The sequence below is a fragment of the Triturus cristatus genome, chromosome 5_1 (assembly GCF_964204655.1).
Source record: "Triturus cristatus chromosome 5_1, aTriCri1.1, whole genome shotgun sequence".
NCBI lineage: Eukaryota > Metazoa > Chordata > Amphibia > Caudata > Salamandridae > Triturus > Triturus cristatus.
Window position 1 is genome coordinate 126,302,943 of NC_140587.1, and position 125,099 is coordinate 126,428,041.

At 44.1% G+C, this 125,099-nt stretch overlaps 2 protein-coding genes across 2 annotated transcripts; one reads left to right on the forward strand and one right to left on the reverse strand.

Moving 5' to 3' along the window:
- Window positions 1–37,886: 37,886 nt before the first annotated feature.
- EXOSC4 (exosome component 4) lies at window positions 37,887–69,006 on the reverse strand. Its single transcript, XM_085604546.1, has 3 exons — window positions 68,668–69,006; window positions 47,197–47,403; window positions 37,887–38,367 (listed from the first exon to the last, which is right to left on the reverse strand). The coding sequence occupies exons 1-3, from the start codon at window positions 68,836–68,838 to the stop codon at window positions 38,008–38,010; spliced, it is 738 nt and encodes a 245-aa protein (XP_085460672.1). The 5' UTR covers window positions 68,839–69,006; the 3' UTR covers window positions 37,887–38,007.
- A 469-nt stretch (window positions 69,007–69,475) lies between these two features.
- Window positions 69,476–121,599, forward strand: LOC146830363 (general transcription factor II-I repeat domain-containing protein 2-like). Its single transcript, XM_085604547.1, has 3 exons — window positions 69,476–69,553; window positions 112,190–114,629; window positions 120,815–121,599. The coding sequence occupies exon 2, from the start codon at window positions 112,207–112,209 to the stop codon at window positions 114,058–114,060; it is 1,854 nt and encodes a 617-aa protein (XP_085460673.1). The 5' UTR covers window positions 69,476–69,553; window positions 112,190–112,206; the 3' UTR covers window positions 114,061–114,629; window positions 120,815–121,599.
- Window positions 121,600–125,099: the final 3,500 nt, after the last annotated feature.

Below are 125,099 nucleotides of genomic sequence, written 5' to 3' on the forward strand. Positions count from 1 at the left end.
ACCGGGGTGCAAGTGAGAAACGAGTCTCTAGATGAAAGTGAAGAAACCGGGGAGCAGGAACAACAGCAAGCAGAGAAACCCCGAACGTCAGAGGGTATCCTACCCAGGAGGGGATATCCATACAGGCTGAGAGACAATCCAAGGCCCAGTCAGAAGCTGAAAGACTTTGTGTGCTAAATACTTGATACAAGAGACTCTGCTACATCTCCAGTGGGTTTTGTTCTGTTAGTTTATTCTGTTGCTTTTATTATTTTAGTTTGTTTGGAACCAATGTTGGTGGGAAGGGATGTAGTGAGCCACCCGGCTCATACATTACAATGTATCCATCTCAACTCCCAGGGCCGGGCGTGGGCCGGGGAGGATTTAACAAACATGACGTCTGTGCTCGTGGCTGGCGGCACAGAACAGTATTGGTGTCTCGCAGTGATTGTGTGTGTGCCCGCAGTAGTACTAGGCTCCAACTGCCCATAGGCCCAGAGAACCCCTAGGGTGCACCCCCCTTACCCTCCGCATCACAATTGGTAGCGATAGGCCGCAATCACATACTTCTCAGGGGATGCTCACAGCTGAACAATCACACAGCAATGCAGTAACTGAATGTCCAATCCAGTGCTTGACTTTGCAGGAAAGAAAGTACTGTAATGCACATTAGAGCGGAATACCACACAAAATAAATCACAACACATTTTAGTATAGGCGCTGTTAGGCAGGGCTTCGCCTTTATCTGTTATCTATCCCAAGTCACCCCTCTGTTTATCTAGACAGTTCCTGCCCCCTTTGGGTTGGGGTGTTAGCATATTTATGCTTCATATGCATATCTCCCTTCTAATGTGATTGCTCTCAGTCTCTCACAGTACAATTTTTTACAGTTTCTTCCAACCCACGGTGGATCAGTCCTCTGAGCAGCCGCATGGGTTCCTTCTCTGTATGTTCACCCTTCTGCTACTGGGAGGTGGCACACTACCAACAACTCCACCTGGGATCTCTGCTCTGGCTGTCTAGGCGCTAGCCTGGCATCCATAAAGCTGATGCCCTGCTTCAGAACAGTGACAGTCACAGGTGAAGCTTTGATCAGTGTGAAGAGTTGATCCCTGTATGGGCTTATTTTCCAGTATCAGCGCAGCCACACCTGGGCTGATTCTCTTAGCTTAGTGCAGCCATACACAGTTTTTGACTCCGGATCACAGTCCTGACTGGGCCTCAGCTATCACAGTCTCTTCACAGTTCCAGCTCAGATCCACTGACACCAGAGTCCACAGTATTCTCCCATAGTCTTCTTTTCCCCAGGTGTCCCAGAGGCAACTGGGCACTTGCTGCACGTTGCTCCATCTGAACAGACAATCCTCCTTCAGGGTTTGGAGGTTCCTTCTCTCCCAGCAGGCAGACTTCTAGGTGCTTCAGTTCACGTATAGAGTCAGTTGATGTCTCCCTCACCCCCGAGAAGCTGGCTGTCAGGTAGAGCTCTGGTTGCACAACAGTCCTCTGAATACTCTGCGCTCCCTTCCTGGGCCATAGAGGACTTGTGACTGTAACCACATGTGAGGTTCCTCTTTTAAACAGCAAAGTCAGAGTTCAGACATATATCAGTTGCCTGCACCTTCAGAACCGGTATGGGGTGGTTCTTTCAAGTTCCCTTCGCACATTGCCTTCCAGACACAGCCTTTGTGTAGTGATGCCCCTCTCACAGCTGGGTAATCTCCAACCTAGAACACCCACAACAGATGCACAAAGGGGTGTGAGGTTTTTGAATCTGAGTGTCAGCAGTCAAACCAAATGTGAAATCCGAGAAAGACAAAAGGCTGGCCTCCCCTTCACTTTGCACAACAGTCTGCAGTCCCACCTTTCACCCCTATCATCCCCAAATGGTAGTGTTCATAAAGGCCAATCCACAGCTCATTGTCCAGTAAAAGGCCTGAGTTTCTAAAGGAGTCTTGTCTCCCCTAATTCAATGTCGTGGTCTCTTATCTCCAGCTTCTGGAATGTCAGTAATACACTTCCACTGTCTAGGAAAACAACATCTCCACCATCTTGTGCAAAAGGCCAGTTAATGGGTATCCAAATTTGATCCTATTGTTGTAATGAAAATGTTTTTGTTATTTTATTTAATCTGTGTACTATGTAAGTTAACATTTGTGGCACCATTTTATGTTTGGCCGCCATTTTGAACCATGATAGAAACTAATCCTTATTCTGATGTGAGAAATGGCCTGTAGTAAGTTCAGTGTCTCCAAGGTTAGGCCTTGCTTTGCTAATGAATATACTGTTCTTATTAGTGCATACCTTTCCCTCTAGATAGAGGCCTTCTCCCACTAGTCTAGTGGCGGGCCCGGACAGAGTGACCTTGGGTAGGAGATAGTGTGTGCCCGGTCTCAGAATCGAAATCTATCCTTCTGTACTTCTTTGTGTAACTGCATCTGCCTTTGAAAATTCCATTATGGCGTGCCTTCATTGGTTCTGAATTTTACATACTGTATCTCCATGTTTGCTGATGTCAGTCCCTCTGCAGCAATCTTTAGAGACTGGGCAGACTGGGCTCCGCTCGAGTGTATCTGAATAAATATATTAGTTTGTATTCTCTACTGTCTGACCGACTCTTCATTTGAATGGAAGGCTGAGAGGTGGGAGGGAGTGACCCGGGTGACCTTAATTGGGTCACTTCCTTCAGTTGGCGCCCGAACAGGGACTCCATCGGGCGAGGGACTCATCCCCTCTTGAGGACAAATGGGGAGGTCGAGGACATCGTCGGATAGGACGGATGGATCAGGGATCCCTGCATGAGAGAGTTCCTGTACTCTCAGCTGCCCCTTCTATCCCGCCGGACGGTGCCTCACCCAGCAGTCATCCCGACTGGGGTTCCAAACGGCAAAACCCAGGGTTCTGACCGTTTGGTCTGAAGAGTCAGCAGTGGAGAATACATTTGTTTGAATTGCATATATCAGGTGAGTTTGTTTTGGTTCTTTGTGGATATGGTGCCATTTTGATTTGTATTTGATACAGTCTGAGGACCAATTTTGGGTGAAAAGTATTTGCAAATACATTGCCAGGGATAAGTAGTGATTTTTTTTTCTTTCCAGAATGCCTGGAATAAGTAAACTGGTTTATTTGTGCTGTCGTTGTTGTTCTGCTGATGCTCGACTGGAGAAAAGTCAGCCAGCGCCTCCAGAACGCACTCCGAATTTTGATATGTATGTGAAGCATGGCCGTGGCCCTATTATGTTTAGTATGCTGTGGCACAGATATATGTCGGACAACGCTGAGTTGCAGTGGCCTTTGAGGGGCACTTTTGATTAACAAAAGATCATGTATTTACAAGAACAGTTGTTTAGGAAAAGAAGTAGACAGTCTATGTTTGATTCCCTTAGAAGGTGGCAAAAAGCAGCGGCGAATGAAAGCAGAGAAAGGCGCCCGGAAGGGGAGAATACAGACGTTGACTCAGAAGGCCATAGCATATGACATGGAAAAGCAGGAGAAGGGTTTTGAATGTGAAGATAGAGGTTTTGATTACAGATTGTTAGATCTTATGTGGCCCAAGAAGAAAATGATACTTTTGTGGAAGAATTGTTAGATACTCGACCCCCACATCCATATGCCCCGCAGGGGATATATCCCGCTATTCCTTCACAGTCCCAGCCACCGCTCCTTCTGTCTCTGCTCCTGCTACTATTGATCAGACTGCTTTGGCCATGGCACCTCCTGTCCCCTCTTTGTCCTTGCCATCTATGGCAACTATGACTGTTAGTACTCCTGCCACACCTATTGTTTCAGCGTGACTTTCGCCAGCTCTTCCACCGTCGACGCAGCCAGCAGCGACGTTTGTGCCTGTTACTTCCGTTGCTACTCCTACTCTGCTCTTTCATCCCCCGACATTACAGAGTATTGGGACATTCGTACGTGGATTTGAGGATAGAGACTGGATGAAATTTAAGGAACGTCTGGTGCTGTTAGTACTATCTGATGTGGGAGATGAAGAGAATCTAATCAGGCTGCCCAGTGGGCTTGTAATCCCATTTACAGTGTGGAAGATGTGTGGAACGTGATGAAAGATTACAAGCCTTTTGTACAACAGCATGCCCTTAAGCATATGCCTGCTACTCCCATTAGTCTTTGGGAGCAGTGTTTTCAAAGATGCAGCACCACAGATTTTATATGATATTAAAGATCATGTATATGTCACTAACATGGGGCCTGATCAAGTTTTTGGCATTATTACGAAATTTAATTGCTCACCGGGGTAGGCTACTTGAGAAGAGCCTCATTTTGGTATCTCAGTATCCCATGCGGGAGGTTTACCCTATATATCACCCCGAAATACCAGAGCTAACGAATAATCACGGTATTGTCATTAAATAAGGTGTGGCGGCTCGTTTTCAGGAACAATGGGTTTACACTGTGGAAAAGGAGTGAAGTTTTGTCTCTCAAGACACATTTGCCTGATCCAAGGAAGAATCCCACTGCATATTATAAAGAATTGACTGAAGCTGCCTCTTCAACAGTAATGACACTTGCAGATATTGAAATGATCTTTGGTTTATTGGTTCCTGTTGATATTTGGAGACAGGTGCATACTTGAGACCATGTTGCAGAGTTGGAGGGTACATGAGACCAAATTAAAGTATGGGATCAGGAATGGAAGCCAGATGATAGGCCTAGAGCAGAGATACTTGCTTTGCCAGGCCGCATCATTACATATATGCATTCTCTTATTCCACAGAGGAAGGCTGTTTGGGACAAGTTAACGGCTTGTCGACAAAAGAAAGATGAGAGCGTGTCTGATTTCTTCACTCGGTTTAAAGATATATTCCTGGATTACAGTGGGCAGGATCTGTCTATTGAGAGAGGTGTTCGGCTGTTTGTTAATAGATTAGTTTCTAATTTGCTTTCTGAGATTGTAACTCGATTGCAGGCTTCCGAAAGCAGCTGGTCCACCTCTTCCCCTTCTGTTATTCTGAATATGGCACGGTACTATGAGCATAGGGAGAATGAGGAGAAGGAGAGGACAGAGAAAAAGCATAAGGATTTGAAGACAAAGGTGTTGTTGCAACAAGCTTTTAGAGGGAATGGTAGAGGACGTGGTGGTTTGGCCTGACAGCTTCCACGCACTAGTAGGCAGTCAAATGCTACACTCCTGGGTCCGAATCAGTGAGCATATTGTAAAGAGGAGGGACATTGGCGTAGCGAGTGAGTGTCCTGTGCTTTTGCAGGAGATGGTGGTCCCTAGAGGACGAGGTTCTTGCGGAAAGGGTCATGGAATCTGTGGGGGAGGCAGGGCTCAGAACCCTGCAGCCTCACAGGGTCGTTCTGATAATAATTACTTTGATGACCCTCGGGATGGACAGTACTACCACGATGATTATGATGTGGATGAAGTGACAGGAATGTCTTTCAGCTAGGACATCCAGGGACAGCGTGGGGGACCAGTTCCGATACCTGTAGACTAGTGAGGTCCTTATATAACAGCAGAATTGCAAGGTTCTACTACGAAGTTTTTGGTGGACACAGGTGTGACGAAAAGTTCTGTTTCTCGAAATATGGTCCCTGGGGTGGCTCTTTCTAGCCATAATAATGTGTTTCAGTAGGCTTTTCTGGTGTGCCGGGTGTAAGCCCCCTTTCAAAACCTCTTGCATTGACCATCGGTCCTTTCACTGTGGATTCGTCATTTTTGCTGACATCTAATGTGGTGATAATTTGAATTTATTGAATAAGTTGCATGCCACAATTTATTGTTTCCCAGCAGGTGTTTATATGGGATCACTGACATAATATCGATTACCAAAATATCGACTACTTAAAATATCGTTGCTAAATTATCGACTACAATATTATCGACTCGCCATACTTATTAAAGAAAATACAAAAATATCGAGTACACAATATCGTCTTAACAAAATATCGTATATCATTATATCGAATTTAAAAATATCGTTAACAAAATTATCGTCTACTCTTAAATGACTATGTAAATGACAAAATTATCGAAACCAGAAATATAGACAACCAAAATATAGAATATTTCACAATATCGACTATCTAAAAAACTATGAAGAAAATATACTTTAAGCACAACACATACTTTAACATTGTAATACATAATAAAACACGTAAATAACATTAAAATTTTCGTTCAAACACATACATTTAAAAATAAACATTCCATAAACAATATGAATACATTTCACTACATAAATAATTTTATAATTATTATACATGCATTAAACCACATTTAAAAATATCTTTAAAGCATTTAATACTACAAATAAACAATGACTTACTACTAATAAGTTGCTAATTAGCGTTTCCCTTACAAGGAAACAAACAGCCAGAAAAGAAAAAAAAAATTAAGGTGGACCAATGACATGCTCACATTTCAAATTAAACCAATGAAATGAAGCAACTAATTAATTGCACACTATAAAAACACTACATTTCAACATCTCTTTCACACTACAAACTGAAAAGAAGAAATAAGACGAAACTCTACTCAACTGTTTCCTGAAAGAAGAATTACAGTCCAAAAGAAAATTTAACAACTACAGAAAGTAAGTTAAACTCTATTTATAAAGCAACTAATCTAGAATGCTACAGCTGAAACTATTTCTATAAATGAATGTACTACACTTCATTTAATTACATTCATTTCGCCTCTATAGATACCTTCTAAAAAGACATAAATATTTTGGACATCCCCACAACTCTAATATTAATCAATGTAAGTATTGTTTTACTTTTTCCTACCCACCTACAACTATTAATTAAAAAAATAATTCTAAAAAATATTTATTCCTTATTTGTCTCCTCTACAGAAAACCACTGAACCATCCAAAACTACCTTCTACACAATCACCTACTGGACCAAAGAAATAAGTAAGTATATAAACCTCAATCATTAAACAGCCTAAAATACGCAGCCAGAATGTAACTTTCCCCTTAAAACATTAGCACATTCAAAAAAATGTATCCAACTATTAACAAATTTTTTTCTCTTATCAACAGAAAATCTATCTCCAAGATTAAACTGAAAGCTTGAAGTCAGCTAATAAACATCTTTCAACACATCAAATTATACATTGTAAGTATATTCACTAAAATGTAAATATATTTAAAATATCTATAACATTGTTTATATTTACAAAATATTTTTTCATCTCCCCTAGCATAATACAGAACAACATGACTGAAGGTGCTGAATTTATAACGTCTCAAAAAAATAAAATGTTGTTATGTTATATGGGTTATGTATATACACAAGAAAAGCAAAGTGGTCTGAAAATGTTTTGGAAATGTAGCAAATACTACTCAAACAAATGCTATGGTAGAGCTATTACAAAAGAAACCACTGTTCTTTCTGTAAAAGAACATAATCACCCCCCCAATATTACAGAGATAGAAGTTAGAAATGCTCTTGAAAACATTAAAGAAGCAAGTACTAGCACTGATAAACCCACCACCCAAATACTCAAAGAACAATTAATAAAAATACCACACCATGCATCAGCACAATTACCCCCAATTGATTGTTTAAAAAGAACTATAGCTAGACAAAAAAAACTAACTACCAAAACTTTACCTACCCCTAAAACATTTGAGACAGTAATCATTCCCCCAGAATTAAGCATAACTCACACTAATGAACCATTTATTTTTTTTGACAACAAATCTCCTGAGAAAAGAATAATTATGTTTGCTACTGCAAACAATTTAGTGAAATTACAACAATGTGACACTTGGATGATGGATGGAACTTTTAAAGTTTGTCCAAAAACATTTTACCAGCTGTACACAGTGCATGGATTGTACCAACATTCTAACATTCCATTCATCTATGCCCTCTTACCAAATAAACAGCAAACAACATACATAGAAATATTAACCAAAATTAAAGAAGAAACCAATAATTATTTCCCACAAAAAATAATTATTGATTTCGAATTAGCCATGATCAATTCAATACTAAAAAATTATCCACACACAGCAATCCAAGGTTGCTATTATCATTTTAACCAGAGTCTATGGAGACATCTGCAAAAGTCCACCCTAAGTGTACAATATGCTACAGATAGTACTTTTGCCTACCAGGTTAAAAAACTAATAGCACTAGCATACGTACCTGTAACAGATGTAGCAGAACACTATAATATTCTAATAGAAAGCCCCTATTACAAAAAGAACGAAGACAAATTAAGCCAACTCCTAGACTACTTTGAGGACACCTGGGTGGGAAGATTACATTGATCAGGACATAGAAGACAACCAAAGTTCCACATTCCTTGGTGGAATGTATACCTGAGTACCTTAAATAAACAATCCAAAACAAACAATAGTGTTGAAGGATGGCATAATGCCTTCCAAGCAACTACAAGCAGAGGGAAACCTACCCTACAAAAACTCCTGGAATCTCTACAAAAAGAACAAAGCTACCAAGAATTACGGATGCAACAATCTGTTACTCAAATAGGTCCTAAATTAACTAAACAAACCAAACAAATGTTTGATCTACTACAAAGTCAAGTAAACCTATACCCATCAACAAGTGGCCTAGACTACCTATCACTAATAGCCAAAAGCATTTTATAATTAACATACACACAGCTAATAAATGAAATAGGTCAATACAATAAACAATTGCAATCATATATTAATACTATATTTTCCTAAATAATATATAATTGTCAGATACATTTCATTTTCATATAGGAAATATATATGTACAATTAAATATTATTTCTGTAAATATAATATATATAACAATAAACTATAATAACATTTCCCACCCAAATTATAACAAAATATAACTTACCATTGATGTAGCCATACAAGATGAATTCCACCAAGTAAGACTCCTTCCATTTCTATGTCAATCCATAGTAATAATAAAAAATTTGCCCCACCAAAAATGAAAAAATCAACACATCCAATGTAAATCCATCCTCGACAAATCCAAAAACGTGAAACCCTCAAAAACCCGAAAAATAGGTCAAAATAGTAACAAACGCTCTTGGAAATCCCGGTGAAAAAAACAGTGTGATAACTTTATTAGTTTCATTAACTAAAACACACTGTAAAAAAAAAAAAATAATAACGTCTCTCTTTCCATCATAATATGCAAACCCTCAAAAACCCGAAAAGAAGTGAAAAATCAAAATAAACGCTCCATGAAATCCCGTAAAAAGTTAAAAAGTGTGTTAACAATATTACTTAAATCAAGTAACACACACTTTAAAAAAAAAAAACGCGTCTTGGTCTTCGAAAAAACATCGATCAACATTTACCTGAAAAACAGAACAAAACATACCCACCCACACAATCACACCCAAATACATTTAATAAATACAATTACATCATTTCAAAACAACACATATTTAATCACAATATTTACTTCGAAAACTACGTCACAACCAGTAAACAACCAGACGTAACTAAATCATTACTAACACGTCAAAAACACCCAAAACATTTTAAATTATCTATCAATACACTATAAACATCCTAACTACCCTAAACATAAGTATTTAATAACACTTAATACTTAAAACACCCCTTACCTTGCTCAACGCGACGCAGCTTCCAACCGCGAGCTTCCTCAGTCCAAAATGACCCAAAATAACATGAAGCGGTTACAAAATAATCCCATTCAAATGAAAATCCCTACTTAAATCAGTGTAAATACATTAAAACATTATAATCATATATAAATATAACATAAATGTATCTAAATTTTTTGAAAATTATTTTCTAATAAACAATACCTTAAAAAATAATATTCATAATAATTATAAATACATTATGATTATGATTATAATACAGTAATTTTTTTTCACAACTGTACAAACTATAATAAAATGTTTTTATTATTTAAAATTTATTTACAAAATGTACATGTTGCAAAACAATTTTTTTCATATAATTATAAAATATAAAAATTAATAATATTAACATTTCCTACAATAATATTATTAATCATCATTAAAAATACATAGCATAAAAATATACTTTTTGTCATGTACTAATTATGTACAACAACAAAATAAAAATGAAACAATATTCTTCAGAAATTAAATATGCAATGATTTTTTTTATGTATATAGCCAACAAAAACATTATTATATGAATACTGTAAGAATATGTTTATTTGCAAACAATGTTAAAAAGTAATAAATGTTATGTATGTTTTTTTGTAATTATCAATACTTCTGTTATAAAATGTGATAATATCAATACATTTTATTTTCCTTAAAACATTGCAAAAAGACACAAATGAATGCATATTTGCTGTATGTCTACTAATGTATACTCCATTCTGTAAATAAAAAAAAAATAATCTGTCTACTTTCTTAAACAAAAATAAATCTTATATAAAAATATAAAATGTGTCATTGGATTTCATAATTTATAACTCTCACATATATAATGTAGCTAATTTATTTGTTTAAAAATGTAAATAATCACATTTTTTTCCAACATTAAATCCAAAAACATACTTCATTAACACAATACATATACATTCAGCACACTAACCTTATACAAATTACTATTCCCATTTCACCTACATTAAAGTTAGGAAAACTGCTGGACACTAACCCTATATAATTTACTATTCCCACTCCAGTTAACATAAAGTCAGGAAAGGTGCTGGACAGTAACCCTATATCATTTACTATTCCCACTCCAGTTAACATAAAGTCAAGGAAGGTGCTGGACAGTAACCCTATATAATTTACTATTCCCACTCCAGTTAACATAAAGTCAAGGAAGGTGCTGGACAGTAACCCTATATAATTTACTATTCCCACTCCAGTTAACATAAATTCAGGGAAAATGCTGGAAAGTAACCCTATATAATTTACTATTCCCACTCCAGTTAACATACATTCTGAGAAGGTGGTGGACAGTAACCCTATATAATTTACTATTCCCACTCCAGTTAACATAAAGTCAGAGAAGATGCTGGACACTAACCCTATATAATTTACTATTCCCACTCCAGTTAACATAAACTCAGGAAAGGTGCTGGCCAGTAACCCTATATAATTTACTATTCCCACTCCAGTTAACATAAAGTCAAGGAAGGTGCTGGACAGTAAACCTATATAATTTACTATTCCCACTCCAGTTAACATAAACTCAGGAAAGGTGCTGGCCAGTAACCCTATATAATTTACTATTCCCACTCCAGTTAACATAAAGTCAAGGAAGGTGCTATATAGTAACCCTATATAATTGAATATTCCCACTCCAGTTAACATTAAGTCAGGAAAGGTGCTGGACAGTAACCCTATATAATTTACTATTCCCACTCCAGTTAACATAAACTCAAGAAAGGTGCTGGACAGTAACCCTATATAATTTACTATTCCCACTCCAGTTAACATAAAGTCATGAAAGGTGCTGGACACTAACCCTAAATAATTTACTATTCCCACTCCAGTTATCATAAACTCAGGGAAGATGCTGGACACTAACTGTATATAATTTACTATTCCCACTCCAGTTAAGATAAAGTCATGGAAGGTGGTGGACAGTAACCCTATATAATTTACTATTCCCACTCCAATTAACATAAATTCAGAGAAGGTGCTGGTCAGTAACCCTATATAATTTACTATTCCCACTCCAGTTAACATAAATTCAGGGAAAATGCTGGACAGTAACCCTATATAATTTACTATTCCCACTCCAGTTAACATAAATTCTGAGAAGGTGGTGGACAGTAACCCTATATAATTTACTATTCCCACTCCAGTTAACATAAAGTCAGAGAACATGCTGGACACTAACCCTATATAATTTACTATTCCCACTCCAGTTAACATAAACTCAGGAAAGGTGCTGGCCAGTAACCCTATATAATTTACTATTCCCACTCCAGTTAACATAAAGTCAAGGAAGGTGCTGGACAGTAAACCTATATAATTTACTATTCCCACTCCAGTTAACATAAACTGAGGAAAGGTGCTGGCCAGTAACCCTATATAATTTACTATTCCCACTCCAGTTAACATAAAGTCAAGGAAGGTGCTATATAGTAACCCTATATAATTTAATATTCCCACTCCAGTTAACATTAAGTCAGGAAAGGTGCTGGACAGTAACCCTATATAATTTACTATTCCCACTCCAGTTAACATAAACTCAAGAAAGGTGCTGGACAGTAACCCTATATAATTTACTATTCCCACTCCAGTTAACATAAAGTCATGAAAGGTGCTGGACACTAACCCTAAATAATTTACTATTCCCACTCCAGTTATCATAAACTCAGGGAAGATGCTGGACACTAACTGTATATAATTTACTATTCCCACTCCAGTTAAGATAAAGTCATGGAAGGTGGTGGACAGTAACCCTATATAATTTACTATTCCCCCTCCAGTTAACATAAATTCAGAGAAGGTGCTGGACAGTAACCCTATATAATTTACTATTCCCACTCCAGTTAACATAAACTCAAGAAAGGTGCTGGACAGTAACCCTATATAATTTACTATTCCCACTCCAGTTAACATAAAGTCAGGAAAGGTGCTGGACACTAACCCTAAATAATTTACTATTCCCACTCCAGTTATCATAAACTCAGGGAAGATGCTGGACACTAACTGTATATAATTTACTATTCCCACTCCAGTTAAGATAAAGTCATGGAAGGTGGTGGACAGTAACCCTATATAATTTACTATTCCCACTCCAGTTAACATAAATTCAGAGAAGGTGCTGGACAGTAACCCTATATAATTTACTATTCCCACTCCAGTTAACATAAACTCAGGGAAGGTGCTGGACACTAACCCAATTAAATTTAATATTCCCGCTCCAGAAAGATCAAACTGAGACAAGGTGCTGGTTATAACATCACTTAAAATATTAATAATCTACATTTATTAACTATGAGATATCATTTAAAAACTATTAATTTTAACAATACTATAGTTACAATACCCACCCCTATCCCATATTAACCCTAATTCCAAAATAAATATGTACAATATGTTTTCCATATAAATTGCAAATATACAATTATTTAATTATAATTTTTATTTTAAATTTTAGATTTCACAATATTTACTAATAAATTGAATTGTTTTATGATCTATGTTTACACTATTTTTTTTAAAAATTACTCCCCACCCTTCTCCCCTAATATACCCACATCCCACCCATAAATACAACATAAATATTGAAATTATAATTTCCAATTTAAATTATATAATTAGATTTTAACATAAAATGTTCACAAATTTGAATTATTCCCAATTAAATATTTATTTATTAATCTATAATTTTGTAATAATTATTAAAATACAATCCACACCCTTACACCCTAATAACCCAAATTCCCAACCATGAAACAAAAAAATAATTTCGAAATTAATTTGAAATATTTTTTAAAACATTGTCAAAATTACATTAAAATTTTAACATTTCTAATTCTTTAGTATTAATATTTATAACTTATTATCCAATTTTACAGTAATCTTTTTAATACACTCCCCACCCTTATACACTAATAACCCTACATCCCACTCATAAAACAAAATTAAAATTTCATTATAATTTCAAATTATATAATTTCGAATTTTTATTGAAATTTTGAAATTTCGAAATCTTGAATATTAAATATTTTTACATTATTATCTGATTTTACAATAACATTTTTAAAACACTCCCCACCCTTCTCCCCTAATAACCCAACATCCCGCTCCTAAAAAATATATATAATTTATTTTTTATTTTCTAAATTATAAATATTTAATTTAGAAATTTCATTACAATTTACTATTCATAATTATTTATTATTTAATATTTTTAAATTATTATCTGATTTTACACTAATATTTTTAAAACACTCCCCACCCTTATCCCCTAATAACCCAACATCCCGCTCCTAAAAAATATATATAATTTCTTTATTATTTTCTAAATTATAAATATTTAATTTAGAAATTTCATTACAATTTAATATTCAAAATTATTTATTATTTAATATTTTTAAATTATTATCTGATTTTACACTAATATTTTTAAAACACTCCCCACCCTTATCCCCTAATAACCCAACATCCCGCTCCTAAAACATATCATACAATAAATTAATTAACACTATTAATTATATTTTAAACATTAATAAAGTATTTATACATATAATTAAACAATTTACTTATTCAATATACACTAAATACACATTTTAAACAATATATATATTATATTTCGATATTTCTAACAAAACTATTCAATCGATATTATCTTCAAACGATATTACTACATCGATATTTCATACTTCGATATTTTACTAAACACAAAAAAAACGATATTACTTACCTCGATATTCTACACTTCGATATTAATGTTATCTCGATATTTTAACTTCGATATTCTTGTTGTTCGATATTATTTTTTCGATATTATGTCTATTTACCGTTTATATGACAATGGGTCCGGATGTGGTGGGCGCTAAGCAGTGTCTGTCCAAAGATGCGCCCCTTCCTGTTGAATTTAAAGATGTGCCACCCACTCTGTGGGCAACAGGCGACAGAGACGTGGGATTGTTGCAGATATCCTGTTTCAATACACGTTAAGGGTGGTGCCATTTTACTTCGTATCCCTCAATATAAAATACTGCAGGCAGGAGAGCGAGCCTTATTGCAGATTGTACAGGATTTGATTGAGAAAGGGGGTGGTTGAGGAGACGACTGGTGATATTTGCAATAGCCCTATTCTTCAGATTCTTAAAAGGGCACCTCCAGGTTCCTCTGATGACCATGAAGATGTTTATCGTTTTGTGATCAATTTGTGCAAAGTTAATAAAATAGTGATTCCCCAGTTTCCGGTGGATCCTGACACCACCACTCTTTTGACAATGATTCCCTCTTCTGCTACATTCTTTTTTGTCATTGATTTGAAAAATGCGTTCCTCAGTATTCCTATTCATCCTGACCGCACATACCTGTTTGGGTTCACCCTAGCTGGTAGAAGTTTTAGGTTCGGTCGCGCTCCTCAAGGCTATACAGAAAGTCTGAGTATCTATAGTCAGGCATTGAAAGTTCAGTTGGCTTCTTTGTCGCTTCCCACAGGTAATGTATTGCTACAGTACATTAATGACTTGCTCATCACTTCTGACACAGAACAAGGTTTTAGGGACAGTACAGTTAAGTTGTTGTTGCATTTGGCACACCAAGGACATAAAGTTTTTCTTTCTAAATTTCCGTATTGTCGACAGGAGGTCACCTATTTAGGTCGCCTACTGTCGAAGGAGGGTAGGAGACTGACTCCTGAGCGCATCAGTACCTTTGTTAAAATGCCCATCCCACGGACTCAGAATGATGTGCGTGCTTTCATTGGTATCACTTCCTATTGTAGGCAGTAGATACCTAACTACTCCTTACTAACCAAACCCCTGCTTACACTAACCACTAAAGATGTGCATGAGCCTTGGACGCCTAAATGTCAGCAGTCTTTTGAGCAATTAAAGGCTGTGCTTTGTTCGGCTTCTGTGCTTGGCACACCCAACTATATCAAGCCGTTTATGTTGTATGTCCATGAGACGGCGGGCTGTGCGCTATCTGTTTTAACACAAAAATTTGGAGATAAGCAACGACTGTGTGCTTATTTCTCTGCTGTGCTTGACCCTGTCGCACAAGCCCTCCCGATTTGTCTAAGAGCGGTCGCGGCTGTCTCAGTGAAGCAATCGACTGGACTAGTTCTTGACAGTGATCTCACAGTCATTGTACCCCATGCTGTGGACACACTTTTGAATAAAACAAAGACACAGCACCTCACCAGTGCACGTCTGACTGGCTATGAATTAACGCTGTTCGTGAAACACATCATGATCAAACGATGTGCCACTCTGAATCCAGCCACGTTACTGCCCCTCCCTTCTGAGAGTGATGAAATTGATATACAGGACTGTATCTTCCGGATGGAGGAGGAGACGAAGGGACGGGTACACTTGACTGATGTTCCCTTATCTGACCCGCAAGGGGAACTATATGTCGATGGCTCTTGTTTTAAATTACCAGATGGCACTAAAACTGCTGCTTATGCTATCACCACATTGCATACAGGCGTAGAGACATGACGAGTCCCGTATCAGTCAGCCCAAGCAGCTGAGTTAACTGCTCTTATCCAAGCTTGTAAATTGAGTGAGGGACTGGTTGTCAATATTTACACTGAGGCCGAGAGAGGGTTCCTTACTTCCCATGGTACAAAGATCCAACATGGTCACCTTATATTGAGGCTTTTGTCTGCCTTGACACCCCCTAAGAAGTTGACAATAGTGAAGTGTAGCGCCCATCGGAAACTTACTGATGATGTAGGTAGAGGGAATGCTTTTGCTGACCAGACAGCTAAGGAAACGGCACAGACTAAAATGAAGAAAATGTTTGTAGCAGGTCCCGCTAAGGTGCATACCTGAAGTCACCATGTTTGAAGATAGACTTGAAAACGTGAAGGCGATACAAAGTGAGGCCACAATAGAAGAATTAGCAATGTGGCAAGAAAGTACAGCACAATTGAACAATGAGGAATGTTGGATTGATACGTCAGGGAAGCAGAGATGGATGTTGCCAGATGCATATGTTCTTCCTGTAGTCACGATGGCCCAGCCCATTTCACTGCTAAAGGTATTTGCAAGTTGTTAGACCCTGTATGGCAGAATGACAACATTACTGTATGGTGTGCATGATGCACAATCCTAGAAGAGGTACCCCTACACCACCCAGTAATTTTGCAGCACTTACTTTCCCTTTTGAGGTTCTTCAGATAGATTATATTGAATTAGACAGGGTCAATAACTTGCAGCACGTGTTGGTGGTTGTCTGTGCATTCAGTAAATAGGTTGAGGCTTACCCTACTAAAGACAATGCAGCTGTTACGACTGCAAAGGTACTCCTGAAGGTGTTCTTTCCTCGTTTCGGCTTGCCGCGTTTGATCTGGAGTGATAACGGAAGTCATTTTAATGCCAAGGTCATTCAGCTAATTTGCAGTGGTTTGCACATAAAGGAGAAGTTCTATGCTGCAAACCACCGACAGTCAGCAGGTTTGGATGAGAAGTACAATGGTACTCTCAAACTGAAATTGGCAAAGATTCAAGAGACAACAGGATAAGTGGCCAGATGCTTTACCATTAGCTCTATTGTCGACAGGAACAACAGCACAATCTAGGACAGGATTGTCACCGTACGAGGCCGTGTTTGGACACCCAGCAAATGGCTGTGGTGTCCTGCGTCCTTGGCAGTTTTCAAATATTGAGTATCCATTATTGATTGATTACCTTTACCAGCTAACTAAAAAATGTGCGTCTATTCACCAACAGGTCCGCAAGTCCCTGCCACCCACACCAGAGGGACCCGGACACGACATTTAGCCTGGGGATGTCAAACTCATCAGAAAAGAAATTTCCAGTGGAAGAAGAGTTTGAGCGGCGCTGGAAGGGACTACAACAGGTCCTCCTGACTACATGTATCGCTGTGAAGGTCGCCGGCCGAACAAACTGGGTGCACGCCACCCAATGTCGCAGGATACCTTTGCCCTTGCCCTATGACCAATGGGGGAGGGACGGCGTAGGGGACTCTGTAGGAGAAGGTGCCTGAGTTTGTCCCCTTCAGTGACACTAAACTGACCTGAACGCAAACGGATGCGGAGAATGATGAAGTGCTGAATGCAGCAGTTCCACTGGAGATACGAGCTATCCAGCAACCCCTTTTTACTGATCCCTCTGTGCCTGGAGCCACCAGGTACAATCTACGTCCTCAGCGGAAGAATAGTGCACAAAAGGAAAAGTCAGATTAGACAGGGATGGACTGTGTAAGCTAGAATGTACTTTGCTGTAGTACCAACAGAGTTAGTTAAGGGTGAAGTGAGATTTGTGCATTGTTTTTGACATTGGACAGGATAAATTGAATGTGCTCCCTCCGAGTAGGGTACATTATCCTGATCGACGTGGGATACATCTTGAGCTTAGGACAGAGCAAGCTCCACCACCGGTGCTCAAGAGCGCCAAGGTTTGATGAACAATAGGAGCCTGTACCAGTGAGGCTCTAACGAACACTGGAAACACTTACCTTTACTATCATTTTGTTGCATTTCTCTCCTTGCTTAATTATGCATTCCTTTGGTCGGCCTATTGATGAGGAGGAACAGCCATTTCCACCACCGCTTTCTTTTTTTTTTAAAATATCTTTATTGAGCATCAGACAAAAGCAATCACATTTACATCCGGTATCCATGTGTCATCTGTGCATTTTACGGTAAACAAAAACCAAAAGGTCTACAATCTGATATCCAAGTGACAAAGATCCACCCCCTCAGCAATGCGCCACTGCATTTCCAACATTGTCAATGAGTGTAAGCGAACGAGACAAGTAGCCCGCACCCTGAGTGGTTTGTCCTGCACCTACAGAGAGCAGAACAGTACAATACTCAATATCGCCCTACCCCACAACCACCCCCCTCCCCCCAACCCAAAACTAACAAAAAACATTGGTGCCGTTTCACGGGTGAAGCACCCCCTCCGATGTAGTAGCGGCAGGTGTCCACCCAGCTCTGTTGCCCCCAACCGGGGGGGGGGGGGGATCTGTACCGAGGGGGAGGAGGAAGGCGAAGGGAGGGGGGGAGGGGGAGGGAAGGGGGAGAGGCAGGGGCGGGGGGGGAAGGGACTGAGGGGGGGGCAAAGGTCACATAAAGGGAAGGCAGAAGAGGGGACAGGGAGGCTAATCCCCCCGGAAGGGGGGGGGGGGGAGGAAAGGCTAGTTCACGGAGGGAGCCAGGACGGAACCCCACACCCAGGAGGTTGACGAGCTCTCTGATAATAGGCGGGGCTCACCGCTGCAACACCTACCCTGCTCCGCCAGCGCCATGCGACCCCCTGCGTTCACGCGTCCACCCCACTTACTTGCATAGCATTTTGTGACATTGTGGGATCTAGGGCTTCTATTGCCTTAAATTGTTCCATCAGTTGAGCCCAGTCCAGTGCTATCGGTCGTTTCCTCAGGCCCCGGTATTCCTCCTGGTATACTGCCTCCCCCGTTCCGCCCCTGCCCACCTGCCCACCTCCTCGCGCCAAGCTTCAATTCTCGGTGCCCGAGCTGACTTCCAGTGTTTCGTTATCATGCGCTTCGCCAAGATCAGAACCAGCCCTGCGAATCTGCGCATTAGCTTTGCCTTTTTGGGGAGAGGAAATAACCCCAGAAGACAGGCTTCAATGGTGTCCCAGGGGGTGCGTCCCGTTACCGCCGCAAGCTCCCGCGTCACCTCAGTCCAGAACGCCCGCAGCCTGGAACAATTCCACATCATGTGCAGAAAGTCAGCGTCTGGCGCGTGGCACTGCGGACATGCCGCCGATGCCGAGGGGTACATCATACGTATTGTTGCAGGGGCAAGGTATGCTGCATGAAGTATGAACAACTGGATTGTCTTTAAACGACAGTTCCGCAAGACTCTACGGGGATGGTCCAGCATTCGAGCCCACTCCCCATCGTCCAGATTCCGTCCCAGGACCAGGTCCCATCTCTGCCTAACCTGCCTCAATGAGACCAATAAATGCTCTCTCAGGCCGCGGTAGAGCCAGCGTACCAAATATCGCCCGTGCCCCATAATGTGTAAGGACCTCAGTAATTGAAAGGTTGGGGGCTCCGTGCGATTAGCAAACCAATATGTACGAATGTAACGGAATATGGTCGCATGGGTAAGGAACAAGGCGTCGGTTACCGAATGAGTATGCACGAACTCCTCATGCTGCATCAACTGGCCATCAAGAAAGAAATCCCCAACCGATTCCACTCCCTCATTAGACCATCTCAGCAGCTGGCCCCGGGTCAGCACCCCCCTCCCTGTCGGCAACCCGCAGAGGGGGACATTCGGGGCATATGGGGACTGTATCCCCGCCATCCTCCCCGCCCACCTCCAATACTGGAAAGCTACTCTCCACAAGTAAGGTGGATCGCGCAATTTAGGGGCCCCAGGGCATAATTGTGACTGGAGCGTCCCACTTCGCACCTGTTCTGGGGTATAGCCGATTTCAAATAAGTTTTTACCCGCCAACCAGTACGCCAGCCATTGCAGCTGGCCCGCAATACAATACGACCTAAAATCTGGTGCCCCCAAGCCGCCGAGCGTGGTAGGTAGCTGCATCTTAGCCAGCACCAATCGACGCCTACCTGCCCCCCATACCAAAGATATTAATAAGGTATCAAGCAATTTAAAAATCCAAGCTGGTAGGACAACAGATATATTCACAAAATAGTAGAGAAGGCGGGGCAGCACCACCATTTTTGATACAGCCACCCGACCCGCTATCGTCAATGGCAGTGAAGTCCAGAAGGCTATCTGGGAGCGCAACGAGGAGATGGTACGAACTACGTTACCTTCTATTGTATCCGCATCCGATCTATAAACCTGAATCCCGAGATATTTGAAAGTGACCGGCTCAACCTTAAACTGCAGGTCTCCGAATTGCAGGGTAGGGGCCATTGGAGCATTGTAAAAGGCAAAGGCCACAGACTTTGCAGGGTTAAGAAACAGGCCCGATATCTCCCCGAACCTGGCGAAAGCAGCAGCTATTGGGTGTTTATCGGCCCCCAGGTCACGGAAATATAACAGCATATCATCGGCGTATAGCGATATAGAATGTGTCTCACCACGGAGAGGAATACCGAGCGGGGCCATTATCCGCCGCAGATGCTGTGCGAACGGCTCCAGGGCTAGGACAAATAACATAGGGGATAAGGGGCACCCCTGTCGGGTGCCCCGGGATATCAAATACATAGGAGCGATGGCCCTACCCGTCTTGGCACGCGCCGTAGGCTCGGTATACAGTAGTTTAATCCATTCGCAATAGGACTGGGGCAGACCTAACACGGCTAACAAAGCCAGCATATACTCCCAACTGAGGGTGTCGAACGCCTGGCGCACATCTAAGGACAAACAGCCAGCCCGCGGGAAAGATGTCGACGCCGCGCGCATCAGGGCATGCAACCGGCGGATGTTTAATGAGGTGCTGCGATGGGGAATGAATCCACATTGATCTGTGTGGATCAGGAGAGGCAGACAGGGCAGTAGTCGCGCCGCCAGTACCTTACTGAGTATCTTGTAATCAGTATTTAGAATTGATAGGGGTCTATACGACAGAAGGTCCGTCGCTACCTTGTCCGGTTTCAATAAGGATGTGACGATCGCCTCTTTAGTAGTATGCAGGAGAAGGCCCTTCTTCAGAGAAGTAGTATACAGTTGTAGCAATCTCGGAACCAGCTTATCCGCAAAGGTGGAGTAAAACTCCACTGGGAGGCCATCCGAACCCGGCGTCTTGCCTCGGGCCAAAGCTTTTATTGCCACCCTAATTTCCCCGGCCATGATCGGGGCAGCCAGCTCCTCAGCCATTGCATCCGAGATCTTAGGCAGTTGAACCTCTGCCAAGAATGCATGTACGGGCGCTAGATCTCCCACGCGAGTGGCCGCATATAAACGGGCATAGTGTTCCTGAAAAGCCAGATTGAAGTCCCTCTGGGACGTAACTAAATTATTAGTAACGGTGTACAGTGCCAGAACCGATGTAGGGTTCTGCGTCGGCTGGATCATCCGCGCCAAGAGGGTACCTGCCCTATCCGCCAACGTGTGCGTTCATTGGGTATAAGCAGCAAAATCCAACAGTCGTAAGCGCTCCAGTAGCTCAGCATATTTAATCCTAGCAGACTGTAATTGCTCCGCACCGGCTACCCCACTCAGGGCCTCAACCTCCAGGACCTGCAGCCTCCCCTCCATATCAGTAAGTTCTCTAATCACCTCCCTCCGCGATCCCACCACCGCTCCCATGGCAACCCTACGGATCGTCACCTTGAAGGCCTCCCATTCAATTGCTCTGGACGAGGCCGAGCCCTCATTGTCAGCAAAAAAGGTGTCCACAGCTGTAGATAGTGCATCCCGATATACCTGGTCCTCGAGCTGTAGCGGCTGCATCCGCCATACAGGGATGGGAGTCAAGGAAGGGCCCCAAGTTAGCCGCATTTCAATAGGATTATGATCGGATATTGTCTTCCCCCGGAACTCGCAATGTAGCACCGCCGTGGAAAGCTCAGGGGAACAAAGAAAGTGATCCAATCGTGTATGTAGCTTATGGGGGTAGGAATAAAAGGAGTATTCCCGCATATTAACATGTAGTGCCCTCCAAACATCTATTAGACCCCAACCCTGTGCCCAACGGGTAAGGGCTGCCGCCTGCGTCCTCGCTGCCGTATTGAGCAAAGGAGGGTGGGAGCGATCCAGGCCAATGTCAAATACTGCATTAAAATCACCGCCCAGCAGCCACGGGACATGGGACCACCCCGCAAGAGCCCGAGACACCCGAGCAAGGAATACCTCTTGATCAGTATTTGGAGCGTAAAGGGAGCCCAACACGACCTGCCTTCCATCAAGAGTGCCCAGCAAGAGGACAAACCGGCCTTGGTCATCCACCCTACTATCAGAGAGAGAAAAAGGGATGCCCGCCCTGATCCAAATAGCTGTCCCTCGGGAGAAGGCGGAATATGCGGTTGCATACAACTGACCGCGCCACCTCTTTTGCAATTTCGTGGTTTCAGTGGGAAGCAAGTGCGTCTCTTGGAAACATATTATTTGGGCTTTGCATCTATGTAGCTGCGCAGCTATCCTATGCCGCTTAGAGATAGAGCCCATGCCCCGCACATTCCATGAAACCATGGTGTAAGTATTAGTAGCAGCTATCATCACAGATAAACAATTGGTGTAGTCCCCCCGGATCCCACCCCCACCCCCACCCCCGGTAACATCAGATTATGCGGCATCCATAGAACAACTTTAAACAACTCCCAATACTGGGTCCAACGCACAAACCTCGTTCGACCAAACCATTTGAGCCAAGCAAGCATTTCACTCATCATAACTAGAGCAACTGCCTAAGGGGGGGGAAGTCGCTAACTGCTGCAACAGCTGTGTCACACTAGTGTGAGCCCAGTACGGGGCCCGGGCCAGGGACGTAGTCGGCTATACCCTCCTGTCTTATCGATACATATACACCTCCACAATATATTAACCCGGCTAGGTGCGTGTGCAGGACTAGGGCCAGCCAGGGCAGGCAGTACTACAACCTTAGGCAATCCATTCGACATAAGCTCCTGAACCTGCCACTACTTGCCCTCTGAGGCCAGCGGATCATTACTGAGCCGCGAGTCGGCCGAGGGAAACAGTGCCATGCTGCCTTCAGAGTCAGTGTCCGTGGGCACACCTTCAGACTGGCTAGGGCTAATGTCAGGGCGAGGGGCACGCAAAGTGGAGGCAGCCCGAAGTGCTCCCCGCCTGCCCTCCATCACCTGCTGGCGGTCGAGAGTGGCCGAGACCGAACTCTGTGTAAGGAGACCTCTCCTCCGTCTTCGAGGAAGACCCTGCACCACCGGCAAGGAAGAGTCCATGCGCCTCATAGGGCCCACTTTAGGGAATTTTTTGTCCAGCCATTCCCATGCACTGTCAGGGGTATCAAAAAACAGGGCCCGCTGCTCATATAGGATTTTTAGTTTCGCAGGAAACAACAAGGCAAATGAGAGGCCCGCCGCTCTGGCTCTTGCTTTCACCTCCATAAAGGTGAACCTCTTTCGTTGTACTGCCAAAGTGTAGTCCGGGAATATGGACACCCTGGCATTGGCGATTAGGAGAGGACCCTGATTCCGTGCTGCCTGCAACAGATGGTCACGGTCCCTATAATTTAGGATCCTGGCCAGGATAGGGCGGGGGTTTGCTCCCGGCACTGGACGCCTCGCTGGAACCCGGTGCGCCCTTTCCACTGTGAAGTGAGGAGACAGTCCCTCAGGGGCCTCAGTCGACTTCAACCACTCCTCTATGTATTCCGTGGGCCTCGCTCCCTCCATCCCTTCCGGCATCCCCCCAATGCGGAGGTTATTCCGCCGCGCCCGTCCTTCCGCATCGTCTGCCCGTGCCTGGAGAGAGTCCATCTGCTGGCGCAGCTGCTGAATCTGCTCATCATGAGCCTGCACCCGGGGAGTCATGTCTTCCACTTTTTGGTCTGTCGCACGGGCTCTCTCCGCGAGCTTCTTGTGGTCGTCCTTAAGCAGATTGAGCTCCACTGAGACGATGCCCAACTGTGCTTCTAATACCGCTCGAGAGTCGCGAATCTCCCGCAGTATCATATCCAGCTTATCCCCGGGCGTGTCCGTCTCAGCCACTCCGTCCGCCCGGAGGGACTGGGCCGATGAGTGCCCTGATGGCGGAGAAGGGGTTCCCGCCCCCGCAGGCAGCGGTGGCACCCTGGGTCTCCCCTTCCCCATGGCAGAGCGTGACCCAGTGCCAGCGAACCAGTGGCTGTAGTACTGCAGGGAACTCCGTATGCTTGTCGCCACAGCGCTCCTGGCGCTCACGTGGTCCCCTCCAAGCCCCCTCTCCAGTCCAACTTCTGGGTATCCCCTTTGTCCAATCCGGGAGCCGCTCCTGCGCCCCCACTGCCCCAGCCGCGCTGCAGTCGTCCCCGAGGGTCTCCGTTATCTGCGCAGCTCCACTGCCACAACAATGGTCCCCACGGTAAGTTCAGGGTGCCCCCACAGCTCCCGGGCCACCTCAAGCAACACCTCCTGCTCCTCGCCCCCGGCACCGGTCCTATGCCTCAGACTTCAGTGCCCCCGGGCTGCGATATTTCGCTCCGTGTCTCCCACGGGACCGGCCTGGTTCCCCTGCTGGCAAGGGGGACCTACAGCCCCCCCAGACTCCGAAGACCAGTACTGCTCCTCATCCAGGGGGGGGAAGGGAGGGGGGCCTCCAACATCGTCCCCTGTCACACACCCCCAGACAGGCACCGCAAGGAAGGAGACAGTTCCGTATGGCGTTTGATGAGGCAGGCACACGATCGAAGGGAGGGGGGGGCACAACTTCAATGGACCCCGCAGCCCCACCGCCCCACAGCGCCAGCGCCTACCTCCAGTCGGAGCTCCGGAGCACTTATCGGGCTCGCCGTCCCGGTCCCAGGATAAGCATCGGCAGCGTCGTCCCCGCTCCGTGCCACACGAGCAACACTCCTCCCGGCAGCAGTCTGCTCCGATCTCCGCACACAGGCCCCGCACCGGGGGGGTTGGGGAACTCGCGTGATCACTCACCGCCGAGCCCCGCAACCAGCTCCGCGTCAATTGTAGGCCAGTCCGACGTCCAGCCCTCCGTTTAGGCCCCAGGCAGGCCCAGAATCTGCTCCGGTCTAAATGGCGCTTTTCAGTGAGCCCGAGCACCGGAACACCGCGCCGGAGCCTCCCAGCCGGCACAGCACACCCGCCGTCCCCCACGAGTGGTCAAATGAGGTAGGAGGATGCCAGATTATGATACGGATGATGATCCCCGGCCCGGAGCTCGCCGTCTATGCAACCGCCATCATGGGCGTTAGACCACGCCCCCCTTCCACCACCGCTTTCAATGAGGGGTTGGTCGACAAGAGCAAAATGGTTTGCATATTAATTGTTGTGATTGCACTAATGACAATATTTGGAATATCCTGGTTTTTAGAGGAGAAATTTCCTGTACATTCCTTGGTTGGTACAACTCCCGCTCCCCCTGAGCAAATATTTGTTACTCTAGCACCACACAAAGAAGTGTATGGGCAGTCCTATACAGACAATGTATTTATACAAATGTTGCATTAGGCTCATAATGTGTCCAATACGACTAATTGTTGGGTTTGTGGGTGGCTCCCTACAGTCACTCACAAGAATGACAATCTGTTGTCCATGTCCCTGTCATATATTGACAGCTGTGAGGGTTGGTATGAACTGTATTGATTGGTGTACTTCCAATTTCATCTTTCTACTTTGGATATAACATCCACTGATTCTTACACTGCGAATGAATATTTACGCTTCTATCAAGTGTTTACCCCTCCAAAACCAGCAGGACAAGGGACACTAGGGGCACTGTCCTCAAAGTCATGTTTGAAAACGTACTGTAGGGTGAAGGATACGGCCTGGTTTAGAATGGAACTGGCTGATAGCCAACGGTTTAACACCTCAGAGTACTTCCAGTCCTTCTGAGGTCGAAATCTTACTGAAAATAAGTCGATACCTGTGTCGGTGGTCCATACGACAGCTAGGTTTTGTGTCCAGGGGACAGGAAAGATAAAGTTAGGGGAGAGTACATGTAATGAAACCTACAAGCTAGATACGACTAATAGTCCACCTTTGATCCTGCCCCACAATGTCTATTTTGTTTGTGGGTCACAAACTCACGTCTGGCTCCCGAGGAGAAGGTCAGGTACATGTCATCTCTCTTTCCTTCTTCCCCCTCTATATGTTGCCCCATCCAATTATCATAAAAATCATCAGCTGCAACGTAGAAGTACCTTCCTGACCAGAGCCAAAAGGGTTGTTGACACAAACGATATAGATTAGGCAGACACCACCGCACAACAATTTGGAGATGCTATGAAGGCCCTAATACCTTTTTGGGGCTCCATGGCTAACAGCCTTCAAATTCGTCAGTTAATAAGAGTTGTTGAAGGGGTTATCAATACAACCGCTGGGATAATGACAAATATCACTGCTGAGCTCCAGACTAAGAGATTAGTCACTTTGCAGAACAGGATGGTGCTAGACGTTATCCCTGCAGATCGAGTAAGGGCCTGTCGCGACATAGGCAGCAGCTGTTATGTTTATATACCTGATAACTCTCCCAATGTTTATTCAGCTATACAAAAATTACATAGGATATCAGCTGAGATACACCAAGAAACAGGTATTTGGACTCTGTCAGGGTGGTTATGGAATACGCTGACATTCTGGGGTTGGAAGATCCTCACTTTCTTGGCTGTCGTTGCCGGTATATTCTTTACATGTTGCCCCTGCATACAATGTCTCACAGCTTGTTGTTCCTATTGTGTCATTATCCTCACTCCCAAACAGAAAATATCAATTCATGATACTAATACTGCGATTATGATACAAAAAGATATTGACGATTTGATGCAGATTGATGAAGGTATTTTTGAGACTACATCTTTTCTTGTAGTCTCCATCCGATACTGACTATATGACCTGCTCCGGATCCTGAAATGTTATGTTTTCTTTGATCATTTCATAAAAATTGTTAGCTCATGCTAAAAGCTGGGTTTGTTGGAACGAAAATGTTTTCGGTATTTTATCTGTGTATTATTCTATGTAAGTTAACAGTCCTTCTGCAGCAATCTTTAGAGACCGGGCAGATTGGGCTCCGCTCGAGTGTATCTGAATGAATATATTAGTTTGTATTCTCTACTGTCTGACCGACTCTTCATTTGTATGGAAGTCTGAAAGGTGGTCGTGAGTGACCCGGTTGACCCTAATCGGGTCACTTCCTTTACTATGGCCTCCATTACTCTGGCTCACTTACACTCACCATGCATGTACCACACGATACAAACATGCATAACATACGCTTGGGATGTTCGCACTAAAGATCAGGTAAGAGCATAGAAACAAAACTTTACATGAGCAGGTAAGTAGTCTTCTACTCTAGTGACATAGATTTTAAAAAAAAGTTCTGGTCACAACTGTGAATTCACAAAACAGTGTGCTGCCAACATGTTTTACATGCTAAATCCATGACAGACAGTAGTTTGTGGTCTGTCAGTGACTGCAGGCTTGGTGCGTCCCAACAAGTAACAGGCTAGGTCCAGGACCTCACTCATGTCAGGTACAGACCTAGACCTCTGCGAATACACAAGATTAGCGTAACACTAGGGCCAAAATCAACAAGCATTTGCAATGCAATAGGTCTCGCATTTACGCGGGTTTAATCTATTGGCATTGTATATGACAATGCCTTTTATTTATGTTTTGAAAACCAAAACATAAATAAAGGGCATTGTCATGTACAATGCCAATAGCTCAAACTGCATAAATGCGAGACCTATTGCATTGCAAATGCTTGTTTTTAACGCAGAACAAAATGCTGTATGGTGCTCTGTAAAACACGTTAGCGCTACCTGGTGTATTTCATGCAATACGGCCCCAGAAATGTTCTGCCAAATGCAATGGATCTCCGTCACATAAACAAAGGCAATAAAAATCAAACATCAAAGCGGCTAAAGTGAAAGTAATCCAGCAGAGCATCAAAGGGCTGGGTGAGAAGGGAGGGGGGAATGCAAGGGTCAAAGCGGCTAAAGTGAAAGAAAGCTATAGAGAAGGGAGGGGGGAGTGGGAGCAGCTGTGCACGTGCATGTGATCGTGCACTCAAGGTTTAGGCCAGCCGAAAGACTGTGGGTAGCACTTTGAAAATCCCACATACAAAATGTCTCTTCGAGCCTTTGGCTCAGCGAGACCTAAAAACCAAATACATGCAGTCATGCACTCAGGGTAGATTAATACAACTGTACTTTTTTTGTATCTGCTGCGGTGAGGGTCTGTCCGGCACCCCTTTGTGGACTCCACCAGCCTCTACGTTGCTTATTTACATTAAAAACTGTAGCCAATAGAGGGCTCCATATATCAGGGGCCGTTTTATACACATCAATAGGGACCCCGTCTGGGCCCTGGGCTTTACCCCCCTTGCCAGATTCAACCTCACTAACAGTAATATTTAGGGGTAAGACAGGCCAACTATTATGGCAAGTGCCAGTACAATCAAAGATGTTTGAAAAATGGGTAACCCAGCCGTCACTCGAAACATTTGAAGTTAGCATTGGGGTATTCTCATCCCTAATAAAGGGAGAATTGACAGTAGCCCAAAACAAAGTACTGTTAGATGATTACGCTGCTTGGTTAAGTGAGTCCCATGCCAACTGTTGTAACTCTCTCTTCCTTCGCCTTAGAGCAAGTTAATAGTCCAGCCTTAATTTTACAACAGACTGAGTATCCCTAGGTTTTTTAGCAAGCGCAATTTTTAATTCAATTAATGAACGAGTGCACACGTGGTCAAACCATCTTGGGGCATTGCTACGTTGGCCCCCCTTGGATTTTGTAAATTTTGCCTCAATAGTTAAATTAATATCCATAAAAGCATTTAAAACCTGCAATTCGTCAGTAGAATTTTCAAAAATAATGCTAATACTGGGTAAGCAGTCCCTCACAATAAGGCCAATTAAATCGCTAGCTTTATCCCCGACCCATCTCAAACGAACACCATTTGGTCTGTATGATTCAATATTAGAGACCACAATGCCTGTTTTAACACAGCTATCGCCCCAAAAAGTTGTTAACAAAATAATACAGTTGTGATCGCTTAAGGTAGTTACTTCAATCCTAGGTGAAGCACAACAGGAAGCAATATTAGAGGAAACAATCACATGGTCAATAACTGAGCAAGAATGATGACCCTTGAAAGTAGGGATAATTTGTCCCGAATCCTCTCTCGGCAAACCAAGAATTTCTAAATCATAGTAACCCAAAAAATAATGTAATGAATCTCCATAGTTGTTATGACGAAATGTAGGTGTTCCACTCCCACATCGTTGGTAAATCCACAAAAATCGGATTTTCACCTGCAATGTATACAGATGTGCCGCCCCCCCCAGAGTGCCCAACTGTATGTACGTTATTTTGACTCTCACTTCACTCTAATCCACGTTTGTGTCCAGAGGCCTATGCCTGTCCCTGACTACAAGTCAGTTGCAGTACTGTGACCTGAAGGTAACACAGCAAACATGCCCTTATTACGGTCAGTGGACTACGGTTCCTGCAAGAGTATAGCACAGAGCGGTCTTCACCACTGTGAAGAGAAATCTATAGTGTGACTAGACCTTTTTATCTGGGTCACTGTGGTTGAGGCTAGTGGTCCTGCTGTGTAATGTTCCGTTCTGATGTGTGGACCCAGACGGTTGCAGTGATATTCCATAGGTGCAGGGGGTGAAATAAGTGTACAACATGCATGGTGAATGAGTGAGCTAGAGTAACGGAGGACTGTGGAATCCATTTTGGAAGCCCCTGTCCCAACACTAGATGAAGGGATAGGACTGTGCTTTCAGAATTTGGAAGCTTGCTTTCCTGTGGCTGGAGGAAGACGCAGACCTTGAAGCGAGGAAGTGGAGTAAGGATTGCCTTTAGATTTTCTATGAGCCTTTTGTTAGATGGATGGTATGGGGTGATAGGTGGGACTGGAGACTCTTGTGTATGGTGAAGAAGTTTCTACGTAAAGCCTGCACTTTGGTTTTTCCCAGTTGGGCTGATGGCAGCCAGATGCACCCCTTTGTACTTCTGTTGTGGATGCTCCAGAATAGAGACAGCACAAGTGTTCCCTGCTGAGAGGAGCCTCATTCTACACTACACTCTGGAGAGGACACATGAAAGGAGAAGCACACTAAACCTAAACCAGCTCTAGGGGTTTAGACAGGCGTTCCACATCCATTCTAAAGGTGGTCTCTAAAACTGGGAACCAAATCACCCCAGTTTGTTCCCATACGAAGCCCTTTGTAAACAAGGAAAGGGGTGCTCAAAGCCAGTCTCTCAGAGGTGAGGGGATATCATGAAAAGTATGACTTCTATTGGAGAAGCTATGGACGTACCCTGCTGAGAAGGGGAAGGAGTCTGCCTGTGTCTGTAGTAGGAGAGACTACCAAGGAGCATTGAGGTGCCCCTGTGGTTATGGGACATCCAGGACGTAGCGGACTGATCAAAAGCAATTAAGGGAGGACCATGGTGCCTGTGCCCTCTCCTGACTCTCTCTTTGGTTACAGTCTTGTAAAGTGATACCATGTTCTAGTCAGTACGGACTGGATCATAGCTACATGAATCCCAGACAAGGGATGCAACGCTGTGATGCAGAATGACCAGATGGGTGCAGCAACTGTTCCTTTACCGTCTAACACAATGGATACCTGGCTCTACCCGACACTTGCTTCTTCCCAGCAGCTCTTACCAAGTGTGCAGGAGGCCCAACCAGATACACTGAAGTGTCACAAGGTCTTTACCTACTCCCCTACCCAAGAAGGGTTAGGAGATCATAAAAATGAGTACATTTTAACTGTGGGTACCAAATATCTGCCTTATTCACACCACTCCCGATTACTTGATAGGGGAAACTCAGCATCAGGGCAAACACCGGTGAAGGAGACAGAGGGGGAGTGGGCAGGAGTAGTGCCTACAGAAGATAGTGCCTGGATCACTGGCATATATTCCTTAAAGTGTGAACTATTTAGTGTAACTATGTGATTTCTTTTTTGTAAAGAGAAGCACTAGGCTGGACATCAAGTTTATTGTGTATGCTGATTATCTATTTAGTGCTGAGCTCGAGCTCAACCCACTACAGCCCCGCGAAGCCTGTGACTGCTCATCTTCACTACCCTAAGAGTCAAGCGTGGAGGGGGATTGTGCTTGGTCCAGTTTGCAAAGCCATAGTAAGACGAGCCCAAGGAACCCATTGGCAACCCAGCAGCTCCTGCCGGCCCCCTGCCTCCTCCACGAACAGGGCCCAAGACTCTATCGTTGAAGAATTAAGAATCCCACGAACGGGCCTTCCATCAAATGGTAGGGCAGTGAGCTGGCTAACTTGAAAAGTAAATGTTGTAATCTGGAAAGGAAATGGCTCATGTCTATGTCAGAAGCTGAAAAGACCACTGGCAATATCAGAGGAGGAGATACCACACAGCAGTTAAGTGCAATAGGCACCCTTGAGGCTCAAAATAAATTATACCCTCTTTATATTACAAGAAATGATAAATGCTGACGTGCTGGAAAATCAGACTACATCTCAGCAACACTGCAGAGGGGTTTTACATTTCTAATTGAAGGCGGCTAAACCCCAGGAAACTATTGCTAATCAAATGGAGGTCCGAGGTTCTCCACAATAGCAGCTGCCACCTACAACCAATGCCCGGCTCCTGCACAAGTGCCCTGTGGCGTTGTCACCTTGTTCCAAAAGGCTCCCTGAGCAGGTCAACTTGTCCAACTCCTGGAGGCAGTTTTTACCCTGTTTGACGTGACTGGGGAGTAACCCTGCTCGGATTCTCAGAGCAATCAGACCGTGGATAACTGGCAAAGTAAGATTAAAAATAACTTGGCTCTTCCACTAGAAAACAGGCGCTGCATTGCCCTAGTTCCCCCTCACTTAGGCAACCACCCATGCATGTAAATATACCCGATGAACACAGGTTGCAACAGGCCCCCACAAAGTGACATCAAGCACAGTCAGCAGATAGTAACTAGGCCGAAACATTTTTAATTAACAAAGTCTTTTTAAAAGACATAACTCTGCCCGGACATTTATAGTGAATGAATAACATAACTTTTTTACAACTACAGCTTGGGGGCTTGTAAGGGTGTTAAAGCTTTTAGCATACAGAATCTTGTGATCTCCGGAGGAACCATAATCTCCCGATCTGCCAGAGACCTCTTGCTCCAACCTGCACGCTTTCGGGGGAAAGAAAAAAAAAACGAAAAAAAAAAAAAAAATAACTTACAGCCGGGCCTTCTCAGGGGCTGCTCCAAGAGTATGGAACTCTCTCCCACCCGACATCAGAAGAATCCCCTCACTGACTCGCTTCAAAAAGGATGCCAAAACCTTCCTTATGGGCAAATTTCTCGGCTAAATATTGCCTCAACCACCACCATAGGCCGACCTAGGGCCGCCCACTACCTCCCCTCGGACTACCGTGTCACCCCATCAGAAACCTGGGGTCTGGCTCGAATAATTGTAAACGTATTCTGTAAATTTGGTATCTCGCCTTGAGTAACTGGTTATGTAAACTGTAAATACGTGCTCTTCTTCCCCAATGTGTCCGACATCCCTCCCACTACTACTCGAGCTGGTACTGGCTTGATCCTAAGTCTGTCTGTATATTGCTTTGCTCTCCTGTAAAGCGCTCCGATACCATAACGGGTCAAGTGCGCGCTCTATAAAACACAAATAAATAAACTTAAAAAAATACATGAAGTGGTCTTCTCTGGCTATTCTCTAAGCAGTATTGGAAAGTTCTCACTGTGCTTAAGTCACGTTTACTTCGCTCAGTTTGCCAGCTTACGTAGGATTCTTCGTGCTCTTTTCGTCTGTATTGAGCGCACAGTTCCAATTTCTGTACACTAATACTCTTCCTATGAGAACACCAGCTCAGGTCACCAATGTCAAGGTTATATGCACCAGTCCGTGCGCCGAACAGACGCAGGATGAGAAAGGTTTCAGAATTTTTATTCTAATTTGAGGTATTGTAAGAGGTAAATAACACTTCTTGTGATAGCTGCCCGGAATTAGGTGTCGCCTGCTACAGCAATGTTGTTTTTTAAATACCACACATTAGTAAAACACAAATCAAAAATATGGAATCTTATGTTAGGTCTGAATGTAGATGCAGCTTTTATTACCAAAACATGGCATAAGGAATACTCCGCTCCAGCCCAGCAATCGGTATCCCAGAAGCTATATTACACACCTAGATCAACAACAAAAAAGAAGGGGTGCCTTGGCAATTCTATACAAGGGACACTCTGCATTCTCAACTATGCGGAAGGGTCAGATTACAAGTGCTGACTTTCTTCTTAAGGCTAATGTTAACAACACTCAATCAGTATGTGTGGGTCAGCATACTGTTCTTGAGGTGCAGCAGCTGGCTTTACACCTGCACCAACTGAGATCTTCTCCCACGTATGTGCTTCTAGCTCCACCTTTCTAAGGAGATTTTAGTCTATGGATTGAGAGCACAGCACCCACAGATGCTATAGAGTGGATAGATAGATGTGCAGCGATTGGTCTATGTAAGTTGGTTAGTGGCCCACTACATGGCTGAAATGTTCTTGATGGAATCTTTGCCTAACTTTTGGGTATTCAGATGGTGCCTTTGTACCTATACCTTGGTTGGGTCACTATTTTATAAAGTCTGCTCTAAAAAGCCTACATCTAACACCATCTGGAAATACTGTCAGACATGCTTGTACTAGGGTTACGAGAGAGATTTTTAACCACACACTGGAAGAGTAATTTCTTTTAAGCTCCCAACATGAATGAGAATGGACTGTATACTGAATTTTCAGAACACTGACAGAAGGCTAATCAAACCCAGGAGTCGATTACGGAAAACCCTTCATTTATCGTGAAAAATATATCCTACCAAGTAAATCATGATATTCCCCAAAAACATTTCTATACTTAAAAAACAAAAATTTGTAAAGGAGTAGCAAGATTCTGGCAAACAGATTTTGATCTCGAAAAGAACAGGCACTATAGAGAAAGCATAATTCCTGCATTCCTAGCATGGGCAGTTTTTGGATTGTTAAACAGAGTTCCACCCTACCACGTAGACTGTCGACAGATCCTACTTCACAGAGTTTTTGTCAATAACCATCTGATTTTTTTCAGGCCAATTTTAAGAAACTCAGAGCCACTTTTAATTACTACACCAAGAAGCCAATACCTAATGTAAGGGCAGGGTCTACTATTTTCCTAGCTTTGAACCAGTCTCAATTAAGTTGGTGGGAAAACCTTTCTATTAAATACGGATCTCCGACCAACCACTCCTAATGAGCAATATTATTTTGACTAATGGAGAGATCTGTGCAAGGCTCGCAAAATTATGTTATCTCTTACTGTCAGAAGGCAGGGTACCCACATTATGGAAAGATGCTAATTGAGATTCCCCCCTGACAAAATTGGGCACCTACCTGTCTACTATGGGTAATTACAGTCTAATCTCTCTTTTCCTTAGTGGGTTTTAAGTTCCCAGAATGCACAGTGAATACTCCGTTGTCAGCATACATTTATTTTTTGCCTGAGTTTTATATGGTGCAAACTAGACCCGGAGGCATCAGAGCACTGTGCTTACGCCTGCAACAGGTGAGATGAAGGAAAATCTGCTACTGTTAGATCTCGCCACAGCCCCTGACAGCTTCCTACAATGCCCCAGGTAAGAGCTTGGATATGGTAGGGGTAGACAGTGTCTTGGTACAACGTCAATCTTATCTTCAGAATGGAACTACATCGGTACTATGGAGTCGACTTAAATCTGCAGCCATAAAGGTAGCATGCATGCATGGCACCCTAGGGCTCTTCGATAAGTCTTATTGGATTTAACATCTATGTCGGTCCATTAACCAAGACTACACTGTTAGACTCTTATGGGGTCTCTTTCAAGTGTGGCTCAATGGTTAGAGCGGCAGACCCTGATGCAGAGGTCTGGCCCGGGACCAGGGTTCAATTCCCCGCCTCGGCGGGTCTTGGGCTCAAAATTCAACTGACCTGACAATTCTCGCCTCGGTGCCTATTCCAATCATGGAGTCCCACTCTGCAACTCTGGGCAATAGCTTGCTTAATCTCCACAACGGCCCCCACAACGCTAAGGATGTCTGGCCTCCACCTTGGGGGTGCCCAGGAGTGGACACCTCACAGGGAAAGCCAGGATGGGTTCCACAGCGGTATTCGTACAAGCGCCTTGAAACCCTTGAATGAATTGAGGAAGATATAAATAGGACACTGCAAAGATTTCACATTTTGCCTGACAGCAATTGCCAGCTCGGTTAAGGATGATGAACTAAAATTAAAAACTGATCAAACGGAGGTCTTTAAGTTTTGCAGCTCAAGCCAGATTTGGACTGAGACATGGCAGACTGTCTTTATGGCCGATAGCAGTTCTATTCTCTGAAGCGAAGAACCCAGGCTTCGTTTTCAATAATAAATGGTCTTGAAATCACAAATCAGTACACTTTCTTCATCCTGCATTACAATTTTGAGTGCCAAGAAACAACAAGCATTTGCAATGCAATAGGTCAAACTGCTATTGGCACTGTAAATGACAATGCGTTTTATTTAGGTTTTGGGGTTTAAAACATAAATAAAAGGTGTCATTTACAATACTAATAGCTTAAACTCTCGCAAATGCGTGACTTATTGCATTGCAATAAAGCACCTTCTCGACCGCTTGTTAGATTGCAAATATCTTCAAAGTAGTGATAAATAGTGCAGTGAAGATGTGTAAGTGTTGTAAATTACACAGACACAAAGTGTGAAGTGAGAGTTACATATGCTCCGAGCTATAAACACTAACAGAGCGCTTCAACACCTGTCGCTCTGTGAATACACTGTCGCAGCTTAGGAGGAAGAGCGGGGTAGGGGCTATTTCCTGCCCTCATCGTGATTGGAGTGTGCAGTGTGGCAGTGCGTAATGTCATTGCTATCTTTGGAATAATAAAAACACTCCAGCTGTAGTAGGGCCCTGGCTTCATCTCCTGGTGCAGGGCGGGCTGTGCTTTATGGCAGGCATGGAGGGATGGATGGTCTAAGCTGCAGCTCCAGTCTTCGTAACAGTGCCCTTGCCATTACCAGTGAGCAAGAGGCGCTGAGGTAGTGGTAGTGGTATTGGTGGTGGTATTGGCAATGGTGGTGGCATTGGCAGTGGTGGTGGTATTGACAGTGGTGGTGGTATTGGGGTTAATAAAACAGGCTTTTGAAAACAACCCGTCAGGTGGCCTTAGTACAGATGACATGTAACACAGATGTGCTGTTGTCAGCTTCACCCCATTAGCACAGGGTTATGTGCTACCTGGAATGCACATGACTTAATTCGCTAATCATTTCTAAATCCATTTTACTAGGCAGGGGGATTGAAACAGACATGAGATAATACCGGGTTCAAGTGATTGAAAGCAAGCGCCCGGCTGCACTGCTTAAAAAAACACAAGAGGTTTCAGCTGAAGCAGCGCATGTCCAGCCTGTAGTAAGAGAAACTCAATAAAATAAATAGGGCTTACAGATTAAACAACAGGTACTGAAAAACAACCGAAGTAAAAGGGGCCAGTAGCCATGGGAGGATACAAATGAAGACAAGGCCGGACTAAGCCTATTAACAAATCCGAAGGCAGCATTTACAAAAGACAATGACACATGCCAATGAAAAATATGGGAGAAGAGTGGGCACTGCTTCTCGCCCATACTCTACTACAGCAGTCTCGCAGAGCGAGCAGCGCATGCGCGCTTCTGCTAGGCTCGACCTAAAAAATACTAATGCTTCGCATATAGGTATAAACCAAAATGCAGACTGCTATTACTACCTTCTTCGATTATGGTAACTCTTTGTAAGTATTTTTTTCGTGATAAGGAAACTATACTTAGTGACAAACGCCACAGCAGAACTTGTCATGGGTCTGAAGCACAGGTAACCAGTATCCTTCACTCTGGAAAGTGTGTGTGTGTGTGTGTGTGTGTGTGTGTGTGTGTGTGTGTGTGTGTGTGTGTGTGTGGGCGGGGGGGGGGGGGACTGTGGTTAATTCAGTCTTGTTCAAAATGTTTCGTTTGTCATAAAGGTGTTAATCATTCGGGCTCTTACTTCTTAGAGTCGAGTTTTGTAACGTGCACCATCAGATCATCGAATGGCAACATAGTGAAAGTACACTGGCTTAAGAAAACCAGGCCAGGCAGAACAAGGTTTTCTATGTACCCTGCCTAGGCCTCAAACATTCTACTGGTGTCCATTAGATGTGAAATTAATCCGTTGCAGTTCAGGTAAATTCTGAAAACTTGGTTGTCAATTAGGACTTTATGTAGTTGTTTGATTCTCCATTGCTTCACTTATTTTCTGATTAGCTAACGGATAGCTCATGTGGTCGCCACACACATTGTTATCTTCATTCATTCTATTCAATGATATATGAAGTTATTGTCCTGCCTCAGAATGAACCTTCAGAATTAAGCCATGACAGTTCAAACTCTCTACCTCCTAAAAGTGGAAGCCTACAGAGAGGATGGGGTAATTGTGGGAGCTTGAGGTAGTATTTGGCATTTCTGATGTCCAGGGACACAGCAATGCTTTTTACCAAGTTTGCATAGTTGCACTTGTAGACCCAACTCCACATACCCCTTCCCTCGTTTTACTTGGCGGCAACAGTAATGAACTATCGGTCGCTTTACAAAGGCTCACACAATTAAGAGACTCAGGGTACAATGCAGTATAATTGCATAGATTTTGGCTGGAAGGGGATTAAATTAAAGGATATATGATCATGGATAAAAAGAAGTGAAATATCAGGTCAGCTTTAATTTACTGTTGTGACACAAATTTCTTATTTCACATGTATTCAATCAAAAGTGTATTCAGAATAATCAACAACAAAAAAATACGAAATATAAAATGAGGTATCAATCTGCTGACAGTGTGGAAACTTCCTGCAAGTGTTCCCGCACCACACTGTCCAGCACGGCATACACGTCTTTGCAGGCCTTGCTCGCGGCATCAATCACACGCTCCAAGTGGTCCTCGTGTAGGCGGGAGTTCATTTCCAGTAAGGCAATCTGGTCAGTCTTTGGCAACAGAGCCAGGGCTGCCTGTGGACCACCTGCAGCCTCCTCAACATAGCTCAAATCTGCCAGTGGCGTGTCCTCAATGAAGCCCACTGAAGAGGCACACACGTAGTCACGCATTGGGATGCCAGCATCCATGATGGCGAGAGTTGCAGCATTTACGCATGCGCAGTAGTTGCCACCATCAGCTTGGAGAATCTAGAAATATGAAGAAAAAAAAATAATGAGAATGATAATCGGGTACCACAATAAATGATTAAAATATAGTGTTACGTATTTCATCTTGTACCAATACTGAAGTAACATGTTAATTCTACTGAGCCTCATTCAATCTACCTGCGGAGTCCACCTTGAAAGGACTTTATCAACACTATTCAAAGGATTCTTGGACACAAACATCAGATCCTGCAACAACGGTCTATTAATTGATATCCTTCTTGCTAGTGCCTGTAACACTATCCTAGCTAACTGGAAGAACACAGCTGTCACTTCCTTCTGCCCCTGGTTAAACTGGGTCTCCTTTCTGAGAAGAGCAGATAACACCTCCATGCAAAACTCCCCTTGGATTGTTTGCAATACATCTATATGGAACTCCCTTGATAACTATTTTGTCACCTCTAAACCACCATGAAACCCTACTAGGAGTTCTACACCCTGCACTCCTGTACACCTTCCCTCTCCTGTCTGTCTACAACTACAAATAGTAATTAGAATTGATAACACCTCCTCCCGAAGCCCTACGCGGAATCTTTAGATAGAAATGAACATACATTCTGAATCATACCTGCATCTAAATGCTCTATAAACCCCCCTCGATTTTCCCCACTGATACATGAGTTTTGATTCTATACCTACTAGCGTCCCTTCCTTTTCTCTTTATTTAACTCCGATCATTTCATTATACGTCACACCTTATCTATTATGGGTTTACCTAGATACCAGATGATGTTCTGTTCTCATTGGTCACCTGTTGCTGGGATTTTGTGCTGTAAACCAGACCTTTAAGCCGCAAGTCAACCCTCCAGGAATCTACGTATCAAGACTGTACTTTTTAAAATGGACCCTTGTGCCATCTGTACATTTGTTTTTGGAAAACTGCTCAATAAAATACTGCTGAAATTAAAAAATATTCTACGGAGCCTCTTGCCTTCAATTAAACATGGGATCTTAACCAACATCCAGAACCTCTAGGGAAAAAAAACAGGAACTGAGCAGTTTTAATGTACATATAAATTTGCAGCGCTTGCCACTTTGAAAGGGTTAGGTAGCTAGTCACTAGTCAACTGTTTGCTGTAATTAGGTTATGCTGTGCACAGTGTATAAGTCCTCATTTGACGGGCCGAATGGTCAGCACGGAAAACAAAAATCTTAATTCCTCGAATTTCACTGAGGCAGGTAAGAAATAATGATTTCTTATTGGCCATCATTTTTTGTAAGTATTAACAAAGATGTGGGTTGACATCATAGAAACTGCTCTCAAAGCAGCATGCATTTCAAAACAGCCATCAGGCTTTAGAATAAAAGCAGAACTATTTCTAAATGAAAGAGGTGCTGTATAATTTGCCTTTCAATATCAAAAACTCTTTATTTGGTCAAAATTTTAAATGATCATAAAAGAATACATACACCTCCCAAATTCATAAAATGGCATCATTAAAAACCAATCATGTTACAACATATCATAAAAAGGATCAATTATGTTCTAGGTACCTCTCACAGATCTCGTAACCAACCCCTTTCTTTTCCTCAAACAAGCCCATAAAAAAGAGGCCATTGAGAAACAGACAAACGGGTCAGGTAAAGATTTTAAAAAGTATAAGGCCACCAACATTGTGTAAACCTCATCTTATTTAAAATCGGCATCAGGTAGGCTTTTCTTTCCTTTTTATATAATGTACAGAAAAGGACTAAATGTATCTCCGATTGAGTTGATGCATTGTCACACGGACATACACTTAAATCATTAATGCTATACGAGTTTTCAGGATAGCCTAGCATACACACTATCAGGTTAGTTCTAAACCTTAACAAAATGTATCTATGCTGTTGGATATTTACTATTGCTAGATATGAGAACCCTCCCTCCATCACAGGTGTGCTTCCATGGTATAACCGGAGAGCATGTTTCCCCACATCAATTTTCAACCTCTTATATTCCGCCATTCGAGAAAACCCATCGATGACCTTTTGTTTGGATATCCCTTTACCTACAAACCGATCGTTAAAAAGTTCCGGCAGCCCTATTTCTTTAAAAGTGTGCTCCACATAACTCAGCCACCTGGATCTCTTCCTGTGATCCATGTCTAGGCAGCTCTTAATAATTAGCTGCATAAGCGGAACAGAATCCCTCCTCCAGATTGAGTACCACAAGAGTAATGGGGACACTTTAATTTGATCAGCGATATATGGGATATCTAACTCCATATGTAGTATACGATTTAAGAAGGATGGAGGGAAACCTACTACAGATTTAAAATATTTATTCTCAGCTATCTGCTGTGCAGTAGAGTTGGCCACCCCCCAAACTCCTGCACCATAAGATACAGATGCTTTTACCCAGGCCTGATAAATGTTCCTAATGGTAGGGAGGGGTTTGGCCCCCAGTTTTTTAGCAAAGGATTTCAGTGCTGTTATACCCCTCTCCATGACCCTCTTTCTGCCTTCTACTAGTTTTTTCCAAGAGAGATCTTTATCAAAGAGGATACCCAAGTATGGGAAAGAATCTACCACTTCGATTTTGTTCTCTTCCGAATAAAGAATTGGGATTTTATCTCTTTTTCCCGCCCCTGCTACGATTACAAACAACTTTGTATGGTTAACACATCTGGAGAGCGCCCATAAAAGAGACATTCCTTAATCAATCTCTGTAACCCCAGCCCCGTCCTAGCTATTAAAACAGCGTCATCTGCGTACGCCAGTATGGGAATTCTGTGTGTTCCAAAACTAGGGACATCCTCGGTTGCCGTTAAAAGTGCTTGCTCTACTCCATTGGTGTACAGAGAGAAGAGGTAAGGAGCCAGCACGCATCCCTGCCACACCACCCTACCAATTTTAAATGGGCACGCGCAGTCTCCATTTTTCGTGTAACGGACTGAAGCAGTTGCATTGGCGTATAACTGCCTTATGAAATTCAATATAGCCAGGTCGACCCCCATTGACTGCATTATACTCCACAGCTTGTCATGGACCACGCAGTCAAAGGCTGCGCTCAGGTCCATGAACGCCATATATAGTTTTCCTTCCTTTATGCTAGTGTACTTGTCTATCGTCAAGGCTAAGTTTAGGGCATGATCTATAGTGCCTCTCCCCTGCTGGAATCCGTATTGGGCTTGGATAAGGATGTTATTTTCCCTTTCCCATTTCTCTAACCTTGACAATAAGAGTCGGCCCATTAACTTTGAAGTTGTGTCCAACAGGGAGATAGGTCTATAATTATTCAGATTAGACGTATCTCCCTTTTTGTAAATGGGGACAATCACTCCGGAGGACCATGATGAACGGGGACCAACCCGGGTGATGCTGTTCATAACATTTGTCAGTAGCGGCGTCCATAGATCTACATTTTCACAGAAAATATCTATTGGAACGCCGTCGGGCCCTGGAGCTTTCCCCAAGCTCCAGCCCATTCTTGACCTCATTGTAAGTAAACGGAAGTAAAGGGTTTGACTTTGAAACTGTTTCTGGCCTTTTAAGGCCCGGTTGGATATATGTACCACAAAAGATTTGTTCAAAGTGACAGACCCAAGCTTCCTCTCCCACATTTATGTCTAGGGACGGGTCAATTTCGGTTTTAAAATACAGGGCATTTATCAGTCTCCATAACTCAGAGCTATTTCCGAGTTGGGCAGCTCTATCTAATTTGCCTTTCCTTTATGCATAGATTAGTATTCCCTATTGCATAATTTGACCTATGACTGCAGCATTATGCCTATGGCACCGCCAATATCCAAGCACAATATTGCAACTTTGGAGTGATATTCAATGCAGCCTTATTTTCCTATCAACAGAATCCGAAATATCACAAATTGCATTATCACACATGCCTCCGCTTGAGCATGACAATCTTGCACTAAGATCTAAGCAAGATTTCCTTCAAGACCATAGGCAAAGTTCAGAGTGCTAAACCATCTTGTCAGACTCATCTTGTGCCTGAAGAGCTTCACCCTCAATACGTTTGCCCTGATAAACTATACATTGGCTCTAGGTAGAATTTAAAAGTGCTCCACAAAAGCATAAAATAGTGGACATGTGTGCCACTAGACTGTTCTTACCCTACCAAGCAATCGGAGGACGCCAGAAACTCAACCAAACAAGCTTATCTTTTGCTAGTTGGTACAATACAAGCATTTTTTGACATGGTGGTCCTACTTGGCCGACCCACTGCAAAGAAAAAAAAAAGCTCTGTAAAGCCTGGATCCTATTTAAGGATGATATTTCTTTTCATCACAATAATCCCAAACCAACCTCCCTAGAGGTTTCCTTAAGACCCATGCTGGTAGTGAAGTTTTACTAGGACTACATGGGGATGGGAGCAAACAGTGCATGTAAAATTACAGCTTCAATGGTGTTTGGAAGACTGTGACCAACGGGGACATAAGAAGTACTATTACAAGATCTCTCCCGCTGCAGAAAATGTAGCCACAAGAGTTGCTCGGAAACCGCTTTGCAGCTAGGGCGTAAATGTGACCACCCTCAGAAAAATTGAGGTAATGTAAGCGTGTCATAATTAGGACACAGGCACAGGAACAAGGACAGGGCTATGAAGAATAAGTCAGTGGTAAGAACTTAAAACCACAAATAACACAGAACAAGCATTGGCATAGCCAATAGGTCTCGCCTTTGGGACCTTATAAGTGTTTAGTTATTCAGCACAATATCCTTGGTGCAACAACATTAACTGTTGCATGGCTAAGCACTTATAAGGTCCCAAAGGCGAGACCTATTGGCTATGCCAATGCTGGTTTCCTTTGATCTATGACCAGCATTAGGCTGAACCATGAGCTTTCCATCCAAGATTGGGCTGGTCCTCGTTGCAGCCCTTCAGTATGCCGATCATACAATGCTGATGGACTGCACACAGGTGGGTTTATCATATTTTTTAATCAATATCAAAAAATATAAAGTCATCCGCAAATACTTGTGGTGAAAACTAATATAGTTGTATCTGGACATGGGAAATCTAAAGGGGCCAGTTGTTACATAAATGGTTATCGGGTCCCACGATCAAACAAGTTCTGGTACCTGGGGCTGTGGTTTGAACACCTGGAGAAACACATAAAAATATCTTATGGGTTTGAAGAATAAAACATACTTGGCACATGCATTAAGAAAGAAATCTCCATTTAAACTTTCCATGCCCCACTGTCGCCTCAATTTTCCATGTGAGCTTTAAGGAGGTGCTGAAAGGCAAAGTTAGGAAAGAGTTTTGTGGTCGATTTCTTTTAACTAAGCCTAAAAATCTGTTATCTCTAACTTCTTTTGTAGTATCAAAATTCACCTGTCGTAAATTAATTGGATTGAGTCTTATGGCCTTTGACTCTGAAGTGTACATCGACCTTCAAGATAATCAAGATAAAGCACCCTGCAACAGAAACTCCAATTACTGGCAAATGTGTTTTTAGACATAATTTAAGCATACCGCTTTTTTAAAATATGCGCTGCTATGGAATATTGTGAAAATAGCTGGGGTTGGGCACACAATGAAACACAAGGCAAACATGAGCAGGAAACAAAGAACGGACACGCACCGACATGAGAGGAGGTGGAAGGGATGAATGCTTTAATTAACTGCTCCAACTCTGAACGTATCCGCACACAGATTCTGAACAGATACCGGAGACCAGCCAATCCTAAACATTGATACCAACGATTTACGGGGAATCAAAGGCCAATAGGGGTACAGAAAGGCCAAAATAATGCATGCAGCGATTAGTGCCACAAAGGAGATTCACGACGCCTTTCCGCTGCCACGAGGAAAATCCTCTCCTGACCCGACCTAGGGAGGGGCGGGGCTGTCCTGTCCTGGAGAGAAGCTATAGGACGGATCCAACTCGTGGGAAAAGGGGTGGTTTGCGATGAAATGAATGGAGTACAATGCACTTCAGCAAACAGGAGAGTTGCTTTGTAACTCTGGAAAAACATGTTAAGCCACAGGATGTGTATTAAACTACAATTGTCCGTCATGATTTTTGGGAAGAACAGAAGTAGCAGCCCCTGTTACAGAGTTAAAGCTATCTTCACTTGAAAAAGAAACATCCTTTGCTTTTCTGGATATTGTGGTACAGTCCACTGAACTTCATGTCTTGGTTTTAGACGGCTTCGGAAAACACGGAGAGCTAGCTCTACCGTCCTTTTGGCCACTGAAAAAAGAAGTTTTTTTCCAGCGGGTTTTGAGCGACTATTTTTAGAGAAGAGGCAAACCATTTCTTAAAAGCACAGTCTGAAATTTAAAAAAAGAATATATTGGAATTATAATAATGATCTTAATGCACTGGTCATATCAAATGCATTGATTGACGCACCAGCCGCCTTCATCGGTTGGCGCATACTTTGTATAAGCCTATCTGTGACCAGCGGGTAATGGGAACCACATGACGCGAGGCTTGTAATGTGGCTCAGTCAGACTGTAGGTCGCAGAGAGACCCACATCCCGCTAATGGGCTGAGGTGATTAGAGAGGGCCTGCTCCCAGTTATGTTCCTCTCTATTACTGAACATTCTGTTTCCAGGTAACAGGAAATGAAGGCGGCAGTGGCATTTAGGCGAGCACGTACTGTTTCCGGTGAGAGACTAGTATCACTGATCAGTCCGATTTCTGTCTTTAACAAGTCGGAGGGGTGGGCGGTCGGGAGTGCACGCGCGCGCAGGAAATGGCCTCACGGCAAAAAATAAATAAACAAGTGGGGGGGGGAGTGCATGCGTCTGACGAGAAGGACGGGGGGGAGAAAGGAGGAGGGAATGAGGGGTAGTGCAAGCAGAGCAAGGCTTAATGAGATAACAATGGCAGATGGCGGCTGCACGCGTTCACGCGCACATGCACGCAAGCTTTAGGCCCGGAAAGCTTGTGGGTAGGACTTTGAAAAGCCCCTTGATAAAAGTCGAGCAACAGCGCACGCGCTGCTGTAGGCTCAACCTAAAAAGGTCTGGGGTAGGGGTGTGTAAAACTTGCATAATTTGCTTTTCCATAATTAAGCAAAACTTTGGAAAACTGATGCGAAATGCAAATCTGTCATTTGTCACTGTTTTAGTGCACAATATACATCTACGCATCTCGTTTTGTCGAGGATACATTTCCTGCAAAAAAACCAAAGTCCAAACAATATAGAACAGTAGCAAACAGCCATTTGTATTCTTATTTTTCCTGTGTTTGCTGTATATTTCTTATTGCGAATGGTACATATTTATGCAAAGTGGTGTAAAGGAATACGTTTGGGATTTTCGCATACCAAGCTTAACTAAAATTCCCAATATTACACAAGCGTAATTTACATTTTGCCCAGACCTGGTCTAGGGTCTTCTACTTCAACTAGTGCCTTCAAAACTGTCTGTAGTATTAATATTGTTAATAGGTGCATTGACCCAGAAGAACAATGCTCAGCGACAAAAACACAGACTCAGGCAATCAGACCAGTCACAGTCAAAGGCCATGGACCTGTAGTTATTACTGAAGGAGGAAGGTTTTCAGTACATAAGAGAAGTGAGGAACGTAAACATAATTGAGCCCTTCAATAGCTTATGTCCTGTTTCTTAGGCAGCAGGTGCAGCACATGCAATTTCTATATATCAACGAATGATGAGGATCATTGATTGACTGATCGATCAAGAAGTACTAGGTGGCGATCGGACTGGGTGAGAGTTCATCAGAGGTGGCAGGGTGCAATTCAACTCTTAAACTTACGACAGCCAAAATGGGAAATTATCCCTCTAGTAGGTGTAAAGTATTGCAGGACTCTTCATCCATAATATATCCATAAGAAAGCAGAGGAGGCAGAATAAATATATGGTACCGAAAGGCAGTAAGGCCAAGTTTTCAACAACTGCATCCTTTCCTCTGGGCCTCTGTGCCACCCCCTCTGCACCCAATACTCTGCTAGCAGCAGATACTGCAGTTTCTGCAACAAGGGATTATTTTTGACCGCAGACTTTACGGACATATTTCCTAGGTAGTCAAGCAATGCAGTTTTTATCTTAACTTCATAGAAATATTTCTTCCAACACACCACTGCTGCAAGCAGTTACACCAGTGTTGCAATTTTTATGCCTTCCAGTCATACAAATGATTTCAGAATCAAGGGGATCCAAAAAGTGGTATTAATGTGGATCTACAGGAAAGGAGTTAGAAACTTCACTCAGCTAGCTTTGTCCTTGATGAACGTGCTCAGTATTTCCAGCTGGAAACCCTACTCCCGATCGGGGTTGTGCTCAGCTAATGCCTGGCCTAGATTTTATTGCGATTGCCCTAGAAAACAAGTGTAAGCAGTTCTAAATCCCACAAAGAGCATATGGCAAACTCCCTTAGACTATGCTGGATGCCTCTCTCTCGCAAACCATAGCTACATCACTACAAAGATGAGCTAGGTTTTTTAAAGATTTAAAAATATGTTTCCCTAATTGACTCTCATTGGAAAGAAAGCCTCGTAATGCTATTCCTTTCATTGTGACAAGAGTGATCTGGATCAGATTAGTATGTTCTTGAGCATGCAGTGTTCTAAGACAAAAAATGAAGGAAGGGAAAACCAACAAAAAGAAATAGGGCTGGGGTGCTGGCTCAGAGGCGGACCTACAACGCATACATGGAACAGTCAGGCGTGCCAAAAGCTTAACAAACGTAGCACCAGTGCAACTGTATTTCTTGCTGTGCCACCAGCACAAGTGGTTCTATGTTTCATAAGCTTAGCAAAGGAGAGGACCATTTATAAAAGTATGTCAGGTACTTAGCACTGTTGCAATTTCTTGACATTCCAACCTCCCAGATTTCTCCTCAGCCTGTGTTACTCCAACATAAACGATCCTCTAACTTTTAACTCACCTGGACGTATATATCGATCTGTGAGCGGGGGTACAACTGTGTCAAGATGGCAGCCTCAAATGTCTGCTTCAAGTGCAGAGTCATCTCGCTGGACCTGCGGTCTCCATGTGGCCGGCGCTTGCGCTCAGCGGTACTGAAGGTGGCCATGCTGAATTGACAGTTCACCACCGCCTTGTCATGAAGTGTTTTGCTTCGGGATCCTCGGATCTGGAAAGGATTTTTTGGGGGAAAAGAAAAGAAAACCCGTTAACCACTAACCCAACATACAGGATACATTCACATACAGTGAAATGATAGGTGAATAATTTACAGTCAGTTGTTATCCTATAATATTGCCTGCCCATGACTACAGGGACCAACCCTGGAGAATCCTACCCTACAACTAACCTACTGGGCAACACAAAGGCCGCAGAGAACGCTATGAATGAAATGGGGTATTTTTGGAAATAAAGCATCATCCTGAACAACAGAGACTTGAGATACATCACATTATACATTTGATCCATCCAGAGTGAGATTTAGCCCCAAAAGACAGTAAGGAGGTTTACATAGCAACATGGAGATTTTAACAAATTTGATTATTAGTTAGTGGATAAATACCCACATCAAGTAATAATTGCAGTCCTTGTGAGGGTAAAGCAATAAAGTCCCTAAACAAACCGGTACTCACCTCCATGGTAGCTGTGGCACAGAGCAGCCAGGCTTACCTTGGAGGCAATGTGTAAAGTATTTATGCAGCACTAAAAAACAGTAATAAAGTTTGTAGGAAAATGCCTCTTTTTAGGTCGAGCCTACAGCTGCTAGTGTGGCATCTTGCAGTGTGTCTCATGAGACATGGGTTGATTTGTACCCGGCCGAGGCTGATCAGTGACAGTGAGATATGAAAAGATTTCCCTTCAAAAGTGTCTACACAAAGCTCCCATTCACAACACTTTTGAGAGCTTATTACTGGCGGTGAAAAGTTGCTGTGAGCCTAGTGACTGTTTAGGGGTCGAATGCTCTAGGGCACCAATTATTATAACATTTTAAAAATGAATCTGTAGAATGTGTCCAGTTTCTATTGTTTTATTAAGTTATTTATTTATTGTGCCATCTTCCACCTCACTCACTCCTCTTCCTTGTGCCTCACACTGCTCTTCTCCTCCTCACTGTCCTTGTGCCTCACGCTGCTCTTCTCTCCCCAACCTTGTGCTGCAAGTAGCTCTTCGCCCTCCTTCCTTGTGCCTCCTGCTGTTCTCCTCTCTCGTTCCTTGTACCTCCTGCTGTTCTCCTCACTCAGTCCTTGTGCCTCACGTTGCTCTTCTCCTCCTCACTCTCCTTCCTTGTGCCTCACGCTGCTCTTCTCGCAACTCTCCTTCCTTGTGCCTCCTGCTGCTCTTCCCCTCCTCACTCTCCGTCCTTGTGCCTTACGCTTCTCTTCTCCCCACTCTCCTTCCTTGTGCCTCATGCTGCTCTTCTCCTACTCACTCTCCTTCCTTGTGCCTCACGCTTCTCTTCTCCCCACTCTCCTTTCTTGTGCCTCACGCTTCTCTTCTCCCCACTCTCCTTCCTTGTGCCTCACGCTGCTCTTTTCCCAATCTCCTTCCTTGTGCCTCACGCCGGACTTCTCCTCGTCACTCTCCTTCCTTGTGCCTCACGCTGCTCTTCCTCATGCTCCTGTGTGCCTCATGCTGCTCTTCTCTCCTTCCTTCTTTGGTCCTTACGCTGCTCTTCTCCTCCTCACTCTTCTTCCTTGTGCCTCACGCTGCTTTTCTCCCCACTCTCCTTCCTTGTGCCTCCTGCTGATCTTCTCCTCGTCACTCTCCGTCCTTGTGCCTCATGCTGCTCTTCTCCCCACTCTCCTCCCTTGTGCCTCCTGCTGCTCTTCTCCCCTCACTCTCCGTCCTTGTGCCTCATGCTGCTCTTCTCATCACTCTCCTTCCTTGTGCTTTACGCTTCTCTTCTCCCCTCTCTCCTACCTTGTGCCTCATGTTGTTCTTCTCCTACTCACTCTCCTTCCTTGTGCCTCACGCTGCTCTTTTCCCAATCTCCTTCCTTGTGCCTCACGCTGATCTTCTCCTCCTCACTCTCCTTCCTTGTGCTTTACGCTTCTCTTCTCCCCTCTCTCCTTCCTTGTGCCTCACGCTGCTCTTTTCCCAATCTCCTTCCTTGTGCCTCACGCTGATCTTCTCCTCCTCACTCTCCTTCCTTGTGCCTTACGCTGCTCTTCCTCATGCTCCTGTGTGCCTCATGCTGCTCTTCTCTCCTTCCTTCTTTGGTCCTTACGCTGCTCTACTACTCCTCACTCTCGTTGCTTGCGCCTCATGCTGCTTCTCCTCACTCTGCTTCCTTGTGCCTACCGCTGTTCTTCCCACTCTCCTTTCTTGGCCCTCACGCTGCTCTCCTTCCTTGTGCCTCATGCTACACTTTATCTTTAAGTATAGCGGCTGCGCCTTTCTTCTGTTCTGCACGGCTCATCTTGCCCACCCCTATTTTTTATTAATTTTGAAGAGACTAACATATTTCCCCCCCTCCTGCTTCACGTTAGGAGGCCTCCCCCTCCTCTCCGAGCACAAACACAGAGTTTCCTTCCTCCCACCTTTCTCTTTTTGTTGGCATCGAGTAAGGCAGCAACAGGCCCGGGCACCTGCTCAGCCTCAGCGCAACACCACCTCAGCAGCAATTAAGCACCAATGCAGCACCACTTTAGCATCTGCATCACCTCAGCAGAGCACCAAGTCAGCATCACTCAGCACCACCTAAGCACCAGTATAGCACCACCACCTCAGCATGACTCCACCACATCATCACTCAGCATCACCCACACACCACCACCTCAGTCTGCCCTCAGAATCTGGCATCTGTTGATCCTCCTCTAGTGTCAGTCCACTGCTCGTGTTGTAATTCAGGTACTATTTCCCAACCCCCACTCTCCTGTGGTATTCTTGGTTATTTAGAAGTTAACAAAAATGCTTATAACACTTTTAAATTATAACTTTCCAACATTACGCACAGACACAATGATCTACAACATAGATTAAAGACACTGGCAAAGTCAATAGCTCTGGCTAAATACCTATACGGTCCCAAAGGCGAGACCTATTGGCTATGCCAGTGCTTGTTTTTATTGTCACTCCCATTTTTTTGGACTGATGCCGCTGTATTTTTCTTTCTTTCTCTGTGTACTGGGGCACTGCTAACCAGGCCCGTGTATGTGCTCGGACCTTAAAACATGTCATATTTGGCTGCACTTCTGATTGGCATATTTAACTTACTTATAAGTTCCTAGTTTATGGTGCAAAAGTGTACCCAGGGCCTGTAAGTTAAATGTCACTGGCGGACTGCAGCACATATTGCTCCACCTCTAAAGTGACAGTGAACAACAATTCTCCATGCCAGCCCCTGCCACCTAGATTGGCAGTTTTAAAACAGCCAATTCAACCTGGCAAAATAAACCTTTTGCCAGGTCTAAACCTTCCTTTTTATACGTTACCCCTACAGTAGGCCCTTGGTATTTCAAACGTACAGTGTGTGTGGCTCTTCCAGTGAAAAGCACTGTCTTACATTATATAACATCGTATAATACATAACTTCAGTTTGGGAATAGCTAGAAAGTGATTCAAGGACTTATTTTACTAGTAATTTAAAATCCAATTAAATGGTCAAATCTGATTTTATATTACTATTTTTTTTTTTTAAATGGCACTTTAAGAAAGTTGTCCTTTTCCAGCCAGTGCTAAATGTGACTTACTGCCAGTGTTCAGTGTCAACTAATTGTTAACGGTTTTTCCTGTGGTGAGATGTTTATTACTCCCAGACATTGGACAAAGGGCTTTGGTGTAGGCATATGTTTTTCTCTGAGCAAGATGGGCTGGAGGGCTGGGCCCAGCCCCTTGTAGACATTCAAAGGAAGCCTACCCTGTCACTGGCTGATATAGCTCAGCACCTAAGCCTGCCTTCCTAGCCAGCCTGTCTCCAAACTTCGTAGGAAAGGGAGTAACCTCAGAAATGGGTTGAAGTGACCACAAAGGAAGGTTTGCCCATTGTGACCACACTAACACCAGGAATTAACTGGGGGAGAAAACTAGAGGCACAGGGCGCCCGGAGCAGGCCAGCCTCAAACACAAATTGTTAAACACAAATGGGGCCGCTCCCGGTATTGTGACCGAAGGTTCTCAAGTTTGTGGACATCTCACAAAAGGTGAAGGACTGGCCTCATGCGCGCCGTTGAGGGGAAGAGAGAAAATGCCTGACCTATGTTCGGCATGCTCGCTTAACTACCCTAAAAAAAATGGTTAGAAGGGTGAAGAAAAGGGCCAGGAACAACCATCGGGATGCACTATTGGAAACAACACAAAAAGAAAAAAAACAGACAGAGTGGTATGTGTCACTACATACACTCCTGTATCAAACAAAAGTGTGTAGGGTCACCCATGGGAACTTTTATTCCATTGGTTAGGAAGTGGCCAGAATTTTCCCCCACCCACAGGCTGACCAAAGGCATACATGTGGCACCCCAAGTACCGTCTTCAGAACAGCTGTGGAAGGCAGGAGTAAGACTGCACCTGCTATTGTGACATGTGAGGAGACCCTAGGAGCTGGACCTGCTCCCATTTGTACCCAGGACTGAGGATTGGACTCCAAGGGTCAGTTGGCTGATCTCCTGTTTAGCTACAGGGACACAAAAGCTGCAAGAAGCCCACTTTCCTGAAGGGCCCAGCTGACCAGTTCCAACTGGACCACTCCTGTACCCTGCTGGAGGCTTCTGACCTGTAAATGGTGGCCCAAAGTTACCGAGGTCCTTCGATAAGTGTCAGAGTGTACTCCTCCTGCCTAATCTTAAAAGCTAGGACATAAAAACATTTTCAAAAGACTTCTGCCTGGAGAGCGGAACCTACTTGCAATCCGATCCGCCATGGGTGCATCACCAATGGGTTCAACTTTGCTGCAGCTCCCTGTATGATATTCTCCACAGCAGCAAATCAGATTCAACGGGCCCGAAAATGTTGAACCCTTCCTGCTACTGCCTGGCCCAGATGAGGGAATCCAACCTCCAGAAGCGAGACCAAGTGTGAAGGTAGAAGTCTTCAACTATAAAAATCCATATCCCCGGTTACTCTTATTGGATTTTTGTCGTTTTAGTGTAATTTTGTTCATTAAAATGTCTATTATTAATTGGACTGGAATTTTTATTGTGTCGTATTTTCAATTTTGACTGTTTCGATACTTTTAAATGCGTTACACATTTTGATAAGCTAAGCACAGCTACCAGGAGTTGAGCTCAGGTTTAAATTACTGAAACCCTTTACTGGAACCAACAAGGATAATGCCATTATTGCCAGAGGTCGACTATCGTTCACTTCAACTATCTCACAGCGTCTAAATGCAAAATAACAAAAATCTTAAATCAAATTAGTAAAAATTTAACAAACAAAATTACACAATTCAAACGGAGGAACCAAAGATACAAAGTGGAAATACCACCAAGAAGCACAAAGTGCCAATGACAGACCATCATCATTGTAGAACAGGACCTAGGTGCAATTTCAAGTGGACGGTGATGGATGCGCGGCCGGTACACTAAATAAGTTTGTTCTGAGCAAAGATTTTACATTCTAACTTTAGTCCCTCAAGTCCCAATCCACCACAGGAGTACAATTTGGAAGCCAAACAGGACCTCGGAGGAGGTAGAGGGGGTGTACGGGGGCCTTAAGAGATTCACAGGGTGTCAGGCAGAGGCCAGCAGCAAGCTCTTGTCCAGATACAGGAGGGACCTCTTGTAGCTGGTTATATACCTGTAGCTTAAACAGGAGGTCAGCCTTATGAGTATTAAAGCCCACATATTTGTTTTGGGTGCAAGAGAGAGCAGGCCCAGTCTTTCAGAGCTTTTTCCAGGTTGCAGACAGCAGATTCAGTCCTCTCCTTACCTGCCTCAGGTCAGGTCAGTGTTCTGTGTCATGAGCTACACGTATGCCTGGCCCGAGCTAGTGGTTAGGAATGACTTCTGGGCATGCCCTAAGCAATTGGGTGAAAGTTCTTGGGGCCAACCTTACCCACTTAGGGCATTTTCAAGACGAAGAAAGTCTTCGGCCACACTAAACCTTATCTCGGAGGGCTGGATGTGTGTGTGTGTGTGTGTGTGTGGTGAGAATACTATGGTAAATCTAGTGTCCTACCGCATCGAACAATAAAATCCAGTTTGAAGCAGGTACGTCAACAACCAGACAGTTGATACATAAGAGATGTCTTGCATCCTGTTCTTGACAAATGAAGTGCGCCCCTAGTTTTACATGTAAAACCCAGAGACAGAAGTCTGGTGAGACAAAAGCAGAGTTTTCTAGAAACCAGACAAAAGATACACAAGAATGGTCTTGCATCCTGTTCTCACCCTTTGAAATGCACTCAGAGTTGCATGTAAAATCCCAGCAGACCTACTAAGCAGGATTTGACACCAGATGTCAAAAGGATGATCACAGCCCCCCACCTTTCATTTCTGTGGGTTTCAGACCAGTCATGCCTGCTTATTCAAGTCACCCTATTGTTTGCTTCTGGGAAGCATTTTATACCTTTTTCACACCTATTCAAATGCCACTTACTGGCTGGCAGAAGTCGAACAGCACATGTAAATGGGCCTCCATAGGCTCTAGACCCGGAAAAGCTAACTTTTGAAAAGTATCTTTTCCTTAATTTACAGGAAAAATTCTGTTTCCACCCCTGAATCGGATTTTTTCAAATAAATATTGAAAAGTTTTTTTTTTTTTGTTTTTTACATATAGCAGAATTAGATGCAATAATGTAATCCAGTTAAAATAGCTACTGTGGCTTTTTCATGTAACACTAAACGTATACATGTCCTACTTTTAAATGCCATGTACCCTGCCTTATGGAAAATAGGACCTACAAATTGGTATTTAAAAAAGGGTTTTGACCTGTCAAAATGGTTTCTTTGACAGGTCTAATTTGCAGTTTAAAACTGTGATAGCCAGGCTACAAATAGTAGGCCTGCAGTGATGTTTGCACTGTCACTGTAGTGAATGGCACAATGGGTGCTGCAGCCCACTGGTGACATTTACCTTACAAGCCTGGGTACCCTATGTACCATATTGTACAGACTTATGCCAATCAGGTGTATACCAATTTCATTATGTTTAAAGGGGGCGCACAGGCACTTGAACACTGGCTAGCAAGGGCAAGTGCACAGAGTTTAACAGCCACCAAAAACATTCCAAGCAAATATTTGGGGATACACCATGCAAAGGACGGTCAATTCCTACAGGGACACGGGCTAGGTGTACATAACTCGATGCCTTTGGAGTGGAGCTGGTTACAGTTTACGGACTGGTGGTAGTCTCAGAAATATCTTTGCCTGGAGAAGCAGATGTATTTTGGAAACAATCACCATTTGTGACTCCAAGAAATATCTGTCTTGCATCTCCAATGTTACAGATATTGCAGGTAAGAACTGATCCCACATTATTGTAAGATTTAACAGTAATTAAAATAATTAAATCTATATGGTAATAATAAACCATGTGTTATCCTTGAAAAATAACGTAATATGCAGTCCGAGGAGGGAGATGGAAATTAATAAAGCAAAATAATACCGAAGGACTGCTATGTTCAAATGAATATTTGTTTGCAAACCTGAAGGCAATGGTTACATTTGAAATACCCTTTCAATCTGAATAATCATTAAATAGGAACGCCCCAATTACGTACAAATAATGTTCCTTACTTCTAGTCCCATGCTTCCTGGTCAAAAATCTTTTTCAATAACTGCCTGCACCTCAGACAGGAAACTTCATGTTCAAACATAGGAAATGTAGGTCCCATCACCACTGGCAGGTGCCATAAAAACAAACAGGAACCAAAGGATGGGTAGAACAAGCATTAGAAATGCAATAGGTCTCACATTTGCTTAAGTTAGAGCTATTGGCGTAGTAAATGGCGTAAATGACAATGTCTTTTATCCAAGTGTTATGGAGTGTACGTGGTGTGTAGTGAAGTTCCCGTTGCACCAGTTACATTACAGATGGACACATTCGTTTTTAGGCACAGGGAGATTAAGTGATTTGCCCAGATTTGCATGAAATTTGAGTCTCCCGCTAGACTGGAACCTGGTCCCCTAGCTTTAAAGTAGGCCACCCTCGGCGTTATGCCATACCCTCTCTCCCACCACTTTCGAAAACTAGACAAATTTTTCTTTTTGAACCACAGTGCTGCGGGTGAACAAATGTAGCTAAAAATATGTTTTTAACTTGGTACATACAATGCAAATATAAACTTTCTCCTCTTTGCCGCACCTCCCGAAATGCCATCTCCTACCCCCTGTAGGTGCGGATACCCCAGGTTGGGAACTCCGGACTTGTATGAAGATTTGGCGTTTCTACACCTAGAGGTTAACCCTTTCTTCGCATTTTATTAAATGAACTCATGTATAACGTTTTTCATACAACGGTTGCAACGGCAGTTCCATAGAATACGAAGTCAGCTACTCAGAATTAGACTGATTCAGAGTTAAGAATAACAGGTCTCAGCAGGAATTAAGCCAGCAACATGGCGAGGCCACCATGCCAGCCACAGAAGGGGCTTAATCATGGGATCCCGCAGTCTAGTGCTGCACACTGTTCTCATGCAGTTACTCCACAAACCCAAGGATACACACAGCTTTCAACCTGAATGTAATACTGTCAGGTTCATTTATAAATCTATGTTCTTTTTTATTAGTCCGTGGGTTAGTTATGTGCAGAAAATCTACCTAGGGTGTAGCTTCCCTTGGAAAGATGCTTCAGACACCACGGACATGAACATAAGGAAGGTTTGCAGCAACCTTAAGCCAAATTGGACATAATGAACGCTTTTAGTGAAGGAGGGGGTAAAAGACAGCGTGTGAACTGAATTGTCTACATTGCTTTGTGAGCTGTTTTTTGTGGTACTCTATATTTAATTTTCTTTTCTTATGAAGAACAACCCAAGAGTAGGTAGCAGGAAAACCTGACTGGAGCCAGGAACTCCATGACACCTGATGACTGCCTTGCTTCAGTGTAAAATGCACTATGTCCTGGAAAGCTGACCTGAAGAGTAGACAGTGGTCAAAGAGACCTTAACATGAGACAGGAGATCTGAACACGGAAAGCGGATGATAGGCCTCAGAACTACTAGAAGAATTCACAAGAAAAGGGGTCCTCTAACCACAGCACCTGAAGTGGCAATTACAAATTGAAGTAACAGTGTAGGGGAGAAAAAGGAAAAATAAATATATATTTTTTAATAATTAAAAAACAATTCGGAAAAAAACACGATAAAAATTGGATCGATATACAGATAGCAGCAAAACAGAATATCCAATGTGCATTTTGGAATATAATCACCAAAGAAATAGGCACAAAAAAATCATTACAAGCCATCCCAGTACCCCCAACAGAATGGGAACCATACCAAACCAAATTATAGAAATTAAATAACAGTTCAGAAAGTACGAACAGATTGGCAAGTAATCCTGGAGTAAACACTTAAGATAATGGAGCTCCACCTCCCTTTCTAATTGAGCTATATATTAAAAAGGCAAGAACATCGGGAGCAATGGGTCCGGATCAAATTCCAATCAAGGTCCTCCAAAGCATTCCAATACATAAGAAGGGCTCAAGGCTGCTTCCCGGTACCTACAGGCAGATAGCACTCCTGGATGCAACAGGAAAGATTTTTGCAGCAGCAGTACTAGATCATCTTAAAGACTGGGCTTTTTCATTAGGTCTAATTCCTTTATATCAAGCTGGTTTTAGACCAAAACACTCGGTCACTGATAACATCGCAGTGTTGCAAACCATAATCGACAAATATGTAACCTTAAAATCTCAGGTCGTGTACGCTCCTTTCATCGATTTTATGACTGCATTCGACAGGGTGGACAGAGGAACGCTCAGGAGAAAAACTTCATAAAATGGGTATCCCGGACAACTTACTCCATGAAATAACATCACTGTACTCCGGAACTTGGTGCCAAGTCCAAATGGGGAGGGAGAAGGGTCTCACAAGCCCTATACCTACACCAAATGGCCTCAGACAAGGATGTCCTCTTGCTTCCCTACTGTTTTCCCTATATCTTAGCGAATTGCCTGAAAGCTTTAAACAGGTCTGCAACTTTCTACCTAAAATTGCACTGCATAAATTCCACACCATGAAGTATGCAGACGATGTAGTCATCCTAGATTTAACACCATTTGGCCTGCAAAGGAATCTGCAAGCACTCGATAAATACACAGAAGAAAATTACTTTATACCGAAATCCACAAAAACAAAAATAGTTCAATTTTCTGGAAGGAAACGGAGTGTGAACTAGAATTGGTCTCTAGGATGAAAACTGCTGGAAGTGGCAGATGAATATACATTCCTAGGGAGAATTTTCTAAAAATCCCTACAAAACTTACTACACATACAGAATTTGAACCGGAAAGTTGACGTCCATCTGGGGGCACTTCTACGTTTATATGCCTCGACCAGTCAAAGGCATTTTTCCTTCTCTTCTTCAGGTATATAGTGCTAAGATCCCGCCAGTACTATCATATGCTCTTGAATACATTCCTCTAAGTAAATGGGAATATTTGGATCTCAAAGAATGGAAAGTCCTCTAGAAACTTACAAAGATGTCTCAAGCTGTTCCGGTACAAGCGCTCCGCCTCGAACTTTCACTAGTTAGCTCTTATGCCAGAGGAATTAGTAATATTATTAGATGGACATATAACCTCCTCCATGCGGAACAAGGAACGCTACGATCCTCATTAAAAATAGAGACATTTGAACAAGGTTCACCGAAATATGTATTTTATAGGAATGTCTCAATTGCTTTTAAAATATCAAATGTTAACATAAATTTGCTGCAATCTTGGACTCCTGCCCAGTTGAAACTCTTTTTAAAACATCACCAAGATTAGGCTTTGATCTTGACTTTCAGCAATGTTCCAAACTGACACTGTATAAAAAATATGCTGAATCAATCGTTTACAAGAAAATACAGCAGTATATTCATTTTAATCTAAAGCACGGTGTCAGGCGATCAATTGTATTACTCCGACTTGGGATACTTCCCCTAAAATCTTTTACCTACAAGTGGTTTCCAAATGAAAAAACTAGTAGTTCTTGTAAACTATGTAACGGCGGGAAGCAAGACCTTGAACATATGCTATTTGCTTGCCCAAGTGTGTTGGTTGTAGAAGCAAGACAAAGGTTTATACAACCAATCCGCACAAAAAGTAAAATTAATTCAGAACTTGATCTTGCTTTGTAAGGCTCCGCCAAACGAATTTGTACGTTACAATTTATTCAAATTTTTTAAATCTTTTTTAACTTTGTATTAGTATTACAATTCTTATTATCTTATTTATAGAATTTTAAGGGAATATTTTATGTATTAAATATTTGTTGTTCTCAACCGAGAACTAAATCAAATAAACTTGAACTGGCAATAAATTCGGAATTCCTGATGTCTTGGCAGGACAGTTAAAGGCCTCGTCACTTGCTCTTGTGTGTGCCTGCCACACCTGCATTCCTTCCAACCCTCTAAATTATTTTAGACCCCCCTACTTCTCTCTCCGTTGCTCAATCATTGCTCAATCACAATTCCAGCAGTGCTGCGCAGTTGACTAGAAAACAAATCATGAAAACAACCACAGCTACTCACCTTTAACCTCAAGACCACACAAGACTTCATCAAGCTGCAAAAGCAAATAGGCCAGCACGATCACCAGCAAACCCATGTCCTGTTCATGTATGCAAAAATATTCTTATTTATAGCTCAGCAGCCAAACCAGTCGGAAATATCAACAAATCTTTGGCTAAAGGTCCATTCCCAAAATAACTCCCTAAAACAAAGAAGCCTTCAAACAAAGGATCCTTTAAACTTCTGGTCAATAACCAATTTTGTTTATAGTCAACAATATTGAAAGATGGGCTTCAAGACAAATATCTACATTCATCTAAGTAACCATCTCTCAGATTACCAAAACAAATTCTGGTATGGTTGTGGCATGAAAGTAGCACTGAGGTCCACACAGGATGATTTAAAACACTGCAATGAATTCAAATGGAGAACCAGAATACATATCCTTGACCTCTCCCTTGCCTTTGATTATTTTCATCTCTACTGGGAATTGGACACCAATCTTCCTAAACAGATAACTTTAAATGTGTATTCTAGCTAGACCTCCACTGTTGAGGCTGGCACATCTGCCCATAATACTCCCTACTTGCCAACTTTTTTTGGCAGCTCGTCAATAACAGCCTGGTGCATTCCTGCAGGGACATGGATCATTATGTTACCTATACTGGAACTGCTCAATGTGGCATGTTAACAATAACTATTGGATTTTTATTTAGTGTATGAGAGGTGTGTGGCAGTGCATTTACATGCAGAAATATTGCCAACTCATCACACACAATTAACTCAGAAAGAAAGAATGGTACTTTGGGAATTGAATCTGTGACTTACCAGTCACACACCCCAATGTAATGTGTGGCAACTCACTAAGCAGTCCTTAATTTGCAAAATAATAAATGCTGGAGTCCAAAGTCTTGCTCAGGAGCCTATACTTGACAATTTCAAAGGTTGTGAGAGCTGAATACCAAGACTTCCTAAACGTGATTCTACTGTGTGCCACTTTCATCCACAACCAGGCATTCCCTGTGCTTTTTTCCTCACTCCAAGATTATTAGGTCTCGCCTAGGCAGCGTGCATGCGCTGCGCTAGGAAGGCCTTTAGCCATCGGTCTTACCTTTTCAAGCACTGCACTCGTGCTTTGGGCGACATTAACCTTGCGGGACCGAGCAGCGGCGCACCACAAGCACGAGTGCAGTGCTTGAAAAGTAAAGACTACTCTCCCCAGCGCGCGCACCACTCGTGGGCTCCATTTCCACCCTCCCCACACCCACACACCCCTCCAGTCCGCGCATAAGCAGCTCTTCAAGCGACGCTTCACCCACTCTGCCACCGGGACCTCTGCTTCAATTGCTGCCTTCAAAAGAACACCCTTCGGAGCGCATTTCTCTTTCCAGCACCCTCCTGATGCACCCAGTTCAGATCGCAGTGCAGTCCAGCGGGACCAACACAGCAAAGAGATTTACAGTCTAAGGGCAGTGTTTTTGTTGCCTGGACTCAGTCGCACAGTTGTACAAACAGTGAAGGGGGCGTTTCATCAACACTGAAACCGCTGGCCTGAAAATGTTGTGTGCCAATAGAGGGACATGAGATGCTCTCAAATTTCACTGGGGATCGATCTGTCTGTTCGTTTCGCTCTCCCTTTCTCTGACGCTCCTTTACTCTGTTTCATTCCCTCCCTCACACACATTCCGTTCTCACTCCCTCTTCCCCACATCTTCCACCCGCTGTAACATTTGCACATACTCCTGAATCGCAGACACACGTGATCATCTGACTGACCACCAGTGTTTCACATAATCTACACTCTACAGCATACTTATGACTGTTTCTTTCATTGTTCAGTTGCTGCTCATGTCTCGCAGCTAAGTATTAAAACTGCCCACGTCGTGTGTCCAGAGGCTGTGGTCCAAGGCCCACCTTTGACCCCACATCACACTGCTAGGTAGGTAAACATGACCCAGCAATTAACTGCACCTATTTCATCAGCAGTCTGTTGTGCGCGTGCAGAGTCAACAACACGCCCCTCTCCTGACAACACCCCCTCCAGCGTGCCGCTGCCCTGCCCAGCAGTACGGGTCCATGCCCAACGCCGTGGAATCATAGAGGTGAACCCGGAGCTAAGCCGACTCAGCTTTTCATCCTTCCTAGGTGAATACAGCTGGCAATACCTACTTCCTAGGTGGTACAGTGCTCGCACGCAGGTCAGAATTTGTTTGGTAATGCTTGTGACTGTACCGTGCAGCATGGACCGCTGAGTAAGTAAACTAGTATTTGGCTTGAATGGCATTGATGGAAACGCAGAGGGAGAGGTTAAGGGAGAAAAGCAGATGCTTTGATGACTTGATGTGGCTTACTCCTGACTTAGGCAGTGCTGGGAAACTACATCTGCCTCCAGGTGACCACGAGCACACTAGCAACCCACCCCATGAACCGCGTGCGCCCCCAAACCTCTAGCCTTTTGCCACTGTCTCACAAAAGGTGTTTAGTGCTTTTGTATGGATCATCATTTTTTCATCGTTTATTTATTTTGATTTCAAACACTTTAACATGGATAAACACTTATAAGGTCCCAAAGGTGAGACCTTTTGGCTATGCCAATGCTCGTTTTTCATGTTTGCTTTCTTCCTTGGTCACAGTTGTGCCATTGTCCTTCCTTGGTCACAGTTTTGCCATTGTCCTTCCTTGGTCACAGTTTTGCCATTGTTCTCTTGCTCCTGTTTCACTTGTGGGTTTTTTTCTCTTTTGTTCTGCAGCAAAGTCTGATGAGAAAAAAAATGTGTGGGACCCTAAAAATGAGGGCCACTGGGCTGCACCTTCAACTACCAGCTCAAGTTGAGAACTACTACTAAGCCTAATATGTTGGTACCTCTACATAAAGGCAGCCTTACCCAGGAATATTTAACAACATCTCATTGAATAAACTAAAACTGTACTTTCACCAACAATGGGTCCTCATATAATGGCTATGAACTTAGCTCTAACCCCATTTCTGGAAATGCTTGTCCTACCCCATTGCTGCAAGCAGGGCTGGCTTTAGGGCGATGCAACAGGTGCAGCTGCACCTGGCACTGACTGGGGGGAGGGGGTCGCAGTGTTCAAAAATAACTTTTGGTTTACAAGCACATGAACTTCCTTGTGCATCCAGCAGTTTAAGACACAACAACGTCAAGATAACTCCTGTGATTAATGTTGCTACTGGTGAGAGATCAGAATTTTGTGTAGTAGCAGTTTAGACTCATCGTAAAGTAGTGCGGAGGGTTAATGTGCTGATGCAAAGAACGTGTACCATGCAGATCACAGAGGTGAGTGTGAGTGAACTAAGAGTAGTGCTATAAGAATATGAAATGTTTGTCAGAGAGAGGCATTGGAGAGATGAGGTGCAGTGGTAGAGAGTTGCAGTGAGGAGATTTATAGAGAAAGAGGTCATGGGGAGGGGACACCAACAACGACTGTTGCACTGGGTGCCACCAGCGCTAGAACCAGCCCTGACTGGGAGAGTTAGAAACACCCCACCAAAGCTCGTGTCTAGTTTTTAGGTCTCACCTGCGTTGCAGCGCATGCGCTGCTTCGCCTTGGCGAGAACTATTGTTGTTGCTTTTGTGTCCAGCTTCTCTGGAAGCGGGGTTGGTGTCCGCCCTGTCTCCATTAGGCCCCGCCCACCCTGACTGTATATTTTGCTCGCCTTGCTCGTTAATGATGCATGCAGGTAGAAGGGAAACCATTTCCTGACCAAATATTAGCGAACCATCGACCTACAGCCACTTTCTTTTTGAAAAATTCTTAATCGATGCAAGACTTTTCATTTTCAGTGCCTTGAACGAAATGGTACAATGTGGGCTGACTTGCCTCAAGGGAAATTCATATGGTTCATAAACTCAATTGAAGCTCCAGAAAGGCAGAAAAAAAAATAAGAAGTCGACTTGCAGAATTTCTGGGTACCCCTGGGACTACAAAAACGCATTTTGCATTGAGAAGCTGTTTCTGTTTGCAGATGCTGTACGTGCTTCACTCTGGGCAAGCCATGATCCGATAACAATACAGAGGCCAAGCTGCTCTGTTACTGGTGGATGTCTCGCACTCTCGTGTCATAAACACAAATTTCTGCTCCTGTTCTACCCCGCAACCCGTTTAACGCCCATGGCCCGTAAGATCGAACGGCTGCCCCTGCGGGAGGCAGAAGCGTTGCTCCTTTCGACTGTTTCATTTGAACGCAGAAAACGATGGACACAGGTAATGGGATGGAGGAGGGAAGCGAGTGTGTAATGTGTAGGAAGGAACATTCCTGAATGTGTATTATTTGCTGCCTGTCTGTAGAACAAACTAATAATCTAATTTAAAGTGTAATGGGTGGCCCGCAGGGGTCATGGTGGCAGAGGACATTACAATTGTCACCCTTATGCACTACTGTCCTCCACAATCCGACACAAATGCTGGACCATTGGCTATCAGAGGAACTGCCTCACTGTAAGTTTGGTGCGCCGCTGTTATCTTTCAGACGTCTTACATTAAACCTTTATGTTTTTCAAAGACAAGGTACCAATGAGGGATCTGTTTTTTAAATTTAAAAGCTTTATTTCAAATAAAGGTAGTACAGAGAACAAGAAACCGACTATACAAATTATTTCATTAAAAGAGGGGAAAAAAAACATCAAATGAGAGGTTTATGTACAGAAGAAAAGAAAGCTATTTTAAATTTTTAAGGGAATAAGGGAGAGGAAAGAAAGGGGGGAAAAGAGGGAAGGTAAATATTCTAAAACTAATAAATTGCAACTTACATCGGAATAAGAAAGATAAAACTAAAAAAGCTAATATATATAGTAATCAAAAAATAGTAAAAGGTAAGGAATGAGGAAAATAAACGTTCAAGGAGGTTTTAAATTTTCAGCATTTAAACGAGCGTTATCAGTGAATACTAAATAAGTGGTAAAGGGTAACCAAAAGAGATCTCTATTAAGCAAAGGTTTACAAGAGGAGGAAAAAGCAATTTCAAGTTGATGCATATGACAAAGGCTATTCCACCAGTGTTGAATGGAGAGTTTTGTTAGTGTTTTCCAATTTAGAGTGATGTGTTGGAAAGCCAAAGTGAGCATGAGCTCAAAAAGACCTTTTTTATGAGGGAAAAGGTCTATGGAATCAGAGACTTCCAGAGAAAAGTAGGGGGATAGAATAGGGAATAGAAATATTAAATAGGCGAGACACATAGGACCAAACTTTCTCCCAAAAAGAGGAGACTGAAGGACCGAGGAAAAGAAGGTGAAGAAGATCGGCATTAGGGGAACCACAGGTCCAACAGTTTGTATTAGTAGAGTGAGAGAATTTAGCAATAGAGGTGGGAGTGAGATAAAGCCTATGGTATAGAAAGAACATAGATTGAGTAAGAGAAGCGGAACAAGAGATTTTTTAGAGAACGGGACCAAAGTTTGTCCCAAAAAGTAATAGTCCATTCACATCCCTGGTCAGATTCCCATGCAAGTTCCAACTTGGTTTTCATACGCTCTGGATAAAGAGCTGAGAAATATTTATAAATAGGAGATGCTTTAGGAACGAAGGGAAGAAGTTTTAGAAGAGAATGAGAGGCAGGGGGTAGATATGAGGATGGAAGAGAATAGAAAATATCAATAATGACCGTCATTAAACAGTAAATTTCTGTAGAAAGGAGCGGGGGGACATTGAAAAGCGGTCTGAAACTGGGGAAATAAACACGGAGTTAGACCATCAAAAAGGTCTTTGACCCAGGTTATACCTCTTGATCTCCAAGAGTTCCAAAAAATAGTTCTACCATTGATAGTAATGAGGGAGTTATGCCAAATAGGGGAATCTAAAAAGGATTCTTTAGAGATAGGATTGGGATGTAGCAAAGGTTGTGGATGGCAGGAGCCAAAGGTCAAACCGGAGCCTGCACAAATATTGTGAGATGTATTTATAGTTTTAATTAAGAGTGTGGCAGTTCATCCTAAACTGTTTACAGTGTTTTTGCAGTGTGCAGCACTTTGAAATCAGATGTTTTAATGAAAACATAATGTCATATCTGTCAAAGTTCTAAATATTTTGTAAGTGATATATAGAAACAGGAACTTTAATTCTGGCGTTTCTCAGATTACTGCATTATGTTGAAATCTCCTCAGAGGGTGCAGTTTCCAGAAAGCTAGATGGGCGCGCGCCAGCACAAAGCCGCGCGGCTGGCTGGTCAATAGTGAAATTTCCAAGCAAAGGTTGGTCTGTCTCATAAACAGAATTATCATTGTCTCCGCGTGCAATTAAATTATAGAAGCAAATGAAAAATAAACCGACGCTGCCCTTACATGTAAGCACGGATACCTGATTGTGATGAAAGGAAATGAAAATAAGTTGTTGGAAGCAGGAACAATTGATCTACAATGGCTAATGTAACATCGCAACCTCAGAAGCTTCACAACTATTTATTTGTAATGACTTCAAAGATGATCGGTTTTTGTGGCCCTTTAAGGCTCAATAGTTCGCCATCTTGGTAATTTTCCTCCACGGCGATGAATCTACACACATGCAAGCCCACGAGACAGTGTTAATTATTTTTATGCGCGCTGGAAAAATGTTTTCTCAATTTGGATATTGCATTTGTACTATTCTGTATGAATATAGAAATTAAGCCCGTCATAAAATACTTGGCCAGTGGATCTGTCTGAGCAGGATAATGCATACTGCATTCTGTGCCATACTTGATCAGGTTTCGTATATGTGCTATTCCGCCTTATTTTATTATCTTTAATATCTGCCCTTCCTATAACCAGACAGGGCTCTCATTCAAAGCGCAGAGGCACAGTCCCCTAATCAGAAGTGACAAGCTAAATACTTTCCTGCAGCCATTACCCGATTGCCTAGAGCAAAAAGCCCTGTTTCTTTGTAAAATGTTTGACATTGGGTTATTTTTATTGAAGTATTAAAGTAATTCTTCAGTGTTTAGGTTATAATTTAAGAACTCCTGGAGAATGAAATAAGCTTTCAGTTCAGTAGCCAGTGGTAGTGGAGCAAATGAACTTGCAAAAATAATGTTCAACGTTTTCCTAATCAGGAATCGCAAACACGGGTAAGGGATACAAATGTGCAATATGTTACAATTATTAAAATAATTGTAATTTAGAGGCATTAGTTTAGGCAACGATTGAAGCACACTTATTGAACCGGAGTCAGTATGTGGACAATGATCACAACAAAGTACATTTATTTAAACAGAACATTTAGTAGAGGGCATTAATACAGTTTATGCCTGTAGTGCACAGTTCAGAGTGAGGGAGTGAGTGAATTAGTGAGTGAAAGATTTACACTACACCCCTGAAAACCAAATTGCTTCCACTTTTTGGTAAAAGGCTCTGAGTTTCTCAAAAATGGCTTATTCATCGGTTCTTGGGGAGGTAAACAGTAGCTTGTATAAGGATTACAACATGTACTTTAGTACTGCACTTTTTCCTCCCACACAACTTGTGCCAGGTAAAAGCTAAAGGAATTTTTGCAGGGATAATATTGCACAGAGCGTTACACCTCAGAAAGGAGGGTAAAGTTGCGGTTTTATCAGGTTACTCCTAATTCCATGATGTGGAACTGGAACAGTGCTGTAATATCACACGTGATAAATGCTATATCAGTATTTACCAGGTAGAGTGCTACCGCAAAAAAAAAAAAAAAAAACAAGCATTGGCATAGCCAATAGGTCTCGCCTTTGGGACCTTATAAGTGTTTAGCCATGCAACACTTGATGTTGTTGCACCAAGGATATTGTGCTGGATAACTAAACACTTATAAGGTCCCAAAGGCGAGACCTATTGGCTATGCCAATGCTTTTTTTTTATTTTGTTATGTCCAGTACCACCATGTTTTTCCTAGCACTGATAGACAGAAAAGAACAAGCACTGGCAAAGCCAAAAGCTCTCGTTTTCAGTACATTATCCTGAGTGCTACAACATCTACTGGTGGCGTCACAGCACCTTGCTGTGTGCTGAGCCGTGCAACCACCTGTAGCTTGCAACTCTCCAAGTGACAGCAGGAAGCACACACTCCAGGCCCATGAGTAGCGTGGGATTCATGAGGCTCCAGACCATCCTGGGCTGGTTTATCTAGGCTATGTGTTACGGATGTGTTGTGCCAACTGTCCATGTCAAATGAAGGCAGCAGCAGCCACATGTGCTACAATGCCCCAGTTTAAAGTGCTTTCCATGTATATTTGCTGTTTGAATATTGTAATGATGGGGGGGGGGGGGGGGGAGGGAATACTGGCTATAGGTGATTTTTCGTATTTTTAATCCCTTGGTGCATTGAAATACTGGTGATGCCGGTAAACAATCAGCCAGGCGACAGCCTTTTGGAGTGGATGAGATATTTACTCATGGGCGTGGGACTTCTGAAAGCTTTGAATTTAAGGGCACTGGCTGCAGCGATAGCTGCTACGAGTAACATCCTCTGTTGTGTTATTTAACATGGTTGTCGAGTGTTTTTATGACGACGTTGACTACAGCCTGTGTTTTTTTTTTCTCCATAAAACAGCATTTACATTCTGGAACTTGGGTGTGCGCTTTTAACTTTTAAATTATACGTTTCGAAACGGACTATGCAAAGTGTTCTGAGCTAACATGCAGGACTGGATGAAGGTATCACACTTGGCACTGCATCATCTGACAGTTTATGGCAAATGTTTTTTTGAATGAGATTTTAAGGGTGTGGATAAGAAAAGCCCTTTAATGTCTGCTGTTTTCTCTGGCACTGTGCCATTCTAATAACAGCATTCTTTTGGTCAAGCCTGGGCAGCACATGCGCTGCTCTGCGAGGCATGCCATATTGACTTGAAGCCTGCCCACTCTCCGCCCATATTTGTCATTGGCTTGTGTCATTGTCCTTCGTAAATGCTGGCTTCTGATTAGTCATTCAGCTTCTTTTAGTCCCTCCTTAGTACCTCCCATGAGGACTGGCCCTTTTACTTTAGTTGTTACACAGTACATCTTATTTAGTCTGTAAGCACTATTTTCTTTAATGAGTTTATTCTACTGCAGGCACGACATGATTTCCTGCAACATTCAGCGCGCTTTCGCTTTGCATGGCGGCTGATTGTTTGAAATGCAATAGGTCTCACATTTACAGGAGTTTGAGTTATTGGCATTGTAAATGGCAATGCCTTTCATTTCTGTGTTAATTATCAAAACAGATAAATAAAAGACATTGTCATTTACAATGCCAATAGCTTAAAATCTCGCAAATGCGAGACCTATTGCATTGCAGATGCTCGTTACTGTTGAGTTTGCAGATATTAATACAAACATTGCCTGCAGCAAGCTCAAATCCATGTATTCTTCCATAACACTTGCAAAACACCTATACAGCGTGTCTTTATAATCGCAAGCTTGCCCCACTTCGCAAACATGGACCACCTGTTTTCCAATCGAATTTACTAAGGGGGCACAGTTGCCAACTGTCCCGTTTTTACAGGAGCAGTCCCGGCAAGTTGGAGACTGTCACGGGTAATAACATGGAAGAAACTGTTCCTCTTTATTACACACAGGTACGCAAAAGAACTTTCTATCGGCAGCAGGCCTGTGTTCCAAAGTGTTCCGGGAACAAATTTTCTCAACTACGATGGGGTGATGCTTTTTTTTGGTTCCTGGGCCTATTTTCTGTACCGTTGCAGGTCAGCGAGTCGGGGAGATGTTAGCCAAGAAACACGTAAGGATGATGGTGCTTACAGGCAACAGAACCTCACTTAATCTTCCCCCGCCTACCAAAAACGTATGTGTCCTTGTGTAATGAAACCGGTGCCCATGTAAAGTGCTCCAATACCTGCGGGTCCAGTTCGCAATAAATACAACTACAAGGCTCACCTCATGCGGCCCATACACCACGGCCAGCGCCTTGGTGTTGCCCTGCTCGATGTAGGCGGATCCGTCTGCCTGCGCGAAGATCCCCATACGAGCCTGGATCTTGCGCAACTCGCCCGGCTTCCGCCCGTCCACCCGGTAGCCCTGGTCGGACAGCAGCTCCATTCCCGCCATGTCAGCGGCCCGCGAGGATGCACGGGCAGCCTACAAACCGTGCACTAGCTTAGACAAGGAGAGACCAAAATACTACCTCTCCCAGCATGCCACTTAGCATGACGCCATTTCCGCCAGAGCCAGGCTCTGCGAGCCGTCACCCTTCTTTGTCCCACTCCTCAAAGGCTCAAAACATATGTCTCTAATAGGCTCAAAACATCAAATTAAGGGTCTAATGCTGCGGAAATCCTCATCGAAGACGCCCATCTTAAAAATTGGATTACCCGAAGCCAAATAAAAACGGAATTCCACATTGTATAAAAGATCCAATAAAGTCATTGTACAAAAGTGTAAACACTCTTGTAGTGAACGCCTGGGAAAGGCCGTCTTTCTTTCTGATGTTCTAAGTAATATATTATTAACTATGTTATTTACATTGTAGTAATGATAATAATAAGAAGAAAAAGAATATATATTAAAGAAAAAAGGAAAAACTGTATATACTACAGTCGTAAACAACGCTTTGCTTGCTGTGGTAGGACATTTAGTGCATTGAACTAAACAACTGTTCCACTGCAAGATGGCCTCGTGGTTTACTACAGCCAGTACGGCGGTGCGTCTCACACGTGCTTATTTGCGCTCCAATTCCGATGTTTGTCTGTTTCCGCTTGCATCATCATAGTGCCTATTCGTTGGGGTCGAAATCAAGGTACTTCGTTGAAGATAAGGCGGGAAGGTAAGTAGCCTCATTTAACCTTTGGTGTGGAGGATCAAACATGAAATCTTAGACTAGTGGGTGGCTGTATAAGCAATGCACCAGTGGAGTGCCGCCACCCACATCACTGACGTGATACGTATTGTGGAAAATCCAAACGTCACTCTAAGAACAATCGTAGCAAATGCACTCACCAGGAGATTGGTAAGCATATAGAATCGTACAAGGCAACATTTTAGAAGAAAGAAGTGGAAGATTAAAATAAGTAAAATATCCGGAAAATGTATTTCTCCCTTTGACTTCTGTTGAAGCATGCAATTCAAGGCGGGAGAAAACCAAACTAAGGCCATTTTTGGCTTCATAAATCACGGGTCTACCGTATGAATCGGATCTATTGGATGTATGTTGAATGTAGCTGGCTGTCATTTTGGAGCACATTGTTGCAAATATATTTCTAAAGCATAGTGACGTAACAGTTTCATCAACAAAACTACATCGCGTGTGGAAATCAGATTTCAGCGAAAAGTTAATTTGTGCATCACCAAGTGTATTAATTTGTTTTTATCTTATTAAAACATTCGTTTCCATCACTCGTCAGAATCCAAAGAAGTGCTTCGTTTATGTTTTCCAACTTGCTGATATATTCTGAAATATTTTAACAGTTCTTTTACAGGTATTTTGTTTTTTACAGGTACATTTTGTTGTGTGATCAAAACAGCCTTTCCTTTCACACCCACTGTACACAGCAAGATTGTTATAGTTCAGTTTACAAAATCCTGTAACTTTGATGTCAGAGAAAAAAAAGTAACCACCAGCCTCCCTTTTAAAAGAATAAGTCAGGAGACATAGCATGGCATTTTACCTCTGCCTTTGAATGCATAGTAAATGTGACACTATAAAAAACTAAATTTAGAGGCTCATTTACCTTCTGAACTTCAGCATGGTTATATTGTGCGCTCTACAGCACCCTTGCCCCCTCCTTCTTCTAGCACCTAAGATAGGCATGCATCAACTTTTTAAGTATCCAATATGAAAGTCTGGCGAGTGGCTCAGTTTGAAATCGATGAAGTGAATACTTTTCAGCACTCCCAATTTTCTAGTGTGCTTTAGTCTGAAGTTTTCACATTTCATGTATGCTAGTGCGTGGCTTTTCCAAGTTTTGGGTATGACCATTTGAGGGACACTTTATCACAAGTGCAGTAATTTCATCCACTGGTGGCAAGACCCCCACCCCTGGACTTTAATCTTTTAAGTCTAGCCAAGGAACTGCCCTAACTGCAACAGTTGTCCCCCAATCATCTGGTGTGGAGTATCAAGAGCCCTCTGCGATGTAAGTGCCTTCCTCAACCAAACAGTCACCAGGCATCCAGACTCTGCATTATTTTGATGTTGCTGACTGATCAGTCATTTATGAGTAGGGCAGTGCTTAGTTTGAGTTGGTGGTTTCTGGTACTTGGCACCTGCACTTAATTGTCAACACCAGCACTTTAGACAGTCTGGCATATGGTGGTGCTGTTTGCCTAATTTAGAGATGAGCACAACAGCTGGTTATTAGTTAAATACACATTAAAAATGATTAATACCTGTGGCCCAAGTCATTCTTCTAGTTTTTTGGGGTGGGAGGGGTTTATATAGAGCAAACTGGACCTGAAGGTATCAGAGCGCTTTACATGAGCACCAGTTGTTACAGACGAACACATTGATTTTTTTTTTGTTAGGCACAGGGAGATTAAGTGATTTGTCCAGAATCACAGGATGTTGAGCGTCCCAGCTGAGACTCAAACTCGCTTCCCCAGCTTCGAGGTTGACCGCTCTAGTTGTTAAGCCACAGCTTCTCCCCTTTGGGGGCCTGTAATAGTCAGAATTGTCCCACTTGTAGGAGCGTGATGTTTAGTAGTTGTGCTTGTGCTGTAATAAGCAGGGCTGGCAGTGGCAATGGGTAGTGGAAGCTGCAGTGGTCTCTTCACAAGGGCCCTAGCACTTTTTTTTATTTTTTTAATACAAATTAAGCACTGGAGTAGGGTGACCGAATGACTCCATGTCACTGGGCACAACTTTCATATCTGTTTTCTGATTTAACCAATCAGTGCATTCTGGGAGTTGTAGCAGAACTGTAGACTCTCATGGTGCCACCGTCACATGATATCAACTCACTTTACATTGTCACCCGGTGAGGAGCCAGCCTTACATTGTGGCAGGGAAAACGTGCTGTAAACCACTACAAAGAGTGGATTTCCACTTCTTATTTGGAAGCTGTGATCAGCCGATGTCTATTAAGGAGTGTGAAAATTCTGCAGGATATCAGCCCCAGCCTCTGCAAGCTTTTGTTGAGGTGCAAAAGTGCCTCTTAGATACTTCTCAGCATGAGGCACCATCTCCACCCAGGCTCAGCCCTCACACAGTGAATTTTCTTTTATGTGCCAGGTCTGTTGTAGTCTCGGTTCGTTTTAATTGAACCAAATGAAGCCACACACCTGATAATATTATAGCAGCGCTGGCCAGGAATGGAAACAAATAATACTCCTGGTGAAATGGAGCCCTCTTCTCATCCTATTAATTGAGGATGGGCCCTCTTTTAGAAAAAGTAGTGCTGTATCATGATGATTCGGTCAGGTAAGTGGCTAGAGTGGGTTAATTTAAGAGGGGAAAAATTAAACCAACACATTTGTTTTGTCTCAACATTTGGCAGCATCCTGCCTACAACAAGATAGTTGGCCTGTATGCAGGGCTTAATTTGAAATGGTGGTTGCCGGTGGAGCCCTCTGGCTTTCATTTTTGGGGACCAGCACTTATTTGTCCTCATCGGACATTTCCTGAGAGCATGAGAGTTAAAACGTGCGAAACAAGGTGAAAGATGGAACAACTTCACAGATGGGGGAAAAAGAAGGAACCAGCAATAGGGGTCCACTAGTCAATTGAAGAGGCTTGAGGTGGATTCCAGACAATGAAGCCTTAGCATGCGGTGGGCTGCAGTGCAATAGCACCTGCCGCGGCCTTCTGAGCAGAGCTTCTGACACCGGCACTCATTCTTTTACAAATTAAGCTCTGCTGGTATGTACTCGATGGACAGAGTATGCGCTAGATCTCCTCCTTAATTGGACCTTTTATATTTAGAATCTTCTGTTTGAGTTGTTTGTTCAGTTAATTTATATATTACGTTTTTGGACTTGTATTTTTGCTTTCCTCATTGTAGATGCAGGATTACAAGTACCAGAATTCAAATAAAAAAAAAAGTCTCCCACATGGCATGAGACAACTTGAGATCTCTGCTTTATAACATTTGACTTTAACATCTCTGCCAAATATTTAATTTACTCATGTTGTTTATAGTAAGTAGGAATACAAATATGTTCAGTTCAAAATGTTAAAAATAAATAAATGGAGTGCTTGCAAATAATGAGTGTAGTTTAAAGGCTACAGATTTCTTTGGTAAAACTTAGCAAACATTTTTTGATTGGTCTTTGCATATAAATCAAACATAATCTTATCCCTTAACTGTGTGTTTCTGCGCTGTTCATCATCTGCAGTAAGTGTACGTAACCAATTGAATCCCTGTGTACCAGTAAACAATACAGTAAACCTCAAACAATGTCCCTCCTTATAACTCTCCACCTTGTGCTGGTTAAAGATGCTTCCACTCTCTCTCTTGTTTCTCGATTTCCTTCCCCTACCTTCCAAATTGTCTGCCTTGGATTTCCCCCTTCTTGTGCAGGGCAGTTGGCCCTGATCTCTTTTTAGTCAAAGAAGTGTAAAGCCTGAAGTCATGGACGGTATGTTAAATCTCTATTTTCTTCACTCAAAATGAGAAGATTTGGTGACCATACACCCGTTAAGCCATTTCTATCTTTTACTGGGTGCTGTGATATCTTTTCTAGTATCATGATGTTCGAGGCATATGAGCTGCAGATCACACACTAAGGATAAGATCGCCATCTGGTGTTGGGCTCGGATGATTGCAGGTTGTTGTTGTCTTCGGAAGAAGTCTTTGGTCACGAGATTGGTGACTCCTCCTCTGGACAACAGTGCGCATGGGCATCCACTCCATCCTCAGATTGTTTTTTTCCGCCATTGGGTTCGGATGACCCTTTTTCCGCTCCAGCAGAAAACTTCATAGCAATCACAACTCTCCAAATTTAAAATTCGACGTCGAAATACCATCGGACCGGATCCGGACGCGGCTGATGGAAAGGACACCCTTTAAAAAATGCCCCCAATGCGGAGCAAAGTTCCCCCACAGTGATCACCACGAGGTCTGTAATTTGTGCCTCTCACCAGACCACAACAAATCGTGCTGCCCAGCCTGCGCCGCGTTCCGTTAGAAGAAAACGATACGGGACCGAAGAGCTCGACGCCATATCATGGCTAAACCGGTACCAGAACTAGAAGACATCTTTGCACAGGATGTCTCTGACGATGATTCCGAAGACCTCCAGATCGTGTCCGAGGCAGACGATTCTAATCCGGGGCAGTCCGTGAGTACCAGCTCCCCTACCCCAACCCCACCAAAAAAGACATTGGTCAAGACTCTGCCAGCTGGGCCCAGTCGCGATCCAAAATCGTCCTCAGAAGCCCCGCCCCCGGGTCCGAAGACATCTAAGCCTGCAGGTGGCTCAGGCTCGAGCAAACCTCATATTATTGTGCCTACAATACCTTCGGCACCGAAGCAGGCTCCGAGGCCGAAACGTCACTCGGCACCGAAACGTCACTCGGCACCGACGTCTCCACCGGCACCGAAAGGTTCGTCGGCGCCGAAAGGTGCTTCGGCACCTAAAACATCCTCGGTGCCAAGAAAACCCCACAAAGAACCTGCCGATCTCACAAAGCCAAGATCGGAACCAAAAAAGTCGGCGCCAAGGCCACCTTCGGACAATGAGGAACTTTTTCGGCCTGATCCAACGCAAAAACGGATTTACATCAATCCTAAAACAGGACATGTCACAGCAGTGCCATATAAGAAAAGGAAGCTGGACACACCACCTCCCCCAGCTCCTCCAAAGAAGGACTGTGCCACCTCACCCATACGTCCTTTCTCTCCTGTCTTACCTCCTATCCCATCCCCCCCCGCCACCTTCTCCTTTACCATCTCCTTCTCACACACCATCTCCACAGGATGATGATGATTTAGGGGGAGGGGGAGACCCGGATTTCCTTGATGATCCCACTGATCCTAATGATCCCTTTACACTCCAGGACACGGCACCCATAGACGACTGGTCTTACCCTATGCCTGACATGCCTGATCCCACTCCATACCCCTCAAAACCCTCCCCGCCTGATGACCATTTGGGGTTTGGTCAGCTTATAAACAGGGCGGCACTGTTCCATGGCGTCACCATGCAAACAGACACACCTGAGGAAGATTTTCTCCTCGACACCTTTGAGCAGTCGCAAAAAAAGCGTTCACATTCTACCCATGATTTAAGGGAGTGATCAAGCACGCCACTGAGGTTTTTAAAGACCCTTTTAGGGCCAGGGTTCTTAACCCCCGGATAGAAAAAAAATACAGACCGGCACCACAGGATCCTGCGTACATCAAAGCGCAACTCCCCTTAGACTCTTTAGTCGTGTCAAATGCCAGAAAGCGGGCAAACTTCCAAACAACCGGAGAAACACCGCCCCCAGACAGAGTCTAAACTCTTAGAGGCTTCCGGCAAAAGAGTTGCCGCACAAGCTGCTAACCACTGGCGTATTGCCAATATACAAGCCCTATTGGCTCGCTATGATGGGGCTCATTACGATCAACTGGAAGACCTCTTGCAACACCTGCCTGATCAATACAAATCACAGGCCAATTACCTTATCCAAGAGGGCAAACTAATATCAAATGCCTCCATCAAATGCGCATTGGACGCAGCGGACACCGCCTCTAGGACAGTCAACACAAGCGTGCTACTTAGACGACACGCATGGCTCCGCATTTCCGGCTTTAAGCCGGAAGTGCAAACCACCATTCTTGCTCAACCCTTTAATCAGGAGCAACTATTCGGACCCGCAGTAGACACTGCATTAGAAAAAATGAAGAAAGATAATGAGACTGCCAAATCAATGGGTGCATTACAGTCTCCTCAAGCCAGAGGCTCCTTTCGTCGCTCCTTTTATAGAGGGGCCTCCAAAAATGTGGGAACAGACACCTCTTCCACCTTCAAAACATCAGGTCAAACATCCCCTAACAGATGATACTTTAGAGGAGGTTACAGGGGAAATAATACCAAAGGCCGAGGGCGGGGCAACAACAAAACCCGCACCTCTACAGCCACTAAACAGTGACTTACCACCACTCCCCCCAGACGATTCCACTCCGGTTGGGGGAAGACTTCAACAGTTCCTACCTGTCTGGAATTCCATCACAACAGACAGGTGGGTGAGACAAATTATCCAGTCTGGCTACTGCCTCGAACTCATACACACACCCCCAAACATACCACCCAGACACCGTCCCATGTCGTCTCACCACCTCACGCTCCTCAAACAGGAAATTCAGTCTTTGCTTCAGAAACACGCAATAGAACCAGTTCCACTCCAACATCAGGGCACAGGAGTATATTCTCTATACTTCCTCATTCCCAAGAAGGACAAAACCTTAAGACCCATACTGGACCTCCGACTACTAAACCAGTATATACAATCAGACCACTTCCACATGATCACTCTCCAACAGGTCCTTCCATTACTTCAACAGGGCGACTTCCTTGCCACTTTGGACCTCAAGGACGCATATTTTCACATCCCCATGCATCATGCACACAGGAAGTATCTACGATTCGTGGTAGACAGTCAGCGCTATCAGTTTACAGCTCTCCCATTCGGAGTAACAACCGCACCCAGGGTATTCACAAAATGCTTAGCAGTAGTGGCGGCGCATCTCAGGAGACAACAAATCCATGTCTTCCCCCCCATCTGGACGATTGGCTCATAAAAGCCAATACTCTCGACAAATGCGTTCTCCACACTCACCGCACTATTCAAACCCTACACGAGCTCGGATTTACAATCAACTATCCCAAATCTCAACTACAACCCTCCCAGGTACACCAATACCTGGGAGCCACCATAGATACATCCAAGGCCGTAGCTTACCCCAGCACAGCCAGGATAGCCAGCATACACAATCTCATCATAAAATTTCAAACACAACACTCTCTTCCAGCAAGAGTGTTTATGCAACTCTTAGGCATGATGGCATCATGCATCTCCATAGTACCCCATGCACGCCTTCAAATGCGTCCCCTACAGGAATGTCTAGCACAACAGTGGAACCAGGCCCACGGACAACTTACCGATCTGGTGTTGGTGGACAGCCGCTCACTTCGTTCACTGAAGTGGTGGAACACCATCAACCTGTCCAAAGGGCAGCCGTTCTTAGAGCCTCTTCCACAGATTGTGCTGACGACCGACGCATCTCTTACAGGATGGGGAGCCCACCTCCTTCAACACACCACTCAGGGCAGGTGGACTACTCAACAGCAACAGCTCCACATCAATCACCTAGAACTTCTAGCGGTATTACTAGCACCGAAGTCCTTCCAAGTGCACCTAAAAAACAAAACGGTCCTCATCCGCACGGACAACATGACCACAATGTATTACATACAGAAGCAGGGGGGGACACAATCTCTACAACTGTCCCAACTTGCACAACAAATCTGGAGATGGGCAATTCCCCAAAACATCTACCTGCTAGCAGAACACCTCCCAGGGGTTCGGAACCAGGTGGCCGACCTCCTAAGTCGACACACACAGCAAATACTTGAATGGGAATTACACCCCAAAGTCCTACTCCCATTCTTCCAAAAGTGGGGACAACCAGACATAGACCTGTTCGCCACACCAGAAAACGCAAAATGCCCAACCTTCGCCGCCAGGTTCCCACACCCGCAGTCACAGGGCAATGCAATATGGATGAACTGGTCAGGCAGATTTGCGTACGCTTTTCCGCCTCTCCCACTCATTCCATTTGTAGTACGCAAACTGAAACAACAGTCGCTAACGCTCATCCTAGTAGCTCCCACTTGGGCACGCCAACCCTGGTTCACCACACTTCTGGAACTATCTCTAGTTCCACATCAAAAACTGCGCTTCTCCCCGGCTCTATTAACCCAGAACCATGGAGAAATCAGACACCCAGATCCTCAAACTCTGAACTTGGCAATCTGGCTCCTGAAGTCTTAGAGTTCGGATACCTCAACCTCCCTCCAGACTGTATGAATATTATAAAGGAAGCCAGAAGACCTACTACTAGGGCGTGTTATGCAGCAAAATGGAAAAGATTTGCCATTTACTGCACTAACAATGACATACGTCCATTGGATGCGTCCATCCAAAACATCATTTGCTACTTGCTACACTTGCAAAGATGCAATTTAGCTTATTCCTCCATACGCCTACATCTAGCGGCATAAGCAGCCTACTTGCAAAATAGGCAACACCTGTCCCTCTTTAAGGTACCGGCCATTAAAGCATTTATGGAAGGTCTAAAAAGAATTATTCCTCCAAGATTACCACCTTCACCTGTGTGGAACCTTAATCTAACAAGGCTCATGGGTCCCCCATTTGAGCCAATGTACAAATGTGAACTGCAGTTCCTAACATGGAAAGTAGCTTTCCTTGTCGCAATCACATCCCTACGAAGAGTAAGTGAAATACAAGCCTTAACTCTTGAAGAACCCTTCCTACGACTACATCGCAACAAAGTGGTTCTTAGGACAAACCCAAAATTCCTCCCTAAAGTAATTTCCCCTTTTCAACTAAACCAGTCAGTCGAACTGCCAGTGTTCTTCCCTAATCCAGACTCAGTAGCCGAGAGGGCACTTCATACCTTAGATGTTAAAAGAGCCTTGCTTTATTACATCGACAGAACCAAACCTTTTCGAAAGACCAACCAACTGTTTGTTGCTTTCGCACCACCACATAAGGGCAACCCCATTTCCAAATCGGGTATAGCCAGGTGGATAGTTAAATGTATCCAAATATGTTACCAAAAGGCTAAACGTACTCTTACAGTTCCCCCTAGGGCACATTCCACGCGTAAAATAGGGGCTTCTATGGCATTCTTAGGGAACATCCCCTTAGAAGACATTTGCAAAGCAGCCACATGGTCTACTACACACACCTTCACTAAGCACTACTGTGTCGATGTGCATTCCAAACAACAAGCTTCAGTAGGCCAGGCTGTCCTAAAAACTCTATTCCAAACTGCTGCAACGGATACAGGTGACCACCGCTAGGGGAGACACTGCTATATAGTCTATCCTTAGTGTGTGATCTGCAGCTCATATGCCTCGAACGGAATATGCTACTTACCAGTATGCATCTGTTCTTGGCATGTAGAGCTGCAGAGCCACACACGCCCACCCGCCTCCCCGGGACCTGTATCTGTTCTAGCATTGTCTTAATTAGACACTACACATGGACATCCTTCCTCTCTACTTCTTATACACTCCATCATTTCCAATCATGGCGAAAAACAATATGAGGATGGAGTGGATGCCCATGCGCACTGTTGTCCAGAGGAGGAGTCCTCTATCTTGTGACCAAAGACTTCTTCCGAAGACAACAACAACCTGCAATCATCCGAGCCCAACACCAGATGGCGATCTTATCCTTAGTGTGTGGCTCTGCAGCTCTACATGCCAAGAACAGATGCATACTGGTAAGTAGCATATTCCTTCCCACGCATTCCCATACCACGTTTTAAGCACACGTGGTGATTTTCTACATCATCTTTATCGCCTGCACAATTTTTGCTGCCCAGATAACTGGGAGTTTAGTTTCCAGTTAGTGAGATACACTGCATCGCGTTTATCCCAGAGTAGACCCAGCACCACTACCTCTCCTATGTGTAGTATAGCATACCGTACCATTCTCTTTATAGCTGCTAGCACTTCCTTTCAATATCTTGAAATTACTGGGCCATAACTCTGGAATTGTACCTGGTTTCTCTGTGTCCGCAGCACCTCCAACATCTATCTGCTGCTTTTGGTAACACAATTTATTTTACTTGGAGTTAAATACATTCCTATCTTCATTTTGATCTCTGCTTTCTTAGTTTTTATCTACTTATTACAAATGACCACATCTCTCTATAGTCCACTTAATGCTTCATGAGATCTTTTTAGGTCTCGCCTGACCCAGCGCATGCGCTGGTCTGGCGAGACTTATTGAGAGGGCTCCAAAAAGTGCTACCAGGCCAGCCTAGAGCTACAGTGCATGTGCGCAGGCGCGCGCGCACCGCTTTACCGTGATTGCTCTCACTTTCGCGGCCGCTTTGATGTTTGATCGTGATTGCGATCACTTAAACTTTCGCGGCCGCTTGGCATAGCCAATAGGTCTCGCTTTTGGGACCTTATAAGTATTTAGTTATGCAACTGTTGTATGGCTAAACACTTATAAGCTCCCCAAAGGCGAGACCTATTGGCTATGCCAATGCTTGTTTTAACTATATTATTCCACCTTTTATATATATAATTTGTATAGGTTATCCGGGAGTTGAAAGTATTTAGTGTTACACCATTATTAACCCTTTCATGCTTGTAAATCGTCACCAGCACTTTGTCTTTGGACTAATAGGTGCCTCTGTATTGCCTGGGTGCATAGCCCAATATTTCAACTGAGAAGTCTTTTTCTTCAAGAAGGTTGTATTTCTAAACAATTTTCAAAAGAGCTGATTTTCCCATTCTCAAATAGTTCTGCTAGCATTCTGCATTTCCCGCCCCTCCATTTCGTGTAATTCTTCCTTTTCCTTATAAGTTGCTGTGGAGTCGTGTATGGTAAGGGCCGGTATGAACCATACATTCAAGTACTTGTTTCAATGTGCACAATTTGCAAAAACAAATGCTGACAATCTTTTTACTTTCTTTTCAAAATAATTTATGTTTGAATCAGGTGTTATTACTTCTTCATATTTTCAAGAAACATATACGAATTCCATAACAATTTTTTTCTACACATGTTAATACATCTGTTTGATCTGTTCACATCACAGATTCTATATTTCAGCTTTTAACATCAAAATATTCTTTCTTCCATGCCCAGTGCATTTCGGGACATTTGTCCCTTCGTCAGGGGCCAATCTGTAAAAAATGAAAACCATGTGCAGTGTGAACCTTAAATCCTATTTCTATAAGAGCACTTCTACTCCTTGCTATTTAAACAACGCGATGTCATGCAAAAACGACAGTGATGATGTTATCCAGTAATCTCATTCGAAAAATGCCTCATCCAGTGTCTCAATTGTACCCAGCTGGTTATTAGTCCTCATTCTCCACACCTTTTGTGTCCAAAATATGTCAGCTTTGTGAGTGTAAGATGATACTGCCTCTCTCCATTCATGCTGATAATGTGAAATCCTGCAAAACTTACTCCGTGTCAAAGAAATTTGAACGCTGCGACTCCGGTTCGTGGTGAAACTGACAATCTGAGAATTTAAAGACAAGGGCCCTGTCTGACTCACTTGGATTACTGTTGCACCCAAAATGTCTAGCAAAGTAGTAGTTATTTGGTGTAATATAATTTTTGCTGGTCTCACACCTGATCATGACATTTCCTGCTACCGCCCTGTCCCTCTGAGTTTGCTTGAGTGTCTGCAACCCCTCTTCAAAGATTCACAGTTGGGCTGCTGTGTACTGTTCCTGTTTATCTCAAAAACGTACCCCTCTTTTTTCACAGGTGCTGTCTGCATTTTCGTCAACAGACACAGCTACCACCTTTTTAGATGAAGTCCAGCCTTTGCCGCTGGAGGGTCTCAAACATGGACTGTCCATACATATCACCAAAAGCCAGGAGTATGTAAAGGAGTGGGGAAGGGCATTCATTTTTAAGGCCACTCTTCTGATGAGTGTCTATCTCTCCATTTCCTGAGAACCTCCATTGTTTCACCTAACAATTTCAGGTTGCTGTCAGCATATAACCTACTCAATTTGGACGTGTTTTGTACCCCTTAATATTTTGAGTCTTTGGCCTGTTTGAACAGTGATAATTTGAGTTGTTCCTCTTTCTTCACACACCCCCTTCTTTGTTTACTGGAAATATCATAAAAAAATCCTGTGTGTTTTATAACCAAATGCCTTCTTGAAGTTCTGAAGTATGTCTTTAAGAGTTTGTATCAAAGTCACGAACTCTGTGACAGTATAACATAATCTGAGAATAGTGAAATTTGGTGTTCTACCAACCTGTTAAGGACACACATGATTTGCGATGAGGCCCCTTTCTTCATTGGTAATGGTTGTAAATACTAAGGAGGGCAATGTGCACCCCTGCTGCGTAACCTTACCCAACTCAAACTCTCCTAAACATACCTAGTTGACCAATATCCGTGTTTGGCATGAATCCACAATCACTTTAATAAATTAACACCCTCCAGTCCAAAATCTCCAAAAAGACTGGCTCACCTTGTCAAAATCCTTTTCTGCACCTAGAACAATTAAGGCCATATTTAATCTTTCATTTTTTTCCCCCAACAATGTGAGCTGCTATCCTTATGTTAAAAGTTTACCTTTCTTTGATGATATCCAGTTGGTCTTTATATATCAAATTTGGTAGTAGCTCCTTCAACATGTGGACAAGTACTTTTTCATGTCAGTTATTCCCCATATTTAATATAACAGTTGGCCTAAAGGCTTCACAACTAAAGTGGCCCTTCCCAGGTATGGGCACCACTAAAATATTTGCCCCATCATTTTTGGTGTTAAGCTTCAAGAGTCCGCTACAGATTGGAATGTTTCCATTGGCATTGGCACTAGCTTTATAAAATTACTCTATAAAGGCACCCAGTCCAAGCGCTTTAAAACAATTTAATTGACTTAATCCCAGGTAATATTTTAGCTTCAGAGAATAGCATTGATAACATTTCTCTCTGTGCTACTTTAATCCTTTGAAAGCAGAGGTCTTACAGTAATTCCATTTGTTCTGAAGAGGAGTCTGGAACCCTAATGTACATCACTTAATATTCTGCTCTGAATGTGGCAGCATTTTCTCCTTCCAAATATTGTATTGCTCCATGGTGGTCTTTTAGCCCACCTATAGAAGATGTGTTCTCTTTGGATCTCATGGCAACATTCATGGCCAATCTAGTATTTGTTTTATTCCCTGTGTCAGAAACGTTTTCAGTTTAGATTCTTTAGAATATTCTTTTAGCATTGTGTGAAACTGAACCCTAGCCGTGATCATTGGGTGCAGTGTCTTTCTAGAGCCCACACATTTGTGTTCTTCTTGGGCCCCCTTAGGTCAGTTTCTAATTGCGACTGTACCACTTAGTTTCCTTGGCCAATAAAATCAGAGCAGGTGCCTTTCTTCTCACCACTTTCTTAAAGGCATCCCAAAGAATAGCTTTGGGTGTATCAGTGGGATCATTTATTTCTAAATATTCAATGTTTGTATTTCTGAGTTAGATCTTGTTAACTGCAACTTTTTCCTCAGGCATGGTTTGGTGAGTAGTTATTTCAGTTTCTCTTAGATCGTTGGCAATGGTTTGCACCTTTGTCCAAGTAGGGACCCATGCTTCTAGTCAGGGTATGGGAGTTACGCCCTTAGTCAACCCCTGCTCATGCCCTTGGTAGATTGGCACGAGCAGGCAGGCTTATCTCAGAGGCAGTGTGTAAAGCATTTGTGCACACATACAATAATACAGTGAAAATACTACAAATGAACACCACACCAGTTTAGAAAAATAAGTAATCTTCATCTAAACCAAACAAGACCAAAATGACAAAAATCTAATATACATTTGTCCAAATATGACTTTTAAAAGGTAAAAATAGTTCTGTCCATGGCAAACTATAGATGCGACACCTTCAACACAAAGTACCTTAGATGCATCCAACTCATAAGCAAAAACAGCTGCAGGGAAGGTGATGCATCGGTTCCTTACACACAGGGAAGGTGATACATAGCTTTCTTACTGTGCGGGGAGGTGATGTGTCGGTTCCCTACTACCACCCACGGGAGGTGATGTGTCGGTTCCTTACTGCCACGCAGGGTAGGTGATACGTCGGTTTCTTACTGTGCGGGGAGGTGATGCATCGGTTTCTTACTGTTTCTACCCGGTGCGATGCGTGGGGATTCGGGGATGCGGCGGCTCTTGATGCAGGGGCAGCGTCGGCTCGTGATGCAGGGGCAGCAATGGTGCTGCGTTGATCTCTCCAGCCATTGTCCTCCGAAGCGTTGGTTCTTTAAGTCACACAGCCGCGCCTGACCCGGAATCGGTGCGGTGATCTCGGACTTCGGAGATCAGTGCACGAGACTTGGTGTGCAGCGATTTCTCCAGCCGTGGGCAGCTGCTGTGTCAGTTTCTTCAGCGGCACAATGGCGATGTGTGGGAATTCTTCCCACACTGTTGTGTTGTGTCGTAAACTGGTTTAGATGGTTCACTCTTCTGTAATTGCTTCTCTTTTCCCAGCTGCAATAACATCCTCTACAGGCCCAACACAGGAACAGGCACCTCTTGGCATGTCAGAACACCCAGCAAGGAAGTTCAGGGAAGCTAATGGTGAAGTCGTTGCGTCCCTGAGACTTCAGAACAGGAGGCACGCTCTACTTCAAGTCCATGGAGATCTTCAACCAGGATACACAGCAAAGTCTTTGAAACAACCACTGCAGGCCAATCCCAGACAACACACAGCAAAGGGGCAGTAATTCTCCTTCAGCTTTCGCAGCTCTTCCCCCTTGGCAGAGGTTCCTCCTGAGTCCAGACGTATTCGAAAGTTTCCTTGCAGGAGGTGGAGACAGCATTGTGTAAGGCAGACCCGGCTCATTCAGGTGCAAGGAAATCTCCTCCCCCTAATTTATATGCAGCCCAGGTCTATTCAGTCCAGCCCTGACTCATCCAGGAAAGTCAGGACACACCTAACCCCCCCCCCCCCCAGTGGCTGTCTAAAGTGAATGCATATCCTCAGCCCCTGTCACTCCAAGGCCAGACAGTCCATCCACAAACCAGCAGAGGCCCATAGGACGACTAAGCAAGAAAATACCCGCTTTCTAAAAGTGGTATTTTCAAACGCACAATATAAAAGCATTGGCAGAGCCAACAGGTCTCGCTTTTGGAACCTTATAAGTGGTTAGTGATGCAGCACATCCTGGGTGCTGTGCCGCCATGGATTAAAGCATTGTCCGGCTTATCTGCACCACTTTTGCATCTTGTGCAATAGCTCATTGGTGGTTTTTTGCAATCAGACTTTGCTGCAGGCCATTAGGGCAAAATGGAGAAAGTAATGCAATAAACATATGACACAGTTGCTTATAAAACGACTCAGGTGTGTAATATTATTTTAGCACAGACAAATTCTGAGCCATGCATAACTTGTGAAAGAGTTAATGTAACAGATTTGCCAACATGTATGCTGCTTGTTTAGTAAGGAAAGTGGCAAAGCAAGAGAAGTGAACACTGCCGTTTAAAGAAAGACCATAAAACAAAAGTAGCGCTTTACCTGAAATCTGTCAACTACCACTAATGAATGTGGTTGTAACTGTAATCAAGCTGGCAGTATTTTGTGACCGTCACCAGGCTGCACCACATATTACAAATCCTTAGTCTGAAGGTGTTTTTATAGCACATACAAGAAGATATGAACACTTTATGCATAAATAGTGGCCCTGGGGTTGTTTCCCACCATGGGTGTTGGGTGACATTGTAAAGCACGGGGGCTCGATAACCGATATTGAGTAAAGTATAAACGGCACGAGGCGGCTGTCTGCAGTGTCCCGCGAGAGCTCAGTCGGAAAACATCTGTGTACTTATTTATTTATAGCGCAGACCAGACCAGCAGGTATAGCAGCGCTTCATCTAACAGAATGAAGAGACCAAGAGACGTGAAAATAATCTAGAAAGTAAATTAAAGAAACATGTAAAGTAACAGTTCAGGACTTGAGAACATGCAGACAGGTACGGTTTACACTTAGCCGTGAGAAATGGTCTCCCCGCTGAACGCCCACCCGAGAGGTCCCCGTGGAGTGAGGAGGGACGCTGGTGGCTGCAGATCGGAGGGATTCACATAGATGGATATTCCGTGGAAGGCGTGGCTTATCTGTTCCACCTATTTGGAATAAAATCTCCAATCTTGCTTCAATCTGTGAGGAAAATATTATTTTCACTGACAGTGCTGTCACAAAAACTGAGACCAATGGCGCTATAACTGAACGGCAGGCAGCTCTCAGGGAAGCATGATGCTGGAATGTGTGATCGGACCTGCACTAGAACAGAGTTTCCGAAACTGCCGGTAAACACCCGTTGGTGGTTCGGGAGCCGAATTTTGGTAGGTCGCAAAATTATGAGCAATATACAAAGATGCCTTTAAATTCTTTGTTTCTCTCTCACGTTTGGTGCTTCAAAGACAGAGGTCTACAGACAGGCTGACAAATTGCTGTTTATGGGATTGGTGTTTACTTTTCCTTCTCCCACTGCAAAGCGAGAGGAGTTTTTAACGTGGATTATGTGACAATCTTGCTGGAGTATAGGAAAGTATGAGGATTTTTCTTTGCATTTTACAACTAAATGTAGATTAACTATATTCATTCACAGCAGTTAGGAAAGCAAAAACGAAATACTTTTTTTTAAAATTCTGAAGCGAGCTGGAAACAGATTTTAATAGGAACAAAACAAATCATGCCACTGTACTTGGTGATGCACAAATGACAAATATTCACAGGCACCCAATTTCCACACATTATTTGTGCACTATATACTTTTATCAGTAAAACTATTTGTCCTTGCACAGTTAGCGGCCACTAAATGTCCTGTCTGTAAATAACAGTGAGCTACCACATGATGCTGGGGTGACATTAAAGAATCCTCCTTCCTCATGTCAATTGCAGTCAGGTGGGTCGCGAAAGTTGGTTGTTCTAAAAAGTGGACTGTGGTTTAAAACGTTTGGGAACCATTGCCCTAGAATGTATGACGCACTGAAATAATTTCTATTCCAAAATCAAGGCATGAGCAAAACGAGTGGAAAGTATAATCAGGGCTCCCCATTTGGCCTCCAAGAAATCGAGTGGGAGCACTGTGAACTAATTCATGGGAACGTTTTGTTCCATTTATATTGACCTATTCGGATCACGTGTTCCCCTCTGGCAAAACGAACTTATTTTATAAATGCACAAGACCTAACCCTTTAAGTCCGACAGATATGACAGACTGTCTGTCGGTCCAGTAAACCATCGGAAGTAGCAGGTATTTGCAAAGGATGAGAATTCAAAATAGAAATTGTAAAGCCTGCCAGCTCATCCTGCTGGGATATTTTCCCTGGCGTTCTTAGATCTTCAATCTTGGGCTTATAAATCAAACCCGAAAAAAGCAAGACCCCCAAATGCAAAAGAAAAACAACTGCCTAGATCTACTCCCACTTCACTTACTACACCTTCAGACATAATTTTTTTTAATGAAACATTATTTGGTATTGCGTAAATATGTAGTTATACATTGAATGTTATACAGTTCACACATCTTTGGCAGTTTTCTATGACAGCTAACATCTTTGACGTTGCGTGTAGTATGCACCATTGATCGACATCTATACATGGGATAAGTTTGTCGCACCATATTACAGTTCTGGATCACGTGGTATTGTCAGCAATTCTCATTTTCGCCCCTGTATGTATTCCAGCCTCCCCTCAATTTTATCCATTTTTTTGGGCACCCCCTACGTGCATATACCTTCTCCGTCATCATGGCCATGTCCATATCATTGCGCCATTCCGTGTGTGTGTGTGTGTGTGTGTCTGTCTGTCTGTCTGCTACGCTCCAGTGTTTAGCTATATTTCGCTTTGCTAACATTAATCCCAATGTTGCCCACATTTGCGCCAGGGCCGTAAGATCTGTTTCCTCCCAAATGTTTAAAAGGCACTGCTTTGATTCTGATGGGACCGGGTGCCCGCTGACTCTCGTAATGGTATCCGTAACAGACTTCCAATAACGCATTATGTCAGGGCAGGTCCAGGGGTGTGAAAAAAGGCACCAGGCGCTCCGCATTGTAGTAGGCAAAGGGGGGGGGGGGATCTGCTCTGCCCTACTTGTATAGGGCGGTCTTGTATATAAACTCTATGAAGGATTTTGAGCTGCACTAGGCGCCGCTGGGATGTGATCACTATCTCCCTGGGTGACGCCAGTGCTTCCTGCCAGTCAGTGTCGTCTAGATCTCCCACTTCCACCCCCATTTCTCCCGCAGCTTTAGCATTGGGTCCAGCATATTATTTATGATCTTACGATATGTTAGGGAGATCGCTTTGGTGTGTAGATGGTCTGTTAATAATCTGTTCTCTAGTGGCGACGCCTCAGGTGGCGTAGTGTTAGGGGGAATCACTGCCTCTAAAGCGTGTTTGATCTGAAGGTAGCGGAAGTGCTCCATGGGTGCTATTTTGTATTGCTCCTGGAGCCGCGCAAAGGGAACCATCTTTCCTCGCGCCCAGAGATCTCCCACTTTAGAAATTCCAATATCGTCCCATCGCTTGAAGCCCTTGCTCTTTCCCAACTGGCCCAATTTCTCTGTATCCCAAAGGGGCATTGCTAATGTGATCTTATTATGCCATCCCAGCTTTTTATGTGATAATTTCCATATCTGGAGTGTGTGTTGTGTCGGGCCCAGCCGGGCCCGGGTCTTGTTGTAAAGTGCTCGAAATAATCCCCCTTCACCCAGCTCGATTCTGTCTAGACCATAGGCCGGGTCAGTATGGGGAATATGAATCCAGTGATTGATTACAGTGAGTTGGGATGCCCAATAATATACCTGGATATTTGGGAGCGCGATGCCACCATCATACCATGTCTGGAACACCTTCGTCATAGCTATTCTAGCTGGTTTATTATCCCAGAGGAGCTTGGTTACTTCTGCTTCTATGGCTCGAAAGTAAGAAGAGGGTACAGGGAAAGGGGTGTTTTTCAGTGTGTAAAGAAATCTTGGGAACACCATCATCTTAAAGAGAGCCGCTCTCCCCAAGAGTGTGAGGGGCAGCGATTGCCAGTGTTTCGTGTCTCTTTGCAGTCGATGCAGGGGTGCTTGGAGATTCAGAGTCATGAATGCATCCGTGTCATGTGTTATATGGATTCCTAAGTATTTGAATGTATCCTGCACTATTGTGACTTCACAGCCCCTCGGTAGTGTTGGTATACAAGGTTGACTTAACCCAGTTAATCGTGAACCCTGAGTGCCGGCCGGAGGAGCTACATATATCGAGGAGACACACGCAAGGATATTCGGTCCTCGCAGCTATCTGTCCAGCGAAGTCCACGAATGACTGGGTCTTGTCGTACCGATGCCACCAGGGGCTCTAGTATGAGGGCAAAGAGGAGCAGTGACAATGGGCAGCCCTGTCTTGTGCCGCGGTGCAATGGGAACTCCTTAGAAATATGTCCATTCGCTACCACATGTGCGATGGGGGTGGCATATAACCGCCTCACCCATGAGCAAAATTTAGGTCCAAACCCCATCTTCGTGAGGAGAGCAAATAGGAACGGCCATTTGACTGTATCGAAGGCCATGCGCTCATCGAGGAACAAAACAATCGCGTCCTCCTGTATAGTATGTTTACGCCCCAACACGCCATGGAGACGCATCAAGTTTAACGCTGTGCTTCTACCCGGCATAAACCCTGATTGGTCCGGTTGTATTAATGTGTGATGTTAATCTCAAGGCCATGGTTTTGGCTAATATTTTGGCTTCAGCGTTGATCAGAGATATTGGTTCCAGACATCTTTTTTGTTAAATTAGAAAGGCGTTGGAGATGCTTTAAAAAAGATGGCGGTTACGGTTAATAATGTGCTCTCTTTCATAGTGGAAACTTGTAGAGACAGGACATCTGAGCGCCAGCACAAACAAAACAAAGCAACAGGCAGCAGTAGGCCCGAACGTGAGTCACTTGCCTGCTAGGAGAAACCAAGGGTAGCAAGTAGGAGTCGACAAAAAACAAACAAACCTCGGGTCCCAGAAACAATACTGGCGGGACCCCTTGATATAAGACGCTGGCCCTAAGGATACCACACCGAGCCAAAAAGAAATGAGGATTTCAGAGCCCGATAATAAAAAAAATTAAAAAATCTGGGCGAGGGGTTAGGGGAGCCCGGGGCTCAGAAAGAAAAGGTCACCCACCCCCAGGAAACAAAGCCTTCTGACCCAGGAGTGCAAAAATCACAGCAGAAAGATTAAAAGAAAAGCAACGGGCTCCATAAATAATGCTCATGCCCCCCCAAGAAAGTAAAGTCCATGCGTACCAAAAACAAACAAAATATGAGCCACAGAAATAAAAGCCATAAGGTCCACCACCAAAGCAAAGCCCCTGTCCCCAAGAAGAAAAGCCCTAACAGAAAGCAACATGCCCCGAGAAAGAAAAGTACCAGGCCCAAAAAAAGAATTTAAAGTAAAAAAAAATAAAACTCAGCTCTGGGAAAGAACCGGGAGGAAAAGCCCCTTCCATGGAAAGCCAACACCTCTTAGGGGGAACTGGTAGAAAAAGAGAAGGCTGCTGCTTAGACGAGAAGATAAAACAACTCTGAAACGGGCCAATTAGTCAGGAATTAAACTGTACATTTCTGAGGGCCGGGAGAAGATGTGTTTGCGCTGATTAAACAACAAACAGCCGGGCATGTAAACCAAGCTCAACTGAATAAACAATTCTGGAAAGTCTGAGACCCCAACGCGCGGACGAAAAAAGTTAGGACCTCACCTGCAGAAGTGACGTGAGAGATCTCATAATCGACGCCTTCTGTGAAGTGCAATTTCCTTCAAGGTGTTCACACTCAATACACCGATATTTACAACGCTCAATGGTATTAATTTAATTTAATTTACCGTGGAAAGATGGAAGGTTAAAGGGACGTCATGGATTCGAACCTGTGGCCACAGCATCAAACAGTTGATGCATTCGTCTAAACCATGGGTACTGGCAATAAGTGCGCGCGGCTACGCTAATTGTAAACAGATGGTCCCTGTGCGCCGCTGCTCGCTCCCGCAAGGTGGACGCCAGCACGAGTGCTTGAAAAGGGCAGACCAATTCCAAAAGGTCATCTCCTAGAGTAGCGCATTACTAAAAGATGCATTTTTATATTTTTAGGTCAGGCATACTGAACTCCATCTCTCTAACTTGTACCAATGGGAAGTTATATTCGGTTATAAATAAACTCCCATTCTATCCTATTGGACAGATAGTCTTTCAATAGTGAAAAACGAAATGCACTGTATTTCACTATCAGAATGTCACACACACCAGTACATGTCCTACCTTTCACATACACTGCACCCTGCCCACAGGGGTACCTTGGGACTACCTTAGGAGTGACTCACATGTTATAAAAGGGAAGGTTATGGCCTGGCAAGTGGGTGCACTTGCCAGGTCAACATGGCAGTAGAAACTGCGAGGACGTGGCAGGTCAGGGACCCTTTTGGTTGCTTGTGTGGATGGCACAATCACTGCTGCAGGCCCACTAGCAGCATTTGACCTGCAGGCCCTGGGCACACATAGTGCACTGTACTAGGGACTTGGCAGTAAATCAAATAAGCCAATCATGGAAATGCCAATCCATAAACACAATTTACAGGGAGAGCATATGCCCTTTAGCACAGATCGACAGTGGTAAAGTGCCCAGAGACATAAAACCAACAAATACTGGTCAGAAACAGGAGGCTAAAAAGTCTGGGAATGAACCAGCCGTAAAAGTCAGGTGTCACACCTGTCTAAATAAAATCACTACCTTGCATTTTAGTAGGTGCTGTGGTGCTTACTTGTATTGACTATTTTTTGCAGTGTCGATACAGACCGCTACAGCTGTCTGTTGTGAACATCATTCTATATCAGACTCCACAGATCCAATCCTTGCTCAAGATTGGATGGCTTTCGTTTCACTCCCGGTTGCCTTGCTCTGATTTGTGGATTTCCTTCCTTTCTGTGTTTTTGAATTTGCTGTTGGTAGATTTGTTATTCATCTGCTCCAAATGCAGCATTGCGTCTAAGAAAACAGAACCAAGTTTAAACAACACCAGTTTGCTGTATTTCAGTGCCACTTGAAGGGTCGTCATAAAAAAAAAAGTAGCAGAAATTTGAAAGATGCAACGTTGATCTTGACAGACATTGAACACTCCTATAAACAAGCTTTGGCAATGCCAATTGGTCTCACCTGTATGTAAAAGTAAGAGATTGGCATTGCCAATGCTTCCTCAAATGTAGGTCTCGGAGTCAAAAGTTTTCAAGTGTATCTCTTGCAGCATTACAATATCAGCTTTTTTTTAATGAGAGGCTAAAACTCTGGATCTTTTAGTAGGGAAATAAGCTCCTGCACATTTACCCCAGGCATGCTTCACTTTCACTGCATATACATGCACTCCACATGCACACAAGATGTCAGCACAAGATCCTGGGATTTACATAGCAGTGGAATTTGACACGCGTGGTCAGACTGCACTCTCCCCCATTGACATACAAAAAGTTCTAGTCACAGGACAGATTCACAAAACACAGTATTTTGCTACCATCTCTATTATGTGATGCACTCAGGACATGGGCAGCAATCCAATACCCACTATGAAGGCATGCAATGAGTGCCCCTCCAGATCATAGAACAGGTTCTGCACCTCACGTTACCAGGGACAGGCCTAGGCTCTGCTTAATGCCAGAGCCAAAATTAAAGGTGTGGAGAGGCTTGAGTAGGATCCTACTGTGAATAAGCAGTGATTGGGGGCCATCTCTATAAACTTTGTGCACCACGAGAGCACAGCGTTGGACCTTTTCATGTGTTTATCACTTGTGTATTTTTCTGGTAAGAAAGGCTACCTCCTCCTGTCTCTATCTTGTTTGGGTTATTGGCACAGCTTTCCCATGAGAAGAAAACGTTGAAATTGCAACTAATCTGATAGCTCACTGGTTGAGTTTCATCGTGTCCTTAGAACCTCACTGGTATCTGAGAACTCTTTAATTTGAAATAAGTTACTGGCCCTGGGGAATTACCAGATTATGCTTTGAATCCCCTTCCTCCTTTGAAAGGGCGGGAGAGAGCATATGCAGGGTTGTGATGATTGGTCGTAGGCAGTAGCAGCCTTGTATTCAACCAAGTAATGTGCTCCTCGAATAGAGAACCACCATAGGCCATCAAGCAAACCAAGCACCAACTTACATTTGTCTCCTACCTTTATTACCTTGGAATGTTGCAGGTTTGAGATGACTTTTCAACTTCCGGATGCCATGGATTTCTGGGTTTCCCATACTTTTATATATCACAGAAGACAAGGGTGGATGAATTGGCACCATTAGAATATCATTCCTTTTTATGTTTGGAGTAGAAAATAAGGTTTTTACGAGTAGTTAACCATATGTATTGCCATCAACATAGTGACAATAGCAACCACGAGCAAAACAAGAAATAGGACTCTGGGTGAGTCGCTATCCCACTCACTCTGGGTGAGTCCTATTTCTTGTTTCCTTGTGGTTGCTATTGTCACTAGGTTGATAGACGCCTATAGCATGATCACAGGGACTTGAGCGTGATGCTTGCCTCCACACTCTGATAGTGTGATTGTTTTCGAACTGCATATACTTTACTGCATTGATACAGTAACCTTATGATTCTTTTCCTTTTTACAGGTGATGTTCAAGGTCTACAGGTACCACTTTTTAGGGTGCTGTAAGGGTGGTCACTAATTTTATAATCCCAGGACCACGACCAAAGTGTGGATAGACCTTTTATTGGCCCTGAAGAATAGCCATCCAATAGACTGGTGCCAAGAAATATGTTGGCCTGACTTCATAGCGTTATACCCTGTAACCTTAAGAATAGGGTGATGCTGACTATTATTTTAATCAGGATAGTGGCCTGTTTCATTAAAATAGTTCTGACTGGACCACTATTTCCTGTTTTAGCCTCACATTTGCTCACATCCACACTCACTAGGGTCCTCACACGCACTGCACCCAACGACTAGGAAAAAAAATCTCCGCTAAATGGGTGGCAATCGGGTATTGCAGCGCCGACCCGACGAGGAGCAGACCCAATGATGAAGCAAGACACCTAATTGTTGGGTGTGTGAGGGTCCCTTTCCGAAAGGAGGCCTACCTTCTCCTGACCTGACTGAGCATACGTAACACTCAGTACACACATCTACATGTATTAAATAGGAGGAACAGCATACCCTTTTGGTTTAGACATCATTATAAAGGGCCACTGTACATCCACCTTGTACAGTAATTTATTACACAAAGTACTGTGTTCCTTATGAAGTGCTAGATTGTTTTGTTAGGCTTCAAAATTGTTATTTGTCAGACTGTGCTTTCCAAATTGGCCATAGAAATATAGTTGTGTAATTATACAATAACCAAGGGACATTCTTTCCCAAATAATCCTTAACTCACCACTCCCAGTTTTAAGAAACATGTATATAAGCCCCATACTACAGAATTCCCCAGACAGCATCCTTAACTGGTTATGCTCTGACTGCAACGTATACACACACATTTATTTCCTTAACACAGTAATGAGCCTAGAAAGAAGTGTTAAATTACAGAGGATAATTAACGGGATTACACTGTCCTGACTAGTACCTCTGTCCCAAAAGCAATCCTCAATAGGGACAGAACCATATTGGCTCACTGAAAGACGAGCAGAGTCCTAAAGGTCCTCCGTCTGTCATATACGTAATTTTGTTTAAGTAGGCAACAATCCATTTTTTTTTTAATTAGCCCTAAGTTGTTATCTTGTAGTAAGAGGTAAGGCAGGACTCAGAGCAGATTAGTAGGTCCAGCACACATGCTCCCAAGATGTGACTGTAACCATAAATAGTGTGCTGTTCCTCAAATGAGAGAGCAAAAGGGAAAAGAAAAGAGGTAGCTGTCAGTCTGAAATAAGGGGCACGGGATCAGGTAATCGAATTGATCAGAAGCAATGGCCCTCACACACCCAGAAGGGTGTCCGTCTTCATCGTTGGGCAGATTCTCATTGGACCGGCGCTGTAAGCTCAACAGGCCACTCGAGGGGGCTCTTGGCCGGAGATCTTTAATGTTGGCTGCTGTGACAATGAGTGTATTTGATGGTCCCATGGTTGTAGGGTGGTGAAATGAGTGGTTAAAAATGTCTAAGGGGTAACTAGTCTAAAACAATACCGTGGCCCCCTTGGCACAAATACGAAAAAAAGGGGCTTTCCTTGAAACTAGTGAACCTTGACCACGCATAAAATGTGAATCAGGGTCAACATGTTTCTTGCCTTATGTGGTCCAACAGGATCTTACAGTTTGTCAGGACCAAAAAATGAAACATCTAGCCTACACTTGATTGGGAATCAATGTTTGTGTGTAGTACCCAATCAAAATAAGTGAGTGTTGTGTATACTTTACTTACTATGGTAGAGGACATAGAAGATCATCCTGTAAAGGAAAAGACAGCTAGTAATCAGTATCGCCACGGAGGGAGCTGAAGTGATACCTCAATTAATGCATGTATCATTAATATATGCACGATTAACAAGCATGCTGTAGTCTAATTCTCGCCCGCAGTGGTATGTGCACATCTAGCACGAGGCTAGTGGCCACACGTGAAAACACATAAAATAAACACCACTGCATGTCAGGGACGTGGTATGTCACTCATTGTTTTCTCGAATGAAAGATAGAAGGATTTTACCATATTAAAAAGGAATATTTGCCCCTCGGTGTGGGCAGAGGACCGCGCTATTTCACTGCAGTTTCCATGTTGACTGCTTTTCTCCCACTGTTTACTCCCCTCCACGTTCTCCAGTTGCAGTCACTCGTACCTTATCAGTATCCTCTGCTGACACAAGCAGAGGCAAAAAAGCGGAGATTTACAGGTAACGAGCTGCATGGCATACTGATTTGTTGAGGAAACCTCTTCAATCTCACTGAGACTAACTTTGGCACATATGTGACATGCACAAACCTGTACGTGGGCTGTGCAACCAAGCGTTGCTTTGTTTCTGGGTCGTGGCCAGCCTCCAGGTTGTGCGCTCTGCTCACCATTGGACCCGTCGGGCACATGCTAGTGCAAAGGTAGCGCATATACGTAGGTAGTCACTCTTACATGGTGTACAGGCCTGAGTGCAAGGTCCAGAGTGGTGCAGAGGGTTTCCCCGAGTAGCAAAAAAACAAGGAACTGTGGGAGTTCATATTAGAGAAACTAACATTCAGAAAGCGATGGTGTCGTACCCTTGGTGAGTGAGTTCCTCCTGCCAAGTTAATGTCTCACATGCTGTGGATGTTTCATTTTACTCTGCTGTGGGTTTACCTCTGAATAGTTGGGTTGCTCCCTCTGTCCAAAGGCCGACCATTAAATCTGAACTACCAAATTATAGTCTAATGTAAAGCTTTGAGATAGCTTTGCGATACAACAAGAAGCGCAAAATCATTGTTGGGGAAAGGGGTAAAATGTTGGCCAAATTCAGTCTGTCAATATACCTATGTTCATAGCATGATCAATAGACCTATGTTCATTACATGTATGGCTGTAGATACACATGCTCTGTATAATCCTGCCATCTAATGTTGGGCTCGGACTCGGGCTGTGGCAACTTGGTTTTCTGCTAAGAAGTCTTTTGTGTCAAGAGGTATTGGTGACTCCTGTAGTAGTGAACACACATAGGCACTGACTCCATTGTTTGATTGTTTTTGTCTGCCATTGGTTTTGGACAGGTATCAATGTTACTCCCTGTCATGGCGTGTTCAACGCTGAACATTGTGGTTCTGGGACCCATTGCTTCCCTCCGTGTCCCCGAAAAGAGTTCTGCTTCGATGATCATTCCATTTCCTCTTCTCTTGCACCCACTCCAGACCTGGTCATCGAAGATCGGGTCTCCATGCCCCCACACCTTCCTTACTGACTTCGGAGAATGTAGAGGCACAGGGGGTGATATAACAAATGCCCTTCAAGAGATGCCCTCCTTGCCACTGGAAGTATTACTGGGCCAACCTCCACAGCGTCTGAATCTTGTGCCTCTTCCCAGGGCATGACGATGCACGTTGTGACTACTGTTCAGCTCCAGGGGCAAAAAGACCCTTAGGCAGCGGAGTTACAGGCACTGGGGCCACAACAAAATGTACCGCTCATCATCTGGCATGCCGGACATCTTCAGTGAAGCAGACCCACTCGGTGACAAAGAGGAGGATTACAACAAGCCCTCCAGAACACTGGCTCATCAGCCCAGAGATCATTGGCTGTGATTCCTCAGGCCGGAAGAGGAGGTGGAGATGCCCTGTCTGTCTCAGCCGACACTGCACCTTGCACCACACCGAGATGCAGGAGTATGGTCAACACCCATACTTTCAAAACACACAAGCATCTTCACATCAAGGCCGAGCCCCGTGCTCAAACCACACCCTCCTGGGTTAGCCACTGCCCTCAGACTGTGGTCTGCTCCAAGGCAAGGCAATAGACCAGAGACAGGATCCAGTCACAATCCCTCCATCAGACATGGAGCCCGACCAAACACATCAACGCTGAGACATCGAAGCTGACACATCATTCAAAGCCGAAAGCGCAGTCGGCCCTGAAACCGTCTACTACAGTCTTCTCCAATGAAAAATCCATCCTTGAGAAGCTCGAACTGCAGCTCAATGACATGCAGCAATGCATATTCACCCATCCTTGCACCAGCACGATCTCTGCCACCTTTGGAAAGATGTTTTCTCTGAAAAGTAGAGACTTGCCTTGGGACACTTCCCAGCCAGGTGCTCCTCTACAGCATGCGCCTGCCAAAAGAATATACTGTCACCCATCACACCCTCCTCGACCACCTCTTCCTTCCTCACCTCTTGCGACTTCCCATAGGGGTCACAGGACTCTTACTTCGACTCAGTTAGCCCCAGTCCCTACTCCCCAACAGAGTATTCAGGCTGCCCATTTATCCTCATCCCATTGACAATCCTTGGTTGCACTATGATGTAGAGCCTCCAGGGGATGCTTATCTTGAGCATTTCTCTGGTAGGTGTTTCCCCACCAGAGAAGCACGGTGTTTACCCATCCTGCAGCTACCTCTCACAAGGTAGACATACATGTTACGCCGGAGGATGATGATTTTGAGATGGAGATGCTGTCAGTACCTTAGCACTCCCTACAGTTTCTCCATATACTAAATGGTATGGTCACATCTGGCAGTAAATGTTTCACGTAGCCTGTAAAATCCCAGGTGGTTGCACCCAGGTTTGAGAACGTTTTAAATCTGCACCATCAGATCCCCTATCCACCTGAGGTAATGTCCCTGGACTCCCTCCTGGTCACCACTTCATGTAATCGAGCAGCAGCCCAAGCCACGAGTGACACTTGCTCTCCTGATACGTAGAGTAAGCGTATTGCTGCGGCTGGCAAAAGGGTGGTAGTTGATGCCGACACACTTGGGAGCATCACCAATGCTGTTCCAAATCGCAAGGCCCAATGGGAAGGCTTTGTTGTAACATTTTCCTGACCAGTATAGGAAGAGGGAGGAAGAGATTGTCGAAGAGGGGAAAGCCAGCTCTAACCCCACTATACAGTGTGCGTTGGATTCAGCAGATACAGCTGACAGGGTTACCTATGGACCTCTGTTCTCCTTTGCCACCATGTCTGGCTGCTTATTTCTGGCTTTAAGCCAGAGGTCCAACAGCACCTCATCAACCTGCCCTTCGAACGAGAGCACCTCTTCAGCCCCCAGGTTGTTGAGATATTGGAAAAAATAAAGGAGGACACTGATACATTGGGTACCCTTCAACGACCATCAACAGTCGTATGTGTAACTGCAGAAGGCCTATTGTCATTAGGAAGGTAGATTATTGGAACTTTGTCTTTGCTGCAGTGTCTCTCTGATTTTTGCGTTTTTTGTTGAACCCTTTGTTTGCTGACTATGGACTATTTACTCCTGCTAACCAGTGCGGGAGTGCTTGTGCCACTCCTTTCAACATGGTAAAATTGGTATACTACTGATTGGCATCTGTAAGTCAGCAGCATAGGGTACCAAGGCCTGCACGTTATATGTCAATGCCTGCATGTTAAATGTCACAAGTATACTGCAGCACCGATTTTGTGCCATCCACTGCAGTGACCAAGTAAACATGACTGCAATCCTGCCACCAGTAGCCTGGCTATGGCTGTATTAGCTGCATGCTCGCCCTTTCATAATAACTCAGTTTGACAGAGTCTAAAACTTCCTTTTACATTTGTATAAGTCCCTCCTATGTAGGCCTTATTGCACACCAAGGCGGGGTGCACATTACTTAAAAGTAGGACACGTAAAAGGTAATTGTTAAATGTAAGCGGGATGCAATGAGGACATTGAAGTCGTAGTCCCTGCTGTCCCCGTGACATTAAATATGCCCTAACATTGAAAATGCTCTCAAAGCTATTTTTACTGGAACAGGATTGGCTGTTGCACTGGAAGGCATTGAGATACAATATTAAGTTTATTAAATGTTGTCTCTGCCTGAATTTTATGATCAAGCCTACTTTTTTTCTAACTATTACAGGAAAGATACTTTAGAAAAGTTACTTTTTGCCTGCCTTCCTTCCAACTGTCACCTGGTAGCTGATGGCTCCCTTCTAGTGAGGTGTGAACTACTCCGTGATCAAACAATAGGCTGACTTGAATGGGCAGAAATGTCCCATCTGTTATGTTATGTTAGCAATTTGTTAAAGCGCAAAACAGCTGCCCCAGCAACGGAGCGTCCCGGCGCTGACCCTGATCGCATATGCATGGAAGGCTGAGAGTATCCTCCTTGACATTAAAGATTCAAGACCTACGTGAGTGTCACAACCCGCCTGACTGGTCTGCTGGGGCTTTTCATCTGACACTGCTGACGGTGTGGCTGCTCTTCAAAGAGACCTCACTTGTCACAGGCAAATGTTGGCTGACACCGGGCAGGACTCTTCTGTTGTCCTGCCAGGTCTACTGGGTTCACGTATACTATTTGGGGCACACTTCAAAGAAGGTAAACAAAATGCCAAAACACTTTGTGTCTCCACTTCCTGGTTGATGAAAGTTCAGCTTTGATTTTGCCAGACATCTACCTCTGTATTTGTTAGAAATGGGATTTTTGGGCAGAAACCACCACTCTAGTCCGGATAAGGCAATTACACTCCTAAAATAACCCCTGCTCACCCCCTTGGTAGCTTGGCACGAGCAGTCAGGCTTATCTTAGAGGCAGTGTGTAAAGCATCTGCATGTAACCAACAGTAATACAGTGTAAGCTCTACTACAAAAGGACACCACACCAGTTTAGAAAAATATCCAATATTTTTATATTTAAGACAAGACCAAATACAATAAAATTCCACAATACAGTACTTAAAAATCTTCGGTTATCAAAATATGCTTCAAAAACAGTTCCTTGATGACGATAGCTCCGCCCGGGGCTATCACGGCATGATGAGCAAACCAATCCAAGCAGTTCTAGTTGCCCGCGGTGTCGCGGGCCAGCTACTGTGTCGAAAAGACCCGCAAACAGTACATTTTAGAAATGCAGGTCATCGGCGACCTCTCGTGGAGCTTCCAAAAGCACGGCATCCGCAAGCGTCGGTTCCGGAGATCGGTGCAGGACTCGTCAGGGCCCTCAAAGTCACACGCATTGCAGATCGATCTCCTCTCTGTTGGAGTCCGCAGCGCTGGCATCAGCAGGCGTTGGGTGCTGCGGTGCCCTCAGGTCGCAGTGTGAGCAGCGGCTCGGTGGTGGCGCCAGATGGCGTCATCGGTGAGAACAGGGTCGTGGTGCGAGATGAATGCGGTGCTCGTCGAGGTGCTGGCAGGTCACGGTGCACGTCATGGCTGAAGCGCTGTCCTCGGCTGACGAACTGGAGTCAATGGCGCCAGCGTCGGTAGGACAAGGCTGCGGTGTGGGATGAGAGCGGTGCGTTGTGTAACGTTACGATTGGTGCCCTTGAACCATGGTGCAAGCAGAGGCATAGATTTCAGCGTGGAGCATCGTCGTTGGGGATACCAAGGCGTCGTCGTGAAGCGAGGCTGTGTACAGTGTGGTGTCCACAGGTCACGGTTTGAGCAGCTGCTCAGTGGCTGCATCATCAGACATTGTCTGTGAGACCAGGGTCGCGTTGCGGCGGTGCCCTCTGCGGTGCCTTCAGGACACTGAGTCGGCAGTGGCGTCGTAGACATCGTCGGGTTGCTTTTCTTCTGTTGCAGCACAAAACACACAGTCTCCAGTGCTGAGGGCAGAAGAGCTTGGAGTCTTTGTTGTTCCTGAAACTTCTTGAACTGAGGCAAGCTCTACCTCAAGCCCTTGGAGAAACTCACTAAAGTAGATTGCAGAAAGTTCAGTCCAGTCCTTTCACTGCCCAAGACAGAAGCAGCCACTGCAGGCCAACACAGCAAAGACCCACAGCAATGTGGTAGTTCCTCCTCACAGCTTCTCCAGCTCTTCTTCTTGGCAGTCTTCTTGGTCCAAAAGAGTTCTATAGTTCACGGGTCTGCGCCCCAGTATTTATATCCCAAAATCCTTTGATCTCTTAGGCAGAGAGTGTCTGTGCCCAGTCAGAACCAGTTCTGCCTTCTCTGGTGTTACTTCCTGGCAGGAGGTGGAGACTGCATGGTCAGAGGCAGACCAGACCGTTTGAGGTGCAAGGAAATCTCCTCCCCCCCCCCCCCCTCCTCCCCAATTGCAGGCCAGGTCTATTCAGCCCTTTCCTGACCCACCTAGAGTATCTGGAGCCACTCCTGCTCTCCAGCCTTCTGTCATCAAAAACCTAGACAAGCAATCCACATTCCAGCAGAGGCACACGGGATGATTTAGCAAGAAAATACCTACTTTCTACAAGTGGTATTTTCAAACAAAGAATGTAAAAATCACCTTCACTAAAATATGCATCTTTAGATTCTGAGTTCAGGCATACTAAACTTTATTTTCCGACCTAATTCCCCGGGCCAGTTATGTTTATAAGATGTTATAAACAAACTCCCCATTCTGTCCTATGGGGAACAGGTAGCCTTGCAACAGCGAAAAATAAAATTGGCCGTAATTCACTGTCGGGACATGCCACACACACCAGGGCATGTCCTGCCTTTCACATACACTGCACCCGACCCACAGGGGTACCTTGGGCCTACCTTAGGGGTGGCTGACATGTAAGAAAAGGGAAGGTGAGGGACTGGCAAGTGTGTGCACTGGCCAAGTCGACATGGCAGTTACAAACTGCGCGCAGATTCCTCAATGGCGGGTCTGAGTTACCTTTTCGGGGCTAATCACGTGGGTGGCACAATCGGTGCTGCAGGCCCGCTTGTAGCATTTGATTCCCAGGCCCTGGCACACTCAGTACACTTTACTAGGGACTAACAAGTAAATCAAATATCCAATCATGGAAACACCAATCCATAACACAGTTTACCACAGGAGCACTTGCACTTTACCACTGATCAGCAGTGAGAAATGTGTGCAGAAACACTACTCCAGCAAAAACGGAGTCAAAACCGGGAGGTCAGAAAGCAAAAACTCAGAGGAAACACGCCAATTTGTATTTGTTGGTTCTACATGGACCACCTGAAACTGGATTTTACTGTTAGATATGTGATAGCCTTAGTATACTCCCCACACACATGCCATCCCTCTGAGCCCAAGTTCAGTGTGGCTGAAGAGTTCGAACATTGTAAAAATGCCAAAACTGGGTAGGGTCAGCCCCAGGAATCTCTACACCATTGTTTAGGGTATCCCCTAGGATCATTCACACCCACTAGTTCATGCCAGGCATAAATGTGGCATCTCCAGGCACCCACTTCAGCACACTTCTGGACTTGAGGAAGATCAGAAGTGGATTAAACCTGCTGTTCATAGCCTGAGAAAAGCCCCAGAAGACCCCTGAGGTCAGGGGGGCTTTACAATTGTACTCGTGTGGTGGCTTGGGACTTAAAGGACTAAAGTCAGTAGGTAAAATCTTTTACCAGGACGTACCTGGTTAGTCTACAGCAGGTGTCTCCAAGCAGCCAAACACCAACTGCTGGTAACTTGCTGACCCCCTTTGAGTAGCTTGCAGACTTTTTTTGTGGAGAAAAGTAATTAAATGTTTATATATGAAAATGTAAATGTGTTGCGTTTTTCTTTCTATTATAAAGATTATTTAATTATGTGTGCAAGCCTGTTCATTATTTATTTTAGTCCAGTGGCACCAAATCCTCAACATGACGGGTACTGCACCACCCGTCTTACGCTGCACGGAACCGCGCTTAGGGACACTGCGTATCTGTGCAGCAGCAACTTTCTCTGACTTGCTTCTTTTCTAGGACCTGATCGAGTCTAGCACACAGGCCTTCCCTCGCAGCAGCCGAGCGCCAGAGTCTTGGCCTGGGGCTGTGGTGCTTGAACTGTGCCTGATAGCAGCGTTCTGGACACAGTCTGACTTCTGCCAGAGTCCTGCCATCGGACTCCAGAGAGCAGGGCGGGCCTTTCCCCAGAGCGATTCCAAAATATATTCTGGGAATTGATGTCTCTTTTTCTGAAAATGTTATTTAAAAAGCTGGATCTTACTTAAGCTTTATTATGAGTGGAGCTGGCAGGGCGAGGCAGCTGATTTTTGTATTTGGTCTGTTTAATTGCAGGCCTCGACAAAAGTACTCGCCCACTCGCTATGGCGAGTCAGATTTGATCAGGGCGAGCTATATTTAGGGCCTCCTCGCCCCTTCTGGCGAGCTGACAAAGAACTGGTGTTCTGTTCACTCACAAAGTAAAGGAGCATTAGAGATGCCTTTAAATCTTTTTATCGTCACATTTACCCTGTGTTTAGAGACCGAGGTCAAATGTCAGTTTACATCTACAATTACTTTTCCTTCTCGAGTTCAATGTTCGAGGATTTTGTAAAGTGAACTGTCTGCCAAACATGCTTACAATAAGTGTGAAATGAAAGGCTGTAGCATGTCCTGTTTTATTCTAACAAATTTAAATAGCCAAAAAGTGAACTATACAAACATTTCAAAATAAATTTCAGTAGTTACGAAAGCCCTTTATTTGTAATTGTGTGAGATGAACATGATAAATATGTTTGCTGAAACCCAATTTCCACAGATTTTTCTTTATACACTATATGGTTTTAAAGTAAAACTGCATGTTAGTGTGAACGTTTTTGGCAATTTCAGTGGAAAATGTGCTGTCTGTAAATGACCTCATGCTTTAGTAATCTATTTATTAAAGGTGGGTTTTTAAAGATGAATTGAGATACATTCCTGCCCCTGACCTGATGGCAATGCTATTAGTGAACTAAGAGGAAAGTCGGGGGTCATGTGTAACCTATATGAGGGCTAGATTCCTATTATGCATGTAGCAAATGTTTAGTCTATTAAATCAAGCCAAATTGATTTTTTTGCACAGCAGGAATGCTGAACTCACATATTGGAAGTTGCTCTCATATGTGATAACGAAGAAAAAGATGGCGCTGCAAAATAAAATATTTGCCTAGCATGACATTATGAGACCAGTTTATGGGTCAAGTACATTACAGTTAGGTCGATTTAGATTATTCAGTTTGCTAGACCAGCTGGTCTAGTAACAATTCCATGATTTTTCAAGGCCAGAATAGTCATGCCTTATTTACAAACACGGTTAACTCTTCTTGAAAATAGAAAAGTCTAATGTCGTTCCGTGCATGAGTTACTTTGGTTTGTTCGACAGAAGAGTAGCCGAAAGCCTAAAATAGAAAAGAGTAACGTTCTTCTGTGCACTTGCTTGCAAACGAGCATAAGCATTATATTTTTTCCCTTTTGAATCGCACCCAAAAACAAATAATTCTTATTTTCTTTTCTTTGCAAGCTCACTCACTCTAATAACACAGAACATTGCACATTTCTAATTTAGGCTTACACTTCAGATGGGAAGTCTGGGGTCTTAGGTGCAGATGGAAGATGAAACACATCTCAGTAAACTGCTGAAAGGTGGGCATCTTTCCTCTCTACGCTGAAGTGGGTTAATGCTTGTTGGTAGGAACCTCACTTGCAATAAGGCTCTGGTGCTAAATGCAATATAGTAGCCAAAGGGCTAAGTAACTACAAGACCTCCACATGAAGCGTTATGACTTCCACAAAAAACAGCAATATTGTTTATTATGGTAGTGTGAGAGCAAGATGCTATATGTGAATGCTTTTAAATGAGAGAAAGGTAAAATGAAAAGTTAACTGTTAACTCTTCGTTTAAATTTTCTTCCCTTTAAAAGTGACATATTTACAAACCGCAGGTATCTTGCTCCCAGTGGCCGGTAGCGACAGGGCCATTTATTTTTTTGATAATCAAGTTTATTAGATTTTAAAGAGAACAAAAAGTACATTGGTAGCAAATCGGACACATTATTTACGCACATTGCAATCAATAAGGAACGACAGCGACTCATAAAGCATTCATGGGATGAGTATAACACCAGCTTATAAGTAACCCTATACGGGATGAACACAAATTCTTCAGACCCGCAGTAGGTTGAACCATTTGCCCCAGATTTTGCCAAAGAGTTCAGGGCATCCCCGGGCTTCGAAGAGAGGCTCCTCCTGGGTGCCACACCAATCCACTCCCCTTCTCCATCTCCGTATTGTGGGGGATTTAGTTTGGGACCAGAGTGCCGCAGTGGCGCGCTTTACGAATGGCGTTCCCAAGAAGCGCTTATCAGCCCGGGATCCATCAAGGCCGCCGAACACCCCCAGGAGCAGGTGCAACGGGTCATGGGGCACCTCCCACCCAAGAGTCTGCGTAAGCTCAAGCTCCACCCCAGCCCAGAATGGAGTGAGGGCGGGACACTGTCACACCATGTGATAAAAATCAGCTGAAGCCTGATGGCCCTGCATGCAGGATGGGGAGGGTCGCAGGCGGGCGCTGTACAGGCGCGTGGGGGTGAGGTATGCCGCGTGGAGATAATAGAGTTGGACTAGACGCAGATTGGAGGAGGTCGTCCGCGTTTTGGTGGCCATAAGGGCGTCCCTCCAATCCGTGTCCTCCAGGGGATCCAGCCACCCCTCCCAGCGGGTACGAAGTAGGTCTAGGACTGCGGGGCCGTTGTTCACGAGGGAGCGATAGATCCGCAACACCCCTCCTCCACCCAGGTTCCCCATCATCACTTGGGCCTCCAGGGGGCTGAATTCTGGGAAGGATGTGGGGGATGGGACACGGACTTGGAGGGCATGCCTCAGTTGTAAATATTTGTAGAATTGGGAGGAGTGGAGGGAGTAACGGTGTTGTAGGTCTGCAAATAATCTGACATGGTCCCCCACCCAAACGTCTCCCAATAGCGAGATCCCTATGAAGTCCCACCTGCGAAAGTTCTGGAGAGAGGAGACCTCCGCCAGCCACGTCCCACTCCACAGAGGCGTCTGCCTGGTGAGTTTCCGGTTCCACTTTACATATCTTAGCGCGGCACGCCAGGCCACAAGCACCGCCCTGGTGACGGGGTGGGGGGGGGGGGGGGTAGCCTGCGGCACAGTGCTCCCATACAGGTAGGCTTGGAGCTGCGCAAAGTCTAATGTCCTGAGTTCCACCCTGTATGCCGGATCGGACCAGCCGCACGCGAACCAATCATGGTTCACGATAAGCCGTGTGGCCAGGTAATAGAGGTGTTTATTTATTTATTGATTTATTTATTTATTTTATTTATCAAATTTATAAGGGGGTATGCGGTTGTGCGCCAGGGACATTCGCTGCCTCTTTCCTGAAACCAACTCCCCGGGAGATACGAGGTAACGTTTTGTAATATGTACAGGATGCGGGGGAGGACCATCATTTTGAAGAGGACACTTCTGCCAAGGGGGTTGAGGGAGAGATTGCCATTTCTTAAGGTCCGACTTTGCCCTGGTAACCAGAGGGGTGATGTTCAGGGCCCACTCAAGCTCCGGGAGTAGGGCAATCCACACCACCAGGTACGTAAATGATTGCCTACGCAGGGGGATGGATGTTTGCCAGTCGAAGCACGCCCGTGAGAGGTGCAGGGGGACCAGCGTGGATTTTGCCGAGTTGAGCCTGAGCCCGGAAATCTGCTCAAAGGCCGAGAGAGCATCCAGGCATCTCAGGCCAGAGCACTCTGGATCCGCCAGAAAGAGGAGAACATCGTCTGCGTATAAGGCTATCTCGTCGATCTATTTCAGGTCCCAGGCCCAACCCCGGATGAGGGGGTCTTGGCGGATGAGGGAAGTCAGGGGTTCCATCGCTAGGGAAAATAAAAGCGGAGAGAGCGGGCAGCCCTGGGGAGTGCTCCTCTGGATAGGAAATGTTTCCGAGAACACGGCATTGATAAGGACCCTGGCCTTGGGAACAGAGCAGAGGACCCGGATGAGACGTCGGAACGCGGGACCGAGACCCATCCTCTCCAACACGTCCTTGAGGTAACCCCAGTCAACCGTATCAGAGGCTTCTCGAAGTCTAAGAGGAGCAAAGCCAGATACGGGGTGAGGTGGTGGCGATGTGCCAGAGCAAGATGGAGGCGGCGTATGCAATGCCTGGTACCCCAGGCAGGCATGAAGCCGCATTGATCAGGGTGGACCAGCGTTTGCAAGTGGGGGCGCAGTCTCTGAGCCACCACAGTGGCGAAGAGTTTGATCTCCGTATTAATAAGGGAAATGGGGCGGTAATCCGCACAGGCAAGGGAGGGCGGCTGTGTTTTGGGGAGGACTACAATAGTGGCCACATCCGTCTCGGGTGGGAAAGACCCAGTCTCTATTACATGATTGGACAACTCCACCAAGTGCGGAACCAACGTGTCCCGGTAGGTCGCATAATATTCTTGGGGGTAACCGTCGGGCCCGGGCGTTTTGCCGGAGCGTAACAGTGAAATATCCCCGTGTATCTCTTCTGTTGTGAAAGGGCGGTCTAGAGATTCCAATTCCGTCTGGGGAAAGGCAGGGCAGCTGAGTCCCAGTTTCGGCCAATAAGGCCGCCAAGGAAGACTAGAGGGTTCGGGCTGCGTAGAGTGTTGCGTAATAGCTGATGAATGTTCGAGCGATGGCCTGGGAAGTGACGTGGTGAGCCCCATCTTCACCCCGAATCACGGGAATGATGCGGTTGTCCCTGGGATAGGACACTAAGTTATGCAACAGTTTGCCATTTTTGTCGCCCTAGCCATACACGCGTGCTACCGAGGAGCGCCAGAGCGTTTTAGCAGACTCCAGCGAGATCTGACAGATCTCTTCTCGGATCAGTGTGAGCTGTCGAGTGGAGTCGTCATAATCATGGACAGCTTGGATGCCTTCCAGTCGTGCCGCCTGGGCCTTCAGCTGTGTAAGCCGGGTGGATTGTTCCTTACGCTTCGTGTGGACCAGACCTCTACCCACCACACGCATCACAGCCTTGCTGGCTTCCCACAGGGTCCCCGGCGAGGAGACTGAGCCCACGTTGGTGGAGAAGTAATGTTTCAATTCCTGCCCGAGGGATTCGACAAAGTTCGCATCCAGCACAAACCAGGTGTTCATCCACCATACCGTACGGGTGCCATTAGGAGGGGTTCCGAGACTGGGGAGTGATCGGAGATGCCCCTGGGTATGATATGATATGAAGAGAGAGAGAGAGAGTGAGAGTGAGCTCTCCTTACAGGAATTCCATGCACTCCCGGCATCGCGGAGAACCAGTCAGATGGTTGCTTTGCAGATGATAGACGGGAAGCCGATGGGGCGCCCGTTGTGTCACGTGAGGGATGAAGGACTGCATAAAAGTCCCCCCCCCAACCCCCAACAACCATCAGACCCTGTGGAAAGGAGGCAAGAACCAGTGTAAGTTGGTGAAGTGTAGAGGCCAGGTTGGCGGGAGGAATGTAAGTACACAGAAGATTGAGGGGGTACCCGTCAGAGCCACGTAACTGCCCTGTAAGTCTGTTTTGGCCTGTGTCGGGGTGAAGGGAAGCCGTTTCCGGAGCAGTATGGCCACCCCCCCGGGAGCCCCGCGCAAAACCAGAATGTCAAACCCATAGCGGGTGAGGAAATTAAATTGGGATCCCAGGAGGTGTGTTTACTGCAGGAGCAGGATATCTGGCGCATGTCGCTGGGCGCTGCGAAGAACAGCTGTATGTTTGATCCAGGCCAGTAGACTGTTAACGTTCCAGGAGAGGATGTGTAGGGCCATATATAGAGTTGACGCCATCCTGCTGGGTAGTGTATAGAAGGGGGGGACACCTGCACGGGTAATCCCGGGTCCCAAGGGAGACAACGATCCATGCCCGGTTCCTCTACGCAAAGGGCGCGCGGGCTGGTGAGTCCCGTGTCGTCGTCAAAGGCATTTGTGCGTGTGTGTGTCTACCAATAAAAACAAAGAACAGCGGCCCGTGGGTGGCTAAAAACAACAAACATTCGGTCCTCCCCCCCCCCCCTACACTTCTGAAAATGAAGCATCTGTCGCCCTGAGAAGGAAAACGGTTAAAAAAAACAACCTTACAATCGGACTAGGTGCTAAGCTAAAACGGTTAGCGAAACATGAACATGGCGGACATGGACCCCCTCCTCCCTGTGTTCGGATAAAGATTCAACATCTGCTGCCATTACACATAGGACTTCATACATCAGGAACTGCAAGTAAGTCCAGGGAGTGAAGGAGGAAGTGAGTCACATAGCATGGGGAAGCCCTGAGATCAGGGCACTTGGGAGCCAAGGAGCGGTGAGCCTGTTCAACGGCAAACCAGGGCGAGAGGGAGTCCTTAGGCATCCAGGAACGCACCCAGGTTTCCACGAATGTGTCAACACGACCCTGCTCCACTCCCTCGGGAAACCCCACAAGGCGCAGGTTGTTACGCCGCAACCTATTTTTGGCATCCTCAGCCCTGCGGTGGAGCTCCGAGGTCTGGGTCTGAAGACGCACCATCTGGGTCTTAAGGTGTCCGATGTCGTCTTCCGCTGTGGAGATACGAGCCTCCGCCTCCATGACTCAAGCCGTCGCATTGCGCAGGTCGTGACGAATGAGAGCCATGTTGACCCTTCTCCGATCTTATTTTCGACTGATGTCTGACGCGCCTATCGCTTGAAGGATGGTAGTGAGATCGCCCCCGGGGGCGCCCGGCCCGTTGGATGCCCCACCGCCAGGGCCCCTGTCTGACTTGGTGAATTGGTACATTTTCGTTTGGGTTTGAGGGTCCGGAGTCTGCAGGGTGCGGCTTCTACCCATGACCACCAGGGCCGGATCCAATCGACACAGGCCGGGAGAGCAATCGGCCCGCGGAGGAGGAGGGGGAACCGTCAACACCCAGACCGTCGATGCTCCGGTCCGGGCACCCGAGACCCAAGTCAGGGGGCCAGCAGTGAAGGCCGAGCCAAGGCCCGCCGCCCCTTCACAGGCCAAAAGTCCTCCACAGGCCCGGAACAGGCCCCGGCGTCACTGGTGTCAGCTCGCATTCATCCGAGGGCAGGTCCCCGGTGGCATCGGCGGCAGGGCGGCGCGAGTCCTGGCCGGTGACAGCGGGCTCCCACTCCCGGTGTTCCAAGTCTTGGCGGCGGAGGAGGAGGAAAGGAGGGCGCCGAGGGGAAAAAGGCGGGGAATCCGCAGCGAGGGCTGGACCAAGGCCCACTGCCCCTGGCAGTCCAGGACTCCCCAGCCCTCCAAGAGAAAGGATCAGGGTCCCTGGGGCTTTGCAGTATCTCACATGGAGGGCTGACCCCCTCAGGGCAGCAGCGACGGTGCCGGTATGATCTGTAGTGGGGGCCTGTAGGCCGCACTCCCCCCTCAGTCCAGGCGCCGCTACGAGGGAGGGAATCCAAGCAGGTCTCTCCGGGCAGCGCTCGGAGGGCCCGCAGGGCAAGACGGGCCTCAGGCGCGGTCACAGTACAATCCTCCCCCCCCGCGCCGCTGCCTGACAATGGCAGCCGAGCTCCCGCTCGCCCCAGGTTCTGCAACTCACCGCATTCAAGCTGTGGCAGGCTGGTCTGTTCAGATAGGAGCACCCGCGCTCCAGCGCCTATGACGGCTTCTTCTCGCGGCCCCAAGTCGTGGCTGGTCTGGATCCCTCCTGAGTTCCCGCCAGATATCGCCGCTACCCCGGCCGCCGGGAGAGCCCCGTCGGGGGAGAGTCAGCGGCGCCCAAGCCCCGCAGCACCGGAGTGGGCCGCCGGCTGGGCCACCTTTTTGTATACGCAGTGGCCGGCCGGGCAGGCAGAAACAGGCCGATGGAGGCACTATTCGCGGGACCTAAACATGCCGGAGCTTAGCAAGAGGTGCAGCGAGGAACAAAGGCAGACGGCAGCAGATGGTGGCGGATGCAAGGCGGATGACGGAGGGGGTCCGTAGCACTCTCAAAGTTCAACCACCATCTTGACGCCTCAGGCCACGCTCACGACCGGGCCATTTTTAAGAGCAAAATACATGTTGTTTTAAAAGCGAGAAACTGAAAATTAAGAATTATTTTTAATAAAACATGAAGTTTTCTACACATACATTAAAGGCAATTATGTCTTCGGAAATATTTTTCTTCACTTTCTCCCATTTAAAAAAAAATGTGCCGTATTTTTTGGTTCTAAATATGGCACAGTACCTACCGGACACTGGGAGGAAAATGCCTGCGGTTTGTAAATGCGACCCTTTGAAATAGGAGGAAATTATAATGAGTTTGCTGTGATCCAACAAAGTTAACTCTTCATTTTAATCTTCTCTCATTTAAAAGTGCTACATTAACAAACAGCATGCTCCTTGCTTCCAGAGGCCGGTAGCATGGGGCAATATTCACAACAAAAAAATACAACCATTTTTTTATGAAGGAACATGTTCCATGTTATTGAACACGTTCCTTCGCTCCAAATTTCTCCCATTTAAAAAAATGGCTGTATTTTTCTGTTATACATGTATTTGTGTCACATGTGGTGAGAGCCTGAGGTATGTCTTGGGCCACAAGTACATATCACACAGGATCATAGTCACTAATACACATTTCCCATTCATACACACATATGTGTACAGCCTTGTCATAGTGCCCCCCATAATCAAGTTTAAGATAGAACAGTGGGTTTTAAACACCACTGCAGGTGAAATGCGAACTTTTCCTATAAATAGAATTCGGTGATTTTTAGGGGTGTGACGTTTCCCTGCATAAATATGTATTTGCCACATAATCCATGTGCTGTATAATCTGTTGGTTTTAATAATAGTTTCTATCCAAATTGAATCGAACTTTACTAAAAAGGCAGCAGCACGTGTTGCCACACAGTGGAAGGCCCCTTTGCAAATGTTGATTGGTCCCCTATTTGCCGCTCATTGCTGTATTTCCAGTGGCCGTGACTATCTCAAGTGACCTTTGGTGGTTGATACATCACAATAGGATCACGGATAGTTGCACCATGAGGCTTCTGAGAAAGGCTTTCTTGTCAGAAACCACTTTAAAAAGAGTTTTTACTTTAGCAGTGTGCTCTGTGGACACATTATATCAGGGATGCAATGGGAGGGTGTAGGAGGAAGTAGCAGGATCACGAGTACATAGTTATTAATAGTGCAGCAGGTACAGAGGCACCAGAGCCCAGGGGGTTGAGGAAGTCGCCGCATGCACAATTATGCCCATTGCTTTAAACCACGAGGAAGAGAAGCTAATTTTCCTTGCTCGCATCCTGGTTCAAAGCCCATGCTCCCTGGCCCAGTATGATTTTGTACAAAGTAGCCACCCAGGAGTGTTTATATTTTATAATTAAAGATGGTAAGTGTGAATTAATAATTCACTTTCAAACTGTGCTGTTAATTTACAAGACTGGTTGCAATTCACATATTGCCTGAAACACTATGTTTCTGAAGTTGTGTTCATGTCATTCTTGCATGAGAAGCATGGCTGGTGACCTTATACATTTCTACTCTTCCTTACAGCTCTAAAGATTGTAATTATGGATGAAGAAGCAGGTCCATCCAAAAGGCGAAAGAGTAAGACTTACTACTTCCATCCCGAGTGGGAGAACAATTTTTTATTCACCCAAATTGAAGACTCGTGTACGTGTTTAATTTGTGGCGCAAAACTTGCAATGATGAAAAAAAGCAATGTTGAGAGGCATTTTTTAACAATGCACATGAATTTTGAGAGGATGTTCCCTAAAGGAAGCAATGTGAGGTCACAAAAAGTGATTGACTTAAAAGCTGCATTGCAGACACAGCAATCTTTTATTACAAAGCCAATCAAGAAAGCTAATGCAGCAACTGAAGCCTCTTTCAAAGTTACTCATCACTTAATCAAGAACAAAGCAACATTTTCAGATGGAGCGATTGTGAAGGAAGCAATGATTATAATAGCAGAGTCCTTGTTTAAAGATTTCAAAAATAGCCATGACATTATGTCTGCCATTGCAGGTGTGCAGTTAGGAGCCAACACTATTGCAAGAAGGGTATCGGCATTATCGGCCAACATGATTGAGCAGCTAGATCGGGATTTAAAGACATGCAAATATTTTTCGATTCAGTGTGATGAATCAGTTGATATTGACCAGTTGGCAATGTTTGTTAGAATGGTTTTTGATGATTTCACAGACAAAGAGGAATTTTTAACTTTATTGCCTCTGAAAACCACAACTAGGGGAGCTGACATCCATAATGAGGTGAAGAATTATTTTGCTAAACAAAACGTACCATTGGAAAAGTTAGTGGCGATAACCACTGATGGGGCTCCCGCAATGATTGAACATCACTCTGGTTTCATTGCCACTTGTAAAGGCGATCCGGATTTCCCTCCATTACTGAGCTACCACTGCATTATACATCAACAGGCGATATGTGCCAAGGTAATGGGGTATGATCATGTGATGACTCCTGTTGTTAAAATTATTAATTTAATTTGGGCAAAGGCCAGGCAGCACCAAAGCTTCAATGTATTTGTTGAAGAAATATCAGCTGAATATGGTGACCTTTTGCTGCACACTCGGATCCGATGGCTTAGCAGGGGAAATATACTGCGTAGATTCCTTTCGCTGTTGCCAGAAGTAAAAGCTTTCCTGGAGTCTAGAAATGAAGATGTCCCCCAGTTATCAAGCACTGAGTGGTTGCTTGATTTGGCATTTTTGACAGATGTTACAGAAAAATTAAATGTCTTGAACTGTGAATTACAAGGCAAAAAGAAGACAATCGCCAACATGATTAGTTCTGTAAAAACATTCAAATCAAAACTTAACCTTTTCATGCAGCATGTGCAGAAAAGGAAGATGCAGCACTTTCCCTCTGTGCTCCAAATCCTTTCAGAAAATAATGCTGCGCCTGAGCTCCTGGACATTGAGGAATATATTAGCCTCCTGATGAGGCTCTATCAAGAGTTTGATGAACGATTTAGGGATTTTGAGCTACTAGAGCCCTGTGTGATGTTTACGTCAAACCCCTTTATGGAAATGGATGTTAGTGACATTTCTGAACAAATTAGTGTGCTGCTCAACCTGGACTCTGCCACCATGGAGATGGAGATCGTCACTCTTCAGAATGACATTGAGTTGAAAGCAAGGCAATCGGACTTGAATTTTTGGAGTCATGTGGATGCTGAAAAATACAGGAACATCCGCACAGCTGCAATGAAACTTTTTTCCCTGTTCGGCTCCACTTATCTTTGTGAATCAACCTTCTCTGATATGAACTTTGTAAAATCCAAGTTGCGAACACGTCTGACTGGCAATCATTTGAATGACTGCATCAGAGTTGCCCTCTCAGGCTATACCCCAGATTACAGGGGATTGGCCGATGCCAGGCAGTGTCAAGTTTCTCACTGATATAGTAGAGATATTTGCCTTATGCATCTTCCAAAGTTTTTTTTACTGGTTGAACTGACACAAACTAATCTGGTGTTTTTCTGACGCTAAGAAATTTATCTGAAGAGAAAAATCTTCCGCATCTTTCAAAGTTTTGTATTCTTTGAAGAACAAGAACAAATCCATGTTTACTAAAACCAAGAAAAAATTTACTGGAGAGAAGAATCTTCAGCAGCTTTCAAAGTTTGTATAAGTTGAGCAAGAACAAAACAATGCTTACTGACACCAAAAGTAAAGGGAACAGTGAGAATATGAGTGAAATTGTAACATAACCTTCTCAAAGAATGTAGAGTAGAGGGCCGATGTGGCTCTTTCCTTTGTGCACTAAAAAGCAGCGAAAAACAAAGCTGAAGTTGAGCTCATTTGGACATTGACAAACACGGGGATGTTGTCAGAGCTGCAATAGAAGAGTAATACCCGTTTGAAACACTTACTGACATACTGTGACTACTAATGGCTTCATCAGAATTGCCCTCTGAAACTACCAGATTACACAGCATTAGAGGACTTCATGCAGAACCATATTGAAGGTAAGATTGATTTTCCTATTTCTATTTTATTTGAGCTGCATTTATAATTGTTATTTTGGTAACAGATGATAATTGGAAGGTCTTGAAGCACGGTGGCAATAATTCTGGCATCATTCTCATTGTTTCTGGCTAGGGAACTCTAAGTATTTGGTTTAAATATAGTATATGTCTCCATGGAAATTAAGCTTAAAGTCAACAAAGTCAGGCGTGGGGGGGTCTCTGGGACCAATGTGCGAGTTGCTTGGCCTTTGGTAGCTCACGGTGATTTTCACAGATCAAAAGTAGCGCTCACTACAAAAAATATTTGAGACACCTGGGTCTACAGCGACCGTTAACTATCATTGGCACTTTGTGATTCTTGGCGCCATCTCTACTTAAAACTTTAACTTTATTACCGTTTTAGTACTGCATAAATATTTTACACATTGCCTCTAAGTTAAGCCTGCCTGCGCCACAGCTACCGGGGCGTTGAGCTCAGGTTTATTTAGTGACTTTAATGGTTCGCCATGACGAGGATTGTGATTATTACTCAATGTGGATTTTTGCCCCCTCAACTAATAACCCTATTTCAAAATATAGTACACTAGGGCCACGCTCCAAGGTAATAATTCAAAGGGTCGAGGCAGAAGCACTCCATCCAAGGAAGTCTAGACCTCCAAACATTGAGTTGCCCTGCATTACCCTGATCTCATTGCAACTTTTGGGGGAGGCTCCAATGATTTCTTTCCCGCTAGGAGAAAATCACCCCAGACGGTGAGTTCAATCTATTTTCGAGCAGGGCTACTGCCCTCAGCTTGCCTCAACCTCACTAAACATTCTACTCTGCACACACACGCCCTCAGATCAGAACACCTCGTCCTATTACAAGAGGAGGTCCAGGTGCTTCTTCTCAAAGGGGCCATAGAGCCAGTGCCCCACACCCCCAACAGTGAGGCAAAGATGTCTACTTCCTGCAGATCCTCATCGCCAACTCCATCAACTTCGTGGCTACACTAGACCTTAAGGAAGCCTACTTTCCCATCCCTTTCCATCTGGCTCATGTGCACTACCTTTGCTTTAAGTGGCTAGCACTACCAGTTCAAAATGTTGCCCTACGGATTCACCACAGCCCCAAGAGTTTCCACTAAAAGCCTTGCGTTGAAGGCCATCCACCTCAGAGGTGGGGTTAGAGGTTGAGCAAAGGGGAAGGAGAGGGGAGAACTCACGTCTTTCCCTGCCTAGATGACTGGCTGATCGAGAGTGCAAGCAAATAGGAGTACCTAGCCTACACTGAAGCTGCCATCTCCATGCACCACAAAATTGCAATGTACAGTCAATGATACCAAGTCCCACCTCCAGCCCCTTCAGATCCAGTCCCTTTCTGAGGTGAGTCCTGAAAGCAGTCACGGCCAAGACCTACCTAAGTGATCAAAGGGTAGTGACATCTTAGCAGCTACTGCCTCTTTTTCTGCCAGTCCAACCTCTCACGGTGCGAGCAGTGATGCTCCTCCTAGGTATGATTGACTCCTGTATAGCCATAGTCTCTCATGCAAGGCTTCATCTGCGCCCACTTTGAGTGCCATACGGCACAGTGGTCACAAGCCGAGGGTGACTGGGAAGATCTAGTGTTCTTAAGATAAGCACCTATTGCTTTATGCAGTGGTGGAACAGCAATAACCTATTGAGGGACAGGCCCTTCACAAACTTATTTCCACGGGTGACCATCATCATAGATGCATTACTTGCTGAGTGTGGTGGTGTATCTAGGCAATATTACAGTCCAGGGTCTGTGGCCACCTCAACAACGGGGGTTCCACATCAACCATCTGGAACTTTAAGCCATACACCTAGCCCTCAATACATTTTTCAAAGATATTCAGGGCAGGTAGTCCTGTTATGAACAGACAACATGACCACAGTGTTTTATCTCCAGAATCGGAGAACCTCCCCCTTGTGGACAGTGACTTTGCAGACCTGCTCAGCAGGACACAGCAACATGTCCTTGAAAGGAAACTCCACCCACAAGTCCATTAGTGGAAGATCCCAAACATAGACCTGCGAAAATGCAGAATGCCTAAACTTCACCTTCAGGTTTTCAGACCCCCAGTCCATGGCCAATACTCTGTGGATAAACTGGTCAGGCATGCACTTTTCCTCCTCTCCCACTGAACTGTGGCATATGTCCCTCACTTAACCTGGTGGCTCCCACGTGGGCCAGATGACAATTGTTCTCAACCCATCTCAAGATATCCATTACTCCACACTATAAACTCCCCAGCAGGCTGGACAGTCACATACAGAACCAAGGCAGTCATACCTAGACCCCAGGAAGCTCAACATAGCGATCTAGCTTCTGAGGTCCTAGAGTTTAATTGCTTAACTTGCCTCGAGAGTGTATGACCATAAGGAAGCCTGTAGGCCCACCTTGCTCACTTGCTATGCTGCTAGGTGGAACAGGGTTGTTCAATTATTGTACGTCAACCAGCCTAAACCCTCTGACACCAATAGTGCAGGACCTCATTTGTTACCTCTTGCATTGGCAAAAGTCTGGACTAGCCTGTACCTCGATTTGGCTATACCTAGCTGCTTTTGCCGCATAAATGCAGAATAGGGAACACTCCTCACTGTTCAAAATCCCGGTCATTAAAGCCTTCACAGAAGACTTTAAACATGTCCTCCCAACCTGAGTGCCTCCTGCCCCAGTCTGGCACCTCAACTGGGCCTTCCTTTCGAGCCACTACACACTTGCCCTTTACAGTTCCTTTCCTGGAAGGTTGCCTTTCTCGTAGCCATAACATCCCTTAAACGTATTAGTGAGCTACAGGCCCTTACACTGCTGGAGCCTTTTTTCCGGTTCTTCAATGACAGAGTTGTCCTTGGAACCAACCCCAAATTTCTCCCCAATGTTGTGTCCCTTTTTCATCATAACCAAACAATTTCTCTTCTGGTATTCTTTGCTCAGACTGACTCGGTAGCAGAAAAAACATTATGCACACACACACTTGACTTCAAGTGTGCTCTTATGTATTACATAGATAGGACCACATCCTTCCATAAAAGGAGGAGTTTTTTTTAGTTGCCTTTACACAGCTTAATAACGGTCACTCCATATCAAAGACAGGTATAGCTAGGTGCATCTAAATCTGCTACCTTAAAACCAAAAGAACACTAACTGATCGCCCCAACCGCAGACCTCACTCCACCCATAAACTGGACGCCACAGTTGTATTATTGAGCAGATATTCTTGCAAGGCAGCAGGCTAGAGATGGTCAAACTGTGCTGATGGCTCTATTTCAGATCTCTGCACCATACAGTGGCTAGCCACCTCTTAGCGGAGTACTTCTATAACGTTGATGCAGAGCATGTGTGTCTACAGCCACACATGATACAAATGGATTGTTAGGTACCCTGTAAGCGTATATTCTCTGCAAGTAGTGCTGCAGAATCACATGCACCCACCCGCCTGCACTCAAGTTAGTGTGTGCTACAGATATTTTCAACCATCTCATTTACATAGCACACATGGACATTATATTAACCTACTCCATACTTCCTCTCACCTGCTGTGTGAAAAACAATCTTGCACATGCACATTCACTACAAGAGAAGTCCTGGATACCTTGTGACACAAAGTTACAACAGTCCAATCCCAACACTATATGGCAGGAGTATGCAGAGCACGTCAATCTGCAGCATTCTATGCAACAAAAAGACTTGCAAATCTAAATTAGCAAAACTATGCACCTCGAGTCCCCCAGCCTACCACCCACCCCAGTTAAAATTACAGGAGCATCAAGAAAGAATGGCCACCCTAACATGACTATCAAAGGCTGAAAACAAATGGAAATGATAGCCATCATTGAATTTGCCAACCCTTCAGCGCGGCGCGGATTACCGCGCTGTGCTGAAGGTTCTGTGCGCGTGCGGGGCCATGACGGAGCGATTCCGTCATGCGCACAGCGCAACCGACGTGCATGACTGAACCGCTCCATCACTCGCATCGAAGGGGTTAAAGCATTGCACCAAGAGTCTAATTAGTTAATCTTCTGCGTGAAAGATATTTTGTTGTGTTGAGAAATGTAAGGTTTTCCAGTTTGCACAGTACAAAAGGCATATTTGTCTTTACTGTTTAGCAAATGCATAAGCTGTTGACCGTAACTACTCAGTTCAGTATAATGTAGTTATTAGATTTTATATTTTTAATTTTTCCCAGCCAGAAAGTACGTTTTGTAAATTGTTACAAAATGTTTCAGATTATCAATCTAATATTACTCTTGACAAGTAGAAAGTAATTTCATCTCTGTTTGGTAATGTATCTCTGCACATTTGAGTGATCTATTCACATGATCTTTTCAATCTGCAATAAAAGAAGACCTTACTTAAAATATGTATGTATATACTCATATTATCTTAAATATTGCACCCAGAAAGATTGCATTCTTTAACTTGTACGCTCAATATCATCCACCCATCGTTTAAGTGTCTACAAATTGAAATAGTTGTTCGTTTTTCATGGTTCAAGATAAATTGACGGAATCCGTGCCATAGCTGTTAAGAAAAGGGTAAAGGTGGACGTTAATGTTGACTGTATTGTTTGCTTCATTACTTCCACATAGTGCACAACTCACTTTAGCAGAATCACATGTAAATAGTGTACCACCTGATTCCTTATCACCTAACGCACAATCCCCCTCACCTCTCCGTTCCAGGCACCAGAATGTTCAGTTGAGTGCCGTTCACTTCTATGCTGGAGAGTGCACTGGTGCCTAAATTTGCAGTGTGTAAGCAGGATTTAAAAGTGTATGACGGAGGGTACCAACACCATTTACAAACCACCCATACATTCTAAGAGTATTATGAATGGCTGTTATGCGTTGCAGGGTCCACAATTTTCCTATGGAACAAAGACTTGCACACATGTCGACCATGGTGCTATAGTCTGTCTTTTACTAGCTAATGTCTGATTGAATGGTTACATTTGTAATGCGTACACCAGCAAGGAGATTTTTGGCCTGGGAATGGATCTGCATGAACCACCCCACTAGCTACAGGGAGCGAACGGGTTTCGGGAATGATTGCGGCTATCCAGAAAGCCAGGTTATATATACAGGTCAAATTCATAGTGTGATGTATTTATTTTCATGGGTACATCTGACACTTATAGGCATCACTCATACATCCTATGGAATTAATAAATCCCCTATTATTCCTGATGTGCTTCTTGTTACCACAGCCCCTCCAGCCTCCCAAAAAGGCTTCTCTAGTAGGATCTCGACAAATTCATCCCAAGATGAGAACAGTAAACAACGAGGCAAGCAACAGGATCGTTTGAGGTGGAATGATTAATTCTTCTTTATTCATAGGGGCATATGAAATGATCAGCCAAGACTAACTGTACGGCTGATGTATAATGGCATGAAATGTTGCTACATGTGATATTGAATGTTGCGCCCAACCACCTGGATAGGGGGTGGGATCTTGTGGGCCTTTCTCGCCCACTTACTGAATTATAGAACGTGATGGATCACAGTTTCAAGTACTTTCTCATCATCTCTGTTGCTGAGTGATTTAAGTAAGACCAGTGTGATTAACCTAGTACTGATCTGTCTAGCACTTATGTCCCTTAGGGTCCTGTCCCCTATCCTTGCGAGAAACCATCCTCACTGAGACCCTTTAGCAAGATGAGCTTGCACCTGCCTCTATTGGAAGGGGTGGGAAATTATAGTTCTCACAGTTTGTTACAAAGTTACACCATTCTCTTAAAACTACCATAACAAAACGTTCAAATCCCCTTTTCTTTACAGTTAGTAGAGTTGATGTTACTTTTCAAAGTTAGTTTACTTGTGCCTCTAAATAAGTACTTTCTCTCAAGTGATTAACCACTCAGTGTGCCACTCTAAGACATGGAACTAGATAATTTGTTGATTGCATAATTGATTTTAGAGTACGTTCATCGATAGTTACATAAAAACTGTTTACAGGATAGAAGGGTGGCTTGCTCACCGGTGCCACAAGTATTTTGGCTTATACGTGACACGAGGCTGCAGGACCATGCATTCATTGGACTACAAGTATTTTGGTTTCCCTTGGTTACAAGCTTGCTCAATTAGTCTTAGCTATGTTTGTCTATTAATCTGTATCTAGTCTGTGGTGTTAAAGTATCTTGTTTTCATAAAATATTAATGTCATTTCTTTTCTTTAACAGGTTACAGAAATGATGTAATACACACACCTTCTTACCATCAGAGCCAATGTTCAAGCTCTGCTCAATCAGATAGTCCTAAGCCATCATGGAGCGAGAAAACTCAAGAAAAATGTGAAATGGTGGCTAGTGCGAGCCCACCAAAAACAGTGTTGTAGACGTGAGAACGGCTTCCCAAATAATCACTATTTTTTTTTTATAGTCACACACATCACAACAGACTCCAAGTTTCTCCTGATTTTATTTGCACTAAGCTCTAAAGGGAACCCTGAGTCCTATAAATGTACTGAATGTACCAAAGCTTTGAGTTCCAAGCACTTCCTGAATCTATTCCAGAAAAGCAATGCTGGTGAGAAAGCCCATAAATGTATTGAATGTGATCAGACCTTCATTAAAAATGTGCAGTTTAATGTCTACCAGGGAACACATACTGGAAAGAATCCATATAGATGTAGTAAATGTGTGAAAGCCTTGAGTACGAAAGTGGGATTGAATCTTCACCAGACCACCCATACCAGCAGAAAAACGTATAAATGTACCTAAGCTTTTAATACAGAGCAGAAACTAGACAAACACCAAAAGATCCATACTGGTGAGAAATCCTATAAATGTACTGACCAACCTTTTTATACACCGTCTGAATTAAAGGAACACCAGAAAATCTATAGTGGTTTGAAACTATTTAAATGTACTGATTGTGTCAAAGCTTTCCCTTTCAAGAGTGAATTGGAGCAACAACAAGCAATTTGTACTGTTAAGATACAATAAAAATGTAGTGAATGTGTAAAGTCTTTTAGTTTTTGTTCATCTCTGAGGAAACACCTAGCTGGACACATTCGACTAGGTAGAAATGTATTGAATGTGGCAAGGCTTTTATTACAACACCACATATAATTAGACACCACGAAAGCCATACTGGTGAGAAATCGTTTATGTGTACTGAATGAGACCACAGTTTAATTGAAAGGTATGACTAAAGCAAAACCGGAGAATCCATACTGGTGAGGAATGCTACAAATGTACTGAATGCGATAAGGCTGTTGGAGCATAGAGGGCTAAAGGCATATCACAGAGCCTATCCTGGTGAGGAACGTGAGAAAGCTCTCAGTACAAAGTGTGCAGCATTAAAACTACACCAAAGAATCCATTCTGATGAGAAACCATATCAATGTACTGAATGTAATAAAGCTTTTATCAGGGAAACCTGAACACATACCACCTAATCCATACTGGCTAGAAATTGTATTGCTGCACCAAGTGTGAGAGAACTTTCAATGCAAACTCAAGATTAATGCAACACCAGATATTCCACATAGTTGAGAAATGATATAAATGTAATGACTGTGACAAATGTTTCAGTGTAAAGAAGGTATTAAGGCAGAACCAGAAAATCCAAATAGGTGGAATATTTTATACGTGTACTGAATGTAGCAAAGCTTTTATTAGAAAACCAGGACTTAAGCAGCACCAGATAATCCATATTAGTTAGCAATCTTATAAATGTACTGAATGGGAGAAGAGTTACAGCTGATTCAACATCTGTCCAACTATACTGGTGAAAACCAATAAAACTGTTTCAGAGAAGTTTAGCCTCTGCTTCTTATCATTCTGTTACTTAACCCAGTAAGCAGCCTTAGTAGTGACATATGTGGTGGGTGTAAGTTAACCCCCCCAAAACCAGTAACATCCACGTTTGCTGTTTGTGGATGACCTAAAACTACAGTGCAAGCATTAACTTAAGAAACAAATGCCAATAGGCAATTCTTCACTGATATGAAGCTGGACATTGGCCTTCAAAAGTGCAAACGCTGCTTTTGAGAATAATGTACATCAACACACACAGAGCATGGAGTTCGATAAGAACTGCAGAATTAAGGAATGTGATCTCTAGGTAGTGTAGAATTGCCCAGATATAAATAAAGCTAAGCTGCAGTGTCCCCATTCAAAGTATGAGGACAAAATCATCAGAGAATAGTAAAGCTAATTCTGAAGATGTTTCTTAACCGTGTGTGGAAAAAATGCTGCTTAAACACCACCTTGACATTCCTGTTTTATCTTATAGCTTTAGAATAACAAGCTGACCACATACTTAAATAAACTTTTTTTTTTAAATTAAAAATATTGATGCCTGTGTGTAACAGGGGAGCAGACTTGCCCAAAATACCAGTGACTATGGCTTATGGTGGCGGCTATGGTGGCTAAGAGAAATATTGCCTGGGCATGGGGGACTGCCCTACCACCGAAAGTGAGCCAATGGATGACTGACTTGGGCTGGAGTTGTGCAGCCAAAAAAGTAGCGTACGAAGGCTGAGGTTGTCCTAAGAAATGGTAGAAAGTGTGGCATCTGTGAGTCGCTTATAGGGACCTGTGAAGTAGTAGGATGGGATGGGTGGGGTGTGGGCAGGCCATCGGAATGTGTAGGACCTCTTGAGCGAGAGCTGTTGGGGATACATGCCTTCCGATCTATAGTGTTGACTGCTTGTAACTGGGAACTGTATACTATAATGTTTTCACTATCCACTCCGGTCAAATACTTTACTGCATTATTTTCTGTGCAATAAAAAAAGATTTGTTAAAAAAATATATATATTGATGCCTATACATTATAGCTGCTTGCTTCTGAAGTGGTTTACAGTATACATTTGAAGAAACAGGCAAATGAGAAATACAGGCTTTGGCAAAACGAGTTGAAGACTGTTCCACACCTGCGTGCCAAGTGCTTAGGATAGAAGCATCTTTCACAAACGGTCAGAGGAAATGATCTTATTCTCCATTAATGGAATATACATTTTAGCATTGCAACACCACACAGACCATTTGTTGCCATCTAATGTGAACCATCAGACAACTAACCAACACAGTTTCTGGACCGATATTGAGGCCAAGTAGCAAGAGAAACGCTCACAAGCAGTACTGTTATTATAGAGGTCTGATTCCTCAGAGACTACTCCATCCTATGTGGAGAATTGTGCACATGTGTAAAATACCTGAAGATACAAAATGTGCTTGCATTAAACGTGGCAGAAAGCAACAGAATTGGACACAGTTACTGTAGTTGCCATGGGATTAATAAAGGAAAGAATTCAAGGCAATTTAGGATAGCCTGCTCATTGAAGCAATAACAAAGATTCTAGTTTGTAAATTATATGACGAACACTTTCAGCAAATTTAAGAAATAATGCTGAATATTATCCAAACCTTGGAAATAAGAGTTATTCTTACCAGGGTATGTAGTCAAAAAACTATGTAGAGACACCCCTCGATAGATCATATGAATCTTCAAGGCTTTTATTCCAGTAGTTTATGGTTACATCAGAGAGTCTTTGTAAGCACAAAGCTATATAAATTCTTGTAACCAAAAGTAATTGAATTTCACACCCTACTATGTACAAATAACTAAGATCATACCAATATACTTAGTGTGAGAAACGCGTTGTTCTTCATAGTTTTACTTTGGTTTATCACAGTGGTGAGACAGACCATAGTCATATAAATGGATGAGACACGACTTGCAGTCCAAAGGGACTGTCAGCAGGTGATCATTACATCACATATTTACTGTTGAACAGTAATGATAGTAATACTTTACTCCCTTGTGGTAGGTTCTGGAATCTGCTTCCAACCTGCAACTTTGCCCTGTGTAATCTACCATCCAACATGCAACTGTATTCCGGAGTTTTCATTGGGAATGGTTTTTGAGTCTGCGTTACTATTCTAACGTAAAGGGAGATGCAGTGTAAAGGATGGATAAGATACTTCTGCTCAGAGGGAGGAAAGATGAAGGGAAATAGAAACCGGAACTCATTGTCCCTAATAAAGGCATTTTAATAAACCCTTTGAAGTGAAGCAGTCCACATTTTTACATACTTGTGTGATATTGATTTAATAATTTAAGCATTAACTTAAGAAACAAATGCCAATAGGCACTTCATATCAGTGAAGAATTGCCTATTGGCATTTGTTTCTTAAGTTAATGCTTAAGAAATTATTAAATTAATATCACACAAGTATGTAAAAATGTGGACTTATCCCTCTGCACCCCAATATTGGAATTTTAGCCATATTGGTGACCCCTTCTTCTCCTTTGAGGCACACCAAGAGCATTTATTTATGCGTATACGGGTGGTATAAAGGCAATATAAACAGTTATTTTGGTGTTATATTTTTCTTTGAGTATACTATTGTGAAATTTCATTATAGTGAATGGCAGGGGCTTGAATTTGGAATCTGTTGATCTAAAGCAGTGGTCTTCAAACTTTTTTTTAATTCCGTGCCCATCAGTGTAGAA

Bases quoted from the DNA above. Each gene is read 5' to 3' on its own strand.
- EXOSC4 (XM_085604546.1), bottom strand. From the start codon at position 68,838: ATGGCGGGAATGGAGCTGCTGTCCGACCAGGGCTACCGGGTGGACGGG. The intron at 47,404-68,667 runs GTGAGCCTTGTA...AATCCTTTCCAG, and splicing joins TGGTGTATGGGCCGCATGAG to ATCCGAGGATCCCGAAGCAA. The intron at 38,368-47,196 runs GTGAGTTAAAAG...TCATATTTCTAG, and splicing joins AGATCGATATATACGTCCAG to ATTCTCCAAGCTGATGGTGG.
- LOC146830363 (XM_085604547.1), top strand. From the start codon at position 112,207: ATGGATGAAGAAGCAGGTCCATCCAAAAGGCGAAAGAGTAAGACTTAC.